At 41.9% G+C, this 144,179-nt stretch overlaps 5 protein-coding genes across 14 annotated transcripts; 3 read left to right on the top strand and 2 right to left on the bottom strand.

Annotated features, from left to right (window-relative positions):
* The first annotated feature begins 25,117 nt into the window (after nt 1-25,117).
* adrb2a (adrenoceptor beta 2, surface a) lies at nt 25,118-30,669 on the top strand. The gene is made up of 2 exons (XM_041048425.1): nt 25,118-25,272; nt 25,635-30,669. Exon 2 carries the CDS (start codon nt 25,635-25,637, stop codon nt 26,889-26,891), a length of 1,257 nt encoding a protein of 418 aa, XP_040904359.1. The 5' UTR covers nt 25,118-25,272; the 3' UTR covers nt 26,892-30,669.
* A 12,001-nt stretch (nt 30,670-42,670) lies between these two features.
* Nucleotides 42,671-59,999, bottom strand: sh3tc2 (SH3 domain and tetratricopeptide repeats 2). Of its 3 annotated transcripts, none has more exons than XM_041048463.1 (23): nt 59,732-59,999; nt 55,767-55,883; nt 54,410-54,508; nt 53,325-53,456; nt 52,262-52,389; nt 51,972-52,077; nt 51,382-51,525; nt 50,116-50,320; nt 49,866-49,939; nt 49,329-49,524; nt 48,927-49,063; nt 48,643-48,693; nt 48,218-48,522; nt 47,194-47,388; nt 46,243-47,103; nt 45,920-46,140; nt 45,649-45,815; nt 45,206-45,383; nt 44,941-45,091; nt 44,620-44,742; nt 44,370-44,520; nt 44,052-44,248; nt 42,671-43,896 (listed from the first exon to the last, which is right to left on the bottom strand). In XM_041048463.1, exons 2-23 carry the CDS (start codon nt 55,789-55,791, stop codon nt 42,943-42,945), a joined length of 4,800 nt encoding a protein of 1,599 aa, XP_040904397.1. In that variant the 5' UTR covers nt 55,792-55,883; nt 59,732-59,999; the 3' UTR covers nt 42,671-42,942. The 3 variants fall into 3 exon arrangements, with proteins under 3 accessions (XP_040904397.1, XP_040904399.1, XP_040904400.1); XM_041048465.1 differs by lacking the exon at nt 59,732-59,999 and adding an exon at nt 58,866-58,885; XM_041048466.1 differs by lacking the exon at nt 55,767-55,883.
* Nucleotides 60,000-63,823: 3,824 nt separating this feature from the next.
* Nucleotides 63,824-107,203, top strand: ablim3 (actin binding LIM protein family, member 3). 5 transcript variants are annotated; one of them, XM_041048237.1, is made up of 23 exons: nt 63,824-64,256; nt 72,762-72,884; nt 84,449-84,632; nt 87,962-88,077; nt 90,603-90,729; nt 90,942-91,035; nt 94,405-94,492; nt 94,650-94,708; nt 94,809-94,880; nt 96,728-96,889; nt 97,845-97,874; nt 98,031-98,157; nt 98,750-98,845; nt 99,235-99,285; nt 102,301-102,417; nt 102,603-102,673; nt 102,903-103,071; nt 104,306-104,335; nt 104,602-104,657; nt 104,864-104,930; nt 105,037-105,047; nt 105,182-105,262; nt 105,873-107,203. In XM_041048237.1, the coding sequence occupies exons 1-23, from the start codon at nt 64,244-64,246 to the stop codon at nt 105,984-105,986; spliced, it is 2,058 nt and encodes a 685-aa protein (XP_040904171.1). In that variant the 5' UTR covers nt 63,824-64,243; the 3' UTR covers nt 105,987-107,203. The 5 variants fall into 5 exon arrangements, with proteins under 5 accessions (XP_040904171.1, XP_040904170.1, XP_040904174.1 ...); XM_041048236.1 differs by having other exon boundaries at nt 102,283-102,417; nt 105,040-105,047; XM_041048240.1 differs by lacking the exon at nt 96,728-96,889 and having other exon boundaries at nt 105,040-105,047.
* Nucleotides 107,204-107,976: 773 nt separating this feature from the next.
* Nucleotides 107,977-132,493, top strand: afap1l1a (actin filament associated protein 1-like 1a). 4 transcript variants are annotated; one of them, XM_041048635.1, is made up of 19 exons: nt 107,977-108,098; nt 121,949-122,074; nt 122,371-122,454; nt 122,557-122,636; nt 123,098-123,236; nt 123,377-123,472; nt 123,563-123,777; nt 123,870-124,049; nt 124,209-124,292; nt 124,943-125,018; nt 125,679-125,798; nt 125,891-126,102; nt 126,310-126,455; nt 126,601-126,673; nt 127,226-127,340; nt 129,224-129,391; nt 130,326-130,501; nt 130,605-130,730; nt 131,464-132,493. In XM_041048635.1, exons 1-19 carry the CDS (start codon nt 108,056-108,058, stop codon nt 131,488-131,490), a joined length of 2,286 nt encoding a protein of 761 aa, XP_040904569.1. In that variant the 5' UTR covers nt 107,977-108,055; the 3' UTR covers nt 131,491-132,493. The 4 variants fall into 4 exon arrangements, with proteins under 4 accessions (XP_040904569.1, XP_040904570.1, XP_040904572.1 ...); XM_041048636.1 differs by having other exon boundaries at nt 108,021-108,098; nt 123,101-123,236; XM_041048638.1 differs by lacking the exon at nt 107,977-108,098 and adding an exon at nt 118,095-118,259 and having other exon boundaries at nt 123,101-123,236.
* Nucleotides 132,494-132,664: 171 nt separating this feature from the next.
* LOC121188396 (gamma-aminobutyric acid type A receptor subunit pi) lies at nt 132,665-137,045 on the bottom strand. Its single transcript, XM_041048131.1, has 9 exons — nt 136,993-137,045; nt 136,703-136,815; nt 136,464-136,531; nt 136,143-136,360; nt 135,163-135,245; nt 134,787-134,924; nt 134,462-134,614; nt 133,486-133,679; nt 132,665-133,381 (listed from the first exon to the last, which is right to left on the bottom strand). Exons 1-9 carry the CDS (start codon nt 137,043-137,045, stop codon nt 133,049-133,051), a joined length of 1,353 nt encoding a protein of 450 aa, XP_040904065.1. The 3' UTR covers nt 132,665-133,048.
* Between the last annotated feature and the right edge of the window lie 7,134 nt (nt 137,046-144,179).

Raw genomic sequence — 144,179 nt, 5'->3', positions numbered from 1 at the left:
TGGTTTCCTAAAAAGTGGGCAATGCTCTGTGTCTTCTCCCAAAATAGGGGAATGTGTTAATTGTTACTATCCTGGGCTCTGATTTAAAAATGAAAATCATTGTTAGTCTTGATGATTTTTTTTTTTTTTTTTTTGTAGAAAAAAAGAAGAAAGACACCAAGTGGTTTTGCAGCTTTTGCACAGCAACCTGTTTCAAATACAATGCTACGCATTAAGACATTTTGATAAGGCACTTAAAGAGCAGAATGGTGAATCATGTTGCGGTGCTCATCCTGTGCTAATGGCAGCATTTAAAAGAATATTTCCATCAAATATAAGGAAAAGCCACACTTTTTCCAACCCTTGCACTGAGTGCATGCTCTGCCAAGAGAGTCTTTAATTGTTGCTCTTTTGTCACTGTGCTTTTTAGCCTCCCTCCCTAAATAAAGGATAACAAGGCCAGAGCTTGTCTTTTCCTAACCCCCTGCTCTCTGTGTGCATCTATGTGGGCATGGCAACCAGGCAAAGCTGCACTAAAAGGCAGCGAAAAAGAGAGGAGTGAGTCACCTTCATCCTCGACCAAATGTGCAAATCAATTTAAAAAAGAAAAAGCTTGTGTAAGATTGGACGAGTGGCTAGATCCCAACACCAGAGTGAATATACACATTTAGGACACGTTTCACATTTAACAATGTATGCTTATTTACAATATAATTGTACTGATGTGAGAGAACGCCAGTGTACTGTATTTAACTCCCACACATTCCCCCCCGTGTGAGTCAAAAAGAAATCTTTGTGTCTCACTCACTCACACTGTTTACTTAGATTATTTTATTAACCTGAAGTGGGTATACGTTTCCACTCCTTACTGTACTGTTTGTACTGTGTCAACAACAGTGTGTGCAGAAGCAAAGAATTGCCAGCAGCTGATTCCCATCATTAAACACCCATTAGAAGCACCAAAGAACACACTGGGGTGTTAAACTAACTTTCTTTTTCTGACTCACACATCTATTAGGGTAACTTTCTTGCACTAAGTTTTAAGGTTGACGCTGCTTTTTTTTATAGCTCTCATTTGGCAAACTCCTGGGCTCTGCTTGTTATTGAAAGAAATTTTTTGTCTAATAGAAATGTGAGCAATTTAAGGCTGCCTTGCCTTACACCTGCAGGAAGTAAGATAGCATGTGGTAAAAGAGCATCCCTCTAACGCAATTACCAGAGCACTCTCCAATTTGAGAGCTTCACTCAGGCATACGTTTCAAAGCTGGCTTCATTAAATCATAAATTCTTTCCAATGCAGGCTTTCTTTAAACTCAGAGTTAGGAGCTGCGGCTGAATTTGAGAGAGTGTCGTGTTTTTCATAGTTAATATGTGCGTGCATGCAAATATATACAGTTTGCATACGCAGCCCCAGCAAATGCCCTACATAAACATGTCCCATGTGTACACAGTTGAATGTTTCAGAGGTGTAAGTTTCCTGAAAGTGTTGCTGTAGTGGCTCACAGTTTGGTTTCAGACAGCGGGAACTCAGCAGACCAGCCAGACCTGTTCGCAACTTTCTATTCCTGCCTGCTGGCTACTCACATAGTGTTCTAAGTCATAAATACTGGAGTGGAGCCTTCAGACAGAGGAGGTGACTGACAAATACATTTTTACCAATAATACGCTGTAAGGCTGCTGAAGTCAGGCCAATTCTGTTGAAAAGCATAATAAGGGAAATCACACTCTAGACTGACATGTAAACAGCAAAAGGTTGTGCCTTTATTTCGAGTTACTTTTAGATGACAGGGAAAATGTGTTGCTAGCATTCAGTCATGAAAACTGTACCAAAGACCATGAGCCAACCTTTTTTTTTTCTTTTGTCTTTTTTAGACATTTCTATTTACATTTCTTGGCCTTTCTATTCTTGTTTCTGTTGTCAGTGGATGAATAAGGATTCTCAACTGGGGAATTGGTTTTGGAAATGTATTCAGAAAGGACAAAACACTTTTCCGTCACTGAGGGTTTAGCTCTATTTTTTCACCATTTTTACAAATGTAAGCCTTGTAACCTGAATCTAAAAACCTGGGACTAATTCTCTCTTATTATATATCTCTTATGGTTATTTTTATTTTAACTGTTTAGGTTTCAGGAAAAGTTCAAAATAGTTAAAAATAATTCTACTGTATGACCGGTGCATTTGCAAAACAATGTAAAATAGGATACATGCATACCCAAGTACTGTAAACTCAGTGATTGTAGTTTCTCAAGTACTGTCATGTGATGAGGAGAAAGTAGCCTACAGTATAAATAGTCTGTCTGTCTGGGAGTAATTTTGGACCCATGCTGTCCTAGTCTGAACTGCCAGCTATCAGAAACACTCCAGGGTACAAGGTATCATTTCATCGAAATGCATATGGTGTCTGCTAGTGACGAACTGGTATCATGTGCCCAGGAACAGGGAGATAAGGTGCTATACACCACTCAAATGCAGGCATGCAGAGACACAGACATACCAACACTCAACCAATAGCCAAGCATGTGTGCAGAATTGCATTAGCTGGCAGACACACACACACACACACACACACACACACACACACACACACACACACACACACACACACACACACACACACAAAGCTCTCAGCCAGAGCTTCACATGCAGTGTTTGTCTTCAACCTTGCCTCAGATTTCAAACCCTCTCCACAGCAGCACCATGTGACTACAAAAATTGAATGCCCACTTTGTCCTTTGATGCAGCAACTGAAACCATCCACAAAAAATGTGAGTGTGCAGGTTTAAGTCATATGGCATCAGCCAGGGTTACATAAAAGCTTGCATTGAATGTACACAAACAGAAAGCTGACAGACTTTCTACAACGTTTTTTTTTCATGAGATAAAAGTTCCTTTATGTTGATTTCACACAGTGTTCTTTTTCTGCATGTTCTAAACTCATCAGTGCAAATTTGCTGCTCCAGAAGCGCCATCCAACAGTAAATATGAAACAGTGCCAGTGTTGTATCATGTTTGTCATGTGGGTTTTTTAAGAAGAAGAAAAACACCTTTTCTGTGGCTACATGCTTAGCACAAATGAAATGGGTCTTATTCCTATTTCTCACAAACTGCGATCTGCCAAAGCAAAAAGTTGTCCTCATAAATTCCCCCACAAAAGAATTTTCCCTTCCTTAAAACCACTCAGTTGGGACATCCAATTCACTCTACATCCAGGAAATGAATACGCAGCATTTGCCCCCTGCATCTCTCTCCCTCTCCAATTGTTTCAGTGCTTTCTCCCTTGACAGCCCTTCTTTCTCTCCATCGTTAAAGAACCTCCTTCACACTGAAACAGAACCCTTCATCTCTCACTCAAACTCACAATCCATGAATTCCCTGCACAAAGCTCTTTTAGGACCCCCGTGACTGGAGAGATCATTAAAAAGCTGCCCGTCCATCTGCCTGTGTCCTTGTGTATGCTTGTCATGCTTCAAACCAGTGCAATGGCAGAATACAGGATCTCTTGTATTTTGCTATAGACTTTCTTATTTGGTCTTCCAATCTATCATTCTCCCTGTGGAAAGTAGAAGACCGGTGTGATTAAGGGTCATAGGGGTGAATCAGCATTACCAAACAAAACAAGTGGAGCGGAGTGACTAACTACTGTAACCAGGCCCTCATCAGAGGCAGACCTTGTGCTTTTGCCAATGTCTAGGCTGACCGTTATGACCCCCACTCACCTCATGAATGCGTGCGAGCGGGAAATGTATTTCTTTTCTTTCCTGTTCAATGTTTGCATGTTGCTGTAATGATGGGCGGCCATGGGAAACCAGCGTCATAGAGGGACCTGGCAAGGTATTCAGGGGCCAGTTGAGCGCTTCCACTAACAGCCAGGGCTGCTGTGATAATTATATCTCTAGCAGGGACAATCTGGAAAGGTTATTTCCATCTGGCGAAAGGCTTGTGGGTGGACTTCCTCTTGGCCCTCTGTGGTGAAGTGAGTAAGAGTGAGAGAGACCTGGCTTAAAGGAAGATTTATGAAGCCGTATTAACTGTGTAAAATTAAAATGCTTTTTATAGAATAAAATAACTTACATTCTTACAATTCATAGTCTGCTAAACCCCTTGGCATAGCAACTGTCCAGTCATAGCTTAGCAACTGCAGCCAGGCACAGTCTGTAAAAATCTGAAATTTTCTAAATGTCAAAGCAGTGTGGATGGGGCTCTAACAACTCCAAATACTTCCAATAGTTTGGAGTTCTGTGATATTTTTCCATGTTTCCAAGACTAAAAACCTGAAAATGAAACTGTAAGGAACGAGACAGACAGTGCGTTTGAATATGAGTCACTGATGTTACCATGCCTGGCTAACAAGCTTGTTAACTTTACCCACAGCAGTAAACTCATGTTATGTCAAAGGCCAAGGGGAAGCATATAGTCAGTGTAAGCTGTGTGATATCATGAATGCAGACTTCACAGGTGTAGGAACACATTCTGAGGGGAGTTGCGATTTGTGAATGGTTAGTTACATTTGATAAGCCCCACCGCAAAAGTGTGAATGAGCTGTGCACAGAGCTGTGTATATAACCATCTATCTCAGTGAATGCTTGGGCATGTCTCCAATAGGAGCCATTTCCCATTCTTAAACCACCATTAAATAGAATCTGCCAGTGGATACATTTTTATCACTGCCTCTTCAGCGATGAAAATGTTGAACGTAAGTGGAACATTACAGGCACAGGAAACTGCTGATGCTCTTTTTTTTTCGGACTCTAAAACCTGATGTTAAAACCAGTGTTTAGTGGTTGAAATTGTTTTGTTAACACGTACTTGGGGAAATGTCTTGACATCATATCATGTCATTTAACCATTATGAAAAATGGACGACCACTCTATTTGTCCTCAGTGGGATATTATTTATCCCCTTGAATGACAATATTATCACAATTAAAGAATTAAGCTGTGTGTATGACCAGCTTGAAATGCTAAATGCTATTTTAATTGTCATTTTAACTACTTTTACAAGGCAGGAACATGAATGTTATTTTGGTGTAAAATGTAAAAAGACAACAGTAGATTCAAAATCATGCAGCTTAGATTTCCAATTCTAATTTCCAAAGGCAATAATAAACCTCCGGTTCATCTAATAATAATTATAACAATAATAATTGTGCATTTTATTTATACAGCCCTTTTAAAGGCACTCAAAGATACTTTGACTTGTAATAACTGTTGCTTATGGATGTTCAGATGTTATTAATCTTCTCACGTATTGATCAAGTGTTTCCTGCATCGTTGCGAATTGCCACACTGACATTTGCTGTGAAAAGGTTAACGATATAAGAAACAAACTGTAGAGTACTTGAGGAGGCAAGGTCATCGGTTCTGCTGTTTCTCTACACCCCCAATGAAATTATTCTTTCTGATTCATAAAGTAGAGTTGAGGATAGCAAGAATGATTTATATGGGCACAAGAAGATAATGAAATGTAATTTTTAGTTACAGTCAGGAAACGACTTAAAGCTGTAACTTTAACAGAAGAAGAGACACATAGTCCCTGAATCACTATAACAATACATAAGGGAGATTCTTTGTCTTAACATCAGAGGACATGTGGTCTGTTCTCTTCCATTTTAGAAAAAAGATACTATCACAGGCTTAAATCAATAACGTGGCTTGTTATAACAATAATGATAGTTTAATTTTCCTAGCTTCTTTCTGCAGGGTCTTCTGTGCGTGTTTCTTCTCAACAGGAAATTGTCTGTACAGTAACTGCACTTGTAATTAAATATGTCTGATCCATGGACAATGGGCCCCCGGCCACAGACGAGGAAAGCAGCCCCCCTCATACATTGGAGCAAGACTGCTAGACTGAAAGAGATGTAATTTGTGGTGATTTTGCAACTCTTTTTGGTATTTTTTCATTTCTTTGTGGTCATTTTCTCATCTCTTTGTGGTTGTTATGAGTCTCTTTGTAGTCTTTTTGTGTATTTGTTGTTGTTGTCTTGTTACTCTTTTTGGTAGTTTTGGGTTGCTTTGTTGTAGTTTTGTGTTTCTTTCACAGACATTTTCTAGTTGAAGTCAAGGGACCCCTGACCCCTTGGACCCTTTGAACCCCTGGGTGTGTGCCGGGTAGGACCATTCAGTAATCCATCCATGATCTGATGCAAAGTTACAGCAAGTGGATAATTAAATATCATCAGCTAAGTTTGAGTGTACAGATCCTCATGTTGGATGTGTGGGACACGGCATGTAACTGTGACAAATTGATCACATGCACAACCCTCATTTTACATGAGTGTGATGTGATCAAGCCTGGAGAAATATACGGTTTGCAACAGAATAGTAGCTCCTAAGTCTCAGGTTTCCAAGCACCCAAGAACCCTATCTGCATCAGTACACCATGTTCACACATACTGAATTGCTAATTAGTGGGCTGAGTGCAAACACACATTCAAATCAGGCATAGTTCAATGCAGCAGTGACAGAGAATGTTAGAGTTAAATTGTTATTTGAAGGTTTATAAGCCAAAAGGAAGCGATTAAAGTGTCGAAGCCACCTGTACAGATCATTTTAGAAATAACATAATGTCTCATGATTTCCATCATTATCTATGTTGTTCATCTTGTGCAGTTACTGTTTGACCCACGGATGTGGACTGTGGAGTCAGTAGAGGCTAGAGTTGTATTTTCCCATTCACAAGGTCTGACCGGACAGGAACTGTGACCTGGTTGGGGGGTGTGAATGATGAAGGACAGAAAACAAGAGAAGAGGGTGGGTCGAGGAACTGACTGTGGCCTAAAGGAAATAAGGTTATGGAAAAATTGATGAGAAAATGATGGGGTGAACAAAAGGGTGAAAACCACTCTCACAGTCTGTAATAGTACATGCTACATACAGTGCTGACCTGTTTGTGTCTGACCTTGGGAAATTAATGCTTTGAAAGGGTTCATCACTAATACCTGACTCCCCAGTTTATACCTGCCCAATGTGATAAATTGCCTAACTTGAAGCATTCCCAAATGGGCTGACTTCTCCATGCTTGAATAAAACTCCTGTGCATTGTTTAAAATATACATTATAACCAACTGTAAAGGAAAAACAAATTAAAATGACAAAATACAAAATCCATATCTACTGGTTATTAAATACTAAGCTGGATTTGAAAAAATATGAAGTCAAAATTACACATTTATTTTATGATCTTTTGTTGTTGTTTCGGTTCATGCAATGCAAATCTTTGTATCTGAAAGTCAAATTCATTTCCAAGTTTCAGTATATGAGACATTCTGTTTAACACTAACCTGTGAAGATATTGGTAACCATGAAATGTATTCACTGCCGACAGATGGGTATGTAGGCAACTATTCCAAGTGTTGGCATGTACCTGCTTTTGCAGGTACATGTGGAACGTGTGGGAAACAATGCATGTCAAAGTTCAGCAGCAACGGTAGCTACAGGTTTTCATTCTGCCTCACAAACTAGACCTGAACAAATTAGCTGCAAAATCATTATGGTCTTTGACAAGGACATCTCACTCTGCACAATGTAACGTAAAAAAAAAAAAAAATAGTACTTACCATGCTCACAGACAAACAAATATCATTAACAACTTTAATATTATATGATTGTATGAAACTATACAGCATTGTAAACATGTGAGCATCCAGACACACACCCATCACACATAACTTGTACATCATGGAAGTAAATGTGCAAACCTTCAAAAAAGGAGCTAACAGACAGAAAGTTGAATGTTCAGTATTTATTTAATAAAGCCTGCAGGCTCATTCCTCAATATACAAACTTAAACCAACAAACTTAAATAATTAAGCTTAACCAGTGCATCTTTTCACATTTTTAACATGCCATAGATTGGTGGCTGCTGCTGTCATCGCATCGCCCACGGTCTGAGCGACAAATATGTGTACGATGGTACGTTTGCATAGTGTGTTCTCATGTGAGAAACATGCACTTGAAGCATTTGAAGAACGTACTTCGATGAACCAATGATCTAAGTTGTGTAAGTGTCCTACTACACAGCCGTCACGTTACCTTTGGTGACATCTATATTATAGCTATTCAAATTGGGGAAAAATAAAATAATAACACTAATCATTTGTTTTATTTTCAGTATAAATAAACAACTACAATTAAAATATTAAAATAATGTTGCATACTATATACTGTATACTACTTTACTGTAGGTGTGTTTGAACCAGGCTCTGTCCAGTTAAATAAAGACTGATATCCATTAGTGTTTTGATTAAATTCTCATGAAAACGTATTTTTTCGACTACCATTCATTCACATAAAGTTCCTATAACTTCCTAAAACTGATGCTGGCAATCTTCATTTCTCACATATTTCCACTAAGCTCTAAAGTAAATAATATCTGTGAATATAACAGAGAACCCATTTGACCTCTAATGCTCATAAATCTTAAAGAATAATAGCTGTTCCTTTGTAAAACAGCTCTTGGTTTCACTGATGATTAAGAACAAAGCTCTGACCAAAAGTCCAAACTCACACAGGCAGCGTTTGTAATGAGGAGAGATGAGTTTCTTAATATGAGAGTGGAGGATGAAAGGCCACAGTATCTGATGCACGGTTTGGATTTGTATTAAAGAGCTGTCTCACAGAGCAGTATTGATCGTGTCAGCATGGTGTAAAGGATGGTGGTCTCTCGCAGTGGCTAAAACCATAGGACTGTTGTTCCTTGTAAGACCAGGCTGGAGCAACTGCCAATCTTTTCCAGTTGCAACCAGTGTGAGGTGAGGTCAAAGGGACCAAACACAACGCAGAGAAGATCACTGCAGGGTTGTTTGTAATTAGCTGAAGCTCAGTTTGCTCGCCCTTGTCCCCAAAGACTGCAGAGGGATTGTCACACATTACACATAGTACTGAATCTCTAAGTGTATTTTTTATGCTGAATGTTATATCTTGTAGGAAGAAGTGCATCTGATTTCTTCTATGTGGTATACCTGTAATTTTTTTCAAAGTAGAGAATTTGTGTTTCACCATGCATCATTTACCAGTCTTACCAATACATTATTTAAAGCAAAGACTGAGAAAAAAAGCATCATAGACCCTAACAGATCACACAAGAGATCATCATGCACCCTAGATTTCAGAAAATCTCTTTAACATGTTAATAACATGTCAACGTTTCAGTGAAGTTTGATGTAAAGCTGGCCCATCGCTGCCAGAGAAATACTATACGTGAATCTTAATTTCAAACCAAAACCTTTTTAAAAGAATTTTTATATTTTATGAAATTTTAAATATTATGAGTTGTGGCATTTTTCAGTACTTACCCGTACTACTTTATGTAACACATCAAAATACTTGTCAGATACACTGTTGTTATTTTCTTGTTATTACATTTCTCTGGGTTACCTCTCTCATGTGTATTGTCACTTATATTTAGTCTGTAGAAATGTGTTGTATAACAAAAGCTGTGTCCCAGCTAGAGTAAATGACCCCTCTTCCAAAGGATGTAGCCCACAGAGATGTAGCCTTTGTGGGGACTGAGCGTTGGTTGGCTAAACCTGTGCCTGCTTAGCTTCACAAAAAATAAAACAAATGTTATGTTGGTTTGAAGGACCAACAAACTGGCAAATACCAGTGGCAACCTTCATGATACCTCACATAACAGTAAGAATTATAATGTTCCCCTTCAACATGTCATGGACAATTGGCAAATAGTATACCCAGTAAATGGTAAAATGACCCAAAACTTCAGCATATACACACGTCTAACAACTACACACAGTGGAGTTTATGTCTGGATTTCATTATTTAGACACTGTTAGTCCTGTTCATGTCATATTTACTACTGTGTATCTACCACCTGACTACAAATAACTTGAACACTGTGTGTTATAAGTGTGTTGTAAGTATTTGGAGTGAGATTGAGTGGAAATTAGATTGGTCTGGATATTGATATTGTGACATGTGATATAATTTCAAATGTGCAGTAAGTATGCTGCTGTAAACAACCATTGTCAAAAATGAAAAGGTTGAGTGTTTAGAGCCACTTCCGCTTCAGACTTGGCTGTAAATGCTCAATCCAAAATGAGGAAGAGTGACATATATGTATGTGTGTTAACACGAGGCAGTGTTAACAGACCGTAAATAGTGGTTTAAGCTACGTAAATGCTAGCTGTGTGATGCACAACATAACTTTTCTTTTCAGGTTTTCTTTTCAGGCAACTTTGCTCTTTTCTAAGTAAAACACTGTATATGTCCTCAGGTTATTGATCCTATGACAGGAGCACAGTGGTTTTCATAGTATGCTCCTGTATCATGTGCCCTTTTGGGACTTGCCTTTGCTCATATATATATATATATATTATATATATTTTTTTATTTTTATTTTTATTTATTTTTTACCTTGTATTCACCTTGACCTTGTATTTCCCGAAATGTGCTACATAAATTATTGAGCTTACTGACAGGGAAGCTTGCATTATCATAACTATAATCACTTGTTACATGTGAATGGAACAGATTGACTGAGGGGGTAAGTGACCAATTTAAAACCTTGTCTAAAGTCCTGGTTAATGCACTGCTCCACTGCCATTCTCCTCGCCAGAGCTAACATTAGCGCCTAACTGTGATCCTTGGGGGAGGATTTACAACTGTGTGTGTGTCTTGGCATATGCTTGCCCATGTGTGAATATTTCCTACTCCTAAGCACGTCAGCGTTTGTACTAACTGTTGTACGTCACCACTTTACCAAATGAGGTTTCCAATTACCCAGGCTGTTGGCTACAGTCAGGGTCTCCCACTGTACCCTATCTCTCTCCAAACAAGGACAATAATCAATGCTGGGGTCAGTGTGCAAACCAGATGGGACTGTACAACAGAGAAATACAGGCTGAAGTGGTACAACTGTAAGGAAGACCATCTGCAAATTCACCCACTTCCCCAAATACTGTCACATGTTGGTGTCCCTGAGAAGTGAAACCTGACATGAGTTATAAGACCCCTTCAATCTCTTCTTTTGTGTCTTGTTCTTCCACCAACTGTATTTGTGTTTCTTACACACACACACACACACACACACACACACACATTTCCAGGGTTCTCAGTTCTGTTTTCTAATGCCAGGGAACAATCCTCTGGCTGGCTAGCTGACCAGAGAGTACACTGTCATGCAAGGTTGTAAAAGTAATGGTACAAGAGACAAGGAAATGAGACGTTGACAAACAGGAATCAAGTGAAACACGGTGTGTGTCAATGCATAGACTAATGTGGGGATATTCAGGATACATGCTGCCTGCAGAAAAGTAACTGAAAAATCATGTGAGACTGAAGAAACTTGTCAGGGAGGGAGCTCAGAAAAGAACTCAAATGCACGACTCCAGAACACAGGGGTAAAAGGCAAAGGCTAGTCTTTAATACAAACAAAGTCGGTACACGGGAAGGCAGTCCAAAAATCAGGCAGAGTATCCGAATCGAGAGACAAGAGGCAAAACCGTAAAAGAACAAACTGGGTCAAAAACACAAGGAGTAACACAAGGAAACAAATGCTGGAACGCTTGACACTATGGACTAAGACGATCTGGCACAGACAAAGGGGCAGGCAAGACTTAAATACACTAGGGGGCGGGAAGAACAATTAAACACAGGTGAAAACCATAAAGGCGGGGCATGTAATCAGAATTGGAGGGAAAACACCAGAAAGGTAACACAAGGAAAATAGTCATCAGACCAGGCTTAGGGACTAGACATGACAAAACTAACTAAAAATGTATGATGTACACTTAAAAATACATTTTCCAAACTTTTCCCAGTTGGCCCCAAACATTACAGCTCAGTTCAGATGAAGTGTGATTCATTGCTCTCTTGGAAATTCAAATAGTTACCCAGTGATTCTCACCTGTCATAATCTGATGCTTCCTTCCTATATTTGTCTTTTCCTTCTTCATACTGGTGTGGTTAGTTTGGTTAGAAGATGCATCATGGGGGACAAAAAAACAATCAAAACCATGTGCTAATTATATGTCACTATTTGTTATTTTTATATAGGCTCTCAGCATGGCTCTACAGAGGGCAATGTCAGTCTGTCATCTGTCTGTCGGTTGATTCATCCATGTCTTTGGTCCGGAATGAAATATCTCAAGAAGGAGAGATTGACATGAAAATTTGTACAGACAGATTCCCTGATGAAAAGATTCTACAGACTTTTGATCGTCATCCTCTGGCTTTTTCTCTAGTGTCACCATGTGACTCTGGTTTTCTCAGAAACTATTGGATGGATTGCCATGAAATTTGGCACAAACATTCATGTTCCCTTCAGAGTGAATTGTTAGAACTTTTCATCTGGTGCCATCATCGGATCCAATTTTCCTCTTTTTTTTTCCCCAGTACTTTGGTGTATGACTGCTGTACATTTACTTCTTTATATGGTCATTTGGTCAATGAAATGTGAAAGGAATTTAAAAAAAAAAAGAAGACATGAGTCGGGAGAGGGCCTATCTGCCCTTGTGACCGCTTGCATAGATTTCATTCTGCTTAAGTGTCCTTGAGCAATGCATTAAATCTCCATCGGCTATGCAGACGTGGTTCTCTCTCTGACCCCGGGCTCTGACCGTGGATGTGATGAGAGAGGATGTCTTTGTGTGATCAACAGAGTGTAACAAAATGATGAAATGTTTGGGAGGGGTGATATAGGGAGCTGGTGGCGTTACTGCAATTTACAGCAGGTTCAATAAGATTACTGGTGAGGAACGTTGTGTAGGAAGGGAACCAGCTTGACCAACCCCATTGATTAAGTGAGCAGAATTCATGGATGTTGGGATCCGTGATGTGGTGCAGATCTGAAAAATTCCATAATATTGGATTTTGCTGCAGAACAGAAAGTTAAAGGTCATTTCAACACAGTATAATAGAGAAACAGTGAGCAAATACCCAGACAAGAAGACAATTCCATGTCGTAAATACCACAAATGTTACAAATCTTTGATCTTCCATGAGTAAGAGAATTGAGATCACTGGACATCAATACAATCGCAGCTTTTATGGGGTTGTGTTGCGCAGTAAAGTGTGAGTACTATTGAAGTTACAAGAAAATTTGAGACGGTTCTGGTTTTGCAAGTGAGGTCAGCGTGTTGCTGTGGTTTTGTTCTCCACCAAGCAGCAACCTGCCAGTGGACTGACATGTTTATTTTGGGTGAGGAGTACATAGTCCAGGGGTTGTGCAGGACGGACTTCAAACACTCAAAATTACCTCAGTATACCTCTGCTCTGGTGTTGATGGCAAATGCTCAGTATTCTCAGCAAAAACACAAAACGCTAGATATCATACACTCTGTGCTTACAGTTTCCAGCATAATAATGATACAGTGACCACCCTGTTGAATGAAAGGCTTATAAAACAAGGGTGATTGACACTGGCCAAGCTATAGCAGCAAGTCACTGACCTCATTTGTGGCTGCTTAGTGGTTATGCAACCTCAATTTGCTTCTTCCTCCGGGTGGTATCTGATAAGTGCTGAACAGTGTGTCTCCTGGCAGCAGAAAAGAGGAACTAGAAGTGAAGGCGAAGCAGAAAAAATAAAGAACACCTCCCAATGGCATGGTCTAGCAGCCTAAGATTAGCAATCAACTCTTCCTGTGTGCTTTTTTTTCTCACTCGTTTTTGTTTTTTTTTTTTTCAGTCAAATGACATTTGTCAGAGAAGGTCGGTATTGAAGTCTGCGTTTCCAGATACACCAAGAAAGGGAGTATAAAATTGTATGTTTTAAGATCAGACTGTACATTGAAGCATGAACCAAGGCATGGGAGAAGTCTCAAATGCAGCCTTAAAAATACAGGACATCAAAGTTACAATGGCCTGTATCAAAAATACAATAAACACACAGTGTTATGTTGTGCACAGAGATCTTGCACACAGTGTACCCCACTGTCTGTTTTTGTTTTGTTTTTGTTTTTTTACAGCTGTCTGTTGTGTTTGGCATATTTACATTTTTCACAAGCCAGGCTCTGGATGGTAGAGCTGGTCTGATGGTTTTGAGACTAACCCTTCTTTTGTGTTGTGTGTTCTTTTGCTGCCTACACTGTAAAAGTAAGTATGTTGACCATGCATTAAATGAAATTTTCTGAGTTTGTCACAGAATTTTGAAGACAACAAAACAAGCAATTTACATCAACGATCTATCACAAAACACCAGTGCATCATGCTGTTGATGAATAAAAGGAAAACAGGTGTTCAGTCTCAGTTATACAATGGTCTTTTGTCATTTTTTCCTGACTAAAATTCAGACTCATACAAGACAGACAGATCACACAGGAAATGTTGAATACAGAAGTGACGATGGCTCGTTAGCTGATGACTATATGGCTAACTGAGCTCTAGTGCTCGTTCTCATTGAATGTGCCAGAGGAAGTGGCAACTTGCTGGGCCAAATTTGTGGATGATTACAGCGCTGTTTTGCTAAAATGAGATAGTGACATGTTAGCTGCACAGCCTGTTCTCTGACTTTAGTTTACACAAATTAAACAGGATGCTCATCCGTTCTGTCTCCTGCTTCTCTGGAGACAGAACTGGTGGTGGTGAGTTAAGTCGCAGGTGGCTTACAAGCTTTACCCTCTTTGACATCTTTAAAGAAAAGTCAAAAGTTCATAATTTCCACCTTAAACCTGGGTGCTCATCAGCTACACTCACAGTAAATAAAACTATTAAAATCTGTCCAAGGACTTGCAGAGCTGTTGCCTGGCTGTGAGGCCTCACTTCACTTTTAAGCCCTGTTCATATATTTTACTATTTTACTTTCATCATTGCCCAGAAAGCCTTTTTGTCCCAAATATGACAAAATAAAAGCAGTGGCTTTCTCTTCACCGCTGCGTGTTTGCATGTGTTTGAGTCTTTGTGTCTGCTGTCAGATGAATCAAAAATTAATTGATAACATCTATGATGAGGAAGACAACATGTTGTTATCTTGTTTTGCACAGAGGCATAATCTGACAAGGAAATGAAAAAAAAGCTGTGTTTCTTTTTTTCAACGGGAAATATTAACATAAATTTACCAGAATGCCAGGCTTCACTTGGCTATTTGAACAGAGCGATGGACACAGGCCCTGTGTAGTTTAACCTGTTATTTTGTCAATTGCAAGGCTGTGTTATTGTACCGTATAAAGTCATTACTGTGATAATGACCTCTAATTAGCCTCCTCCTGCAGGCTTGTCCCATCCTTCTCAGGCTAAGATTACAGATGTTCATCTCTGTGAGAGAACAGCTACATTACATTTATCTCTGTTCTCAGAAAGGATCAGCGAAGTGAGGTGGCTTTTATCGGCTGCTCAACAGCATCCTCAGAGGAAGAATGAGGTCGCTGACCCCCAAAGATGGGGTCAGGCCATGCGCTCATGTGTGCTGGCTGCTCTGTTGATTTTGACCCTCTCTCTCATGGCTGCTTTGAGCATGAAGGTGCACAGTTGCTGCTGACCCTGTGCAGACGAGCATCTAATTGGTAGTCGGCAGAGCACGAACAATCAACACTGCAGAAGCAATACGGAGATGTAAATTCATCCTCACTCACATCTGCAGTATAAACACAGCAAGATGCACAAACACAGACGGCAGATGGTTTGTGACGTCAGCACTTTTGTCTTGCATCCCAACACTAGAATGCAGGTTTGAAAATCTAATATTCTGGTTACTCAGTTACTGGTTACTCAGTGAGTTTTACAATCTCTATCAGAGATATCATCTCTCCTGAAAGATGTCTTAGGATGATTATTCAGGCCTCCGTCCGAGAGCAGAGGCTGGATTTGGTGCAGTTGACCAGTCAGCAGATTGAGTGACAATAACTGTGCATGGAAAAACCCAGTGGCAAAGTGACAGTAGTGTTAATTTAGCACTTTGTTGCTAATGTTAACCCCTGCTTGCCCCACCACACAGCAAAGAGGACCTTCTGGCCCTGTGACGATGTCCAGTCCCTAACCTGAACCTGAACACGGATATTTGATGTAAGTATAAGTTCCTTTACTCTTCATACATCCTCTCTTTCACTCATCACAACTTTTTTGCCTGTTAGTGAAGTTTTCTCACACTGATAGATACAATCAGCCTTGGGAAATCCCTTCAAAGGCAAACTGGAAACTGTTGGTGTGATTCTAATCTGCACCGATGCATTATAGCCTCGGGTTTTGAATGACCTCAGGCTTTATAGCACATAACCTGCAGGAAAGCAACAACAGTTTTCAGTTTCAGCAGCAGCTATTGAGCAACATATCTGTTTTGGGTGGAAGTACCTGGTCATCCATTTTGATCTAAATGCCAGGAGTGAGACTCACAGGCAGCAGCTATTCTTTGTGAAAAGAGAGAATGCAGGTTCTCTGCTGGAAAAATTGTCAGTACTGACAGCTGGTCAGACTGGGCTACCTCTGAGGACACTGTGGAAATATTCCTCTGGGTATAGACTGAGTTTTTCTATTAACTTTGAGATGAAAGTTCAGACTTGTTCCTCCATAGAGAAAGAAGATGTTGATGTTGATGTTGAACTGCAAAAATTGGCAACTTTTAAATTATCAAAGTTTGGAGAAAAGAGTTGCACAGGAAGACACATGAGAGTGTGTGAACATTTGTGTGTAGGTCCTGTGTGTTCTTCACCAGTTTGTGTGTATCTGTGTTAATGTGTCAAGTTTCAGCTGTCCTCACAGCAGCTAGCACCAGCTTTTACATCTCCATCAGAAAGTGTGTGAAAGGGAGTAAACAGCTCTTGTCATGTGACTAATCTCTCTCCTTGAGTTGTTAAAGCAGCTGTTTGAGAAGTTTGAATGAACCATAATATGTCCACTAAAAGATTTACAAAGGTTTAACTGAGAACACACATCGCCATAGAACCATAAATCTAAGATGAAAGCAAAATAAAAGCAGAGAAGGGACAATAACACTTCAGAGATGAATACCATTATATATTTGTTCTCTCCTCCTTACTAAGAGTTTGTGTTATTTTGATTTCCATGCTCATTTTCACGGAGTGCTCTTGACATGTCATTGTTTATTATATCTGAGTGCCTCAGATAAAGAAATATTTTAAGCCTTTAGGAGCCTCAAATGAAAAGAAGTTATCCACATAAAAACACAAGTTAACTCTTCTTTAGTTTAACTGTTCAAATCTGATTAGCAAATCACATTTAGGGTTTTATGGATCTTCTTGAATGTGAAGTGCACAAAGCACAATGGCTGATCTGAGACAGCTGTGTTAACGTGTCAAAAGCTGTCACTACAGCTGCTGAAATCAATTGGCCAGATGCTTTACAGTATGTAACGCATGAGCTATAAGCGTCACAGACCCAAGATGTTTAAACCAACGTAAAATATTTAGCTAATGAGCTAATGATTATGGCTCTTTGAAATGAGTCACAACCTTTTACTTTCATCATATAATTTCACATTTCATACTGTTAATCTTACACTGGTCATGAATTCCTTGCTTCTTTTGGCACATTACTCTTCATTTGAATGAATTGAGTGGATCGCCCACAGTGTGTGGGCGATCACCTACCTGGCAAAAAAAACATTGAAAGGCTTCTGAAAAGTGTAATTAAGGTGCACATAATGTGTGCGATATCTTTTTCCTCTTTACATTCTTTTTTCATTACCATTTAGTCAAAATTCCTTGGAAGCCTACAAATCTTAAACAGCCAAAACTAGATCCAGAGTCTATTTTCTTTTTGTATCAGAGCAAATACAATATGTGCCTCTACTGGACAAGTTTCTCCAGAATAGTAGAACAGTGTAATAAAATGCAGCTTACTGTAGATCACGTAAAAATAGAAAACATGACAGAGTAAAGATAAATCTTTTTTGGATTAGATATCTGGCTGTGGTCTGTAGGGACAGACTGTCTCAAACTGTCTGGATTTTGGGGGAAGCTTCCAAATGTTTTGAATCCAGCCCTCAGAGTTTAGCCTGTTCATGTCATTATCACACATGTGGCTGCAAGATGAACTCTGGCTGATTCTGGAAATGGTTGAGCAGCAGAAAATATAAGGGTCTGCTGAGAGAAGATGGTCTACTTTTACCTAATGTGTTAGAGTTGATGGGAATGATTGAAACTGCGATACAGTGATCCACAACTGCAGCTGTTCTCTCACAGAGATGAATGTAGGCCAGGGACATAAAGTGGGGGTGGGGTGGGGGGGTCGGGGGCCATGGTCCCGTCCCTATTACCTCCCTACTTGCAGCACCATTGCTTGAAACACACCCATCTTCGAACATGACCTTCATTTGGATCTCCAGTCACGAAACTTTACAGTTTCGTGACTGCATCCTGCACGCTATCGTGGCAAGAAAAACTGTCCACAAACAGAGATATAGCTGATATATTATTCAAAACCAAAATTGTGGTTTCTGTGTACAAACACACACACACACGCACACAATACCACACTGCCGTGACTGGGAATGACCTCTGTTAAACTCCAAATACGTCTGTAGATTTGCATAAGTTAACAGAGGTGTTTACATTGCCAGTAGATGTGTAACTTGTAATGTTAATATTAGATTTCCAAAAACTATAAAAATTCTAATGCAGTTTAATGATTAAAACTGCAGGGGTACACATGTAGCTGCAATGCAGATATGCAGCGCATGCACACACACTGACTGAAAGCAGCATCAGAAGATAATGCTGGGTCTTGTGGAGAGGTGATGTGAAATGTTTCAAAGTTAATTTAAATGTGGCTTCTTTTTTTCATTTGTCACTTTTTCTGGGCGTGTTGTGCTTTGTCAGTGCAATCCATTTTTAATAATCTGAGGCTGTAAACAAAAGACTGGCAGGGACGGGGTGGCTGACACTGGCATCTTAGCTTATTTGCCACAGATATTGACGCAGTCCTTTGCATGTGTGTGTGTTTGCTAGAGTCCGACATAAGGGTGGTACATTCTAACAGAGTGATAAATGAGTGATAAACAAGTGTTAAATGACTGCGCTTGAGTTGGGTGATTCCATTCATCTGCTTTCCGTTTACACACTGCCAAAGGAATTCTAATTGCTCCTCTTAAGAACTGTCATTGAAATATAAAGATCCTATCACAGCTAGTATGCTCTGTCCCCCTTCTCCCTTTCAAAGCAAATGCTCCCCGTGAATATGTCACATTCCCATCTTGCGGCTTCAGCGGACAGAAACCATTCAGGATGGCAGCTATTTATACAAGTTGGACATTTGCCAAGGTTACAGCAGGAAACAAAACCAGAGACTTTGTAGTTAGTTTCACATCTCTTTCTCTTTTGGCGTAGAAAAGGTCAAAAGTTGGCTTTTTCTGCGATTAATCACTGTAGCAAAAGTTTGAAGGTGGCAGAGAATAGACTGGAAGATGTTAAAGGATGGAGTCTATTTTCTTAAGGCTCAAAGAGGGAAAAAAAAATCAGTCCATGTTCTGTATATTCTCACATAAATCACTGTAGAGGTGGGAAGAACAAAGGCCTGTAATTCCATGGGTGAACCCTTATTCCCAGTTGTCTCAGTTATGCAGATATGCAGATAAACTTCTTAACTGAGCAGAGCAAATTAGCACAAATGTTGGGCCAGAAATTATAAATCCATTTTCTGTTGGATCAGGGATAAAGCATACAGTATGTGAAAGGAGTTGTGTGGTCTGAGGACTAAAAACCAAAAGGTATGAAGAAAAAATGCCTTGGCATTCTTATTTCCATTCCATGAATACTAACTGGTTTCCAAAAATCGATATAGGCGGTTAATGTCTTTGCCAATCCTGGGATTGGTCCTCAGATGCCTACAGTCCACCACCTTCATTCAGGGAGACAAAATAGCAGCTGTTTATTTATTTATATCTCTATTTACTGTACCACCATCCTCTGACATTCACTGCTGCCTACCATTAACAGTAAAGGAGACAGCACAATAATCAGAATTGAAATGGCTCCAAGACCTAGGAGTACAAACCCTGCAGGATGCTATAGAAATTTCTTGAACTATTAGAGAAGGGAGGATTGCTTTCTATTTATTCATATTAAAGTAGTTAAAGGTGGAATCACTGGTGTTTTTTAAGCAAAGATGGATTACAAATCCCCTAAGTGCTGACCAGAGTTCTACAGGGACTTTTTTTTTGCTGAATGGTACAGATTCATACCCTATCCTCACAAGGACAGTAAAACAATCATTTTCTTCCCGTAAGGGTTAAACAAAGGTGATAATTCAGTTCAGGCCTTGACTATGTAATTCTCACTATTAATCTTACAAGTTAATGCAGAATACCTGTTTTCCAACAGGAAATTGTACTAAACAGAATCAGTCATTGGGTCAGTCGCATTCAACCATTAATCTTTTCAAACGTGTCTAATAATAACTCTTATGGTATCTCTGAGTGTTTCCCTTTGTCACAATCAATAACACAGACAAATAAAGTGATTCCCATGAGTCCAGTCATTTTTCTGCCAAGTGAAGACAGACTTTGCTACTTTGCCCTATTTCACTGACTACTGTAGGGTTTACTCTGTCTTGGCAGAGAGATTATTTCCATCACATGCAGTGAAATGTTTATTGATTTGTGATGGTAAAACATAGTGGCTTTCCTACTAGAAGAGAGCAGAAGAGGATATGACTGAAACAAATTCAACCCTAACACATATGTGTGTCCTGGGTAACATATGTGTATTTGTTACATTAGTCAGACCCCTGTAACGACATTTTTTATTTATCTTCTGTATATGTTGAGCTCTTTGTGGAAGCCACAGCCCAAAGGTTGTTGAATATACAATAAAATGTTTTTACAACGTTTTCCTCTGCCTGAACTTTATCAGGGGCAGACTGAGTGAACAATGACTCATCCAGCCATTCCTTTACTGCTCAGTCTATATATTGTCTCATTTAATTGAAATATACAAAATAGATTGTAATATTTCTGTTGGAAACCACACGTATTCCCAGCTTGGATCTTTTCCACTTGGTACAAGTTGGAACAACACTATAGTTGTGTGGCTATGCAAACAGTGTTTGATTTTTGGTCTTTAATGGTCATATACCCATTTGTTTTTGGGTGGACCTCACCCACAGTCCCACAGGGGCCTTTACCACCGAACCAATTAGTGGTCTTTTCTCGGGATTAATCCCATGGGGGAATGTCTTTGTCCCAGTGAATTGAATACAGGCATGATTTGGACAATAATTCCTTGAACTGGACACTGGAGATTGAAAGGATTGGACATGGCGGTCCAGTGAGCAGCAAGTATTTACCACAAACCATTTCCTGATGTTCATTTTGTTTAAATCATTTTTATGTCACCTGTAGAAGGAGTTTGAAGATACCAGACGCTCCATCGTTAATAAGTACTGATTTTCAACATTAACGCATGTTTGTTCATGTAAGTGATATTAACTGATACAACTCTGGGGCGAGTGTTTAGCACAATGTAAATGCATTAACTAAACTCTCCAGGCATGGAATAAGAAAGTTTTATATTTTACAGTGTAAGAATGTGTTAATTGATAATTAATGGAATAGTTTAATAGTTTAAAACTATTCTTAAATACTCTTATTCTGTTTCTTGTTGAGAGTTAGACCAAAAAACAAAAAACAAAACTGATAGGTAGTCAGATTTTTTTTAACTGCAAACGAAGCTAGCTAGCTGTTTAACCCTGCTTCCATTCTTTATGCTGATTTAGGCTGATTACACACTGGCTTCATAGTTAGCGTACCTACTTTAGACATCAGTCTTCACATTTAACCCTCAGCACAAATCTGAAAAAGCATTTCTTTGGTTGTGTTCTTTTTTACACATCTTGCAGTGTAGTACCAGAGACTCTCATTTCCTCTCAAGCCCCTGAAACCTTTCACTGGACAAACAATGCCTCCAAGTTTTGCACCTTACAGATTACAGGAAAAATATAGAGGGGGGAGGTGGGGGGAGCAGGTTAGGTCCACAGGTCAAGATCACAGCTTTCTATGAATATGAAAATTAGGCCTCCAAGAGGAGCTGGTGTGGAGAGGAGATAGATTTATTGTAACAGTGTTTGACTAAACAGAGCAATGTAAAATATCTAAGAGCAGACAGGATCCAAGACAGTGAGAGGGTTATCCAAAAGTGAACTGGCTCTGCCTGGGAGTGACAGGATACAGGAAGACAGATGTCACAGACTGAGGAAACCAGTCATGATTAATCGAACATGCAGACTCCCACTTTCCAAAACAGGACACTGAACAGAAATTGCATTTACATGACATTGAAGGTATATACATTGCTCTTAGGCTTTACAAGAGGGATTTTTGTCTGTGGTTGGCTAAGGTGCAGTATATTCCAAGTACAAGTAGTATAAAGGACTTCTTATGATTCTGTTGCTAAAGACAAGAAAGAAAAAAAAAAAGATTTTGCAATCAGAAAGATTAGGTAAGACATAACAGCTTTTTCATTGTTTGGAAAATCTATTTTTAAGTGTAAGTAGAGAAATGTACAACTAGTTTCCCAAAGGCTGCAATGTTCACAATCCATACAATAAGTTTTGGAGGGTGCGGACAACATGCTGACCGTTTTTCTATTCTTAGAGCCATATCAGGAGTGAGGCTAATAAACATGTTGAGTGTGTCCTGTAGGTTGTGCAGGAGATAAGGCCATCGGGGTCACCAAAATCACATGAGTTCAACTGGGAGCTTTTATGTGCTCAGCAAATTGTGTATTAATCTTAGTTGCAGTGCTGCTTGAGGAAAGCTCAAAGAACATTCAAAAAGGTAAGGGTTCATTCTTCAGGGAGAGGAGATGTGTTCTGCCGGTTTCAGGGCAACATAAGAGCGCAAGAGTTTGATATTTCTTGGGCACAAGTGGAGATTTCAGCCCAATACAGGAAGAGTCAGAAGGTCCTCAAAATATTTGAATTCATTCTGGGATCATGAATATCCATGTTCATGGAAACCTGCCAAGATAATCTGACATGGAACAAAGTGTGTCAGTAAACAGACAAGGCCAGGCGGTCACCAAAATCAGTAGAAATCCATGACACGAATTGTGTATTTTATGGCAATCTGCCCTGTGAGATTTTGACTAAAGAGTAAGAGGGTTAGAGGGGCAACATAAGCTAAAATTCTTTCGGTCCCAAAAGCTGTGTAAGAAATAAAAGCAGGGTGTGCGAGGCACGCTTTTTGTGCTGTCTTGCTTTATGTTACAAAGCTGGTCATAGAAAATTATTTTTAACATCTGTTTTTTTCAATGTAGGTATACTAAGTTTAAGACTGTTAATTCTGTACCCAAAACCATCCTTTGTACAAATCTTCCCACACACTTTCAGGTTGTTAAATTCTACCCAGAGGTGTTTTAAGAAAATAAGGATTATACCTTGTGGTCATTTAGAACAGATGTGAACTGACATCTGTAACTTCTAATCTGGAAATACCTTAGATGTCCTGGGAGTGATTGATTGTCCTGAGTGTGATCAGAGACATCCTTTATTGTCCCTCCCGCTGGGAAAGGTGTTTATGGCATACTGGTTACAGGTAGAAAGAGAGGCACAGTTCAGAACACTCATCAGACAACACTACAGAACACACTGTGAGCTGTATGTCTTTTCTCCACGCTGCATGAAATTAAAGACTTGATTCACAACACTTGGTCTGATGTTTCCCTTTGCAGGATTAGACCCTCACGTAGTTTTCACAAGATCTGAACATATAGATTTACTGTTTGGATTTATTTTTGCGTCATCAGTCATATGGACTGTGTGAGAGCCCATTGTGAAGTACATGGATGAAGCACAGTGCCTGTGGCGTTTGCATTCATTGAAGGTCAGAGCTCTGGAAACTATCATCACTTCCCCCTGTGAGGTTAGCACAGACCTACACACACACACACACACACACACACTTCTTGCAAGCACCAACAGAGAACTAACAACACCTATTTATCTCAAAGCTCTGTTTATGATCCATGCTCTATTATAATGGCTATATTATTCAAAAACGTAGCTTGGCTTCCCACAAACTGTATTTCAACTAAATTGCCTCAACTCGTGATTATTATCGGGGAAATCTCCACCAAAATATTTACACAACAAGAAATGCTGGAAGAACATGAGTTTATCTATTGATCATAAAGAGTATTGATCATTTTACTGCAGTAATCTAGGGTTAACGTGACAAGGACTAAATTCTTAATGGAGCAAGCCAAAGGCAAAGATATCTAAGGCCATGACAAGGACTGAAATGCAGTAAATATTGAATGAAAAATTCTTCAGCTACAGCACTGTTAGATTTTGCAGGGCTGCATGGTTGTTTAGTTAGCTCTCCAGTGATTCCCCGGTCCAAATGGTCTGGAAGTTATCTCACTTTAAATAGGATGATATGGTTCTTAACCTGCTAATTCTTTTAAAAAAATACACATTCAGCTTATGCTTACATAGAGAAACCTATGACCAGACATGCTCATAGTGATAGTTATTTAGGGGGGTGTTCTGTGGTTTAATCTTTAGATACTTATCCTTGTAGTATTATATAAACACAAAAGTTTTTGTTTTGTTTTTGCAGATTTCATGTTGAACATCGGCAAAGACTCAGCCGCTCTCAATTTTTATGTATGCTAGAGAACACATTTTTACATTAAACAAGCAAAACATCATGACACACACACAAACAAAAAAACAGCATACCACACCAACACCACACAGGTTTTGTCAGGACAAGGAGAATGGTAATAGTTAAACTTCCAAATAAATCATAGATTATAGACTGAAAGTTGCTTTAACTTGCCAGTTGGACAGCTTGTGTGTCCAACTTTTACCTCACTTTAGTCAGAAAAAGTTTCACCTGCTTTTAATATGATCCAGACTAATAGGCTAGAGTGGTAAAAACCCCCTCAGTGCTTGGACTGAACTAAATGTTTTATCTGAACATCGAACATAATACATTCATTCAAAAATTTGCATGCAAATGCAGGGCATTTTAAGCAAATTTTGGTAGATTTTTAAAAGATGTGAAGAATCACAAATCAGAAAAAGCCTCGTCCTTGTGTTTGCAGCTTTTGTCTCATGCAGCCATGCAGCTGCGGTTGCAGGGGACAAAGTGTTCAAACTCTCGGGAGCTCTCAGCACCCTCCGCAGGCTGGCTGTGTGATTGGCTAAGCACTGACCATGATGTCATCACTGCACGTTATAAGGGCTCTGACAAATAGCCTGGGAGACACATTAGAAGAAACACTGCTCAGCCGAGGCACTGAGTGAGTGAGTGAGGCGCACGGAGATTAAGAAAAACATAAAGTAGACAGAAGGACATGTGACACTGAACACTTTACAGGAACCTGCACAGTCACATTTCTACTTTATATGGGAGGCAGGAAACAAGACAACTACCTGTGGAGGTTTGTGCTTTTATTTTTGGTTGGCTTGTTATTTGACGTGTTTTTTTTTAAAGCTGTGGTTGCTGAAGCCTAACAGGATGTAATGGTTTTTCTTTTTTTTTTTTTAACAGTGCTGGTGCTGTAATTTTTGTTCTCCTTTTTCTGAAAGTAAAATCAGCAACATACAGTTCAGTGCAGATTTGTTTTGCTAGTTTTATATGCACAGTTGAGTTATATGAACAGTGTTAGTTTTCTTTCTTTCTTTGGTTTTTATCAGTCCTTTTCTTTTTTTTACATTCACCGTAAATCACCTTAAATCTTCACCGTGTGTATGTGTGTGTGTATGTGTTTGTGTGTGTGTTGTCCACATATGGTCTCTTCAGATGGGAAGCACAACCCCCCCAGTGTACCTCAACGGGAGTGTCGAGATGATCAACTCGTCTTCAGACCCTGCTAAGCATGAGGAGGGTTTCAGTGAGGCAATAATGATCCTGCTGGGCATGATCATGTCCTTACTAGTCCTGTGCATTGTCTTTGGCAACATCCTGGTCATTACTGCAATTGCCCGTTTCCAGCGTCTCCAAAATGTCACCAACTGTTTCATCATATCCCTGGCCTGCGCCGACTTGGTCATGGGTCTCATTGTGGTTCCTTTTGGTGCCTGTTACATCATATTTAAGACCTGGCATTTTGGTAGCTTCTGGTGTGAGTTCTGGACCGCGACAGATGTGCTCTGTGTGACCGCAAGCATCGAGACTTTGTGTGTCATAGCCATAGACCGTTATTTGGCCATCACCTCTCCTTTCCGCTACCAGTCGATGCTGACCAAGTGCAAGGCTCGCATTGTGGTTGTGCTGGTGTGGGTGATTGCCGCTTTAATCTCTTTCCTGCCCATCCACATGGAGTGGTGGATATCAAATGATGTGGAAGCTGAGAACTGCACTAAGAACGTTTACTGCTGTGAGTTCTACACCAACATGGCTTATGCCATCACCTCCTCTATCATCTCTTTCTACATCCCTTTGGTCATCATGGTTTTTGTCTACAGCCGTGTTTTCCAGGAGGCCAGGCGCCAGCTAAAGAAGATTGACCAAAGTGTTGGACGTTTTCACAACAGCGACAACAGCGCCCTCAAATCTCTTGAGGCCAATAATGGGCGTGCCCACAAGAAGGCTAAGTTTTGCCTGCGGGAACACAAGGCCCTAAAGACACTGGGCATCATCATGGGGATCTTCACTCTGTGCTGGCTGCCCTTCTTTCTGCTCAATGTGGTGGTGGCCATATGGAAGGTGGAGGGCATTGACCTCACCTTCAGGATACTCAACTGGATAGGTTACGCAAACTCTGCCTTCAATCCGCTCATTTACTGCCGGAGTCCTGAGTTCAGGTATGCTTTCAAGGAAATCCTCTGCATGAAAAGGAACCGGCTCAGCAACCCGGCGCCCGTGAATGGATACATCTACAGCAGGCACAGCTGGCACAGCGAGCAACAAGGAAGGAGTAAGGGCAGCTCAGAAGACAGTGAAGCCAATGAGGGGTGTGTGGGGAAAGTAGCGGGGGTCTGCCATGTTATGGACAGAGCAGTGGACCCTAACGGGAATTGCAACAAAGGCCTAACGACTGTTACAACTGCCCTTTAAACCTGGATCCCTGAGACTTCTGTCAACAGGGCAATCCAGACATGTTTACACTTTCATAAACTTTTTTCCAATTGACTAATGAAGGTAAGGCCAGGCGAACTGACTGGCAGAGTGTCTGGAGACTGCTTAAAAGAAACTGTCATGATCATGTTCGGCTGTGTTTACACTTCAAACACAGTGAATAGATACTGTAGGTAGATCACTTTTCCTTTTGTGGTATCGTATTGATTTTACGTCTACCTCATCACATCACATCATTTTAATTTCTTTCTTAACTGACTAAACTATTTCCCACAACTCACTGTCCACAGGACTTACACTAGGGCAGTATCTCAGCTGTTTATTTACTCGGCTAAATGGTCTGCGGATTATATAATTGCTAATTATCTGGCTCCAATTTAATGTCTGGGCATGGTTTTTTTTTTAATCTGAGATTTCTTGGCAAAAGATCCCACAATTAACTAGCATAAAAATGTTTTTGAAATTCAAAGTAGATGTTCTTTTGAGGCTGTAAATTCCATTTGAGCATGCCAATTCGGCAGGGATCGTGAGTAACTTATTTCCGTCAGAAAATGGACGAGGAGTGTTGAAGGATCAAATGTAATGTGTCTTTGGTGCTTTTTTTTTCATTCTTTTTGAGGATATACATTCCTGTTCAACCAAAATTATATTTTGGCTTCATTTAGTTTGGTAAGTTAGTTTTTTTTTTTTTTTTTTTATGGATTGTCTGAGTCTGAAAGATGATCAACAACAGGTGTGGCAGAACCTGTCTCTCTCTCTCTCTCTCTCTCTCTCTCTCTCCCCTAACTGCTCAGCAATGTTGTGAGGCCCTGCTCCCCGGTTCTAGTGTTTTACAGCCTGTTGCATGATGGTTTCTGTTGCCAGCAGATAGCACCAGAGATATGAATGTTCACAGTTATCTACATCTCACTGGTGCAAGCTGAGAAACTGCTGGGGCCATCCTGTGTGAATTGCATGATAAAACTTGCAAGTCTAAATAAGGTCTACCCCCCCCCCCCCCCAGATATTTAATATCTTTTAGTGTTTAATGAGGTTAATACTCAGTAAACTATGTACTATAACTATATACTGTAAATTCATATTCCAATGCACTTGTTCTTGTTCTTTTTGAACATTTGCTACTGCACACCATGTAAACCACTATTTGGTACATAATATAGCCATCACACAAGTGTAAGGTAAACTGTTAATCTTTCCTGTTCCCTCGTCATGCCAGTAGCAGCAACAGTTGTTCCTATTGTTGCACAAACCTTGTTTGTTTATTAAATTTTGTGGTTGCTGTGTTTCAGCATGTAGTGTTTACTGAAATCAGAGAAGCAGTTTCCTTAGCCATGGCACCAGGGTACAAACCACACACAATAATAAACAGTGCGTCGAAATAGCCGAGTGATAACAAAGTTCCAGGCCCGAGACATGGTGGTGGTGACAACTCGGGCCAACAAACAGAGGTGAGAAAAACAGAAAAACAGTGCACCTATGTCGTTGCTCCCAGACGTTTCCCAGAGTCCCCTTGATTTAAATGGATGTCTGGATCTTTACCAAATCAGTCTAACATTTGAATAAGACACTCGGGAGTCTGCTGAACGGTGTCTCAGCTGTTCCAGTTGTTTCAGTCAGTTTCAGTCAGTCTCCTTTAGACACTTCTTGGTGTGCAGTCTCCAGGAAATGCCCCTCAATCTAGCTGAGTCCCGCCCAATAAACACGGATAAATCCATTATCTCTGCTGTTTAGCTGTGGGAGTCAGAAAAGTCCCAACTAAAACAACACTAAAATAGATTAGTAGATTATGAAGTATACAGTTCCCAATTTGCAGGTTGCGATGAGACGTTCCTTCTTATCACCTGTCTTAAGATAACAGACTCCAGGGAAGGTCACTTTTTGACAAGCATTAATGGAGAATGAGCACTTAGCATGTAGGACCTTCTCTGGAGAACTTCTCCCACTTGTCCCGCACTAACTGGCTTGCAACATCATTACTTTAAAGAGGAGTAATGAAGGTGTTGCATGGACGTAACCCCCTTTGCCCAGTCAGTTCGACGATGTCTAGTATGTTCTGATCAAAGTGACAGCTTGCTAAATGTGGCTACTGAAGGAGGAGGAGGGGGAGCAGGGATTCTCTGCCAGTCTAAATCGGTGTCAGTGACCTGTGTTTTAGTGCACGTGGCGTTGCCTCTGCAGAGAGGTCGGCTGACATCGTCAAAACTGTGAACTTTGTACCCTCAGAGGAATCTCTATGTACTGTATCGCTAGGTTTAGTCAGTGCTGTTGTCACAGACCTTAGGGATAGACGTAAATATGGTGTCATCATACGTCAGTATTTGCCATGTGAAAAACAAGCTTTCCACTATGTTGATCTTTTTTTCTGTTTTTCTTTTTCATGGATTTACAGCAAAGTAAATGCAGGGGTTGAATGTCATAACAAATGTTCTCCAGGGCTGTTTTTTTTTTTTTTTTTTTAACCAGCATTTCACTGTACAGCATGCACAAAGCACAAACATAAATTTTGATTCATCGCATGTACTCAGAAGTAACTGAAGCATTGACAATATGTTAATAAGTCACTGCTGGGTTAAAAAAAAAAAAAGGTCTGTATTTAAGCCATGTGTCATTTTTAGAGGCGCCTTGCAAGTGATGGTTTGCGTGTCCGCTATGTATTTGTATTGATGTGTTTGTGGATTTTGGTGACATTTCCTTTCAAAGTGATCTGCTCTAGTACAAGTGGAATAGTTTGTGAACTATATATCCACAGTGCTCTCTCCTGGCAGTGGCCTCTCCTTGCACCTCAGCCGTCTCAGAGTAATTAATGGTTACTGTTTCATCAATACGCCTATTTAATAAGGAATATAATTCATGTCTTCACCTCCTCTTGCTGGAGGACACAACACAGTTATGTGCAATGAGTCTTGAATGATTAGCTGACACTACAACATTCCAAGCACAGCTAATGGTTGGGAACCATATACAATGCCCAACGATACACACAATGTTCTCCCGACAAAGTCTGGCCTCAGACAACTGATTTTAACCACTGGTCTGCTGAAATTAAATGTTTTGTTTTTTTTGTTTTTTGTTTTTTAAGAGTGGATTCTGGGTTACAGACAAGTCTTACAGGGTGTATTAAAATGTGGCACAATATTTTCTGTGTAAAAGAACATGATCCGTGTCATGGATTGACGCATTTTGATATGATCAAGCTCATATAATTACAGCAGCACTGTATAGCACTTTCATGAGACATTTGCAGAACTTTTTAACAACCGAATCTACGTCTGAGTTCATGAACTATAAATAAACAATGGCTGAAGAGTTATGCCCATTTAACTTGTACCATAATATTTTTGTGGAAGTTCCTTTTCCTGTTTGTGACTCAAACTGAAGATTCATGAGAAATGGTTGCTGTGGAATCTCAGCACAGATGTAATCGCTGAAGGTGGACTATTCTGATGAAATGACGTGTGTAAATGTGAATTTTCTATAAAATTTAAATATTGCTTCAGCTGTCATAAGACAAATAGACCTATCATATGTGAACTTCTTTTCGTGGCCAGAGTGAAAAACGTTGTCACTCAGCTGAATGTTTACTAAATGTTTGCAAGCTATTTTTCGCACGTTTTTTTTTTTTTTTTTTTTTTGTCACTGTTAAGGTAATGAAGCCTGTTAGAACATGTGGTGTCCTGTGGTATTTATGAAGAAGCAAAAGTGTCTGTGGCGTAACATTTGTATTGAAATAAATTATGTACATGTTGCATGAAACGTCCTCATTCGTGTGTCCTCCATGATCATTCGTGACTGGAATATAAAAATAACCTGATGAATAGGGTATAATCCATATGGATGCATCACAACAGTAACAATCTTAAACCCAGTAACTGACTCAAATGCAGATATCACACAGGAAATCAGGTAAGAGTTCAAAATTAAAATCTTTGCTTGGGGGCTAGAGGTCATAAGCAGGATGATACACAAGGAATACACACCTAGGAACTGGGACAGCTGAAAAGCTTGACTGACTGGTAGTGCAAAGGGGAGGGGGGGGGGGGGGGGGGGTGGGGGGGTGGCTACACACGCAGAGAAATAACTGGCTGATGAGGTACAGATGACACAGAAAACTGGTGAAGAAAACAAAACAAAACACAAAGGTAGGAAGCAAAATCACCATGAACATAAAGCGTAAGTGATTTCAAAATAAAACAGGAAATGACTACTAAGAGTCCAAGTGGGACATCACAAGGTTTGTACAATGGCAGTTGTTGTTTATAAAACCTGTCATCAGCATGTGATCCAGATGTAATGATAGACAGAAAACATTTAAAGATATTCTGAAAATGTTTCCATTCTCCTTTTGAAACTACATGTCTGCCCAGTGCTCCAGCTAATCATAGATTGTACAGAGCACCTAATTCTATCCCAGAAATCCAAGGGAGGAGGACAGTAGAGATATATAGAGCCATAAAAATGTCTTTATATTTGGCAGGAGTGAAAAGCATTTTTCATGTTTCTTTCAAGCATAAAATACGTTCAGCTAGTTTTAAGATAAAGATTTAAAAGGTAGTTATCATGGTTTGGAATGCAGTTTGATAGAAACCATGAACAGAACAACATACTGAAGCTGATGAGTTTTGTAAATGAGTTCATCGATTTCATTGGGAACGGATAAGAACCAGCATTTTGAAATGGGATAAGCCTTATGCGCTTTTTATCAACCTCACTGTTCTTTTCTCTTCCGTCACATGTCAGAGCAGAGTTCAAATTAGGTCATTAATCAACATATTCTCCATATGACAAGTCATGCTTTGAATGAGAACATACAGTCCCCTCTGTGGTATCTCCCCATCTTTTTTTATCTTATTCTCTCTCACACTCTTCTTACAGTTTCTACACATGCACATTTGCAAGACTGAAAAGACTGTAAATTTAAATCACCAAGACTTGCAACCAGCTGTGAGGACTAATGAGACTGTTGCAAATATTAAACTAGCTCAAAGCTCACTGCAGTAGCTAAGAGTTACTTCCAAACCCACGGAAAGCTTCATACTAAATTAATTTGTGAAATTACAAGTTACACAAACCACTGTGCAGTATTTCCCCACTGTGTCAGCTAACCTGCAGCAGCTCTGCTTTTAAATGGATATGGCCAATTAACACTCCAGCGACCCCAGCCAAACTTGTTAGCTCATCCCTTATATTTGCCAAACAAACTGGTACAATGAGTTCTCATCCTAAAGGCCTCTTCTCCTGTGAAGTGAAAACTAAAGCATACTGTTCTAAAACATAAACAATAAAGCATAAATCTGAGCTCATTGTTGTATGTATGCTATGTAGCCAAACAGGGTCTGAGAGTCTGACCTTAAAATAAACTCTGATCTTATCATTTCATCTTATCAACTAGCTCTTTGTTGCAAACCAAGATGCAAACCAAGTTTTTTTTTTTTTTTTTTCCTTCGACATGGCTCATCAACTACTGAGAGAGGTGACTCCGTGTTTAACACTGATATCATGTATGCAGCCATCAAATGCATTAAAGAGTCTTTTACAGGGTTTTTGTTTCAAAAATAATTCAGCTGGAAACACTAAAAAGCCGTCCAGCAAAATGGCATTTTCTAACAACTCATGGAGCAAATATTAGCTTAAGTAGCTAGCTAGCTCCACTGATAAAATCTAACAACAGTTGTAATTTCAGTTGGCAAAACTGGCAGCTGCATGCCTGAAAGGTGACCTGCTTTTTTCTGCCTCTGTCTGAAAGGACCCATTATTTCAACTATTACTACCAATTGTGATTTATTTTGACAGCTTGACAGGCATAGCAACAGTATCTAAGGGGGGCGGGGCTTAGCAAACTGTCAGTTATAGAGAGTTGTGCTGTGGCCAGTGACTATAGTAAATTCTGAAGATTCAGCTGTAGATCTACTTTTGATTATGTAAACAGAATAAGAGCAGCTCATTGTTCATATCTCCCTCCTGAAGTTGAATGTCACGGTTGAACATCAGCGCTGTTGCAGAGGTATCAGTGAACAAGAACCCTTTGTCGCCCCTTACTCTTTAAGGCTCAGGTTTTCCCCTGCAGCATTAGATTGCAATTTCAGTTTAAGCCGTGTCAAATACTCCATGTCTTTCAGGGGTTTAGACCGATCCACAGGGACGTGTGCAGACATAAGTCTGTGAGATCTGCTCTCTGGAGCATGATGGCCAACTTTCTATGCTGACAGAAAAACTTCAAGAAATCATACTCAACTTACTTTGCTGAGGCCTTCAAATAAGCCCAAGCATGGTAATATGTATCGTTAGGCTTCAGGGACTAAAGTCTTTCAGAGCAAGATAAAAAGGCAATGTTCCCATATCTAGACAAACCATGTTGTCATAGCTGAAATTTAAAAAAGCACCACAAAGGGAAAACTCTCTGGAAAAGGGCTGTGTTTTGGTATGGGATGGCTATTTTCTCAGATATGTTAAACATGACAGAGACATACTGCATACAGGGTGTGAGCATGTGAAAATGTTGTCTCTGATAGATCGATAATTCCCCTGGCACTTTGGTGACTACAGTGACCAAGGCACCATGATGTCTGCAGTCCCCACGCTCCCAAGGGCCTTAATAGTGTGTGTGTGTGTGTGTGTGTGTGTGTGTGTGTGTGTATGTGTGTGTGGATGTATGTGCACGGATAGGAGCATCTCAAATCGTAGCTTGTCCCACTCTGAAAAACTAGCTCCACCCGACCTAAGGTTATGTAAGCAACATGAACTCCAAAGATGTGCTTCACTCGGTTTTCAAGGCCAAAGAAAATGCAATAAAACACGTCTTCAAAAACATTTTATTTCTCAAACAGGCCGTGATGATGCTATTTGTCGTCGCCACAAACTGAGTGCGATTATCCTATTGATCTCATTCGTCACTGTGTCAAACAAATTTTTGTTTCCTGTCTTCAGTCAGCCATATGTTAGCACAGAATATAGCAGTACATTACCTCTGACAGTTGATTTATGCTGCATTCTGTAAGACTCAAACCTTGAAGATGGAGACTGGATTGTGCAGCATCAGCTCTTTTCCCAGAGTCCTCTTCGTGAAAAAAAACCATGGAGCCTTTGGCAACGAAATACGTGATAGTTAAAGAAACAAATCCATGTTCATGTGACTTGCAGTTGAAATCGATTGGCAAAATGCCAATACATCAGTGAGATAGATGTGACATTAGTGATGTGAACCCAGTATGGGATATAGGGGTCAAGGGGTAATTACATGATGAATGATGCCACAAAAGCTCTTTGGAACACATGAACATGAACGCAGTCCACATAGGTTCCTTAGCTTTCCCTCTTCTCCTACTACCTCCTTAGACCCCGTCACATCAGCGAGCGGCACAGCAAAATTCATCCAAGTCTTCATGACACAGGCAGCAGCTGCCCCGTTGATGATATATTGACTGCTCACTGGACTAACTGGTGAACTCTTGCTTCCAAGCAAACATTTCACATGCCAGGACCAGTCCGTCAGTCAGTCACAATAACCCTCTGAACTTCTCTCTCTTTTCTCAGCACCGTGCCTTTTATTGGCCGCTGGAATTGTGTTCTCAGTATTATACATCACTGAATAAAATTACTTTTGTTGTCATGGTTACAATGAGTAACGCTGACTGTTGGTTGGAAACGGGAAAGGAGCGGCAGTCTCCCTTGTTAAAACCCAGTGATTTGTCGAAACAGCCGTTCACCCTGGCCTGTTACCTATGCGGACTCTTTTGATGCATAACAATGTCACCTGACTTCCTCGTTTGCTCCTGTTATAGTTACTATAGTCACTAGAGGGCTTTGTTTTTATATGTAAACATGTTGTTTTGGGGTATTTGCTGAAAAGACTGTCTCAAATGACTGCCAGATTTCGCTCACCAGTATAATGCAACTACATGTCTCAATAAACTGTTTGCACGAAGAACCTGCACAGGGCAGCTACTCTGAGCAGACTCACACTGATAACTGCTTACATCTGCTTGTGGTTTTCTAGAATGAAAAATGCATTGTGTTTTTGTAACAGAGTGTGCGGGTGGTCACATAATAAGTTAACTGCTTATAACATTTGTAGGTTACTAGTGTCAGCTTCATATTTCAAGTTGTATGAATCTTTTTCTTCATGTTGCTGCTGTCAGTGGATGACTTTTGGTTTAAACTGGAATAAAATGGCACATTCACACAGGCCAAAGAGGATCCAGTGTAATAATAGAGTTTAAAATGTACCTTAGCCCTGTCTTTTTCTTTCTCTCTTAATGGCTCAATTATCTGACAAAATAAGTGTCATAATTTGCTTCCAAGTAATCAATGTGATGGTGAGCCAGCTCCAGTGTATTGTATCCTTAATGGCAAGCAATTTTCTTCATTGATGACTTTGTCAAGTGTCACTTTCGCCACCTTTTTAAAGCCTACCAAGTGCCTTTTGTAATTCTGCAGTATGGGTCTGTTTGGCTTGAAAACAACGCTCGGTAAGAGGGAGGGTGAAATTACTGAATGATGCATATTGTGAGGAAAGCTGCAGGAATTGACTTTTGAAGAATGAATTTATCAACCAGCGCCACCATAGTTGTATTGTGCAGGCATCAACAAGACTGTTAAAATGGAAAGCTTGCATTAACCATGCCCTTCACTGTTATCACAGCTCAAAAGACCGCCAGACTACTACGGGAACAGTCTGACGAAAACCTGGGCTGTCACTTACTGTTAAATATACAAAAATGTTCTCATTTTTTTTAGGTAAGGAAATCTTGGAGGTTTCAAGTCATTCAAAAGAAACACAAATGCAGGGGAGGAATGATTGTCACATTTTTGTTGCATCTTAACAAGAGTGGAAATTCCTCGTTCTGACCCGTCACTGCCAGACTTGTCAGACCTCGTCCCTGCTGGTCCCCATGGAAATGCTCTTTATCTCTTTAACTCCACAGTGATCTGCCCCAGCATTCCCTGACATGCTCCCAGTGTTTACTAAATACAAGACAAAGATGCTTGTCAGAGGAGTAAACAGAAGCCTAATATGGTGCTACAGATATGGATATAGTGTGAGGCTGGAAAGCAGAGGAAACTAACAAGCTTATCCAAGTGTGTGTGTGTGTGTGTGGCCTTATGGGCTCATGGTTAATGTCCGGTACGGAAAGAAGTATCCGACAGTAAGTCCTGACTCAACAGAGAGAGTACAGCATGTGAAAGATATGAATTGTATTTAAAACACATCTTGGGCCAATAGTAAAGACTTACTGTAGCATGGGCAGTACATTCCATTAGACTCATGTCAGCAGCTGCCACGTTATCGGGGAACTGGATGCACATGTCTTCATTTACTATCAGGTGTGTCCTAATGCTTGTAACATGCATTAACAACCACATTGAAGATGAAAGAAAAAGCTCTTAAAATCTGAAGATGACAAAATGCATGCTGTTTTCAGAAAACATTTACAACTTCATATTTAGGTCAAGGCCGGTGAGTAGAGACAGATACGGTCAATTTGAACCTCCTCTAATGAAAATCTGCAAAGACAGAGAATGAAACCTGAGTTAATCCTGCAAACTTTCATCACAAGCTGCTGCACTTATTTACTTTGACCTCGTAGAGGTTGTGAGAGGACTTTAACAGCGTAGATAATGTTTCAGTTTGCTGTGGGATCGCTGGAGCAGTCAACCTTAGACAGCAACTTTTCCTCTCTATCACAGTGAGCACACACACTCCAATTACCTATGATAAAACAAACTGAAAAATGATGCAGTGAGTGTGTGTGTGTGTGTGAGTTGGTTGTGGTGAATGTGATAAATCGCTCATGTATTAACAGAGTGAAGGATAATGTAGCCAGAAGAAGAGAGTTATTATCCTCAGGCAATGAGAGGAGTGATGGAGAAGGACGGGACACGGTAGAAAAGTGTGTTTGTGTGTGTCCTCAACCTGTGCAACAAAGCATTCATGTTCCTCAATCTCTGCAGCTCAAATTGAATTTTGATAAATCAGCTACAGTCTGTTCCCAAAGAGTTTGAACACTCAGTGATTTTATTTTATTTTTTTCTGGTCAAGCTTATTCAGTGAGCACTCAGCACTGGCAAGTAAGTGAACAACTCTGCTTAGATTGCCTTTAACAACACCAGTGTGTTGCCATGAGACTCTATACTGCGATTAAGGGCCTGCAGAGATGCTGGGGGAAAGTTTGAACCTCCTTTTTGGAGTCTGACCAGAGGATTGAAAGTCGTCTCTGCATCTTTGGAAGATGCTTCGCATACAGTGATTGAGTAATTGCAGGAAAAGGATGACAGAAAACCAAAAAAGTTTCTTCTTCATCTTGCATTTAATGATCATTTCTTTATACAAATCAGTGAGTAGGTACCAACCAGTTAGGCTGACTGCTCAGTTCTATTCATTCCCTGTATCCTCATTTGTTTCGGGTCCGTGAGTCCCTGAGATTTACAGGTGAAAGCACAAAAACAGGACACAGATATATACAGTTCAGCTTTAGTAGCTATTTTTCAATGCACTTGCTTACTAATGTTAACTGAACAGCAGAGGTAAGCCTTGTCACAGCTGAGTGTATTTATAACTCCTTTGGTTTCCAAGTAGTTCTGTTTTTTGTTTTTTTTTTAACCCTCGAGCTGAGAGTGTCATCTGGGACAAAGGGGCACTGACAATCCCTTTGTTTTAAGAGGAAGTCATAAGATAAGGTTTTTAGTGAAGGAGACTATTCATGAAGTCACCTGCTCTTATGAGCTGGAATATATTAATCATCCGTTGTTTAACCTACCAGCTACTACTTTGTTCTCTTCCCTTTTTTTTTTCTCCAATCTTTACTCTCTCCTAGAAATTAGGAAATAACAACTACATTTTATGCACTTACAGTTTCACATATTGTTTACTGATACTGAGAATTTAAACATGTGTTTTTCTGCTGTTGATATTAACAGGTTTCTGTAGTTCCACGTAAGTACTCTGGAGTGGAGAGCATAAATTTATTAAGCAAAAGTCTCTAAAGATCATTTGAATGTAACCCTGGGAATACTTTAAAAGGAAGAACAATTCAGTGCTTGTTTTGGCACAATTGGACTTGTTTTCAGCTTGTGCTAAACTCATGCCTGTGGGGGTAAAGAAGAGGCCCTGCGACACTGTTCAACATGCAGATCATGTATGCAAACATTCCTTCCTTTGGCTTGTTGCTTTACAACGATCTAATCCTCAGCAGTTTCCCGTTGTTTGCTCTTGCCTGAACTCTCACTCTTTACTTGCTTGCTTTTCTCTGCCATTTTCTATTGTGCCAGTACCATAACATGTAGTGCCAGTTAATCTCTTATTACTGTAATTCAAGCAGCTCCATATGTACTGACCAAATCCCTGGATATCAATGTCAGCTCATCCTTACTTTAGTATTTTAATAAAAACCCACACCTGCTTCTTACTCACAGCGTCATACCAGGAGCTTCCTGCACAAATTGACGTCGTTATTGGACTTGACATGAACCCAAGCCCAAAGTGTGACAGTCGACTTTCCATTATGCTCAGCCTGGATTCCTGCCATTGCCAGGCAGATGATGGAAATCTTTTCTCTTTCCTCTTCTCTCTCTCACCTGTTGTGAGAAGCTGCCGCAGCTTGTGCAACACATGCTGCTATAAGGCATTGTCTTCTACTGCCCCCCTGTGGCTCACATGAGGAACAACACCATCACGAAGGTGTTGACAGCAAATCACAAAATCTATGTGATGGCTCTCTCTTGTGGTGATTTGAAGACATGGCCAGATTAACAACACTTCGCCTTGCAGCTCATGGCAGACTGATCTAAACCCAAGACTGCTGTATCTATAAACTGCAAGATTAAAAAGTGAAATTTTCCTATAAGGAAGCACAACTCAACAGAAAGGCTGACTTAAATTTAAAGTGACAAGCGACAAGTAAACAATGAACAAACATCTATTTTGATTTAAAAGCAGCTTTTCTTTCAGTAACATTTATATCTGCACTGTAATTAGAACCAAATTGTCTGCATATTTCCTGGAAAACAGGACATTGTTTGTAATGTAACAATGTCTCACACATTTTTCTGACAACACTGATTTTTGAATGTAGCACTTTCACTTGTGATCGGATATTTTTGAGTTGTTCTCATTTCTGTTGTAATGGCTATAGCCAAAAACATGAGGAAAGGACCCAAATGCAGACACACCAGTCAGATGGATAATGATGATGTACCCTTATTTAACTCAAGATCACTGGTATAGAGTCGGTGGCCAGGAAACCAAAAACAACCAGGCACAGAGGTAAGTCCAAAGAAGGAACACAAGGCTCAACACAGGAGACAAAACCAGGAGGAAAAGAAAGACAGGATCAAAGGTGCAGACAGAAGCTCAGGGACAAGCACAGGGATGGTGCCTGCAGATACAAACACAGTAAGGATAAAGCAGAGAAAGACTTGGACAAGCACCTAAACTCAGGCTTAACATTAAGGCGAGTGACTCTGACAGCGAGACAGGGGATCAATGAGACTTATATACACAGAGGTTAATTGACCACAGGAGATCTACATTAGGGCGGGGCAGACAATCAACAAAGGTGGGAAAACCGACAAAGACAAGAAGTACACAAGGAATGGGGCATCAAATTAAAATAGGAAATATTAACAAAACCTGGAATCAACATTTCAAACTCAAACAAGAAATACTTTATTTCCTGGACGTTGAGTATTGAGTTCTGCATTCCATTGCTCTTTGCTGCTGTAACAGTGTAATTTCCCCATTGTGGGACTATTAAAGGTTTATCTTATCTTAATCTTATTCCAGGTCCTCCTGAAACTGACTAAGCATATAACATTTTCAGGTTACTTATCCAAAAAAAAACCCAGAAACCCCACACAATACACTTTATATAATCTCAAATTAACAGAAGAATATTATGTCATTCAGGCAAGTCACACAGTAACCATGGCTTCTTTGAAACCTCTTTGTGTAGACAGGTAAAAACTGCCTGTGTATAATCCTGACAGATGTTGCTGAATGACTCACAGTACAGGAGCATGACAGTATATGACAGTTCCTCCTGTGGCGAGGGACACCGGAGGGAGGATTTAAATTACAGACAATGTTTTTTGTGTAGTTTTAAATAAGTGACACTTTCAAATGGTTCAAAGTGATGCTTTTCAAGGTAGATGCCAGTGTAAATTATATTTTACAGTTACATTTAATTTTTGAATTTATACTTGAAGTGGTACATTAAAAGTTAATTTCAGTATGTTAGTTTCAGGTCAGTATATCCTTTTCTGCTCAGATTAGACAGGCTCTCTCCCTCATCCATTGTGTCCCCATTTTGTGCTCTCCACCAGTTTGTGTGTGTGTGTGTATGTGTGCTCAGACCTGAGTGTGGTGACCTGGATTCTCTTCCCGCCAACTCACCTACACACCTGACTGTCATTACATCATCAACCCACCTCCACACTGTGATCATCCCCTTGGTGGCTCTTTTGAACTCTTTTTGAACTGCTTTGGACTTTGGTTCGAACATTTCATGGACTGTGTTTGGACTCTTTGTCATGATCAGCCTGTCTGTTCCCAGATACACAAATTTTAAGTTTAAGTTTATTCCTTTATTATCCCTCAAACAGGGAAATTAATCTCTGCATTTTACACACACCAAGTAAATGAAACACACAAACACATAAAGCATGCATATGCACTAGAGATGCTGGGGCAGAGGGCAGCTTACTAGGGCTGGGGCTGGGGTGGGTGCCTTGATCAGGGGTTCCACAGTTGTCGCAGAGGAAGAGGGGGCATGTCTCCTTCACCACCATCGGCGACCGTCCGAATATATCAATTACATCTGTGAGATTTTATGTAAAAATCGTAGAAAAACACAGATTATACTAAACATAATCTCAAATTAACAGTAGAATATTACTGTATAAATGTTATGTTATTACTGTTATGATCAGCCCCTTGGTGGCTGTTTTGAAATCTTTTTGGATTGTTTGAACTCCATTTTGGACTTTGTTGGATTTATATTGGACTCTTTTGGACTATCCCGAGCTTTTGTTAAAAGCAGTTTTGGACAGTTGTTGGTCATTTGGACTCTTTGGCATGATCGGCCCCTGGATGAGTTTTTGAGTGCTTTGTTGTATTTTGTTAAACCTCCTCGTGGCCTCTTTGTGTGTATTTGACTCTTGTTTGGTTCTGTATTTTCTGTTTTATTTTGCAGTCCTGCTACTGGTTTAGTTTTGGTTTAGTTTGGCATTTCTTGTTTTATGTTGAAGTCATAACACTATTTCACTATTTCCTGTTTTATTTTGAAGTTCCATTCCTTGTGTATCTGTTTCTAGACTACTTCCTCTCTCTGTCTGGTTTCCCACCTGTGTTGATTGTCTTCCCCACCCTAATGTGAATCACCTGTGGCCTATTACCCTCTGTTTATTTAAATCTTGTTGCTGTTTTATCTCTTGGTCAGTTTGTCTGTTATTGTCCTGGATTCTCTGTTTGTCCATTGTTGTTCCCAGATCTTTTTCAGCTCGTCAAACATTAAAAAACCAAACACAAACAGAAGATCTCATGTAAACTTACAGCAACAATACTGTACAATGTTATTCAGTAGTTTCAGTTAGTTTTTTCTTAACTACTCAAGTCTAACTCCAGTAAAATCAAAAAACTCTCTGACATACCCTGATGGGTCTGTAGATTCCTCTGCTGCCTTCAAGAAACTCCATCGATATTTAGTTAGTGTAAATCACGATACAGCACAAACCAAACTGTCAAAGCGACAACCAAAAGTTCACAAGCGTGAGTTCGACGACAGACCTGAGCGTGCTGACACACGGGTAGTTCTCCCTGCACAGCTGAACACACTGAGTTCAAGGTGAAGAGTGAGAGAGGTCTGAAGAAGAGTTCAGAGTGTTGAGTCACAGGCTGAACATTCTAGAACAGAACTCATGTCACACATTCCAGAAGGTCACCAAGGAAACGCTTTAATCAAATATCCTGTCATTCAGTAAAGCGTCAAACCAGCCTTACAACACCACTGTGAAATCATGCATGCACAATATATGAAACAATTTGGTCATCACAACCCGGCTGATCATTACATAGCAACATTTTGTTACGCAGCAAAATCCATTGCTGTGCTTTGCTGTAAAGAATAAGGCTGAAGATGTTGTGCATTTTTCTAACTGCCATCAAATCCCATGAAAAAACCAAAACCAACAATGAACTGATCTCACTAACACATTTCCTCTGAAGCCAAAGCCTGATATGACTTATTCCTCTGTGTCATTGAGCTCATGTGTTGTCCAAGGACTATTAAAACACATCAGTGAGCCTCACTGTTGCAATGGGTGACATGTTCCTTTATTACTTTGAATGTGGGGAGTCTAGTTAATTTTGTGTCAAATCCACATACATAGTCCTGCTGCCATAAACACTGGCTCACTAACCAAATGTGTAGAAATCTGCTCAAGAATATATTTTCCAGCAAATTTACCACCTTCTCCTATTTGAGTTTGTAGAAAACTACAATTCCCAGCTATTTTAGTACATTACTGAGCCTTTTTTCTAATGCTGAAACTATTTTTGCGTGACCTGTTTTCAAAGATTTAAAAAGCTGAGAGCCACAGACAGGGTGAGGAAGCAAAAGTGTATGTTTCCTGAAATCCCACAGTGTTTTTTTCCTACTTTGCTCTTTGTGATTTACTTTGTGGTCTCATTTGTTTGTGTGTTTTCTTGAGGCCACCCTGTTTCTCTCACATCTGAATGGACAAAAGCACAAAATAAACACTCAGCAAACAAAATAACATTCTTTATGTTTGAGTCACATCTTCTAGTGATACAAAACTTTAGAAATCATATATTACAAGCACAATAACCAGTAATAATCACAGTACATCTCATACAAAAGGCACATGCTTTGAATTTACTAAATTTCTAGCAATTTTACAGTATTGACATTATCTTTTCTACAATAAGTGCCATGTGGCTGGAACGTTGCAGTCAGTTTGCCGATCACAAGACACATGATCGGACAAGAGAAATGTCAGTGAAGACCATAAAGTGCCACTATATGTAGACATCATCCAAGGTCATGTGTTCATGCTGTGAGGCACTGGGGTCAGATTTATCTTTCCCTGTGTGGTCAACAGACCTGCCCACACTTACAGCCTCATCTGGACTTATGCTAACAGTCTCTGTGTGATCAGTATCAGGCTGACTGCTCTCCAGACTGACATCTTTTTCAACCGAATGTGCCTGAGCCTCTGTTTCTTTTATCGGGGTGTTTGGTTCATCCTGAATATCAGAATCAGTGTCTCCAGCGTCTTTGTGTCTTGTGACGTCAGTTGTGAGATTGATGAGTATTTGACTGGGGATGCTGTGGTCAGTGTCAAAGTCTGGGTCTTTCCCACCTGTTGGATTCTGGTAAGTTTGTAAAGTGTCAGTGGAGCTACTGGAGTCCGAGATCTGCTCCTTAGCTGTATCAAAGGACTCTGTGAAAATACTGTCACTGTATGAGTGACTGGCGATAGTGTCTGTCTCAGACCCATCCACGTAAGGGCCATCTCTGTCCGGAAGATGGTGATTGTGATCTTCTTTCCCATTAGCATCTCCAAGACTACTGTCTATACATCTGCTTTCTGTGTCTGCATGGATCATACAAGTTCTTAGAGCTAAGTCATCTTCATATTTTTCATCTTTGGGTATAGAATCCAAGATCCTGTTTCTCTGAGACAGATTTTCTGCATGTCCCATACCAGCAACCGAGTCCTTTTCCTTCTTTTGGCCATGCTCAGTGTCCACACTGTCCTCTCCAACAGCAGTGTTTTCCTCTCCAGCTAGAACTCTCTTCAGACCATGGGCTCTGTCTCTGTAAACTTGGCACAGCTGAGCGTCAGGCATGTGGTTGCCGTGGATCTCTGCCAGCTTCATGTACACCACATACAGAGCTTCAGGGTTAGCTTGGTCCTCCAGGGCTGCTGCCAGAGCCAACTGGAAGTAGCCCACTGCATCAAAAGCATCCTGGACAGAGTGCACAGTGCAGAGGTCAGAATAGGTCTCACTGAAGTGACTGACTGAAATGAGATTGTGTCTGAGAATGTTAATATGAAGAATGTAGTGCATATATTCTGTTTGCTCAAGCAACACTGTGACAGAAATATATTTGTCTCGTGTACCTTCAGTTTGTGTAGGGTGAGATTTCCCAGTCTGCAGTAGACCTTAGTGTAGTAGCGAGCTTCCATGGGGTGCTGCAGGACTGGGGGGCAGAGGGACAGGGACTTGAGGTAGTAGTTTTCTGCCATCTCATACTGCTGCAGGCTGTGGTAAACTGTAGCCAGGCGGTGGTAGGCTGTCCTCTCGTTCACACGCACGCCTGAGGAAAAACAACAACGGTCTAAGTCAGCTACACGGCAGTTAATGCAGGTGCCTTCACATCTTCATTGACAGTTAACTAAGTTAGTGATTCCACATCAGCCCATGCTTCTGCTCTGTACCTGTTTTGCTGGCGATCTGAACAGCCAGTGTAGCGTACTGCAGAGCCTCCTCCTGCTCTCCGTGGTTCATGAGCAGCTCTGTCAGTTTACTCAAAAAACGAAACTCTGAATGGATGTCATTGATGCTGCGCGCAAATGGCAGACTGCCGTCCTGAATAACATTCAAGGTATTTACAATTAAAAGTGAAACTTACGCAGGACATTGTGGCTTTCAGGTACATCAAATGTTTTTCATGTTGCATCCTCTTACCCTGAAGAAAGGCAGTGAAGCCATCTGGTTCCTGTGGCCTTTAAAGTAGACGTCTCCTGCCTCCTCATAGATGCTCATGGCAAAGTGAGGGTCATTCATCCTCAGGGCTGTCTTCACTGCTGCCTGTGAATCAAATTAAACTGTCAATCAAAACTGGTTGTATATCTAACAAGCTAAGTTATTTATAGCGTTTGACATTGCTGCTCAGGAATGAGGATCGCCAAAATACAATGTGTGGCAGTTGAAAAATGTTCCCATCCCTCACGTTAACCACTCCACCCATCACACTGTCATATATTCCCTCCTCCTCCTCCTCCTCACCTGCAGGTACATGTCAGCCAGCTCATCCTCCTGGATGAGGTAATATATGCGTCCCACCTGCAGCCAGGTCTCTGACTCTTCCTCTCTCTTGCCCAAATCGATGGAAATCCTCAGGCTCTGCTTGGTGTAGTCCAGAGACTTACGAGACGATCTGCACCACAAAATACAAAATTAAAAAACAACAAAAAACAAAAAAAAACTGATGTATGAATGAATGAAAGTGATGATGAATGAAAGTGAGTGAGAAGGAGAGGCAAAAACTCACTTCTCAGTGTTGAGTGAGAGGTAGAGGCTGCTGAGGATTTCCAGGTACTCTCCCTCCAGTCTCTTGTCCTTAAGCTCTCTGGATACTGACACACAGTGCTCATAGTAGACGATACTCTGACCGTACAGCAGCATCTCGGCATACAGCCGACTCAGCACCTTGGCCACCACCATCTGACCTATGAGAAATCCAGTAAAAAAAAATGTCACTAATTGCTCCAGAGATACAACACACTGTGTTAAGTTTCAGTTGTTGAGTAAGAAGTACTGTGTATGAAGTTTATACAAATATAGACATGGTTATTATGGCAGTATCAGCATATACAGCTTGTCAACTGATAATTCACAAGTAGGAGGAGTGTGTTGTTGCTACTTCACCAGACAACTATGTACTTTATTTTGCCTGTCTCATTACAAATTTTATCTTGCTTGTGCAGTACTTACTGTGCAAGTTTCTGGCATGTAGTGCAATTAGCAGCCCCATTTCATAACACGCCCTGATGTCCTGACTCCTCCCCCTGTCTTTGTAGCTCCGCCCCAGCCAGAGGTAGGTCTGAACATGCTCCTCGTCCGTGGGGCTTTCCCAGAGCTCCAGAAAAAGGTGCAGCGATCTGGTAATTCATTTACCATCATAAAAAATAAGTATTTGCAATCTCTTTCTACATTTTTTTTGAGCTTCTCTGTTGGATATTATACAGTGAGGCAGATATCTGACCTGACTAGGAAGCGTTCTGCTATCAGAGATGCCCCCACATCCAGTGCCAGGCAGCCCAGGTTGGCCAGTGCCAGGGCCTGATTCCTCTGATTGCCACTCTCCCTGGAGATTACCAAAGCTGAGTGGAGGTGCCAGCCTGCCTCTGGGACGCGACCCTTTCGCCTCAGACACAAAGCCAAGAGGTTGTGGATCACTCCTCGCTGCGTGGGACTGTCGGTACTCTGGAGACAGATGTACACACACACAGATCACACATGATATTCATATAATGGAACAGGTGGAACTTACATGTAAACCCAGGTGAATAACATCAGTTGCTGAACCTGAAGTGATGTGAGCAGAGGCTGTAGGACGCTCTGGGCCCTCTCAGCCTGTCCTGTCAACACCAGCAGCCAACCCAGCAGCACAGAAGCCTCAAAGCCCTCTTCCTCATTGATGTGGCCGCCCGTCTCCACAGCTTGTTGAGCACAACGCACTGCTTTGTCTAGAGCATCATACTGCTGATAGACTGAGGCCAAGCCCAAACACAGGTCCCTTTGGGTCTTCATGTCCTCCCCCTGCTCAGCTACAGCCAGGGCTTGCTGGAGGTAAACCACAATCTGAGCAGGGAGCAGGGAGGTTCCTTCCTTCCAGCACGGGTTCAGGCGAACAGAGTTCCTGATAAACAACTCAATCCTCTGGAAGGCGTCGTGGAGGGAGTGGTCTTGTCTTGAGTCCAGGCTTAGAGAGGCCAGTGCTAAGTAAGGCATGTATTTACGATGATAGAGCCAGCTCAAGAGCCAGTTGAGGTCCAAAGGAACTATGGGCCGCCCCTCGGCAGCAGAGAGAGTCACTGAGAGAAACTGGAGTCGCTCGACAAAGGGAAGAGCGTCATCGGTCTTCTTGAGAAGCAGGAAGAGGCTGAGGATGAGGTAGCAGACGCGAGCCTCCAGGCTTTTGTCCCCCATCACCACTGATCTCCTCAGGAGCAGCTTCAGCAGTTCCACCTCGTCCGTAGAGGTGAAGGTGTGGCTCGGGAGACAGAGGAGCAGAGCACTGGCCTTCTCCAGAGTCTGGGGCAGTTTGTCTGTCATACGCTGCTTCAGGTAGACGGCGGTGAGATTTGTGAAGAGAGCGACGAGGAGTGGCGTGTCACAGAAACTGTCCACACAGACGCTCAGAGCCTCCTCATAGTACACCCGTGCCTGAGGAAAAAGGACACATATTTGTTGGATAAACTAGGAAAAAAGCATGTAAATACATACACAACACACATATAAATCCTAGAAATGAACCTGGGAGAGTTTGAGCTTCCTGGCACAGAGTCTTCCCAGGAGAAAGCACGCCCGTCGATGTGCCCAGTGCATGCCCATTCTCTTGGCGCACTCCCTGACACTCTCGAGGTGCCCTGAGAGCTCGTCCTCAGTCTTACCACTGAAGGTCACCCACAGGAAGGAATACTGCAGGTCGTACAGGGGCAGGAAGTCCTCCTGGATCGAGATAACAAACAAAATATTGCAGAGTTAGGTAAAAACGGAGTTACTGGGACTGACAAAAGTTATGAAAATATGTTTTCTAACACACAGTAAAGACTGGATTAACTAGAAATGTGTGTTTTTTTTTAAACAAAAGTGGAAAAGGTGGAATTCATCTATTAAACTGATGTAGATCTTTTTATATATATTTTGAAAATGTTATCTGTTAACAGATAACACGCAACAGGAAATAACACCTAAATAACTGTTTGTTGATGTTGCCAGAGAGATAAAAAGAAGTGTGAGAAAAGGTGAGAAGACAATACAGACATGTGATTTAAATTAGTCCTTTTTGAACAGCTTTGTAAAAACAAAATGTAAAGAATGTGGGGTTTTTTTAAACAGAAGCTAAATTAATTACCTTAAATTGATCATGTCATATTTTTATAACCCTTTATGACTCAAAGAGCTACGAGAAAAAAGTGTTTTTTGATAAATGAAAGGCTTCATGGGCTACATCCTGAAAATAAGACTGAAGGTGGTGCTGGACCGACTGTTGCAAATGTACACACAGGTTTATTTACTCCAAACTAATTTTGATCATGCAGTCATAATAAAGCAGTACAGAGAAGCTGTTCACTTCCTGATTTTCATTATCTTTATCTGCCATCAAATCTAGACTGCATTTCTCAGTGTTGTATGTTTCCATTGACAATTAACAAATAGTTCTCCTAATGTACCAGAGATATAGAAAAAGAAAGAATGAAAGAAATCTATACACTCTGCTGATTTAGCTTCAGGGACTTGGCCCCATGAGTAAATGAACTGTTGAACTGAGATTGACCTGGAAGCGTCCGTGGTTGAGCAGGGTGAGTGTGGGGTCACTGAGCTCGGACTCTTCCCCCTCCCAGCTGTTCTCCTCCAAGTAAAGAGGTGGATCTTCCTGGAACTCGTCCAGTTCTCTGAATGTGTCATCCAGAGTGAAGGACAGGCGCTCTCCCTCGTGTGGCAGAGGATTGTGGGAGCGATAGAGCGACTGACGGGGAGACGAGTGAGAGAGAGAGGCCCGTGGGGAGGAGTGGTACGGGGGTGTCCCCCCACTTCTCTCCGACATGACACTCTGACGTGTGCTTGTAGAAACCTTATGATCTGTGGGAAGAAGTAAAGTGTATCAGCGCAGAAAAAAGAAGTCGATTAAAGCTTAATTTTTCAAACTGTTAGAATTCATTAAACTCATAAACATTTCCTTGGAAAACTGTAAAGTACTACCATGTTTTGGCCGATTCCTGATGTACATGAAGTCAGTCTCATCCAGTCTGTCTGGAAGCACACAAGGTAAATCAATTTAAGCATCAGATTTCCAGATGGGAAAGAGTGATGGAAACACTTTTTCCCAGAATGAATGAAGAAGTGCCTCTATTTAGGAAACAAACATGAGCTGCACATCAAGTCAGACATGACCTATATTTCAGCCATGGCTCTGGCACAAGTTCTTCTTTTTCCTGCCCGACGTAAAATATAATATCTATTGATCAGGCCAGTCATTTGTTTACCTAGCCTGTACACAGAGCTGATGTCAGATGAGAAGAGTCTTCCCAGGAGGCCGCTGTCACTTGGCTCAGAGCTACACGGATTAACCTGAGCCAGGCTGGCCCTCTCTTCCTCAGTCAGAAAGACCAATTGTCCGTCTCTGTGCGGGACAAACAAAGGCAGCATTATCATCTCAGCCATCTCCCCAGCCTCCACACCCGATCCACCATGTCCAGACTGCTGATACACTAAATAGGATTTCATTAAAAATTAGTGGAGGACCATAAACAAGAGGAAAAGTAATGTAGCTTTGATAAAGATAAAGCTCTTTAAAGTTGAAATGACGCACAACATCATCAGACCACCAAGTTCAAGTTTTGGCATGTCCTATATATAACAAAAAAAAAAACTGTGGAACTTCTTACAGCGGCATGGTGTCCAGAGGTTTGACATGAGCCTTGTGTACAAAACCAGTGTGTCCCGTGGATGTGTGTCTTCCTATGAACACGCCCAAGCCTCGGACTAGCAAACCCTGGACCTCCACAATGTCACCTTGGCTCAGCTGGAGCTCATCCGGCCCCACTGGACTGTAGTCAACCACTGCCACACAGGAACCTGTGACTAAGATATTTGATGAAGAGAACAGGGTTAGGACAAAACAAAGATAACATTGCCTGATCATGAGCATAATGATATAGTATGATGTGTCTATACAGTGTTTCTATATGTATTCTGTAGATCCAGGCATTGGCTTAACAGGATGTTAAAAATATAAAATTAGGGCTTATTAGTTGAAAACAGCTTCCTGTTGTGACAGGAAACAACTCTGATAAGTAAAAATGACACAGGAGCTTTAAAATATCAGTGTCTGAGTTCAGCATACTGTATATGAGAATACTGTGCAGTACAGTGAGCCTCGTTTGTGAACACATGGTACTGTATATATGTGGATATGGCGTTACCGATTGGATGTTCAAACGGTTCCTTTTCTGTTGGTGAGCATCCAGCATGGCCTGGATACTTCCTCAGGAACCACCTGATCAAACAGGAAGTAGAGTTTAACATCATTACGCCTATTAATGTGTGCCACCTGTAGTACTTCTCTATTCCTTCAGCCAAAAGTTTTGACAAGACAACATGTGAATCTTAATGTTTCTAAATCAAGGAATTTCTAACTGAAGTGGCTCATTTGAGGAACGCCGAGTGACTCACTGATAGAAGGGGTAGGGCAGAGGCTGCATGGCGTTCACTGGCACCAGGCCGTGGTTTCCTGTGGAGAGCATGGTGCCCTCCCACATGTTGTCCTGCCCTGTGTCCCTCACCATCAGCAGGTCATTCTTTTTGAATGACAGCTGCTCTTCGTTGTCGTCCTCGTCCTGATCGCTTCTCGTGTAAAGCGCCTTCGCGAAGAAGGATCCTGGAAAGAGATTCACGTGAACATGCATTAGTAAAGCGATACAGCCACTTCCACCACACATGCACATACACATGCAAACACGTGTGCATAAAACCACACACCTAAAGTGTTTTCTGCAAATGGCTTTGTGTTGATAAAAGTCACACTTAAGTTAAAGATCAGCAAAACTGCCACAGCTACTGCGCCCTCATTCAGTCATTTGTAAATGATGGATGTTTTATAATCCCCCCCCCCCCCCCCCCCCCTCCCACCCCACCGCCCTTAATGTAATTCTCATCAGTATTTGCCAGCACTGCAGTCCTGTTATACGTTTCCGTGAAGCTTTTCGCCTAGGGGAAATGCTCAGGAGAAGTAAGTGATGTCTATGTAGACCAGGCAGGGGGAAATCAATATACATTTCTGGAGGCAAGTAGTATAATAGTTTTGCTTTAGCAGAACTCTGACTAATTTCGTAGTACAAAAAAAGAGCAAGTTGCTAAAGTTTAGTGATATCAAGCTAAATTAACTAATTTATACAATTCACAGAACAAGTCATAAGAATGGTCATAAGAATAAAAGTGGGATTACAGGCGTCTATTGCTACAATATGTTAATTCAAGTCATGTGTACCAGTCTCTCCAGTGGATCTTTCTTAGTGTTAATTGGGGTGAAAAAGGGATTAAAAATAATGGGATCAAATGTCAGCAGCAGCCAGTTGCTCTTTAATTAAAGCGGCCAGATTTAAAATGTGTTCCACTATAACTACTCAGAGAAGAAGAACGCACATTTTAATTCTAACAGTATTGAAGTACATGCTGCATTGTCACTGACGTCAATAGCTGTACGCTTTTTTTAAAACAAAAGCAGAAGATAAGAGATAAGGGAGAGCTAAATGTTTAACTCTCCAAGATAAAAAAAACTTTAGCCACAGATTCAATGCCTGAATTTCATTCCTGAAGAGGTTCAGTCATATTAGAGGTTACCCTTTTCACTCTCTCAACCTCTGTTGAGAGAGAGAGAGCAATCATAGAAAGCTCTCCAAGTTTCCATTTACCTGCCTTTCACAACACAACATTACTGACCTTCCTGGAGTAAAAGTCCCAGGTAGAGAGTGGCCAGATGTTCCTCGTCCACACTAACATTGATCTCCAAGTCGCTGAGCAGCTCTGGGTCCAGCCAGAAGGACTGATCACACAAGAAGTTCTCCAAGCAGCGAGCCACATAGCCTGAGACAGAACACACAAATTCAGTTTAAATACCACAATGCCACATCTTATATTTGTAATTTTTTGTTAAAGACTAAATAAGCAACAATCAAAATTTTAGTTTAAAGTTTTGAAAAATAAAAATCATCAATAGGTAGGTTTTCTTAGAGTTTAACACTCAAAAACGCACTGCTTCTTTAGTTCTGTGTTAGTGATAGTGGCTGGAAAAGTAATCAAACAATCCCACGACTGTCATCAGATTCTGATTTAAATGTTTCTGCATCCTATTTTTCTCCAACCTATTTGAGAAGAGCACAGACAAATCACAAATAGAAAAAAAAAAAAAAAACCTCTTTCCAAAACTGGAAGAGAATTACGTGTTCCTGCAGGACCCCACTGCTCGAGGCTGATTGATGAAACATGTTTTCAAGGCCTTTAAGAAAATTAAAATGGTCATGATTTCTTACCCAGTGCTAGATAGGTTGAAAACTTCCAGATTTCCTCCACAGTCTTGAATGTGAGTACAAAGCTATCCTTCTCAGCATGGACAGATACCAGACGTGCAGACAAGTCCTGCAGAAACAAAGTCTTGAGTTTCATTTACAGAACAGCCATCCATCTCCATAAAGTGCACAATATATATATAGTATAATATATCACATTGTATTATATATACTCTTTTCATATCATAGTGCACTTTTTTCTTGTGTATTACAGTAATACAACGCCTGCACTGTCAGGTCTGACTCCAACTCACTTTAAAGAGCTGGATAACATCCTGACTGTTGCTCTCCACCACTCGTAGTCGGGTTCGCAGCGCCTCCTGTAGGGTTCGGTCAGGATGTGCACTGGAGCGTCTCCTCCCAGTGAACAGCAGCACAATTTCTAAGGGAAAAATGAGAGGAATTCTGTGGTTAATCACACTAGAATGACATTTTTTCTCAGTGTGGATTAATATGATAAACCAATGCGAATAAGCTTAGAGGAGAAATTAGAGAGAGAGGGCCTGTCATCCATTCTGTAACCAGTGAGAGAACAAACGACGATTTGTAATCCTCATAATCTTTTTCGTAGTTCAGTTAATTCATCACACTTTTATAAATAGGGTTTTGTATTTTTTGACTGTAATCAATGAGTATATGGGAAAAACTAGAATTATCGCCTCAGGGTTGTATGATTCTTGGTCAAGTTGCAGTTCACATCCATGTCTGTCCAGGCTCATGTAACTTTGAGGGAATTCAATAAAAAGGTATTTAGTTTGTTCTGTCATAATAACCATATGCAATCTTCTTTATGTTTTGTGAGGTCGCAGTGACCTTGACCTACTTTTGATGAGATCCCCTAAAGACGTTTGTCAGGTTGTGTTTAGGAATGGGACAGACAGACAGACTACCCAAAAACATTATTATATAAAAATAAAACAGAGACTAAAATGACGACTGTTCTATACAAACAGGAGAGACAAAACTTTCAAGACTTCATTAAAGATTTTTCTACGAGAGCTCATATTTCCATGAGATGCTTTGTGAGCACAATGTTAGTCCCTGGAGGAATAACATAGCTATTAGGCTTCTTATTTGGACTCTTAGTGTGGCCATTTAAATCCATTTGAGAGGAAGAACCTGGGGGAACGTGATGGATGGAGCTAAACTGCTGAGTGAGAAAAACATTAGTAGACAGGGAAATGTGCTTCATCATTATGCACGGATGTAATATGCATGGGGAATACCTCTGTGTATAAAATATAACTAATTTATACTGGCTGATGTAAAAGCTGTAAGTCACGCAATGGATTATGGCAAAAGCAGCACTAAATGTACCTGAGGAGAATTTCTCTCCCAGTGACACAGTACTTCCTCTAAGGAAGGCTTCTTTCTTCTTCCAGTAGCTGTCAGGCTCCACCCCTCCTTCTCCTGACTCTGCCACTGGACCGTCCTCCTCCTCACCTGCACCTGAAAGAGGAAACACAATCAGGAACAAAAGCTGCTGGATCAAGTTCAGATTATCATCTTATCTGATTCAAGGCCACAACTTTTCTTTTTTCCTTTAGTTAAGCCAGTGTTTCCTAAACAGCAAACTGTATTTAGGGTTTTTTTTTTTTTTTTAAATAAGACAGGTGTGTAGTGTGTGGAAACAATTTTATCAAAATGGTCATCACAAGGACTGTTTAAAGTAGACTGCAATCACAATATGAGTCCCAGACTGGCTGGGAGATTTATCTGGAAATGTTACCAGATGACACAAGATGGCAATCGCTGTTTTGACATTTAAGAAAACATACGTGTCTGTGGTCAGTATTTAGTCACAATGGTACAGGCTGAACATATGAATTAGAGCAGTGGTTCTTAATCTTTTCTCTCTGATGTACCACCACATCCCTGGAAGAAAAACTACAATATTCTTTCACTGTCACATACTCCAAATATTCTCATTTCATTTCATTTTAAACCAATTGGTTTTTTTAACACAATTGTATAAAGGGGAAATTGTTACACTATTTATTTTATGGACCCAAACTGTCACTTGGGTTGGTTTGGTCGAGTTTGTATCAGTGCTATCTCTTGGAGCAGCAGAATCTTGACTATTCAGCCAAGTATCCATCCATTAATGTTAAGCTTTACCTCAGCACATAAACAGGACCATAACAGTTTTGAAACCTATAAATATCAGCCAGATGGATGCATGTAATAGCCGTAAAGTGGCGACGGGCTTCCCCTGATTTGTTCCATTGTGCAGGGAGGATGTCCCAAACACTTCCTCAGTTTGTGACCACAGCACAGCTCCTTCCCAAATGAGTCTCACAAAATTGTTTATGCACCAAAACCAATAGAGGAGAAGTCTAACAGGATTTCTAACTGATAGAGAGGTTCTAAATCAAGCGGTCTTCCTGTGCAGTGTTCTCTACCTTGAGTCATGATGTCATTTCCTGAGAAGTGTTCATTTGTTCCCCCAAGAGTGTATGGTGGCTCCCTCCAAAGAGCATCCAGCTCAGCAGGAGAGATGTCTGTAAAAAGGAAGGCAAATCAGAGTTGGACATTTATGCTCCCTCTTAATCAATTAATCATCAAATATTTTAAGAGTTTTTATGCAGTCCAAATATCAAATCGACGTATCATCTTAAAGGAATAGTTCAATATTTTGGGAGGCATGCATGTCTGCTTTCTTACCGAGAGTCAGATTGAGGAGATTGATACCACTGCAATGTTTGCATGGCAAATATGAAACTACAGCTACAGTAAGACAACCGGTTGACTTAGCAAAGACTCATGAGGAACTTAGCTAGATAACAGCACCCCCAAATCTCACTAACACAATTAACATTATAGTGCAAAAACCGCAGGGTAAAAATCGAATTGTCCTTTCCATGAGGGTTAGCCTATATGCCGGACTATTTCTTGACTGGGCGTAATTTCACAGCTAAAATGGCAAACTGTTGTATTTACACTTAGGTCTTTGTAAAGATTAAACACAGGTGGTATAACTTGTAAATTAGTGAGATGTATAGGTGCTTGTTGTGGTTGTAGCTAGGCTAGCAGTCTCCGGTCGTTAGCTAAACTGTGCTAACTCATCCGAGGTAAGAGTGGTATTGATCTCCTCGGCTCGGAAAGAAAGTGAATATTTCTCAAAATGTCAAACTATTCTTTTAAAGAAAACAGGCTTCTAAGTGGGGGAGAGAGTTATTGTCATTGGGGGAGATGGGTGTAGCAGTTTATATTGGCAAGTCTGAACCACTGGTTAGTGTGCAGAGTTATTGGGGTGTGGAGGGGGGGGCAACAATGACGTTGAGCACACACAGGCCCAGCACAGACACACACAGCTGCACTGACATCAGAAAAACCTCCAGGCTCAAACAGCTGCCCTGCCCCTGACTCCTGAGAGCACTCTTTTATGTCAGCACAGTCACATGTTTTCAGACATACAGTCAGACTCCATTAAAAATGAAAAGAGAAGATACATGTCAACGCACTGTAACAAAAATAGGAATAATTTTGATTTAAAAACCACTTTTTCTTCAGTTTCAACATGCTTTGACACAGCAAAAACAACAGAACAGGATTATCTTGATGCAAAGCGTTCACAACAAGACAATGGGGTGCACAACTTAGCAACACAATGCAACATGACATTAGGCTGAAGAGGACAACAGCCTATTCTTTTCCATCCTACTACACAGAGCACAGTAAGCACCAATGGGACTGCTTGAGTCAACACAAGCACAGTCATGCTGCTACACTATAGAAACACATCATGCCCTCTTTTACCTTCTTGGCTAAATGTGTTACCCATGTTGTATATAGACCTATGCTCCTGTCTGTCTGAACGCAGCAGTCCGTCTCATGACGGTACAGTAGCAGCACAGAGAGTAGGCTGAGACCGACCTGTGAAGGAGGAGAGGCAGACTTTGATGAGCGGTCCACAACAGGAGGAGTTGAGCAGCGGTCTGCAGCAACAAGACGCCATCTGGCCCAAGAGCCGGCAGCTCCCAGAGATCAATGCCATCCCATCACTCCCCCCCAGCCTCTTTAACAACAATTCACTCTCTTCCTCTCTGTTGGACAAGCCCCGTTTCCCTTCCTATTTCTGTATTCCTGTTTCCTGCCCTGCTCACTCTGTCTTTCCACTAGTTAGTGTTCACTGCATGTGTCTCTTCTGTCCCTCTGCAATCCTTGTCTCCTCTTCTTCTCTATCTGCCTGGGTCTGCTTCTCTTTGTAATCCTTCTGTCTCTTGCTGTCTGCATCTCCCTCCTCCCACCGGCATCTCTCTCTGTTCGGTGGCTGCCCAGTTAGTCAGTGAATGCACAAAGCACTCTCTGCGACTGGTATGAGTGTGTGGGGGGGCAGGCCTCACTGAGAGAGTTTCCCTATGTGTTGTGTATGCGTGCGGGTCAGTGAAAATATGCACAGAATGTGTGTCACAAAGACAATGTGAGTCTTTTGCGGGGAGAATGTACTGCTGACCCACTGTAAGGCAATGCCACACAGGGACAGGCTGCAAGGTCACAGCGAGGGGGGGTGAGAGTCGCCTGGTGGCATAGACCGAGGATCAGTTTATCCACATCACACAGTTCAACACAACTCTGCTCTCTGCCATCAGCTGGGTAAAAGACAGACAGATGTCAGGACATTGGAACGCCACCATCCTACACTGTGAGTTCACCACGAATGAAAGGATGAAGGTTCAAATGGACTCTTCAGATCACATGGGATGGAGTTTAAAGAGGATTGTGAATACTATAAAAAAGTGCTGTCATGATAAGGCCAGAATCACTGCCCTCATGTGACCTTAGCTATCTAAGAAGGAAATAAATAAAACAGAGTGAATTTCTTTGTATTGTTCAAAAGAGAAGTAAAACAAGCTGATATTATGATGTTCTCCTTGGTACACAGAGCGTAAACAGAGGCCTGTAGTTTGACGGCAGTAAACTAGTGTAATTGGCCTGTAATGCTCCAGCACAATGCGTTCACTCAGGCAGTAACAAATCATCCGGTTACTGCCAGAATTTAACGCCACATTGGGAGTGGTGTGTCATGATCTGGGGGTGTCATAATAAAATATCGCTGACCCTGTTCATGTTTAACTAATTTATTACAACCCACAGCAGCCAACTTTTTTTTTGAACTTGTAATAACTGATTTTAGTGAACAGAACTTTGACACATCAATATATTAAATGGTGAACTTATGAGTAAACAGTTGCTTATGTGCGCATCAAGCAGACACAGAGCAACACTGTCGTTAATTTTAAGTCTTGTTTCTGGCCACTTGACAAATGTCCAATGTCCAAAAAAGTCCAATATTCACCTTCTTTTAGCACTGTTTTTAGTCTCTACCAAGTCCAGAAGGAGATACATGGCTCTTTAGCCACCCAGTGCATCACTATGTTCACCAGCTAGTTGCTAAACTTGTCAGTCTGTTGTTCGATGCTGAACTAGTTCTTTACAGATGATTTTGAAAGCTTTTCCACTGAAAACAGCTGCCTGCTGCAGCTGAAAATAAACCCTATGAGAGCAATGAGTGACTCCCAAAACAGAAGAGTTGGCTGTCAGTCAGCCAAATGATGAGCCTAAATTTTCTACAGCTTCGTAAACCTGAGGGGAGCTGCCGATTCAGGTGGTAATCCTTCGTAGGTTTATCACCATGATGTGACCCCTTTCATTTTTCAAAAATGAAGTGAAGGTTAGTGTTTCTCAGTGGTGAACTGACATGTTAATGATCTGTAAAAGGGGGGTGGGGATTGAAAAGTATATTTAAAAAGAAAATATAATAGCAGAGGTGGAGATACTTTATATTTCAACCCTTAGAATCAGTCAAGCTCCAAAAACACTGGATTCCTATAACGCATCTTTATAGCATCTTTAATGAGACCCTGTCTGCCTAATGAGTGGTCTCATCTTTCGAACCTCGCACCCCAAGTTTGCATCACTATGCCTACAACGGCTAAGGCTACCATTTCTCAACACTAGAGGCCAGAACATTTTAGAGGGATTGATCCATTTTAAGAACATTTTACATTATTTATGCTCATCCAAAATAGGTCAAACCCAGGAATGCATACTTTCTCTGCATGTCGAAACTATTAAGGACTGGTGGCTGGTGCACAGCAACACAGTGCTCATAATACTGTAAATAAACAGGGGCAAATCCACTGATTTGATGTGGTGATAGAAAAAATCTTGTTTAACACAGAGACAGAGAGGCTCTATGCATGATGCATTATGTGACTTCTGTTAACTGCCACTGCATGTAATCACTGATAATGGAAAACAAATGCATAAAAGTTTCTTCCTCCTTTGCGCCTGGTCGTTCTGTTGCTTTAACACGCTCAAGACAAATTGGCTGATATCCTTGTCTGAGACTAGGCTCTTCATTTTGTTTATGTGGCGGCGGAATTGGTCGTGTGCATCTGTATTTTGTGTGGCAGAAAGCTGAAGGCGTGTCAGGGCATATCCTGACACTCTTCTAGACTCCCCTGCTTGTTTCTCATGGTGCAACAGATTCTGTCTAATCTAATAAACACAGACTGCTCAAGGCCGATATGTGCGGTCACATGCTAGGCCTTTGTTAGCACCAAAAGCCTCACAAGTGCCAGCGGTCGTCTCCAGTGACAACCACTTTTAAACATACGGAGACTGTCGAGAAAACAGTGCAGTCGGATTTGTGGTGATGCTGTATGTCTCAATGTCCTCTTTAATGAACACCTGTGGGTCTAGCACTTGATTCCTTACAGCTGGAGTGTAGAACCCTTCCTCTCCAGAACTACTGCTTTACTAAAGTTTCATATAAGCAATACATTTGATTGCAGACATGGTAAGCCACAAGCACAGCACAACAGGGGTTGATGAGTTTGAATGACCACATACCATAAATGACCTTGTAGTCTCCACACAGTCTGAGACCACAGCAAAAGCCTGCGCTGGAATTGTGACACTTAGCACTCCATGACAATAACATTCAACCCTAATAAGAAACATATGGTGTCGGCAGTGTCTGGCTGTGTTCAAATACATGCCAAGCGGGGGTTGTTTGAGGTGTTTTGTGACTGTGTGTTTGTGTGTGTGTGTGTGTGTGTGTGTGTGTGTATGTTTGTGTGTGTGTGTGTGTGTGTGTGTAGGTGTAGGTGTGTGTGTGTGTGTGTGCGTTTACAATCTGGGTTTGTAGATTTGGAATATGTGGTACAGGAGTTAGTGGAGAGTAATATGAGACAGGGGTTTGGGGCTCTAAGTTTAGACTAACCCCCTGTTAGCTCACTCAGATGCCTGTGTGTCTAGGGCAGAGCTCCCTGCAGGGAGATTCCCACACTGTTGCACAGCGGCATTTGCACTACACTGAAACAAACATCGTGGAACCATAATTGCAAATTCATCTGGCTTTGTGGATGGATCAGTTTTTATTTCCACAGTCTAGCATTCTTTCATTCATTAGAACTAGAGCAGAAATGTGAAAAGACTTTAGATTGTTGTGAATAAGTCTATGTTTCTGCTCCTCAGGAGACTTTGGAAGCATTTACACAATTTATCAAGCCACAAGTGAAGCAACTGCAATGACTACATGACAGTCACTGCCCATTTAAAGCTTTACTTTCCATCCTATAACCTGCTGACTGACAACAACTTTATGGTTAAGTGACTAAGTACAAAGTACAGCAGTGTTAAACCTGCTAAACAGAAGAAAGTTCATGGGACACTAAGAAATACGTATTAAAAGCAGGAAAAAAAGCAACTCTTACCTCTGTGTTGCTGCCAGCTCTCCCTTTTCAATTCATTCCTCAACTGCGTGGCAAAATGTGCGTTATCTCTGTATCTCTGTGTATGTGTGCATATGTGTGTGTGGTTTCAGCCCTTAACTGGTGAATTTTGTCGAATGACAGCTGCTGAAACTGCCCCCATTCTCCACTGTCAGCCCGTAAAGCACAGGAAAGGAAAAGTAGAAAAAGAAAATATGAGCGTTTTAAGTCAGTGAGAATGAGCGAGAGTGTGTGTGTGTGTGTGAGTGCCTCTGAGAGCTACAGAGGCTATCCCAGACGGCATGTCACTGACTGAGGAAGTTTTTTTTTTGTTAACTCCTCCCATCATTTCTGTGGGACAAGGGTACAGCCTACCCCTTCTCTCACTCTCTCTCTTTTTCTCACTCACCCCTGTCTCCAAACACACACACACACACACACACACACATTTCCTCTCTTTGGCAAAATTTGGAACTGTAAGTGCCTACAAAAGGACTGAAGCAGTGAAAAGAGGTCAGGTTATAATTACATTTTAACCTATCTTTAAAGAGCCATTAAACCCAGGCAATTTATGTGACACCCCTTCCCATTTGGAGTTGCACAAGCACAGTATAAACAGTCTATTTCCTCATTCTACTAACACCAGTCACACCAGTTTGGTTTGACGCACCCGCACTCAGAAGATGACAGCAGATCAAAGACAGAAACCATCAGCTGGTTTATACAATTGTCCATACCTGAGACATCACCCGCCTTCATTCCAAAGGTGCAGAGCCTGTCCACAGTCCTGCCCATCGAGTTACACACGCAGTACCAGCATTCTACTAAATGTACTGTGATGCCTGGAAATGTGAAGTATTTACATATCTAATGTGCTATACATGACAGCACGAAACGAAAGGATATGGCAGTGACCTCCTTTCATCTTTGACACTCTTTCACTTTCTGGGTCATGTCCATCCCAATCTGTGTGAGGGGAGATAATAATCCCCAGGCCAGCGGTGCTTTGGTTTCTCATGTTTTTTTTGTTTTTTTTGCCTGCTTAGTTAAATATAAACTCTGGAACTGATTGTGTATCCCCAGCCCCAGTGCACCATGACAAAGTCACCCTGAACACAGAATATCAGCCCTGCACTGCACATGTGATCACACAATTGGCTATACAAGGCTGCAGGACACAGACCATTTATTCTGCTGTGTGTGTGTGTCTGTGTGCTTGTGTGTGTGTGCATGCTTGTGTGAGGCACAGAAAGCAAGGGAATGTGGGTGTATTGAATTGCAACAAATTACAGATAGACAGGAATGGGTGGAGATATCAGCGTAGCATTACAGGGTGGATGGTAGATTGTGTGTGTGTGTGTGTGTGTGTGTGTAATTTCCCCAGACCATGTGGTTGGACAAAGGGCAAGGATTGAGAGGGTTAGTGAAGAATGCAGCATATTGCTGATCAGTGCTACTGATAGTGGATACATGGCCTGAGTGTGATTGACAAACAAAAGACACATAACCTCCAATAGAAAAACATTGAGTGGCTGATTAGGCCACACAGTGGGGCAATACATCAGGGCTGGAACAAAACATGATCGTGTCATGTGCTCAGCAGTTTGAAAAAGGCATAATGAATGCTCAGTGCTGCTGTTTCATACTGGTTGGTTTGCTTTATATAACAGTTTCCATTAGAATGAGAAGAGTAATATCAACAATGTGCAGGTTGGCTCCAGTAATAACACACATCAGGGGATGTTTGCCGTTATTCTCGATTAGAGGGCACTGGCGCCTTTATACACAGTGACAACACTGTGTTGACCTGACGGCCTCCTGCCCCACTGCCTTCAGTGCACAGGAAGGACAGCTTCCTGTTTTTCTGCCCCATCAGTTTGGAGGACAAAAGCACAACACAGGATTGACACAGGAGCACAATCAGCACCCGGCACACGTCAGGCCCACAGGGCAGCCACCGACACACACCCACACACACACACACACACACGCACGCACATAAGCACACCCTGACAAAGATAGTTTTTTCAGTCAATCATTATCCATACTGATCATTATCGGCTTTGACCAGGGCACGGCCAGTAAACACCCTGCAGAAAACATTCAGGACACTCATGCATGCTGAAGTTTTCATTGAAGTGACTTTATCAATTGTTTCTAGAAAAAAAAAATCCATTTCTCTTTCAATGTAAAATCCACACCATTGTTTCACAAATCTCTCTGCTGAAACTGAGTGCAAAACTGTGTAAGGGAGTAAAGCAGATTAAGGAACAAAGAGAGGACATCTTGTACAACCACTGAGCTCCAGAACCAAGGAGGTAAAACTGCATGGCAGGAGAGAGAGAGAGAGAGAGAGAGAGAGAGAGAGAGAGAGAGGCGCCTTTCATATCCCGCCATTGTCCAGCTTCCTCCAAGATTCAGAACCAGGGCTTCCTCAGGACACGGGGCAAGGCATTTGGTTGGTTTAATAAAAACAGCACGCACGCGCACACACGCACAGAGTTTAATGAAACAGCACACTCATACACATAAAAGGCACATGCTCAAGTTTCTGGGATTTGATGACTGTATGTAGCTTATAGTCATCTTATAGGAAACAGTGATGGCAGGCTTTGGATAAAGCTACTAAACTGCATGTCATTATCTTTATGATAACATACATAATAAATTAATGTTACATAACATATAACATATACAGCAAAAAAAAAAAACACAATATTTTCTTTGTTTAGAATCTCAAATAATTTTCCATCTGCTTATTTTTGCCCATTTTCTTTAGTCAAAGTTCTTCTGTGCACTGGAACGTGTCCGTCTGACGGTGTCACAATTAACCTGGCCTCCTTACTGCAGCTCCACTGTAAACAATCCAATTAACTAATTTGCTTACGCCGATTTTCCAGGAGAGGGCGGTGTCATAACAGTTTTAGCAACAAGCCCAACCCAGCACTGCAAAAAAAAGAAAAAAAAAAAAACCAACAAGTCGCCTTAGAAAGACTCCCCACACTCTTTCAATCAATTTGTTTTAAGTGCACTTTGTCTTCTTTTTTTTTTTTTTTTTTTTTGAAAGGTTACTAATGTGATCCGCACTCTTCTGCCCAGTATCAAATGATGATCAAATGACTAATACTTAAATTAACTGAAAATGCCTCAGACATTGTGAGTCTCTATCTCAGCCTTCGGCTTGTGTGGGAAAAAAATGAATTAGTGCTGAGACTAATGACTTTTGAACACTTTTTTTTTTTTGCAGTGAGATGTAGGCCACAGCGTCCCCAAAGCTTTCACAGCACCCCAGAATGACGTCGCTTACCCAGGATAAAACAAGAGAGAGCAGTCAAGTTACCCCTAGAGAGCCACAGCAACACCGGAAACAAGGAAACTTTTCTTTCACAATAAAATGGTTACTTTTTATAGTAGTTACTTGGCTTTCAGATTCAGTTGACATCAAGGAAGCTGCCTGATGTCACTTTAATGCAAATACATATTTCATGACAAGTACATTGTGCTGTGAAAAAATGTTGTATAGCATTCAGTGAGTGCTTGAGTTGTCTGCTGTCCAATGGATTATCCTGGTTGAACTGCAGTTTAGATTTGTAGGAGACAGAAATAAGACAATAAAAGTGTTCACATAATTTTTCAAATCATGACATTTCAAATTCGTTAACAAGACAAATGTCATGCAATTCTTAAAATCTATTTTTTTTTTTTTGAGCGGGGTGTTTTATGATGTTTATTTTTGGCTTTAACTACTTATATACCTCAATAAATGTAAAATTAATGGATGGCCAAATATTTCTAATTAATGTGTAAAGTACAAAAGGTGTACCCCTTGAAATCTACTTAATGGCACATTTAAGATATTTATGAAAATCCTTAAATTTGATTTAACTATTTATCTATTAAATAGTGGTCTATTAAAATTAATGTCAAGAACATTTTCAGGGCCAAGTCGGTGATTTGAACGCTTAGAGAGCGAGTTTGCTGATTTTATTTTGAAAGCGGAGGCAGGAAGGTGTTGTCCTGTGAGGGTATTGACAGCGTGAGTGAGAGGGGCGCACGGTGACAGCAGGAGCAGCACACCGCCAGGGAGAGCGCGGCGGAGCTGGACTCAACCGGGAGCGAAAATGTGAAGGTGGAATCCGACTGAGCAGCATCGTGTTGTAACTGGCGTCTGTTTCCTTCAACAAAACACAGCCGACGTTCCCACACAACAGCAACAACACCAGGAGCTTTTATTTGGATTTTTTTTTTTTAATAATCACTGGAAATACTCTCGCTTTGTTTTTCTCTTCTTATAGATTTTTATCCTCTGTTTCTGACTGTGTGCACCTTTCCCACAAATTGACTGGGAGCAGTGTTGGCGGAGAGTGAGGAGCATCATTTACGTTTACAGGGATATTTATTTTACAATTGCACAATTTTGCAAGGGGCAAAGTGCTCCGCGAAGATTTCCTCTTGCTTTATGGGATTATTTTCAACGAAGCCGCTTTGTCTGAGATAAGAACACATTGGGACATCATGAGTTCCAGTGGTAAGTCTATTCTTGCGCGCTTTATCTCTGCTTGAAGCGCAAGGACAATACCTATAGGTGAGAGCAGAGAGGAGAACTACTATAGAACAATAGAAGCCTATGTCCTATCTGTTGGAAGAGATTACAGGTAACACACATGATAAAACAAAGCTGAAATCAAGGTTTAACTCAACAATGTCCCTTCATCTCTGCAGGAATATTACATTTCATGCTCGTGTAAAATTTACATTTTACTGTTTATCTAAAAACAAATATATGCGGGGCTGATGTGAGAACTGCCTCTGCAAATAGTGTGTGTCAAACCCTTATAATAGACTTGGAGCAGGTTTAGAGAGGATAGGAGAGCTAAGTATATCTGGAGGTCAAAGTAGCATTTGCCCAGAGTTCAGATAAGAGAAGCATTTTTGGGATTCTTCCTCCAAATAACAGCTGTTGCTTGGACCCTCCCAGTGTCTGCTTCTCTCTCCCATCACTTTCTCTCTCATCTTCTTCTCCTCTCCTTCCTCTTCTTCTTCCACATCAGTGGTCATGCGTTTGACCTCTCTTGGGAGACCACCCAGGCTTACAGCTGTTGTCTCTTCATAAAAGTCCACCTGTCTTCTAGTAACACATTTGCTGCAGGAAACCCTCGAGCTGGAGGTGTCTGACCTGACCGCCATTGGTCTCATGGAGTTAAGTTATGTGTGATGCAGCACATGACAAATAAATCTGACAGCCTGAGGGCTCCTGTCAGACTTATCCTAGACCGGCCCTCAGGGGGTGGGCTGCAGTGATGCTAAGCTGACCTTGTATCAGCTGACTGTGACCCTGATCCTCTGTCAGCTGAATCAGGGCTTTCCCTGTAGGGCTGGCTGGGTCAGCTGTGTGTGCGCTCACATGCATGCCTCCACTTTACAAGTTTTCGCAAGTTGATTCGGGGCAGACTGCTTAGCTCTTGCAAGGCTGAGTTTTTAAGAAACCCTCCCTCTCTCCCCCTGTCCACTTAGTTGTCAGTAAGGCCAGTTGGAGTTGATGTGCGGCAGGTGCTCCGCGAGTTGATGGTGTCAGGCGCTTCCTATCCTCCCTCCCCTGTCCTCCGTGTCTACAGGAGTGAACCGGATATTACTGCATCATTCATAATCTAACCTGTCATTGTGTGGCACTACATTATTCATCCAGTGCTCTTAAAACCTCTGGTACCGAGCCTTGCCTGACTGCCAGTTTCCGTGCCGTGCGTGCCGGGAGTGGTGTTGCAGCTCATGAACTGCTGAGAAAATGTGTAGAATTCTTTTGTTAAGCTTCAAAATGCTTTTCTCAGCTGACACACAGAGAGGGTGGGGGTGGGGGGGTGGGAGGAGCACATGCCGCCGGCATGTGGAGAGCTGTCACAAGCTCTTGTGATTTAAAAGCATGTGCTCAAACAGGAATCCACACAAACACACAACAACAACAACGCGTCAACCTGTGGTTCAGTGTTTGCATGTGAACCTGTGTGTGCCTTCATTTAACCCTGTGTGTGTGTGTGTGTGTGTGTGTGTGTGTCACAGCAGGCAGATGGTGGTGTGGCATGTGTCTGTACTCTGGCTTTAGGCATAAAAACACAGCTGAGCTCCTCTCCTCTCCTCTCCTCTCCTCTCCTCTCCTCTCCTCTCCTCTCCTCTCCTCTCCCCTCCCTCCAGTCAGTCAAACATATGTTCCCCTCCACTCGCAACACTCTCAAGGTTTGGACATGAATGGGCCTGTTAGGCTGTAGTGTGTTCAGTGTTTTCTGCTGCATTGGGTGTGATAGCCCAGAGGCCATCGACACACACAGAGTAATTACACACAGCTCTGACTGTCTGTCTTCATCTTCTGGGCCCTCTATCTCTCATGGTCACTGGGCTTTCTGTGTGTGCATGTGTGTCTGGTCAGACTCTTATTTTCTGCCCGGCTGGTAGACAAGACAGGACTGTGTTGAAGGTTAGTTTCTGGTGGAAAGGACCTTGGTTTAACATACTCACATATTCACACGCTAAGAAATAGTCATATATATGATAATCGCCTCAGAGTAAAGATACCGATTTTGCAAAATCTGGCCCACAGTTGAGACAGTACAGTACGTGTGTTTCAGGGGAGTGATGAAACACGTGTTGATCAATAGACTGATCATTGAGCTCAGGGACCTGAGGGGAACTGCAGAGCCATACATCACAGGCAGCACTGACACCCCTCTCCTTCTCTCTCCTTCTCTCTGTACAGCACTGAGTTCTCAAGTGAAATGTAGTGCATGAAGTTGGGATTGTAAATGCTCTTTCTCTATATTCCCATGTGGCTGTCTCAACTTTAAAAAGACTCGGTACATCTCATGCAATCTAATGATGAAGATGTACGGTTTGAATGCATAAGAAGTATGGAAACCAACAGCAGGTAGAGTTGTCATCTCTGTTGAAGCATTGTCCATTTTTCTTAGTGATTTAGTTTCATATATAGTCGCATTAACAGTGTGTCTCGATAGATAGCAGCGTTGGTTTGTTGGTCAGTCGGTCCACCACTTTAGTCCTCACTGAAATATCTCAACAACGGGTGGGTGGATTGCCATGAAATTTGGCACAGATATTCATTGTCATCAGAGGATGAGTACAGTGTACAGCGACTGTAGTGGTCCCCTGTCTTTTCATCTAGTGCCACCAGCTGGTCAGAATTTTTATTATTTCAGTAAAATAACTCATCATCTACCAGATGGATTAGCACGTCTTTTTGTTTTGTTTTTTTACAGACATTAGTAGATAATGACCACATACCTGGAAAACTAATCCCATCAGCCTAAGCTGTACTTTGTATTTAAAGCTAATTAGCAAATGTTAGCACACTAAGCTAAGATTGTAAACATTATCTGCAAAACATCAGCATGTTAACATTGTAAGAATATTATGCTGAAACTGTAATTTAACTCAAAACACCACTGTGCCTGTGAAAGATGGTAAATGAAGTAAAAAGGAATTTAAGAAGAATTTTCTAGAGATGTGTCCACAGCTTGAGACACAGTAGAATCAATTCAATTGTGCCAAGAACTGGCAGTTAGGTCAAGAAAGGTTTTGAAACAATCTTAATTAGCTTTAAACTTGATTTAATCTGCATCAGTGTGAGCTTTGGCATGAGTGACCGACTCAAAGTGATTTGATTATTCTTTAAAAGATGACCTGTTGGTGGCAATAGAAAAAAAAAAACAAGAGCGGGCTGTCAAAAGTACAAGTATTCTCGGTTGACTATAGATTAATAAAAAGTTTGTGGAAATATGTCCTTTAGTTCTCCTGATTCCTTGTCATGGATCAAAGTGTTCATCAAGGGGAAATTGTAATTTTATGATGGTGCTTTATAAAATGTCAGTTAGTCCATAAAAATCACAAGAAATGGTCCTCTGGGAACCATGAATATTCTTTCCAAATCTTTCAAATCAAGTTATCAAAATATAACATCTTGGTCTGGGCCAAGGTGTATGAACAGATAGAATGATCCAGTGACAGACATCCCCTAGAAGGGAAAAAAATAATGTTAATAGTACTAGATTAAATGATGGATATTTGCTGCACTGATTCCATGTCAGTTGTTTTGCTGTTTTATGGGAAGAATCAGCAGCAGTGTTGGTAGACAGGGAGGGGAGCTGTATCATACATGATTCCTGCTCTTCTGCCTCATCTGGTGAGCAGTCCAAACCAGAGCCAAACACCATTTATCACTCCTCCTGCCAGAAGCCTTAGTTCAATAATGCAGAGAACAAAGGTAGGAGACAAAGATGCACAGATGCAAACACAGATGCTGGGATGCACAGATGAATATTCATGCACAGTCATGTACAACTGGTATGTATTTACAGGCCAGCATAAAATCAGGCACATGTTTTTGTTGTTCATTTGCAGCTGCAGTTATTGTGGTTACTAAACTGGTGTTCAGTTTGTTTTTTGTGCAGCCTTATGGAAAGGGAATCTTGGAGACTGCATGGAAGTAGCATTATATGTAATTTTGAATGAAGAGAATAAACAGTAGACTCATTCGTCAAACCATTGTGGTTATATTGTATGGTGTATCCTCAAGGTTGCTGTCTCCATGACCTTGGCTTCTGGTAGGATTGAGTGATCATTCAGACTGTCAGGAGCAGTCTGACCCTTCTCTCTCTCCGTAGAGTGACGGTATGTTTGTGATACCACTGGACAGTACCATCTCTCTGATGAATGCTCCTGCCCAAGGTCCTGATGGAGACGGAGAGAGATAAAAAGACGGGATGGGGGAAGGCCGGGAGAGACTTGATCTTTGCCTGCGTTGTTGTGAAAATACACAGTATAGTACTCCTTTGCTGTTATATGCTGCTAGCTAGTGTTTACTAGTTTTTAATGAGCTAATATTAAAGTGTAACCTTTGACAATGGGGTGGACTCTGGGTGGATCAGGTAGTAATGCAATGCTTAATGAAACAATACATTTTAAACTTGCCACCAAGACACACGAAAAGATATAACCACTGAACCCAGTGGAAAAATCAAATGTACTTCATAGAGAAAGTGGGGATTTTCCATTTCACTTTAACACAGATTTTTTTTGCAGGCATCATCTTGTTGTCATTAGCAGAACTGCATACTGAGGCATTTCTGCAGTGTCTTCAGCTTGTAGTGTTGTTGTTTGCTGCTTGTATTTGATAACAGTAGAAAATGTTTGGTAGAACAACACTGTCTCCTAAACGTTATGTTTATATAATGCTAATTTGCAAACGCAAATGCTTTTTGAAGGAAATGTAATTGCACCAGATTTCATTCAGTGCTCAATTCAGCATTCAGATGTGCTCTTTGTTCAAACAGTATATGGGGTTGAGTAGAAATATCTGTCATTAATCGAAAAACTTATGTTTTTTTTTTGTTTGTTTTTTTAATTGGATTAAACTTGAATTTGATAAATATAGCAGCAGTGTCTCGGAACAGTTTTCTACTGAGGTATGGCTACCAACTCTTTTTGCACAGAATAATATCGTGAATGAGATGTGTACAGCTTGTGACAGTTTGTACATTAAACCACAGTTCACAGAATTTGCTAAACAGAGTGGAACACAGTGTTTTTACATCCACTTCTATGTTTGTCAAAAACTATCTTTCACATGAGTCACATCTTTCTAAACGTTCCTTTTAAAAACAGCCTTTTCAGGCAGAATCACTTTGTTTTGGATTATTGACTTTAGCAAATGAAAATTTTAGTTACTTATTCTTACCAAAGAAGGCCTGCGGTCTGTTCACACCAGATGCTGATGTAAAGTTATTCCTGTGTCCAAAATGCATACAATAACATAATATAATTCATGATGAGGTGTAGGCATATGAGAAAAAAAACTACACCACACTTTGGAAAGAAAACTTGAATTGCAAACCATCACATTTTCCCTTAAATAATTCATCAACATGATCTTTGTATTGCTTCTGTTTGATTCTTTGCCCCGCTCTTCTCCTCTCACTCGTCACCACCGATCTCCCAGCATCCCTTGTGACTGAGCTCCCAGCATGTTCTATGCTGGGGCTGTCAGGTCAGGGGCAGAAATAGCAGCAGGCTCTCAGTCCCCGGGAATGCTTTCGGCCTCTCTGACCCTGGCCCTGTTCTTATCACCTGTCTCCTGGAGGCTGTATTCTCCTGAGGCACTTGCCACTGACTTGGAGTCAGTGGATTACACTCTTAGTCTGGTGGCTATCATTAGAAGAATGACTCAACACCTGAGCATAGAGGTTGGAGGGTTGTTCGAGAGCTCTATAATGGGTTTAGATGGGGAGAGCTTGGCTGTGTTCAATGAGAATGGACGCACTGACACAATTAGATAGAGTTACGTAATACCTCAGTTCCTGAGCTGATTGTGTATCTGGATTCTCTGCTTAGGTGTGACTTTTTGTCACCTACATTCAACAAGTAAAATAAGCATCTCATTCATTAATACATACTTGTTTAAATACAGCATGAATATTTGCTCTTTACCCCACCTCTGCCATGAACACTGCACTTCTGCAAACTTTAAAGTATGTACTGATGATTTTCATTCAGCACCGAGCTCAGTTTTGCTGCATGTTATTCCCTTTCTAAAACTTTGCCTGGCTGGGCTGTGAAAGCAGAGGATGTTGTACTTTGCCAGAGGTTTGTTTTGGCCCACTTTCAGAAGGTCAGCATTGTAAATAAATGTCCTCTGTGTTTCCAGTTGGTGTTGGCACAGGCTTGCATGTTCTGCCATTAGTTCCCATTATCTCTCATTCACACCTGATGGGATCAGTGTTGCTCATTTGGTTTTACGGCACACACATACAAACACACACTTTCAAGGGAGTGCCATTATTTCAACCAGTGGCTGGACCACTTATCAGACAGGGTAGTGGGTCCCAGTGGTCCTGCCAGCATTGTGGGGGAAACAATGAACTAACAGAGACTTGAGTGTGGGAGATTGGGAGTGGGAATTAATCATGCTTGCATATTTCCATTGCCCACAGTCATGTCTTGTACAGGAAAGTAAACAGATGCACTCATGCATACATTTTCTATTGCACCCATGGATGTATGCCCTCTCACTCAGCCTACACCAAGCATATGCTGTTGTCAAGTTCGGAGCATGCAAAGGGTGCTCAGGCTGTGAGGCGTTTTTAAGTGCTGATATTCCTTTGAGATTCATCCAGTGAAATGGAATCAGTAGCTGGATGGAGTTGGTTACCCTGCCATTATGCCCCTTCCACCGAGTGTAGGACCACTCAGATGCTCCTTAAAGAAGATGGAGCAAAATGAGAGACAGTGAACCCAGCTGCTCTGGCACAGACTCAGTATTGGGAGGCTGGTTGTCTATGCTTGTCTATGCAAGAGAAACTGTTTATTGCCTTGAGGAGAAGACGGACCTTTAAAGAGTCTGTGATAACCTAAGAGGTCTTAATATAAATTAATTTTCCTCACTCATTTAAGATCAAATTAATCTATCATTTGACCTTTTTTGCTTGTGATAGCATTTATTCCATTAAGACTGTTAAGACTGCATGTGAAAACTTGCCTTCCTGACAATGTGAAGTAGCTATTGGGCTTGCTTGGAGTCTGGCATGTAGGCTAATGCATAATGAGGTAAGAGGATCCATCCACTTTCTAACCTGATGCAGCTGTGTGCTTGCTTGTATGTGTGTGTGTGTGTATTTGTGTCAGCCCATATGAGTGTGTGAAAAATGGAGATAGTGGGAGAGAAAGCCTGGAGCTTACCCAGCTTACATAGGTGTCAGACCTCACAGCTTCAGAACAAGTGTTGACAGAGCTACACACTGATCTCGTGTGAACTGCTCATAGTCTATAGTGTGCTCAGGGCCCAGTTTGGGTGATGGATTGCTGCATGTAGCAGAGAAACGTTGGTATATGAAAAGCAGTTTTGTTGAGTTTAATCTATACAATGTTATTAGGTCCATTATGTGGATGGCGTGTTTGCTGTGATTGGAGACATTTTCCACTGAAAAACACTGATGATGGTTTGTTAGGGTCACATCTATGTGATTGACAATGCCAATGTAACTTCATTACTAGGCAATACATTGTATTTGTTTCAATCTACATGATTGGACAATTATATTTTTATTGTGTACCACCAACTGGGGCATAAAACTGTTTTATGTTTGTGTTTGAGAAGGTTGCATAATTGACTGTTTGCTAAACTCCTTTAGCTCACCCAGTCATAGCTTGCAACTGTGACTAGGCCTTTGCTTTTTTCTGAGTTGTTCTCTTTTTGTTAAAAAAAAATCTTTCCAAAACCAAAAAAAATACAAGATCAAAAATGCAAGGATTAGCTAATTATCTCACTACCTACAGTTCTAACCCACATTACTTCCGAGGCCAGGGGTATTTCAGACCACAATATTTTGTGGGGTTACAGGTTGTGTTAAAAGTGTCACCACTCTGTGGGAGCTGGTCCTGAACGCCATTTCAGAGAGCAGGCTAACGTTAGCAGCTGTCCTTTGAATTCGGAGTTTACACGTCAGCAACCCTAGCAAAACTCATTATCCAAGTTTGCCATACACACTGATTAGTCCACATCCTAAAAGCTGTTTTTCATTTAACAAGTGAAACACTGTTTGAAAATATGAGCAATGAAGCATAAATCTAACGTCTGCCTTGCTGTCTAAGTACGTAACAGTCATATTCCTTATCGTACTTTACACCGCTACGTGGAAAATTAGCTAGTGAGGAGGGTAACTTTTTTGCCTGTGACATGCAGCTTTAGCCTCGGACATTTAGCATGATATGATGTACTGTATGTGGCCATTAAGTGCATATTTAAGACCCCTCTACAGAGTTCTTGTATTAAGACAGGTCAAGTTGAAGCTTTAAAGAGTCAGCTAGAGAGAGCATTTTCATTTTCAGCAGTTTATAGCAAGAAATGAGAAAGAACAGTAACTAAGAGCAGACTTAGCAAATATTCAGTTCAGCTTACAAAGTAGTGTTTTCAATGTGTACTTTTGTTGAACACTGAATTAAAATATTAAAAATGTCTTTTTGTCTTATCACCAAGGCTCGACAGGCGGTGACCGGAGCACTGGACTGATCCGGTGCCAGCGGTGTCGGGAAGTCTGCAAAGGAGAGGTGGTACGAGTACAAGATACCCACTTTCACGTCAAGTGTTTCACCTGCACCGGTAAGAAATGGGAATTTGATCCATAACAACACAACACAGCAAGTGTTAGAGCAGACAAACAGTTGTAGTGATCTGACCAACAGGTGTGGTCTTGCAAAGCCCTGCAGCGTGGGTGGCCCTGGTCATAAATGCAGTAGAGGAGAAACTAGACATCTGTCTTGGTCATATGATTACCCTTCCTACACACACACCTGTAGCCAGATATATGTACTCTCATTCATCCATCTCCTAGTGTACATGCTGAGTGCTACTGTTAGGCCACAGTGAGGATTGGATTGGATCAGAGGTGCCTTGCAGGGGACTTAGGCTCCTGCTAAGGTAGCTTGTTATTGTGCTGCCAACTTGGGGATTTGCGCTCAGTGGTATGTTGTGGTCTAATGAGACTCTCTTAACTAGCTTTGCAGTGCTACAGGTGAGCACTGGTGACCCACAATAGATACAGTGGTCACATAATCACAAATTCCCTTATGGCAGGAATAGTGTGGGATGTATTTTTAATATTGCAGGGTTTACAGGGTTTATCTGTTTAAATAGTTTGACAGTCTAATTCTTGTTTTAAGAATATAGAGCTAATCTGGCTAATTTATTAGAAATGACTATGGAATTCTGCAGCTAAGATGCTACAGGTAAAAATAAAGAATACATTTAAATTAATTTTTTTTTTCTGTCCTTAAACTCCTGTTTTCCTCACATTTGTGGAAGGGAAAATGTTTTGCTGAAGTTTCATGCTGAAAGCAGTTGGTATGAATGAAAGAGTAAAATTTAGGAAGCTGATGATCTGGATGCTCTTTTTTTCTTTGGCTCAGCAAGATTGCAGCAAAAACTTCTCCGGAAAAATGAGTCAGGGTCCTTTTCAGGCAAGGAGCTGACATGTAAAATTGCCGACATTTGCAGAGTTAAGTGCGGGTCTGAATGGGGCTTATGACAGTTACGTATCTGCACATATGCAAATTAGAAATCAAAGAACCGAGAAATGTTATTTGTCATGCTGCTGTACGGCCTGGAGCAAGTGTTCTCAGTATTATGTTAATAGTGCTGTTTCTAAAGCAAAGACAGGCAGTCATGGGTTACTTTTCAGTCATTTGCAGATGAGTCTGAAAAAACCAACATTAAGCAAGATTAAAAAGAAATGAGTACTCAACAGTCATCTAATCACACTCATTTTTTGCATAATTAGGAACTTATCTGACATCATTTCAGATAAATCTTTCCTCCACTTTGTTCATGAGCCATCTTGATCTTTTCTCACGGGGCTCCGATGAATTATGTTGACATTATGTCACACTGGCAGAGTTGTATAATTGAAGGCCAAATCATTATGTTTCTCTGATTTAAGTACACTATATGCACTTTTATGCACAAGTTAAATAGAGAGGTAGTGAGAAATGCACCAGTCCATGACTGGACCTCTTACATTAGTGAAAATAGGCTGAAAATAAATAGCAACATAAATAGTACCAGAAAGCTAGAAATTTTCATTTTGCATCAGATTATTTCAAAATAATTGTAATAATTTAAATATTTATTTAAATACTTTCAGTTCAATACAAACGAGGCAAAAATAGGAACAATATGTTTTTTGATTTATTTCTTTGAACAAACCTGTTTGATTTTTCTTTATATTTACAGATTTATTCATTTTAAGGGTCTCTCAATTTGTTTTTAATTAAACTATAACCATACTGTTACTTACATGTTTTTACATGCTGCATTTCATTTATCTTCATAAATAATTCTGTTCCATATACATAAAATCCCTGGCAGTTTTTTTTTTCACTTGTTCTAAGAGAAACTTTTTGTAGTTAGTACTTCAAATGACTCAGTCGTCATCATCTTTCAAAGCTGTTTTTTTTTTTTATATATGTCATGTCTTTTGCAGCTGTTGTTGGAGGAGAAGAAGCTGAGTGAGTTGTGTTTGTGACTGTACGAGCTGCACTACACTGTTCGAACAACTGTACAGCACAAAGCTGTTCTACAGTAGATAAACTCACTGAAGGCTATTCATTGGAGAGCTGTTGTTACATGTTCCCTCCGTGTAGCCGTCATGCACATGGAAACACAAGCTTATAGTGCACGCTTACACACATGCATTCATGCATATGTGCGTGCGCATCCATACATGCATGCACCCTCACTGTGTGAGTTGTGAGGGGTTGCTGTGGTAACGGTGTGAAGGGGCACCCAGGCCCTGGTTGGTGGATATTCTCAGCATCTCTATGGTGCCATTAACCAATCGGAAGCCTCTATTCTGTGCCCCGGAGAAAACGGGGGGTGAACACAGGAAGCGAGCAGACAAGAGAAGAAGAAGGGGGATGGGGGTGCTGTTTGTCGCCTAATCATTACATCATCACATGAGTGTAACACCAGTCTGATTCTCTTCTTCCTTTCCCTCTGAGGCACTTCACTCACAGCAGCGTTAAAGTAATGGAAAACTGTCATCGACAAGCATCATGTTAAATACACATATCAGACAACCCTCCCCTCTCATCTTCCAGAGAGCTCTCCTCATCCCATGAGGCAATGGGGCACTATTGTGCGGCCAGGCTCTGCCACATCCCTGCCCATAATATGCTCTCCTGTATGGGCCTCTGCACAGACAGCAGTTTTCTAAAGCTTTTATTGTTCTGTGTGTAAACCCCCCACCCCATCCCTCACGCACAAACATGTTGCATGTTCTTTTGAACTTCATAAACTCCATCTCCTCTTTATTGTCTGTGTTTCTATTGTCTGCTTTTCATCAGCTCCCCTGTATATTATCTGAGGCTGACTAGCTTTGAATGAAATAGCAGGATTTAAGATTCTGTGTTTTCTTTCCATCTCTCTATTGCCTTTTCTTTTCAGTTTTTCTCCCTCTGTTTCCTTCTCTTGTGCCCCCCCCCCCCCATCTTTTTTTCCTGATGACAGTCACCCAAGCATGAAATCAATTTCTCATCTTGGCACAGGATGACATTGGCATGCAGGGCTTGCGATTTAGAGGCTAATGGCTAAACTGTATTATACCATTGCACCAGAGTGACAGTCCACTGTCAGCAGCCAATTGCCTTATCTGTCAGATGTGTTGTGATGAACTCTGGGATTGGGGTGTGTTTCAACATTTGATTTCGCTCTTTGCTGGCCAGTGTTTTTCAGAGGATCAGCGTGTCTACCCAGGTTATTGACCTTGACCAATGATATTGTGTGCTCCACAGTTCATCCATTTCCACTGAGAAACCATGACATAAAATCTTAGTTATTTCCCCCTATTTTTCCTCCCGCTCCTCTTTTTTTCTTCATTTCTGTCTCATTTTTCTCAAAAGGGCTGACTGTGCCCCACTGACTAGATTGTGATCGCTCAGCCTTAAACAGAGACACACTCAGAGATACTTTGTGAGCACACACATTCCCTCAGCATGTAGAAATACATGCATCTCATCCTGTCCACACTTTCTCAAGCCACATTATCTTCCGGATGCCCCATTATAATAACTCCTCTCTCATGCATTAGTCAGAAGAAGAACAGATCGCTAATCACGTGCATTTAACCTAACATTCGTACCCATTATACAGCAGCTGATTATAGCATGAAAAAGCAGCCACGCAATCAACTCAAGAAAGAAATCTGTGGAAAATGCTGAAGACAGAAGCCAGCTCACAGCTTGATGCATCAACTCCAGACACAGAGAAGGCAGTGGGGGTGTATTTGTGGATTATGTAGATCCCGTAGCACTTCTCAGTGAAGCAGCGGGCTGTAGTGTATGGATGATGTGGTGTTGTATTACCAGCAGACGGACAGGCTCGTGCATACTGGCCTAATGACATAGTGACCACATTTACCCTGCCTCTGGAGCATAATTGGCACCCTTAGATTCCAACAGAAACGGCGAGGCCTGTCAGTGGCACGAGCGCAGAGCTAATACACACATAGATCAAACTCAGAATGGGCATGTGTTTCCTGTGCTAGTCAGCTCACATTCCAACCAAAAAAAAAAAAAATTAATAATAACACAGAAGCTGAGAAACAAATATACAAGCAGAGACAGACTCAAACAAAGACACGTTCACACATAAACTGCCAAGCTGCTCCCAGTAGTTATTTATTTTCAGAGACAAAACAGATTTCTCTCATAAAACAGTGCTAAAGGGAATAACAGATTTACACAGACAGGACACATAAATACTTGACTGCTCTGCTAATGCTCCATTTTTAGCTGGTATTCTCACCAGGGCTCTAGTAGAATTGCAGCATCTTTGTCTCTTTCTCTGCAGACCTGTTTCAGTCAGTCCAGCTCCCCTTTGGATACCATTAGCCCCCATCACTCAACCTCGGTGTTAATAACATCAACCTACTGTACTGTACCACTGTTCTGTTCTCTGAAGTCTAGGGAGAGACTAAGACAGAGAGAAAGCTAGTGGGAGGAAGGCAGGGAAAAGACAAATAGTGCAAGGAATAAAGAGAGAAAGGAAGAAAGAGAGGTTATGAGGAGAAACAGAAAGAAAGACACAGCACAGGAAAAAAAAAGTGGGGGGTTACAGGGAAGGGGAGCTTCCTGTAGCTATAGCAACCGCTGGTACGCTGGTCCAATCACCACACCAGTGCCTGGTTGCTAGGGAGAGATTCCGGCGGAGAGAGAAGGGAGCGTGGCAGGCAGCGGCAGCGCTTTCCCCCCGACAACTCTCCAGGATCCAGGATAGATGACAGGGATTATTCCTCCGCTTTTCTCTCTGAAGCGTCACCGTCCTGAGGGATTTTCACTTACTGACGGCCTGCCTATTGTCTTTAAGTGTGTTTGTGTGTGTGTGTGTGTGTGTGTGTATGTGTGCATGTCATGGCGAGTTGGAGCCGCTTAGTGCCTGGCTCAATGAAGGAGTGATTTCTGAATGATAAAGAGGATCATTAAGCGACAAACCCTACTGTGTTGAACACACACATGCACATACTAAACCAGTACATCTTTACACAGAGCTAGAGCTGTAGAGCGTTTTTTATTGCTTATTACAAGGCCTCATCTCTTGCAGTCTGGTTGTCTCTGTGTGTCTGTGATCTCATTCACGCCTATTTTCCCCTCGGCTGAGTCTCTTATCAGCCCTCAGAGGGTTAAAAGCTGAAGGTCTCAGCAGCAGGGCTGGTCTGCTGGTATGTAGGGACTCCACTGGGCAACCATCTGTCTCCATCAGCTACTGCAGCCAAATGCTGGGGGAACCCTGTCACTCATGCACTATTTCTCTCTGCCTTAGCCGTTAGCTGCCTCTCTCTCTCTCTCTCTCTCTCTCTCTCTCTCTCTCTCTCTCCTCTTGCCCTTTTCTACAGCCACATCTCCTTCTGTTTTCTGTTGCTGTTAATCTTGCTAGTGGCAGGGCTCTAGGGATGGTAGTGTCACTCAGTGAGCTCACCACTTTGGTCCACTCTGTAATATCTGAACAATTATTAAATGGATTTCCATGAATTTTTGCACAGACATTTATGGGCCTCAGGGGATGAATTCCACTGATTTTGGTGATCCACACCATCTAGTGCATGATTTTTGGTTTTGAGTGAAATATCCTGACAGCTATGTGATGAGTTGCCATGAAATGTAGTACATGCATTCATGTTCCCCAGATGATGAATTCTGATGTCTCTGTTGCACCGCTGAGTTTTACTGTAGTGCCACTACCAGGTCTTAAGTTTTGAATTATTAAGTAAAATAGTTTGACATCTACTGGATGGATTGACACAAAATTTTGCACAGACATTCATGGTCTCCAGATTATGTATCTCCCCCTGGCACCACCAGCACGTTGACGTTTTGGTTCAAAGTGTCTTCACAACTACTGGGTGGATTGCCATGAATTTGCCGTGAAGTTTGATAACTAACACATTCATGTTCGCCAGAGGATGAATTGTAACAACCCTGATGATCCCTTACCTTTTCATCTGGTCCCATCCTCAGGTCAAAGATTGTCAGTACATTGTTTTTTTTCACCTCATACCTGCAAAACTAATGACATTTACAGTTATACTTTGTGTTTAGTGCGCATTAGCAAATGTTAGCATGTTAATACTCGAAATTAAAATGGTGACATGATAAAAATCAACATGTTACATTGTCATTGTGAGCGTGTTAGCATGCTGTCATGGGCATTTAGTTCAAAGCACTGTGCCTAGGTACAGCTTCACAGAGCTGCTAGTGTGGACTGTAGACTTTTGTTTCTGTCCTCTTCCTGTCTGTCTGAACACTTCTTCTCCCACCCTGTGGCTTGGCACAACTTGAGAAAACACATTATTTACTCTTGAAGTGTTTCCTCCTGTCAGAGGGACTCAGATCCGGGGGACAAGGGGGAGGGCAGAGGAGCCCTGGCCCCACGTTGGTAGCGCAGATGTGGGGGTCAATAGGTGAGTACCTCCCCTGCTGCAACTTGTCACTGCCCTGCTACATACATGCCCCTCTGCTAGAATATCTGTTGCTGCCTCTTATTATCTTGAAAATTTGCATAGTGTTGACAGCAGCACTAAAACAATTAGAATATGCAGCAGGGATACTTTAATGTACTGTACAAAGCATGTCCCTTTACTTAATAGCACATTATGAAGACCTAACAGTAGGATAATTAGCCGGGGGAAGGAGGGGAGGCTGTAAAAGAAAGGGAAGGTTACATGGAGGTGCGGTCTGTAGTAGTGCGAAAAGAAGGCGCAAATTGAGATAAAGTGGAGACCTTGTGCTCAGAGCCACAAAGATTTGGAAGTAGTCTTGAAACGGAAAGACAGAGAAAGAGAAGGGGAGGAGGGGGCGGGGGTGTCAGGACTATTTTGGGGTTCCGGCCTGGGCCGACTTTGAGAAGGGAATTTTAATTGCGTCTGTTGGCTGGAGATAAATACCCAATCATGCGGACCCCCTGTGGGTGTCTAATCAGTGCAGTTCTAATGACCACAGCTGCAGACACCAGCCTACATGCTAACCTCTAATCACTAGACTTATAATCTCTAGATGTTAACATCCTGCGTTGCCAAAAAAGAGCAATATGAAGGAGTGAAGCAGCATCTTTTAGTTTCTCTCATTAGAGTGTTGTTCAGGGAAAGATCCTAAAATGAGCAAATAGATGAAATGAAGTCTTTTAATGTAGTTAAGTCTTGCAAAGCTGATTATGTTTCGTTTAGAAAGACAATTGATATGTATGCATAAATTAATACATATTTCTCATACAAAAAGAACTTTCCATTAATGGAGGACATACATAAATATCTACAGAAATATGATTTGTGTGCACTTTCCCACGAGTGTCTACAGTATAAATCCCTGAAGGCCATTCATCAGATAGTGAAACAGACCACTCTGGTTCTATGTTGGTTGCACTGGGCTGTTGTTTTTATGGGTGGGTGTCCGCATCATGTGGCTCTGGTTGTGCGGCTGTAACCAAAACCTTTCTTCTCGGAGCCAAGCTAAGCCACGTCTCTGCGGCAGCAGAGACACCAAGCTCCAACCCAACTCCACCCACTGTGCTGGCAACTACAACATGTGGAGGGATACGTTTAAAGCTTCTGCTTGATGGTTAGGGCTGAAATGAGAGAACTAGAGGGCATGGCTGCAAGCAGGTTGAAAAAAAAGTGGAGGCTCCTTTAGGGAGGTTTGAAAAATCTAATCTAAAAGTTGCTATAACTAATTTACCTCACATATTCATATTACACACATTCACATATTACACATATTCAGCAAATATGAATACACTTTATTGTGTCTTACTATTTACTTATGGTGCCTTTAATCAGATTTGAGAATTGTTTTCCAGGGTTTCAGCCACATTGTTTCTACGTTTCATTTAAGTGAAAACTTGACTGTAGCATTTCAGACTTTGCCATCACTTGGTATTTACAACCAACAATTCAATCACAACACCACCACATGTGCTACCACCACCACATCATTCATACTGGGACCTGCCTGTCTCTAGGGCAACTGTGGAAGGTTTACGTCTCCTATGGCAACTGAGGAAGGGGGATGTCCTTTGCAATGCATCCAGCCAATCGTCCAGTCAGAAGAAAACAAAGTGATTAGCCAGAACAGGTGTACCATCCAGCCGGCCCGTCCAATCCAGCCTGAGCAGGTCCAGTTGGCCGGCTGTGATGTGGTCAGGCGTCCATGAGGTGCATTAGGCTAATTGCGCGGATTCTAGTCATTTGAAAATCAATCTGGGCGCAGACTGAAAAGCATGTCATTTTGAGAGAGAGAGAGAGAGAGAGAGAAGAGGAAGAGAAAAAAATAAAACCAGAGAGAATTGTATCTGTGAATTTTACTACAATTTAGTTTTCAAAGATTAAAAACATTGTTTTCATTAAATGAGTGCTATGGACCATTTCAAGACACAATGATTTTTTTTCCGTGGCAAGGAGTTTTGTAGATGTGGAAATATTTACTCCCCCATTCCCATTTTCCATGAAGGCATCAGATAGCCTGTGATTTTGGTTTTTGGTAAGAGCCTTAGTTAGTCTGGTTCAAACTGCAGCAGGGACACTTTTTGAAGCTGTGTGCCATTGTTCAGCAGCTCTGGAAATGTGGTTGGCACATGCACAACCACACACACACACACGCACGCATACACACACACTCATTTTTACAAACAGGGTATTTTGATCCATCCCCTCCTCCTCCTTCTTCACATTTTTCCCTACTTCTGCACTTCTGCAGCTGCCTCGCCTTGATGCCAATGACCTGTCGCATTGATAAAGATCCATCATCATATCTCACCATACACTGTCCCATTTCATCATCCTATTTCTGCATACGCACGGTGCCATCTCATCGGGGATGGATTTATGTGTTTCCATCCTCCTGTGGGAGCTGAGATTGTTTTGTTTTTAAGTGAGGGCCCATTGATCTTTTATTACACCATTAAGTCAATATGCTCCACTCATAAACAGCTTGAGATTAAATGAGCTCCTTTGAAGGGTTTATGTGTGTGTGTGTGGGTGTCTGTCTGTCTGTGTCTGTGTGTCTTTGAACTCTCCAGCCTGCCAGTGAACACTGAAATCTGGTGGCTATAGGAAGCCAAGTGTGGCCTGTAGCAGTGGCTCCAGTCTGTATAACATGACCAGTATGACGGCATTTATTACCAGTATGTCGTTAGTATTCGAGGCGCTCCATTCCACCACAGGCAGAATAATGATTTGTTATGTTTACTGCTTTATTTACACACTCTCAGTTACTGGCAGTGTGTTGTAAGCCCTATTCAGTATCACCAGTTGGACCTGATGTTGTTTTGTGCTGATGGTCAGTGTTTTGAATTTGGTGTGGAAACAGTATGTGCTTTCAGGAGTAAATGTTGCTGTGTGTCATATTTTTTCATTAGAGTCCAATTTTAGGACAAAAATATATTGAATCAGTTGAGAAAATTTATAGAGATTCAGCTTTGGATCAATTTGTACAAATGCTTCCTTCAAATTGTCTGTATTTTTAGTGTTACAGTAAACATATTATTTTTTGTTCCCAGGTTTCAAAATTGTGCACAATATTGAGTTGTAATCCAAACCGTGCTGTGGTCATTTGGTTCTGCCTGGTTCTAACACCTTGGGCGCCTGCTCTGTATACCAGGAGCTGGTGTTTAAAGCCTCTGATCTTTTATCTTATCTCTGACTTCCTGTTTCACCTGAACTGCAGGCTTATCAGGAGGATCTGATGGTTTCTGCCGTCAGAATCTGCTCTTCACGCCTAAAGAAAACCACAAGTCGGTTAATCTATTAGGAATTATTAAGGCACGAGTCTCTTTGCTCAGTGCATATTGTTGTGTTGGACCACCTTCTGGTGGGCAGAAAGTACAGCTGAACATCCTCATTTTTCTTTCATTGCTCTGTAGTAGCATTAAATCTTGATAAAGGAAGTGGCATTAAGGGAATCGTTTGAGATTTTCAGACACGTTTAGTTAGATGAAAATATTGATACCACTCTCATCCCTGCACAGTAAATATATAGATGGAGCTATCAGATAGGTAGCTCAGCTTATAAAGACTTAAGTCGCTACTGGTTTCCCTTTAACTGGACCTTGCCAAGAAAAAGTCCAGCACATAACCCAACACAAAATAGTTATATCAAAAGATATCATGTTTATTAGTGAGCTTTAGAGATAGTAAAGAGATAGCACAATATACTTAATATCTAATTTGTTTAAATTCTAATGTGCCTGTGCAATGGCTGTGTCCCCTTGTTTCCACTCTTTATGCTAAGCTAAGCTAACCAGCTGCTGGATCAAACGAAGACGCATATTACCCCAAAATGTCCACCCCCGCTCCCTTATTCTACTGGGCAGACGTGGTCGGATTGTGCATGTGTCATTACCAGCTGAGCTGTTGGAGTACGTGATGGTTGTAGTTGTGTTACATGATAATTGCAGTTGTATAATTACAGTGCCAGTGTCACTGCGGGGGTGTAATCATTAGGTCAAGACTATAATGCCTCTATATAGAGCGCCAAGTTCAGCTGTGGTGAAGGTTTCACGCTCTGGTGATGCTGGTTTCAAGATACAGTCGGTTGTTTTAAATGCTTTACAAAAAAAAAAAAGAAAAAGTGACTGTTCATGCATGTACACGTGGAAATCTGGATTTGTTCTACACAGCATGTGACCTTCATCAGAGTCATGTGTGTCAGGTCACAGCTTTTTTTTTTTTTTTTCCAGCCGGAGGTTACAATAACTGTCAACTCTTCCTGTTGGTAAACCACAGAGACTGGGTAGAAACCAGAGACCAGGAACTACACTGGTCACTGAAACGTGAAAACGCCTCTTAGCTATACTGTTACACTCACTAGAATTCACTCTCAGTTACACAGCAAAGCGCTGTAGCACACATTGTCTGCTTAGGATATATAATATAGAGACACACAAGCGCACAAACTGCACACTCACCTTGCGCGTACACCGTAAATGATTTCACTTTCTCCCCCATAGGTATGTAATGAGGCTGTAGTCGATGTTCTGATGATGCCGGGAACTTGTGGTTTGTTGTTTTGTCTCCTTCTTCACATTGTTTAGCACAAAATGACTTTTCCACTGATTATATCATTATATTCCCATCAGAGCAAATTGGCTCACCACTGTCTGGAGCTGAATAACTTCCCCAGCAGCCATGTGTGAAGACAAACACACACACAGCACAAACAAGCACCAGTGCACACACCAACAGGTAAAATGAGGCTGCTCAGACTGAAAAAAAAAAAACAACATACAAGTGGTGGGGGCAGCTGTGGCCCAGAGGTTAGAGAAGCGGGAAGGTCGCCCATTTGAATCCCGGGACCTGCAGGGAGAAAGATGGGTGAATGAACAGCTCTTCCCCCCTCAGCATCCATAGCTAAAGTGCCCTTGAGCAAGGCACCTAACCCCCTAACTGTTCCTCAGGCTCTGCTCACTGCTCCTAGTGTGTGTGTGTGTTCACTTCTTCTTCTGAGTGTTATTGAATTTGATTTTCTGAGCACATGACAGAAAATGGAAACCTCAGTTTGTGTTTTTTTTTTAGAATAGAAAGCCAAAAATAGCTTTTTTGATGTCTACTGGTTATTTCGTATACTTTACTGTTTGAAGTATCCTGCTCTCTAACTTTCTTTCCCCTCTTGTTCTCTCCACAGTGTGTAACTGTGATCTTGCACGATCTGGCTTCTTCCAGAAGAAGGGCGAGTACATCTGCACAGCAGACTATCAGCGTCTTTATGGTACACGCTGCGACCGCTGTGACACCTTCATCACAGGAGAGGTGGTCTCCGCTCTGGGACGCACTTACCACCCCAAGTGCTTTGTCTGCAGTGTTTGCAGGTATACATCCACACATGCACAAACACACACACAACCTCCCATGTGCAAGGTTACAATAGTACATATGGTTGGGCAACATGAGGGCATTAGCTTGGAGTTGTGTTTTGCAAACCTAGCAAATGTGAGTCCAATATTCTCTTTAGCTGCTAAATTATCCACCATGTTTACCAGCTAGTCGCTAACTTTGTCTGCCATTTGGCATATAATACACAATTTATCAATTTGCCACAACCTTTTTTATTCTGTGGTACATCCTCCCTGTATCTCTGGCAGATTTGTTGCCACAAATCAATTAGTAGGACTGCTTCATGGTAATAATAGATTTTTGTGTTATTTTTGTGTCTGCATCATTGTGTATGGTATCTTTGTTTAACAGTTATTTAAACATGCTCTGATTGCTTTTTGGCAACTTGGACACAGCACAGAAAGCAGTAAACACAACATTGATTAGCGGATGTTCTAGCAGACAGTTGCCTATTTACACGTTCAGCAAACACAGGGCAGATTTAGCATTTATTTGGGGCTGTGTTTCTGGTCAGAAAGTGAATTTAAGGGTTTCCCTTCCTTTTAGCTCTGCTTTTGGTCTGTGCTCTATGTATAGAACTATGTATGTACTGTACACAATACTTTGTCACTTCTTCATCTGTACTGCTCTGTATCAGCTCTGTGCTGTGAGGAAGCACAGACGTGATGATTCATTAGTGGAAGAGGCCTGTTGGAGAACAGTTGGAGACACATGTCTGACTGGAAAGCTCAAGCAGTCTGACGTTTTGCTTAGTCGAGACACGATTCCAAAAAGAGAGCTGACCTGGTGTTTCACACTGTTAGATTCAGTGGAAGTAGGCCATCTCTCCTCTGACCTCCATCAGCGAAATAAGAGTCATCATTTCACCGTCCGTGTTGCTATCTTTCTCTTTCACGTTTCATTCTTTTAAAAAAAAGTCCCTTCTCTTTGTTTATTTTGCATGCGCATGAATGGCATGTGGGAACGCCGGTCATTCTTGTGCTCTCCATCCCTCCCTGTCTGTTTAGTTGTGTTGTAAGGTTTACATAAGAGCGATCTTTCCCTCCCTCCAGGAGAGTTGTGTTTGTCTGTTGTTGTGTGTCTGCGTGACATTGGCTGATAAACACGTGGTCATCCCAGCAGCCGTGGGCAAAAACCGAACTGACACCAACTGGCCGGAGACAGTCAGTGGAGCAGTCCTGGCACTGTCAAGGGTGTGTGTGTGTGGGTGTGTGTGTGTGTGTGTGTGGGTGTGTGTGTGTGTATTGTCAGCTTATGTGGAGTCAGCTGGAAGAGACAGCAAGAAGCCGAAGGGTGAATCTCTTCTTTCCTGCTCCTTCTGCCCTCTGTCTCATTGCTCGCAGTCCTTTCTTGTGCCTCCTCCATTTTTCTCCCCCCTCCCCCCGCCCGTCTTTCTTCTCCTCACACCCCTTCCGCCCCTTCATCATCCTCATTACTCCCACCATCATCTTCCTGCTCTTAATCATCATTCGTGTCCCATCGTCTTCCTTTATGTCTCCATCATCGTCCCTCTTTCTTTTTGTCATCACGGCCTCTGCCCTGATGAAGGCAGACTGCAAGTCTCACTTTTCTTTTCTCTTTTTGAAAAAGCAGCAGTGATCAAAGCCAGAGGGCGTATCACTAAAGCCAGAAATAGCTTTGCTTCTGTGGCCAGTTTAAAGAAAAAAAAAAAGAAAAAAAAACATGAATTAAATATGTAAACAGAGTAAATTTTTAAAGCGCTGAGAAAGGCTGACAAGGCAAGAGTGTCTTGAGGGAGTGAGAGCAACACACAGGTAAAGATGAGGTCAAAACAGACTATCACACTTTTCTGCACCATCACAGCATTTTGTGCACTTACATTAAACTATGGACTGCGATAGCTATGATCAGGAACATGGAAAAGATGTAGCCTGTCACGGATGTCTTGGAAGTGGACACCGAGACAAACCTCAAAAACAAGCGTCATATATCAGAATCGGACTGCTCCAGCTTTTTTATTTTTAGCTTCTCAGTGCAGCTCGTCAGTTAAATTAAAAAACAAAACAACCGTCTGAGTTTACAGACAGATGGTTAACCTTGGGACCCACTGAAGGATGAATTTAAAATTAAGCCTAAATGAATAATACGCTTTATCAGTTTTCATTGACTTGTGTCCCTTTCAGGGCTTTTGTTGAATAATTTGTGTGCTGAAATGTCTTGGTTGACTCATCTGTTCTGCTCACTTGTTTGGCCTTTCTGTTTTATGTATGGATGTTGTCCTTCTTTGAATAATATAAAAGCACAAAGGAGCAAACCTAGAACACTATAAGTGCCTGTTCGCTCCACTCACACACATATTTGGACAGAAACAGTTGTAAAATATTCTTAGCTCCCTAGAAACACACTTTCTAGGGACAGCTGCATGTACTGTGTATATATATTGCACAAGCCTTGATCCATGCTTGCCTCAGTGCATCGCTAAGTGTGTACATGGATGTACTGCACTCATGTGTGCTCACTGTGAGCCCTACTGGAGACTCTAGCCTCCCTCTGGGTCCTGGCTCCGGCTACAAGCCCTCAGCGGGGGAGTAAAAGGATTACTGCCGTCTATGTCTTTTAAACAGCCTTCTCTAAGCCTTTTAGCTCCCCATTCATTCTCACATCCTCCTCAGTCATAAAGAAATCAATCTGTCTCCCGTCGAAAAAGCAGAGGGAAGAAAGAAAAAACAGTGTACCGTGATATGGTAAATTTAATTTTGTTTTGCTGTGATGTTGTTGCCCTGTCTGCGTGTGTGTGTGTGTGTGTGTATTTACCCCTCTTTACTATAGCGTGGTTTTAAAGCGATGAGAGAAACAGTGACCTGGTGGCACCAGCTGTGTAAGGAGCGAGCTAGGCAAGGGAGCAAACTGAGAGAGAAAGAGGCAGCTAAGATCAGCATGCACTCCACGCAGTCTCCCTAATAAGTTTTCATTTTCACTGAGAGAGCCAGTTTTCCTTTTAGAAGCCCGTGGCAGCGTCACATTATCGGCTCTTTAATCACAGAGCAGCCAGGTGCTCCTGCAACAATCAACGTCTTATTAACCCTTCGGCTCAACTGTTTGCAAATGTATTTTCAGGTTCACAGAGGACGTCAGACTGAATTCAGCTTGTGTCAGCAGGATTATGGCCTGTCTGTCACCCAATCATGTTCCTGCCAGCGCCCATTTGTTATTTCCATGTGTTCACTTGGATGTAATGTAAACACACAGAATCACTGCAGGCATTTTGTCTCCTATTGTGCGCTGGTTTTCTAATTCTCTCTCTCTCTCTCTCTGTCTCTGTTTTTTTTTCTTTCTTTTTCAGTAAACCCTTCCCCATCGGAGACAGAGTGACGTTCAGTGGAAAGGACTGCGTGTGCCAGCAGTGCTCGCACACACTCGTCAAGTCAAATGAACCGATCAAGATCCACGGGCCCAGCCGTAAGTCCAGCATCCGCCTCGCTCTGTCCGTTCCGTTTAGGGCCACCAGGCGCTACAGTGCACTGAGTCTAATGTGATGTGTCCATGAGGCCCATTTAGCTCATTTAGCTAATCAAGCGTCTGTCAAATCAGTGGTCTGACCTGTCGAGCTGATCTGCCAGCCGAGGATTATGCAACACAAACAGACACATCATTCATTTACTACTGTCAACATTAAACATGCAGAGAACAGTGGACTGGATGCATTCACTGCACATCTGGTCACATATTCCTTTAAGTGAATATTCTTTGTGTTATTACGCAGGCATGCCCATCATAGCCCTCTCTGTTTCAGTTTACAGCAGGAAATTGACAAATGATTATCCTGCAACAGAGCTTTAGTGATTGATAGTGAATCATTTGTTAAGTGTGGCGTACAGACAGCAGGTTGCTGCTCACTGGCTGTGAAGCAATAACAGAGGGTAGAGAGGCAGTGAATAACTGTCCTCTCCAGATCGCTCCATTCAGGAGAATAAAATCCAAAGGGCTCCCCAGGTACATGTTCATTACTCCGTCTTATGAGGAGACAGTCGATGAGACGGGACACAGAGTGCCGGCACTAAATGTAACGCACTGGCTGTTGCAGCCTGTTCCTGTGTAATTTTGTGAAACAAATTTTTAAGAAAAGCAAAAATATGCTCGGTGTGGAAAAGTGGTAGAAATGTATTTACCAGGTACAAAATTATTATTTGAGGGGTTTTTGAAGGCAACCGGCATTGAAATAACCTGGTAGAAAATATTAACTGAAGTTAACTTATTTATGCACCAGTGAACTTGAGAAATTTAATGTTCTTTCATCGAGTATAGGTTTCATGTCCTAATCCTTGATTGTCTGTTTCTTAATAATAATTATCCTCATCACAATCAGAAATTAATGCAAAAATAAAATATATAAGGAATCTTTTAATATGGAAAGATAATTTGCTGAATGTAGTAAATCTGCAGCCTACGATGCCTGACAGTGTGCAGTTGTGTGTGGTTGAGACATGAAATACTTCTCATTCCATGTCATAAATTTAACATTGAGACGTTGCAGTGGCCCAAGGGCGAAGTGTGTACCACGTAAAGCGCAACATGTTTTGTCCAAAGCTAACAGAATCTGCCTACCAGCATCTCTAAAGCTCAATAATTAACGTGCTATATCCCTAGTCTCTTTCAAGAGGCTGATTTTTTTATTACCTTAGAAAGGAGGTAGGCAGGATGTTTCACCTTGTTTCCAGTCTTTATGCTAAGCTAATCTAACCAGCTGCTGGCTGTAGCTTCATATTTAATGGAAAGATGTAATACCTTCCCATCTAACTCTCATCAAGACAGCATATAAGCATCTTTAAACGATAAGTTAACTCAAAATCACAAAGAACTTCACTGACGTCTGCAGGTTAAAACTTGCTCCACATCTGGCCCCGCCCTCCTTTAGTGATACTTTGCTTTTGACAAATCAAAACACCTGCTGTGTTATCACAGATTAAGGTGTGACCAGAAATGCAGTGCAGAAGCAAGTTTCTGTCCTCCAGTGTGAATGGACCATACCTAATAATTCATTGTCACGTGCTCTCTTACATAATTGTAGATGATCTAATACCGATTTCATTCTGTGGCTAAAATGGGAGCTGTATCATGACTCAGTAGAAAATCAGCTGTGCACAGTAGAGCTGAAATCCTGGCCACAAAGACTCAGCACTATCACCACCTAATGACAGTTAAGATTTATTTGGACTGCAGAAACCGGACTCAATACCGTGCAGGCTTTTTTTTTCTTACTGCAAAACACAGTTTATCTTGGCTGACAGGACAGAGTGGAGTGCTCCCTTGTGCCTCCAGGCTTCTCTCAGGGGCAGCAGACCAGATCAGAAAAGGTTAAGCTGAGCCAAACATCTTCCAAATGGAAACAAATGGAGCAGTGACCTTTTTTCAGCATTTTGACACGTTGCAGCCATGCATCATTTGCAGCCTCTGAGCTGTCCTGCTTCTTTTTGGTCAATAACGTCTACTCGGGCAACTTTCTGAAGGAAATGGAATGTACAGTGTGGTTGTATGCAGTGTGTGTGTGTGAGAGAGAGAGAGAGGACAGAGACAGAAAGAGACAGAGAGAGATTCATACATGTCCCACATGAGGGGGATTTTATGCAACTGTTTTAGCCCCGGGGCTGTTACAGTGATGTTTGCTTCCTGCCTGCATTCAATCATGTTTAACAGTGCTTACATTTGAGAGGACTCACGGCTCTGCAATATCCTGAATTAGACCGGCTATTGATTAAGGAGGTGGTTATGCCAAAGGGGGAGAAAACCACACTTAGGAGCACAGTAGGTGTTTCAGGATGCACAATTACACCTTGGCTCACTCCATTTGTCTTTGTCTGTGGTGCTAACTCTCCTATATTTCCTCTGTTCTCTCTTTCTCTCTGCATCATTCCCATCTCCCTCTCTGTACCCATTCATCTTTTGGTCTTGCTCACAAACTCTTTTTTTTTTTTTTTTTCCTCCAGACTGCGCTGGATGCGGAGCCGAGATCAAGCAGGGCCAGTCTTTGCTGGCGTTGGAGAAACAGTGGCACGTCAGCTGCTTCAGATGTCGGACCTGCAACATGGTCCTCACTGGAGAATACATCAGCAAGTGAGTGTGTAAAGGGGAATAAAATACGATGAAGAGAAACACATTTCAAAGCGTGTCTCACTCAGAAAAGACATACAAATTGAAAGAAATTCCTGTAGTGTTTGCCTTTGATGAAAGAAACTGCATTTTTTTCATATCCGTTCTTTTCTTGAAAGGGTAAACTGTGCCTTCGACACACAACGGCAGCTTCATTTATATTTCCTATGTTACAGGGATGGAGTGCCATACTGTGAGGCAGATTACCACGCCCAGTACGGGGTGAAATGTGAGACCTGCAGCAGATACATCAGTGGAAGGGTTCTGGAGGTGAGAACGGGACCAGATTTCAGCATGAGATGATGCTCACAGAGATTTAGCTGAACAGAAATCTGCAGCAAGACAGAAATCCAAATTGTGAGTTGACTCTGGTAACTGAGCGTAATCTGCGTTATCAGAAATGAGCAGTTGCATTTTATCCTCGGCTCCGTTTAAGCCCCACTGTGCTTTAGGGAGTGAGCGACTTAAGATTGGGGGGTGATAGGAATTTTGTCCCACTCTACGAACCCGAAACAAATTCAGCTTCAGTGCGCTGGCATGGTCAAACAGAGGTCCATAGTTAACCATTTTACCCCTTCTTCTAACACCACAGCTGATCCGAACACAGGCCTACCTGCAGTAACAGGAGGCAAAGAGATAGACTGAACCATAACAGCACGTAAGGAGTTGAGAGGAAAGGGGAGTTATAAAAAGATCAGAGAGTGAAGAGTGAGCGGAAAAGATGGAAGGAGGGGAGACACAGAAAACAAATTTTGCTGTGATAAAAATGCACATTTGTGCTTTCCGTGCTCTCACGCTGAAGTGATTTTAAAAAAAGACGGAAGGAGGAGTCAGCGGTAGAGAGAGGAGAGCAGAGGAGACAAAGAAGCAGAGATGGACACAGAAAGAAATGAAGGGAAAATAATGAGCAGAGTGATAAAGTGCAGATGCTAATTAAATGTTTTGGAAGAGTCTCTAGAGGGTGTCTCATGTCATCTGGGATTTGGGGAAAGGGAGCAAACATAGTAAAACTTTGCCAGACACACACACGCACACACACACACACACACACACACACACACACACACACACACACACACACACACACACACACACACACACACACACACACACACACACACACACTCAGGGCCTTGTTGTCCCTGTGCTCCTTTGCTTGTCAGAATGGCTGGTGTAAAGTGCTTTGTTCCTGACTGTCAGTCTCTCTGGGCTATTTATAGACATGGGGACATATCCTTTATCTGCGAGTCTCCCTCTCCCTCTCTCTCCCTCTCTCTCTCTCTCTCCCTCTCTCTTCTCTCGGTGTCTCTCTCTCGCTCTCTGATCGTGCGTGTGCTTGCATGCATGGCAATCTTTTTTTTTTCCCCTTGTCAAATTTTGATATCATAATAATGCACTTCTTTAAGATGCAGCACTCAAGTGTTATAACACTCAGGAAATCTGATCCAGAGGACATACTCCCCAGACATAGAATATACATTTAAGATAAGAATAATATTTTAAGTCTATCTGGGCACTGTCACAGATGCAGTCATAATTTTGTTACCTGATTTCAATTTAGCTTTTTTGTCTTTTTAACTTTTTTTGTTTTAGTCTCAGTCCCGTCAGTGAAATCTTTCTTGTCTTTCTGTGTAAACTCACCCAGTGTTGTTCTTGTTACATCCATCATTACACCCTTGTCGTGCTGCCTGTATATTTTCATAGTTTGTCCCAGGTTTTTTTCTTTGCTGCCTCTTGCTCGTTTTCAGTTTTCATCCTAAGACTCGATAACGTTCACTAACATGAATGCGAGACTTTGCTTATTAGCTCACCAGGTTAACAAACTACATCAGAAAGGAAGAAAAATATATTTGATCGACCGACAATCATTTTTTATTGATCAGGAGCATATGGAGTTTGTTTCCACGGACACATGAAGATTATAAGAAGACTTTACATTATAAGAATTATTTGTCCATTCGTCTGTCTTTCACATTATTTTTTTTTTGATGAAGAAAAATTGAATATATTTCCTAACGGGTCTTTTTTATGGCTACTATTTATTTATAGTTTTGTTTTCATTGTAAAAAAAAATCAACAAATATTTTTTGTAAAGTAAAATTTCTGCTGTGAAAATTTTACAAAAGCAAAAGTATGTATAATCTGTCAAATGAACTTAAATTAGTATTCAATGCAGAAAAATGTCCTTCATGACTGATATATATTGTTATATATTGTTATATTGTAGTAACAGTAGTTTAATTCAGAACATAGCATCATATTTACTAAGCTTTCACAGGTTTTGTGCAGAAATCTTAGTTACCCTAGTTCAGTGGTGGTACATTCCACCACTGAATTTCTAAAACTCATCTGTCTGTGTCTGCGACTGTGCTCATCATTAGTCCTGTTCCACAGATTCCCTCTACAGTCCAGCTTTCTAGAGCCAAAGGTTGTTAGTTTAATGAGTAGTGTTAGAGAAGATGGAGACAGGGAGACATAAAGAGAGGAAGAGAGAGGAGCATAACACCTTCCTTTCTTTCCTATCACTTCTTTTTTTCTCCTGACTTCCTCTGTGTCTTAGTTTGCCATTAAATACAGCAGCCTATTAATGCCACCGGAGAGAGTGGGGGCCTCATTAGAAATGGTAACAGCAGTTGCTGAGCTGATACCTTACGATCACGGCCGGTAAACGCGCTGCTGCTCGGAAAGCCGGAGACGGAAGTGCTGCATCCTCTCTTGGCTTTTCTTTCAGAGTAACCTGAGACAGGCAGACAGAGCAGGGACTGGTTAAAATGCAGCTCGGATACGACTGAGAGCCACACGGTGGTAGTTCTTGGAGAGAGTATATGCGTCACAGAGGCCTGATTTCCTGCAGATCACACGAAGGTATCAGATTTATGAAAAGCAGGAGAAGTCAGAGCAGTGTAAAGTGACATAATACCACCACACACACTCAAACACACTCTCTGGGTGTGTTCAGATGAAACCGTTCAGGTCTCCTCGACACGGGCCACATGTCAGCAGTGTTTCTATAAATAGAAATTCTCTAATGGCTTGTCATAGAAGGCAGAGGTGATGGGACGTGGCCACGCCTCGGTCGTCGGCCCCCGTGGAGACACATATGTGAAACACCACAACCGTGAACCGAACCGGATGTTCAGTGACATCACACTGCATCACGTGTCCATTTCACCTGCACCATGTGTGTTTGGTTGTGCTCCCTCAGGTGCTCCGAATATCCAAGGACATGTATCACACTCTTGTGTCCTCCACTCACATGGCCACCTACTTCCCTTTTTCTCTCCTTAGCGAACACCCATGCACGCACACACTCCAGCACTTTTCTTCATCTGACTGACCTACAGGGATCTTTGCTCTAATTATGGCCTCAGGGAGAATGGGTGGTGGCTGCTATCATGTGATCGCTGCATGCTGATGAAACAGCTACAGGCTATGCAATGATGTCTCAATACATTATGAGGCCAATGGTGGTCAGATGACAAACAGTAGAGAACATATGGAGACAATGACCTGCTCAGGATGGCGGTGCAATTTGCAGATTAACATTTCACTCTATGAAACTGTTTATAATGATAATTTATGTTCAGTCACACCTCTTCTTCTCTTTTCTTCTCTTCTTCTCTTTTCTTCTTTTCACAGGCGGGAGGGAAACACTACCATCCGACCTGCGCACGCTGTGCCCGCTGTAACATGATGTTCAAAGAGGGAGAGGAGATGTACCTGACAGGTGAAACTTGATGCCAATACATCCACACATTGACATACACACACACACACACACACACGCACACACATACACTGTAGAGTACACTTGCCAGTGTAGATGAATGTGAGGCATGTGGGAACACCCAACACCAATCTGTCTTTCTGTCGCTCTTCTACAGGATGCGAGGTGTGGCACCCATTATGCAAGCAGGCAGCGAGGGCAGAGAGGAGGCTCAGGGTGAGACAGAGTTTGAAATGAAAATGTTCAAATGTAATGAAAACTGTTATTTCCTCACTGTGCGTCCGTCTGCTTTCCTTTGTCTGCTTGTACCTCACAGCACAGACGCCTGTCAGAGGCCTCCATCTCTCCACCAGGCTCCTCGATAGGCTCCCCCAGCAGGGTTATATGTGTAAGTAACCAATGAGTCTGCAGCTTTTAGTCACTTTTAGCTGCCACTGCCACCAAGCTTCCCCTAAAAGCACAATTTCTACACCAGAAACATGAGCACTACCCATAGGCTTGAATGGATAAGCACCAGCCCGAGAGGCTGCTCACTCCCTTGGCCTGTTCACTTGTCTGTGTCCTACCTACTTTGTTGTCATTGGTCATGTGGCAGGACTTAAAAATGTGTGAGAAAACATAAAGTGTCTTGTTGTCACAATGTGAACAACTGTTTCAACAAGAAATTACACCAACGCACACATTGGTCTTCTTCCTTTTTTTCCCCATTTTTTTCACCACGAAACCAAGATTAACACAACATTTGTTGATGACATCTTCTGTCATCAGAGCCCAGAAAGCACTGATATGGTGATTTGCAAGTCAGAAAACATCTCCATGTATAGATGAAAGCTAGGCTAAATTGTGATGAAAACCAAAATTTCTTAGCAATTCTAGAAGTGTGGCTCAAGGGATGACAATGCCAGACTCTCAGCCGATCCACTACCAGACTGAAAATTCAGAAAACAACTACTGGATGGATTGCCATGAAATGTTGTACAGACATTCATAGTCTGCAGAGGACGACCCCTAACGTTTTGCTGATCCCCTTAGTTTGCAGTTAGTGCCACCAGCAAGTGACGAGTTGGTAAAGTAGGTTCTCCTAATGCACTAGTACGCTAAATACTGTTCCTAAGAAACGTTATGAAATTACAAAACGTCACTGTATATTAAGGTGTTTCATTAAAGTGCAGAAAAAAAAAAAAAAGGCCTTATTCTACACATTGTCTGCAGGATGATCCTCCTCAGGGTTTTGGCCCTGGGCTGTTTAACTGGTTTTCCCGAGGATTGAAATTCTGAGGAAACAGCTATGTGGTGGATACACACTGGTATTGTTTTTTTGTGTTTTATTTTTAAATATGAAGCCACAATATGAAAGGCCTTTCATTTTCAGTACTTTAATAAGGAGCCTTGAATTTCAAAATATTAAAAAAAGGTTACATGTAACCTGAACATTCAAAACTTCCATATTCCAACAAAATTTATGCCAGTTTTAATCCACTCACTCAGACATGTTTTGATGTGCAAATCAACAAATTAGTGCTATATTTGGGTGTGTGTGTTTGTGTGGGTGGGTGAAAAAGATGGAAGCTAGTTGAGGAACATGCCAGGTTTGTGTGAAGGTTATGCGAATGCTTACGTGAACTCTGTGCCCTCCAGAGTTGGACCGGTTCCATGTCAACGCAAAGCTTCAGCCAGATGTGGAACAGGGTCCAGCTGTGCTGCTTGGCTCAGTGTTGCTGCATGTCGGCAGTATTAGCATGTCAAGGGTTGTCTGCGTGCAAGCAGGAGTCACCGCTCTCTGCTCAGCCCTGCCCTGCTCTCCTCTCATAATCAATGACCTTTCTGTTTAAGGTGATGGATGAGGGAGAAATGCAGCGTCAGCACGCTTGTTGTCCATACTGTCTCCTCTCCCTCTCTCTCTCTCTCTCTCTCTCTTTAGCTGTCTTTGCTTCCTCTGCTCTCTTACTCACACATGCTGAGCTCCTGAAGGTCAACAACTTACACTGCTGTCAGGTTCTGCAGCGTACATGTGTACTTTTGATGAGCGCACACGCACGTGTTGTGTGTGCATGTGCAGACGTGTATGTGCTTCATCAGCTCTTTCTCACACCGCTGCATGATCTGCTCCCGGTCACTGGTGAAGTTTCCATTCTGTGGTTTGTTACGGTGCATCATCCATGGGGTTGATGTTGGGCCTTGTTGCTGTTGTCTTTGTCTTTGGTGGGTGTGTGTGTGTGTGTGTCCTCTCTCCAGGCCAGAGTGGAGAATGAGATCCTAGATTATAAGGACCTAGCTGCCCTGCCAAAGGTCAAGGCCATATATGAGGTCCAACAGCCAGACCTCATATCCTCCTCATACCAGCCCTACCACAGATACACCTCTGATGACAGGCTAGACACTTACAGCTATGGGGAGGTACTACTGCCACACACTCCAGGCCAAACGTAACACTGGTCTCAGCATTGGTCTGTTTTCAGAAGAAGTACTTTGTTTTTTTTAGAGCTGTGCTGATAAAGTGTGTGTCTTCATAACTCCTCAGCCGTGCAGTATTTGTTGGGCTCATTATTTTCATTTTTATTTGACAAAAAGAAAATGATCCAGTAATTTATTCATATTAGTTTGAATTATTATTATTATTAGTTTGTGATTGAGACAAATTGGAAATTTGGATGGGAAATCGTAGTTTCACTGTTATAACAAGAGACTCTGGTGCATGATAAGGAGCATTTCTCCTTTTTCTCTTCACAGTCTGGTACTGGAAGCATCATTTATAACCAAGCTTCTTTTAAAATCATGGGTATTTTTAAGCGATATCTGGTAAAAACTGAAAATAATGAGCATAAAGTTTTTGTGAGTATTTTGTAGCATTTGTTTGAAGTTACAGATTTGAGGATTTTGTGGCCCATGTACAGAAGATTCTGTTTAGTTTCTCGCAAATGGCTCATCACAAACTTTGACATTTTGGGAAATACACTTCTGCTTATGCGAAGATCGATACCACTCTGTCCGACAGGAAACAGGGGGGAAACAGCTTTTTAGGTGGAAACAACACTTTAACAGTTAATTTGTGAGCTTTAGACAGACCTGAGAGTGGGAGGCATCTCCTCATCCAGTTCTTGGCAGGAAAGCAAATAAGCTTATTTCCCAAAATGTCAAACTATTCGTTCAACTGACCTGAAAATAATTATGTGGGTGCTAGCCGTCACTTTGTCCCATGCAGCAAACCCCACCAAATATCGTAGACTGAATTTATAAAGACTGTTTTTTTCTTGTGGGCCTGTTAATAAAGATGATATATGATATTTAAATTTTCCTCCCCTCCTGTGCTACAGTACAAATAATAACTCTTTTCTCTTGACTGATTCTCCAGTCACTTGGGACGCTCTCTCCCTATTCTCAGGTAAGCATTCTTCCTCCCAGTGTAAGTAGCAGATAATTTGGGACGAGTTTAAACAAGTGAACTGTTGTCATTTTGGCCTGTCACTAAGCTATTTGTCTTCCTGTTTTCCCCCTGCTCTTCTTTCACTTGTCTCACATGTCTCCTTTGTCTTTCTAGGACTATGACAGCCTGGACATGAAGCAGAGGCGGTGCTCCAGTCCTGGTTATATAGACTCGCCGACATATAGTCGTCAAGGCATGTCACCAATCATGCCCCGCTCTCCGCAGCACTATGGATACCCTGGTGAGTCATATAGCACCCACTTGCTTATAACCTCTGAGCTTAGTATCAGTCTGTTGAAAATACTAAATCAAGTCAATCATGTTGTACTTGATGTTAAGTAAAAAGTCTTTATGCTAAGCTAAGCTAACTATCTGCAGCCACATGAACATCATCTCATCTAATTCTCAGCAAGGAAGCAAATATTTCCCAAAATATCGAACTGTTCCTTTAATGGAGCCCAGATTGCTTGTCATTTCCATCTGTTTGTCATCAACACTATTTTATATACGACAAATATGCCCTCATATAATATCAGTGTTGACAAATGATTCACCATATGACAGCAGAATGTCTTTCACTTCACTGTTTGGCTATCTCATATGCTGCCGTTGCTCCTTGGCTGTCATTTCATTTAACTCTTACACATGTGCATTGACACCGTAAAAGCAACAGGCAAGTCAACAACCTTTGTCATTACACAAGTGGAAAAGTTATCCAGTGTCACTGGGTAATCTGGATGAATGTTTAGGCTGTTTAGTTTTCATCTGCATGTGTTGAGGCCTTCTTTCATGCTCATGTTTCCTTTGCTGTGATTGGCTGTGGCTGGCTGCAGGCTCTGAGAGTGGCAGGAGTTCCCCTTATTACGGCCAAGAGGGGCGGTCAAGCACACCCACCACAAACCAGCCCCCTAAACATTTTCATGTACCAGGTAGGACTCCTCATCTCCTCATCGCCCTACTGACAATTTCATAGATTTTCTTTCTTTTTCTTTCTTTTTTTTTCTAACTGCGTGGGGAAGATTTCATCAGCCATTATTCACTAATGCAAATCATTCAGAAAGGTCACTTTAAATTCCGTGGGAATGAGGGGGTGTGCAAATGTGACTAAGTCGTATTTTTACACCGCACATAACTGTTCTGGCATATTCTTCCCTTCATGCGGCATCTTTACGTCCTTTAACCTTCCTTTACAACCACCCCACCTAACTCCACCTCCTCCCTCCTCCGTCCCATCACCCCCAACAGAAACTTGCATCTGTCGCTCTCCCCCTTTCACTCCTCCACGTTTCACCTCACCATCTCCTCTTTCTCTCCTCAGCCACAGGGGACCCCAACATCTACAGGAAGCCTCCCATCTATAAGAGAACTGGTACAGTGCAGTTAGCCCCGCCTTAGCCTGCCTGTCCTCCTGTCAGTTTAGTCATGCTGTGTTTGAGTACTCGATGTAGATGTTTTTACTGACCTATCGATGTTCTTCAGCGGCCCCCTGTGATTTAGCATTGATTACTATTGATTTCCCCGTTATCACGGAAATTGATGCCAACACAAACAAAACAAGATGAATGGAAAGGACTGATGCTGTGCTGGAAAATGCACAAAGGAAACAGAGTTCCACTTGCGCAACTTGTTTCAGAGCTGAGCATAGGGATCAATCGGACGTCATGCACTAGTAATGTAAAAGAGCAGTGCTTGGTGTGCATGCCACGAGCACACGCGCATGCCTGCTTCTGCCTGCAGTCCCCACGGCGCGACAGGTTCTTGTCAGCAAATAGGGCTGGAACAGGCCATGAATGAAGGGAAGGTTGCTCAGGCGTGACAAGTGTTGAGTACATGGGACTCTGAGGACACACAATTCAGCAGAATAGAACAGAACAATGGTGAAAAGCACAGTGGAAAACTGCATTATAACTGGAAATTATATTCGCTGTGGAGACTTATTTTATTTTCTCATCAGTGTGTGGTTAAACAGATACTGTGAGTGTGTTTTTTTAAAGGAATGTGGTAGAATCTTGAGACAGCTGTTGTGTTCACTTCTGTAGAAAACAGGCAGAGGGGAAGTCTGATTTCTTAATTGTGTGGATTTATGTTGTCGTTCAGTCAAATAGCAAGGCAGTGCAGTTAACACAACAGGCTATTTTTGCCTTTTTTTTTTTAAACAAGTGATTAAACTTAAATGCTGGGTAGCATGCTTGAGTATAAACATTCACAGGGAAAAGATTCACTATCCCCTCGGCACATTACAGTTGAAAAGGCTTTTCAGCTGAGAGTCACAAGACTTCACATCTCTTGATGGAGAATAGTTTATCTTTGTTGTCGTCCTGCATGTACCTCTGTATGTGTTGGTATTTGTGGGTTAGTTAGTGACCTGTGCATAGACTCTCTCACCCTTCTGTGTTACTGGGCTATAATTAGTACATCACTGGCCATAATGTTTCACAGTTTTTTCATGGGACAAAGAAAGTAATCAACATTTCAGCATCTGCTGTGAGTAGCAAGTTCCAAAACCTTTCAGCTTGCCTTGTTAGAAGACTGACATTCACGTCTTCCTGAACATGCTTGATTATTATTTCTTCCCTAAACAGGATTGATGTAAATTGATGTAAGCTGCAACAAACTTGTGGAGTTGCTGTGTGCATCAAAGGCCCGTTATGTACTAATCGGTTGACAAGTTTGCTACCTGTATAGAAAAGAGGCTGCATCAAACTGTGTTTTTTTTTTTTTTCCAGAGTTTGTCCTTGTACTCTGTACGGGTAGCAAAGCTCTCACACTGTCACATCTCCCTCTGAGACGCTCCAATAATGTTTCCCTTTTCTTTTCACCTCTTTTTTATTGCATCCAATCACTTTTATTCACTTCCCTCCACCTTCTGCTCCACTTTACCCGGTGACCTTGCCACTGTAAGTATCTCCCTCCTCACGCTGTTTCACTCACTGTGAGTAGATAGATATTTCATATGTCTGTCTGGGTGTGTGTACGTTTCGTCTCTGTCTTCCTGTGTTTGTGATCCTCTGTCAATATTGTGCAACCATACTTCCAGTGACAGAAGTTTCAGTCCGCTGAATGGGAATTTTTCTGAATGTGTGTGTGTGTGTGTGTGTGTGTGTGTGTGTGTGTGTGTGTGTGTGTGTGTGTGTGTGTGTGTGTGTGTGTGTGTGCGTGTGTGTGTGTGGCTCGCCCTGCTGCCGGGGCTGACAGTGTGCGTACCAAAGATGAGAATGTCTGCCATTGGTGTCGTGCATCATGTATATAGAAATTCAATGGATCATGGATTGGGGCTGGCATGGCTAATGGCTAACAACGTGAAGAGCAATCTATCTGACATTACACTGCATGTCACCCCCATTGACTTCCATTGACTGTGCTTTAGTGCAGAGTGGCATCAATATCATCGCCTCACACCACTCATGAAATGACTGTGTGCCTCGGGCTGAGCAGTAACTGAACTCACTTTAATGCCGGCTATTTTCATTCTCTTGGCTGAAATATTGATCTTCTCTGACAGGAATGGTGGAATGATGACTGTGGATTTGTAGAGTAAATGTACTCTCTTGGTGTAGATCTTTGTGATGTTCATTAACACATTTCCCTCCTTAGCACACTGCGGTGCACTGTCTTAAAGCAGTAGTTTGGTATTTTGGGAAATATGCTGATTCACTTTCTTGCTGTGAGCCACATGAGAAGATCGATACCACTCTCATGTCTTAATATAAAATCTGGCCCTGTAAAAAAAATCTGTGCACCAACACCTGTACTCCTTGCCAAGAAATAGTCTGGCAGATAACCACCAGTAAAACCGTATCTTTTATTGTTTTTACACACTTGTTTTTTCTCTTTTTTGTATGGATTAAACAAATAGAGTATAATGTTCTTTTCTGAGAGCTGGATGAGAAGATCGATGCCAGTCTCATAAAATGTCCACTCAATATGAAGCTGGAGACACAAGACAATTAACTTAGTTCTTGAGGAAGACTGAGAGCGTGGGAAAACAGCTAATGTGCCTTTGTCCAAAATTATAAAATCAGCCCACTATCACCTCTTAAAGTTCACTGATTAACACATTACATCTTGTTAGTTTCATCCGTGCAAACACTGAGCACAGTGACCACACAAGCAGTCTTGTCACCGTTTTTTTTTTACCTTCATAGCAACAGGCTCGATGTTTCCCTGTTTCCAGTATTTACGCTAAGCTATGGCAACCATCTCCCTCCTCCAGCTTCATATTGAACCCACAGATGGGAACTCCTGGCAAAAGAAATCGAATAAGCCCTTTTCCCAAAATGCCAAACTATTCTTCAGACAGAATTACAAGTTACTTTGGTTCTGTGTCTTTTTCCTCTCTTTCCTAACTCCATCCATTTCTTCACAGACAATCACGTGGATGCAGCCACCAAAAGCAGGACCAGTGAGGACATCCTCAGATCCTCAAGACTGTCCACCTACTCCCCTGAGCCATACACCCAGTCAGAGTCTGACTACTACCCATACACCAGCTCCCCCAAAGGTAAGGAAAGTGTGATCTTACTGGGTTTCGATAGGCAAGCTGCACAGTAAACTCACAGACCCAGCTGTACAGTTCATTTTGTAAGTTTGTGTTGTGGTGTTTATTCATTCACCCTCTCTGTTACTGCTTCGCACTCTGAGCTCCATATTCGTATGAGGGAACCTCTTTTATCTCTTCTCTCTCAGCCTATCGGGCACCGAGAAGACGCTTCTCGACAGGAGGAGATGAAGAGACTTGGAGTCACAGTCTTCAAAGAGTAAGGGCTTCATTATTTTCTGTCTCACTTTCTTCAGCATCGGGTTGAAGAAAGACAGTCCCCTCCTCAGAAACACCCATAAATAATGCACTTTTTATGGTATGGTGCTCAAAGTGTCTTCCTTCTCTTTATTTGCATCTCTCACCATCTTTGCAATCACTGTACATTAAATTAGCAGTTAGCGCCCCCCCCATCATCTGCCTCTTTCCTTGCTCTCTTTCCTCCCCAGATTGGGAGTGGCATCGGGAGGATGATCCTAAAGGAGGAGATGAAAGCTAGATCTGGTTCCTATGACAACGACCCCTGGGGCAGTGCGAGGAATTCTCGTAGTGGGAGCAAGGAAACACTCAACACTACAGGCTATGGCACCACGGCGTACAACAACACCATCAACGGCTGTAAGGACCCACCCTGCTCCCTATGCATCTCCCTCTTTTGTCTCTTGCCCCGTCTGTTTCTGCAAGTTCATGAACACCACCGGTGTATTCCTGTGCAGCCTCTGCGCGTCCCTCCCACTGCGATCGCATATGATGCCACAGGGGCTTTTTATGAGCCTCAATATAAACTGTCATTGGGGTTTGGGGCGAGGGCAGAGAGGTTGTGGATATGCAGGTCAGAGAGGGTCATGGCTGCTGCGGGCTGGGTGGTTTATTGAGGTGGAAAGATGGTGAGAGGGGAGAACAGCTGCTGCCGAACCTGCAGTAGGCCAGCAGCAGCAGCAGCAGCACCAGATGTGGCTTGTCATTGTTGTGGGGATATCTGATCACGCTGATTCAGAACATTTCAAATTACAGAAAACAGAGTGTTCAACCAGGTGTGCAGTTCACGCCAGATGTGATAAGCCGGATCTGAAGCCACCAGAGTTGTTTGTGCTTGTAAGGCCCAAGCTTCGCTGGTCGTGCAGAGTACTGGGAGAGTTATTTTAGCCCCCGACATTCAGACACCAGCCTTCTTTTCACTTCCTTGCTCCATCTCTTTCTCCAACTCGCACGCTCATTCCAGGTTTTTTTCTCCTCCTTCCTCTCCTGAAATCGCTCGCTATACTCTGTTAACTCTCTATCCACCCATCTTATCTGTGTATCTATCCCATTCTCTCACTCTCACAGCTGGTGTCCCATATCCTGTTTTATTTATGAGCAGTAAGATCTCTCATTAAAGCCATTTCTCAGATGGGAGGGGACACAACTGAACAGGACTCCGCTGGCTACGGTTGAAAGGCAACAAAGGCTTGTAACCATACAAGCTGTGTAGTGCGATTAGATGGTGGAGCGTGCTGGTGTGTTTTTGTGCTGGTGTGATTGTGTGTTTTTCTGTTTTTTTCTTCTCCCCTTCTTCCCTGAACCAGTCTTGCCTGGCCTCTTTCTGCCTTACTGCCCCTTTGATGTTTTGTATTCCTCCCAGGGCTTGACGGGTACCCAACTTGCTCCTTTTCTGTTTCTTTGTTAAGCCTCTAACTAGACAGATGGCTGTCAAATCTCTTCAGCAATTTCCTGACTGGAATGTAATCAAAATATAGAGCAGGGCAGATTAAAAATGCTGCAGCATTTGTGTTTTTTTTTTTTTGGTTTGTTTGTTTTGTTTTTTTGCAGAAAAGAAGATGCCATGTAACTCTATGATTTCTTTATCTCACAGCTTCTCGATCTCAGTACAGCACTGATAGTGGTGAGTTTCTCATATTTACTTCATGAGTATTCTACAGCTGTTGGTAAATATATTTTTTGAATGGAGGCTGGCTTTAGTTCATAAGTGATGGGTTTGCACTTGCGTTTGTAACTTTGGGAATTTTTTTGGTTAGTCATGAGCGCCATCTTCTGGCATTGACCTGCCAGTGTTATCAGACTTCATTGTGCCAAACTGCCTAAAAACATTTATTACTATATACTAATTTATCTGGCTTGACTTAGGTAATATTTTTTTCCATATTTTAGATTTCGTTTGTAAGTCCGCCTCACTACCAGGATATGGACGCAACGGCATCCAGAGGGTAAGAACACAGTGAACAGCACATAACATGACATGATTAGCGGCTTATTTCTAATACATGCCTGGGATTCATTTCTGATTTGATCTTTAACCCTTAAAACTGAGGCAGCTGAAGGGCAGCTCACATATTTAAACAAAGTATATTAGTCTAAAAAATAGACATCTGGTTTGTCTGGTTTACCTCATTGTCAGTTTTGGCACCTGCAGCCTCAGAGTGCAGACTGCTACCAGTACCAATACGACAGTGGCAGCGAGGTGAACTGGGGAAGCAGAGGTAATTTAAAATGAATTTAAAACACCTACCCTTTATTAGATTGAGCCAATTAATTCAGTGTTTTTTTTTTCTATTGTACTGACTCGACTCTTTCTCTTTCTCCCAGCAGAGTACAAGGTAAGGTTTTAATCTAATTACTTATCCAATTAATTCCATGTGAGCATGTTAGCCTGTATGTTGAATAATCCAAATGTTATTGGAACCATGTCTCTGAAGTGTGATAAAGCATGGCTGCCTCTCCCTCCCTGCAGATTTACCCTTACGAAGCACTCATTGTCACCACCAGAGGGCGCAACAGGCTGCCCAAAGATGTAGACAGAGCCAGACTGGAGGTAAGTAATGAAAGAGTTTTTAGGCTAACTATGCTGAGAGGACACTGGCCCTAGTCCAGCGTTTAGAGATAATAAGGTTATAAGTCCTCCAGCAGAACCACACCCACCTAAGAAAGTTCTGATAAGCCACCAATGAAATTCTCTGAGATTTAATGATAATAATAATAATTATTATAATTATAATAATTTAACTGTTTACATTTTCTGTAAGATTTATTTCCTTATATTATGGTCTGGTGTAATTCTGGTGGAAAATAAGTTTTATTTCAATTTAAAATGTATCTTCAGCATTAGAAAACTCAATATGTGTAATGCGCAGTGTTTGCCAAGTTATTTGAAAATTGTAATAAGTTAGTCACCACAGTTATTCCAGTTATTCATTGAAAAAGTAAGACATTACTTCAATAATTACTCGGGAGCAAAAGTAGTATGTTACATTACTCTTTACTTTTGTTACTCCACACCCACACATCTCATCTTTTGTGTTTACTACATGTAAAAATAGAAAACAAGGCACTACGGTTTAACAAGAGAAAAGAGACAAGAAGAGTGTTACAGATGAATATGAGACTTAATGTGGTAACTTTGTGTCGTCTGCCTGTGCTCTCAGCGTCACCTGTCCCCAGAGGAGTTTGTCCAAGTCTTTGGTATGACAGTGGAGGATTTTGACCGGCTGGCTCTGTGGAAGAGGAATGAGCTAAAGAAACAGGCCCGACTCTTTTAGTAATGAATGGATATCCTCCAAATACTGCCATAAGCAGAGCCGGAGACTTGACTGTAGGAAGGAAGGAGAGAGGTAGGAAGACTTCTACTCAGTTTCACTGCCATGGCTGAGAACCTGTTCTAGATCTCCTCATACAGCGAACCAAATTCTGGTCACACCAGCGTGGACTTCTGGGATGCTGAGGGACACGCCGCAGAGACATTATGCACAGATGGACTGACAAACTGTTACGTGGTTGCCAGTGCAACTGTGGCTGTGTGCTGGAGTGGAGTGTATGCAATAGAGACTGTAGTAGAGTAAGTGTTGTGCTTTTCTTAAGCCTGAAGGATGGAGGAGGACATGACTGTGCCCCTATAAGGCCACACGAGGGGATGTCTGTGACCAGAGCCGCAGTACTAAAACATATTGAGGAGAATTTTGGCTTTGCCTTATTTGTTATGCTCTCTTAGTTATGAGTGTGCAGCACCAGCAATCTGAATGAGTAGAATGTAGATACAGTATATCATTTATGACACTTTATCAGTGCGAATGATTAGATGAGAAGAATGAGTGTGTGAGCATACAGCATCACTTTGCTTTGGTTTATAAGGATGCATTCTGTTTACCTACTCCCCCCCCCCCCCCCCCCCTTTTTTTTTTTTGCCCTTTCACATGAAATACTGTGTCCCTCTGGTTTACACTAATTGATACAGAAACAAACACGAAGCAATCTGAGGTGAACACAGCTTTGTTTTTGTTTTTTTCTTTTTTTTTTTTTTACAAATGTATGTGCGACCTGCATCGATTTGTGTGAAAATGAAAACCAAAGTGAGAATGCAAATTTACAGATTAGCAGATCACTTCCATGTAAAGTTCTGGTTAAATAGTTAAGGGTCATCAATAGATGCAGTTCACTGTGCAGCTGTATGGTAACCTAAAAGAATGTGCAATCCAGTAGATTTAATAGATAAAGGAAACACCAATTCTGTCCTCCTGCTCCACATTTTCCAGCTCATTGCAATACAGCGATGACTACATGTTTTAGGATGAGGACTAAAGTCATCCATACATATACATTCACTATTATTTCTATTCTTTTAGAATGATATTCCAATAATTTTGTAGCTACAGAGATTATATTCACTCACAATGAAACACTCTGCAAGGTATTTAACACACTGACAAAGATCCAGGGTTGTTGAAGACTTTACTTCCTTTGAATACTGTTATTTTTGATTTTGTCACTAAAAATTAAACTTTAAAATCTAAGTCTGTCTCCTCTCTTTTGTTTGTATTTGTGAACTATCAAGATGTAATGTATTTTCCTAAAGGAGGAGGATCAGAGGATCCAGACCTCTCTCAGGAAAGGTCTGGGGCAAACAAAGAACAAATTGTTTTTTGTTTGTTTCGGAAATTTTTATGTACTTTTAAATGTATTTATGTTTCAGTTTGTTTGTTTTGTTAGTGAGTTTTTCAGGAGGTGGATTTTGTTTTTGTTTTTTGTTTTTTAACCTTTAGACCAGAGGTCTCAATCCTGTTCCACAAAGGGCCGTGTGGCTGCAGGTTTTTGTTCCAACCAATCAAGAGCTCACAGTTTGACCAATTCACTGTCTGAAGACTGAGATCAGTTGATTAAATGGGTTAAGTCTGGTGTGCTGCTGCTTGGTTGGAATAAAAACCTGCAGTCACTGCGGCCCTTTGTGGAACAGGTCTGAGACCTCTGCTTTAGACAGAGCCAGGCTAGCTGTTTCCCCCTGTTTCCAGTCTTTATGCAAAGCTAAGCTAAACCAGCTGCTGCTTCTGAAGAGCTAAGTTTTACATTCACTCCAACTATCCAAACTCTTCATGTAGCATAAGGGATCACTGGACATTAGCATTACCAAGCTCCACCTGTAGACATGAGACATGTCACAGACATGAAGGTAGCTGTGTGTGGAGACAGGCAGACTTTAGGACCCAGCAGAGAAGCGGCCTGCCTCCAGTTCCCGACCTGCAGATCTGTGGTGTCTCCACTGGATCTGTCAGCAGTAGCTCGTCCACACGCCTCCTCTCACTCACTCATAGGCCTGCACTAAATCTCAGCAGCTCCCATGGACACCATCACCGGAGGAATGGACTCCAACGGCAACAAATGTAAGTCTGCTTCTCTAAAACCGGAAACATTGCTGCAGAAGTGATTTAAGTGGTAAGCGAGTGCTGATTGTTTTGCGTCTGTGTGTGCAGTTTATTAAGGTGGATTCAGATGTTCATGTTTGCTTCATGTGTTAATTGGTCACTTCAAACCGGTGGAACCCACTCACACGCCCACCGTGTGTGCTTCCTGCCTCCCACACCTCTGACTGTAGCACCCTCAGTGGCTTCCTACACCTCAACTGGTTTAAGTGGAAACCAGTGGGATATTGCTGGGAATATGTAAACGTTTGATATTTCTAACGATCTGCCCTAACTTGCACAATTTGCGTCAGTGTCATTCTCAAAATGTCCTTTTTCACTTACCCTTGAGAGTATGTGAGTGACACTTCCTATCCCCCTGTTATTCTCCCTCCTTTTTAATACATGTAAAGAAAACAGTGGTAGTGCACTTGTAAAAATATAAATAATGTTGTTCACTCTCCCCCGCAGCTGCTTGCAGAGGCAGAAAACCAAATCCTGATCCGCAGTTTTGATTGTTGTTCTAGAAAGTGAATCCCACTCATCCTGAGTCCAGTCAAATATGTGGATGTGGAGATGAGATATTCAGAGATTAGGTGGTCACAGTAATCAGTGTTTGATATTGGACACCACCTGCAGAGGATTCCTCATACAGACCCCCGGAGGTCTGCTGTACTTTTTTGTGTTGAAATAGCTGCAAACACAAAATGTGTTTTCACCCCATGTGTTTTTTTTTCTGGGAGGGGTTCAGCTGCCCCCCCCCCACCCACACACACACACACACACACACACCCCTCCACCCACCCTGCACAGTACAACATTTTTCCACATTGTAAAAAAAACAAAAACAAAATACACTTGCCCCCCCCTCAGCTTTAATAGGGAAATAAGATGTGACTCAACGCAGCATTTTAAATATAAAGTTTGGATTTTGGTTTATAGTTGATTTGAGTTGTTTGATCTGTTTTTACACTTCAGCTGATGTTTCTGTATCATGTTACTGCTCATAGAGCTGGAAAGACTTTAGTGCTTTCCACAGGCTTGCTGCGAGCCGCCCGGCAGGTAAACATGTGATAGTGATTATAAAGACCAGCTTTATGGACATTTTAACTCTGCTCACTAGAGGTGAAAGGAAATGGGACAAACCACATATGGTCCTTTATCTTCTCTCGTCTCTTTTTTTCCTGCTCCTTTAAACAGTCTCATTGCCTCCAAGAAATAAAGACTTTTTTTCAGTCATTTCTGCCTTTGCTGTTCAAGATTTACCTCTTTTCCATCCGTCCTCAGCTTTTCAGTCTATGTGGATTATGTGCATGTAGCCTCTGTGTTTGGTGTGTACACAAGGTGTCTGAAGGAGGAAGTGTCTTTAGGTGTTGTCCAGGTTGGGAGAAACTTTCATCAGTCACTCCCATCTCCCTCAACACACACAAAGAAACACACAGGAATTCAGCTTGACTGACTTTCTATCTGAGCTTTGTGTTTTTTCGTAAACACCGCAGGAGAAAACACACGGTGACGGCTGGTGATCCCCAGGGAGCACCCTGCTGTTTATATGGTCTTTAAATGACCTGAATGGCTAAATTGCTTTGCCTTGTTTTGTATTAAATAAAGCAGCAACTAATCATTATTTCAGTTCTCAATGAGTACATGAATTAATTGTAAATAAGAACAAATTCTCATGACAAGCTCAGAATGGTGCTCTCCACTTGCTTCATTTGTCTGAACAACAATGGTTATTAGAGCACCACTGATTGACTTCACCACAAAAGCTAAGATGGTTATATTGGTCATATTGGTTATTTCAGCTTTAAAATAGTTTGCTGATTGTCGTCCTTTTAACTGACTAATCAGCTCATTGTTTCGGACCTTTCCTCAAAGGTGACTTTAATGACACGCTTGCTGCGTGAGTTCAGATATTAAGCTTGGTAAAGCTGATGAGAGGCAGGTATGAGCTTGAATGGTGGGAGCTTCTTAATATGCGCTCTCCAAGCCAGCTGGAGCAGCAGTGTTAAAAAAAAAAAAAAAAAGATTCTGTTTCCACAGTCACCTCCATGAGAAGCAGAGCATCAGGTGGGTGTGAGAGGGGAGAGGCTGTCCCCGCTGAGATGCATTGCTGTGGTGGGATTGTCTGTGATTTAACCCCGTGGATATGATGAATTGTGGCTATTGTCAGGATGTTTTGGAGCATATGGAAGAACTTGAGGACAGAACAGGGACTTTGCTGTGGACGCCACAGTGCTGCACAAACGAAACGTACGTTCTGCATGCTCATGAAATCCCTCGTCCATCCATGCCTTTCCTCTAATGAGATGGAGTGCTCTACATATCGACATTCCTCTGAGAGGTCTGTGAAAAGAGTACCTCTGTGTATGTGTGTGCAATTTAAAATAAACTATTCATTTTTATTTGGCTCAAAGCTGAGTCTGAAGGCCTGCTGAGAGCTTCTTTGAGAATACAAAAAGGATTTGAACTGGTGGAATTTGAATTAAACCCTGTTTTAAGCGGGTCTAGGTTAGCAGGGCTAATGAGCGCGATTGAAATGCAGCCTGCTGTCGTCATGTAGCTGGTGGTCAGTGACCTCGCTGTGTGTGCATTTGTGTCATATTTCCCATTATGCACGCAGTAATCTGCATATTCACGTGAGAGAAGGTTTTATCCTACCTCTGGTCTTTTCTCATTCCAAATTCATGAGATTTATGATAGCGTTTTCTCAGTTCCTGTTTTTATTGAGTCCTTGAGTATTTTTCTTTTACACTGTGATTATTGATGGATTTTGGGTGTTTGTGTGTGTGTGTACACGTGGGTGGGGGTGGGGTGGTTGGATGATTGAGGGGAGGATTTGTGAAAAGCACTTTGTTATGATGCGTCTGTATGAAAAGTGCTATACAAAGAAAGTTTGATTGATTAAAGAAAAAGCAGTGTTCGTGGAAATGGCTTCACTCTGATGTTTATATCATCTTTAAAAGTGCCAGCATGTTACAGCCTGGGTCTTCCTGTCACAGCTTCAGCTCTAATGTAATGGTGTCATTGTCCAGAGTGTCATTTGGTTTGACCTCTCTGTTTCTCTTGTTTCTCTCTGTTGCTGCCCGCTCTCTGTTGTGAAGCTGTTTCCAGTGGGTCACTCCTGTCCACTGTCCCTACAGTGATGGGGTTTATACAGTGTTATTGTAACCAACTGGAACACCAGCTACAATAATAAGACCCTGGATGATTTTATTTATATGTGTAAGGTTTATAAGTTCCATAGTCTCTATCAGATTTAATCAGAAGTTTACAGGCATAAAATAAGTGTGCAGACTCGCTGACGCTCATACAATTCTGTACCCTATATTACATGCAGTATGATATATTTATATATGCCCCATCATGCATGAGCTATAAATCATGCATGACTGTGGGCCAGCCCTATAAGAAGTGGAATTCCCCCTCTTTAACCCCAGTGAAATGAGGAGATCACTATGATTCATATGGCTGAGATGTGAGCAGGGTGTTTGTGTCTTTGTGTGAGTGTGTGCATGCGTGTGTGGTCGTGCACATGTGCATTGTGTGTAGGCAATGGTCATTCTCTGCACCGCTGTTTATATAGGGTTTCCATGGAGATGGGCTGCACAACATTACAGCAGGGGACTACAGAGTGTGTATGACACTCGGAAACGTGGTGTTTTCTTCTGTTGCAGAGGGTGAAAAAAAAAAAAGGGTGACTCTGCCCGGGGTTTATATGCACACAGGTACGTACAGGCAGTATTTTCAGAGGGAACGTTCTGATTTACTGGAGAGTCTTGGCAGAATATAAAGGAGGCTTAGGTAGAGTAAGAGCTGTCTAACCTGTTATCAGTTAGGTTTACTCGATGTTTCTTGACAACAACCATAATTTAGCACTGATATGTGTGATTTATGATAGAATATGGAAATTGTCTTTTTTTTTTGCCTGAGGATAGATCCAGGTTAGCAGTTCAAACAGTACAGAGTGCAGATGGTAGTGACAGATGTGGTCCTGGTATGTGCTCAGAGGAGTTTAGACACACTTCCTGGTAAACTATCTAAGGTACACAATCGCTTTATCCCAAAGACTCATCGGTATGCACCAACAAGAAGTTAAAGTTTGTACTTGTAATAAACTGCAGACACGTGAGAGGCCGTGGGCCCTAGACCTAACATCGTCTACACTCACTCTTTTTATTGGACTGTTTCTCAGCAGGAGACCCTCTTCATCTTGCCACCTCATTGGTCCAACAAAAATGTATGCATTTAGTGTTGATAGCTGATGATTTATAGATTTGCTTTAGATAGAGACGTTCTGCAGCTCATAGTGTTAATTTCTTATCGAAACAGTGTTGTGCATGTTGGTGCATGAAACATAATGAAAATATTCAGACAACAGGAATAAGAGACTGAGAGAATATCCCAGTTTTCTTGTGAGAAGCTGAAGACTGCGCCCTGGTCAAAATCCCATTAACACAAAAAAAATCCCACATGGAGACAAAGCTGCCCCTTTTCCCCTTTATGCTTGTGTGACTGTGTGTGAGTGTGTGTGTTTGCAGACATGCATGTGTGTTCTGTGTATGTTACCCTCGATCTGTGCAACATCAGTAAAGCAGTGCCTCCACTTGCAGAATAGCATCTTTCTCCGTGCGTGAATACTTTTCTGTGAGGGAGACATAGCATTGTGGTGATCTCATAGGACTCAGGGCAGATACGGGATCTGAATGATACTGTAGGGCCTTTGTCTGGCAGCAGGCTGAGTCAAGCCCTCTGTGCCATCCTGGACTCGAATAAATGAGAGAGCAAAAGATGAAAAATGAGAAAGAGGGAAAAAGAAGTTTAGCAGACAGACATCGCCTACAATCATGGTCAGTTTTGTGACCTTTGACCTTTGACCGGAGGCCATATTGAGAAATTCTCCACATGCAGCTGTTGCCACCTGGCCAGTGCTACTATTTGATGATCACACCACGACAACCTACCATTTTAACTTTATCTTTAGCTTCTTTAAGGTCTCTGGAGAAGGAGAAGGGAGCACTGTCAGGCATGAACACACACACACAATGGAAAACTCATTCTGACATAAAAGTCTTTGTTTCAGGGCATTAGGAGGTATAAAAGACTCCTTGCTGTCTGTTTTCTACCACGTCCCACTATACAAAATGAACTCATTTCCATGGCACGCATCTTTGTTCGTGGTGCCGCACATCTGTCAGATCTGGGAATTATTGGGCTGATAACATGTCGTCTAATTACAGGTTTAAACTCACTACAACAACGCAAAAGCACAATGACAAAACATGGTGGCATTAGGAAAGAAAATGAGCAGCCCTGCTTTACTAACCTGAGCTGTAACTGCAGCCAGTGACTCTCCCTCACTGCTGAGATAGCAGCTCCCTCCTGCTATTAACACAGCTTCCCAGATTACTCAACTGCAGTGAAGCCATGGGGAACTGTGCTCTCTGTATTCTCTGTGTGTGTGTGTGTGTGTGTGTGTGTGTGTGTGCGTGCGTGCGTGCGTGCGTGCATGCGTGCGTGCGTGCGTGCGTGTGTGTGTCTGAACACCAAACGGTTCTATGCTCCATTGCTGGCCTTCAAAAGCCAGTTAATGCTTAAACAGGTGAGCGGGGGTGCTCAAACCCATAATTCTCCCACTCCGTCACCATGGAAACATCCCAGCTGCTTAAGAGGCCTAATGACTTTGAGTAGATTTCTCTCTGTGTGACAGGCTCGTTAGAGTGGCCTAATTAGAGGGAGTTAGGGTGCACGTCCAAGCTAGAAATTTGTTGTAGACGTTGACTGCCGGATACAGTAACCCATTTAAATGGTGTCCACACAGCAACTCAAAGCATCTATATCCCTTGACGGTTCCCATCTCTAATGTAATACTGTACCATTGCATACACTCTCTACACTCAGTATCATGGAGTGTGGAATCCCTGTTGTTTTTTACGATAACCTGAAGCATCTTCCCGTGTACAATAAAAACAGTGGGCAGAACATGTTTTTTCCCTTCTCTCCTTAATTTGTGTACCTTTACGACTCCTCCAAACCAAATAAGTTTTTCCACATGTGCCCCTCACCTGCTGCTCAACTCCAGCGTGTTTTGCAGTGTGCGTTTGCCGTGTACGTTGATTATTGTATGTTTGTCAAAAATGTCCACCCACATGATAAATGTCCATGTTAAAGCCATGAGAAAGGAATTCTCACTCTCGGGGGGGGGGCACCACCTGCAGTGGCTAAATAAAGGTTTGTAATAATGGTGTATTTCAGGAGCTCCATTATATTGTCACACATTTGAAATACAGTTGTAGAAGTAGGCACGCTCAATTGTATCTATCTTTGGATCTAGACAGTGCGTTGAGAATGGGGTCACCAGAGACAGTACTGTAAAAGAGGGAGTGGGTCAGCTGACAGGAAGAGGAAACAGAAGGCTGGAGTTGATAGGTGATGTCATCAGCAGAGGGAGGAAGCCATCTCTATAGGGGGCATATGGGGCATCGTAATACAGTTGCTCAGCCCATTAACTAATGTAAGACAGGAAAAGTGTTTTGTTGGCAGCGTGCAGAATGAGATGGAAATCAGTCTCTGAGGGGTCTTCAGTAGTTAGCTTATCAGAGCTAGCACGACCTTTGAATGTCCACTATGATGAGTTTCAGCCTTATCGCAGTATATTTGACATAGTGTGTCAAGACTTTACACTACGTGCCATAAGGGTTTCTACAGCATTTGTTGGCCATTTTCCAATGTGATTCCATTTTTTCCTTTTCCTGGGAATCTGCTGTAATTTCCTGGACCCTCAAATGAATAAAGAAAATTAAATAGACAGGCAAAGTGCCAGCAATAATAAGGAATGATAAGTAGCACTTAAACCAGCATTAACTGATTTTTTTAGGTCAATAGAGACAAGCTGCAAACACAGTCCTGGCATACTGTCAACTTTAAAGCTGATGTAGCAAACTTGTTGGTTATCTCTGTCCATCTAAAGTAATTTAAATCCAATATTCACTCCTTCACTCAAATTCCTTTAAAATCTGTTTGTTGTTGACCAGTTTTTGGGGGAAATATCTAAATGCAAAAAAAACGATGCTGCCACGACAGTGAGCGTGAACCAAAACATGAAATTTGCAGGCCTGAAATTCAAAACGATGAGCTGAAAGACAGTAAAATGTTCAATGGAGCATAGATATTTCTCTGTGGGTTCATCACTGCAAGCAAGCCATTTAATACAGAGATCATGATTCCATCCATTGTTATAGTAAAAAGGCTTCGATAAATGCTCATCAGAACTGCATGTTTTAATTTGAACTCTTATCATCCACCTAAAATCAAGCCTAAAATGATGACTGCACTGACCAAACATCAGCAACACTGAATGTTATGTCACAGGCTGATTTTTATCATCTTAGCAATGAACTGGAACAGTCTCTGTTTACCTGTTGTGGGCTCTGGAGATATCAGTTTGCGAATGCCCCGACATGTTCTGTGCTGGGGAGAGGAGAACGGTCACACTTGGGAAATGCCTGGAATCTGAGGAGTAGAGTGGGAGGGGATTTCATCATTATAGGGCACAGGCTGGTGAGAGAAGACAGTGTTGGCACGACTCTTAATGTAATTAAAAACCTCTTGCCATCCGGTTTACCTCACCTGTGTTAGCGTGCAGGCTACACACAGTGATCTAAGTTGAGCCAGTGGGGTGTGATAAAGCCTGTGGTTTTTTGAACAGAGATATGGCATCTCTGTTCTCATCTGCGTATCTTAATGCTATGATTCAGCCTTTTTTTTTTTTTTTTTCAACGCGCCCATCCCAGCTGTGATGACTGGGTTGGATGACGGTATTTAGATAACCCTCACACGGTATGAAGATAACATTCAAACCTCTCCTGTGACTCGCTTAACATTATGAGAAAGCTGCTGGGTCGTAATGTTCAGCTGGCCTCGATGATGAGACAAAGAAAGACTCCCACAATGTGTTTCTGGGACACCTCAGAGTCTTCAAGCAGCAGAGCTCTTTCATGTCAGATCAGGTTGGGAAATGGCTCTATATCCCACATGTCCAAAGACAATAAGGAAGGGGAGACTTCCAAGAAAAACTCAGCAGTTTTCATTAGATACTGATCTCTCGTGGAGTCACAGATGGTACAGTCCTTTGAGGTTCTCACAGCAGCTTTGTAGAACAGTATTTACCTCTGTATGGTTATACCTGTGTTTTTTGTTTAGTTTTATTGTGAACTTGATTAATGGACCCATTTTCTAGATTAACTGTCAACTTTAAATGTCTGTGTTTTAGCAATCACCTGAATGCTGTTACTCAAACACATGAGAGCGGTGTACCCAGTTGTGATGAGAGGTCCAATGCTGTGTGTTTTACAGCTTAGTGTAGTGTTTTCCCATCCCTCCTCTGGCATCCACGGTCCTGTGTGAGTTCACAGCTTCACTGGGAAGGTCAGAGGTGGCATTTAGTCACAGTGAGGAGAGGTTTGTCAGGCCATAACCAAGGCTAGCAGGGCGTGTCTGTGGCATCACAGCTAGAGAGGATTTTGTAAAATTTGGGAAACACCGTGTATGCCTCAGGGAAGGTCTGGCCTGTGTGTGAAACTAGACAGAGGACTTCCTGTCTGCATAATTAGGACATTCATTTTCCATCTTCTTCACTGACATCCCCTAGTGTATATTTCTTAATCTGTGTGATTCATTGTGTGTCATTCAGAGTCTAGTGGTAATGTTCTTCACAAAGATCAACTTAAGTTCAATATTATCGATTTAAGTATCTTACTGTTGTTACTGTATCTCACTGTTGTCTCTTTTCCTCTAGTGTGGCTACAGGTGATGTTATTACTGGTGTATGTGCTGGTGCTAGTAACCCAGCATTACATTAAACATTAATTTGATATCCTGTCCCTTACTTTCTTTGTTGCCTATAGTTACACTAGATGAGATTACATTTTTCAGTACTATCATAGTAGCCCAGGACAGGTGAATGCAGTGTAGAGAGTGGTGGTGTGAAACACTGATCTTCCTATCTTTTGTACAGACAACAGAGTGGTATCAACCTCCTTATCTAACTCTTGGCAAGAAGGGGGACAAACATATTTCCTGAAACTGATTATGTTAACAAAATAATAGATCAAAAAGAGTCATACTGGGATCAAAGCCAGCAGGTGATCCTTTTATTTTGCATGCTTATATCTGGTTGACAGTGTTTTCATTCTGCAACTGATATGTGGTCAAAGCCTTCACTTAGGAGAAGGAGTGTGTTTTGTCTGCGTGTGTGTTTCTGCGTTGTTGTGCATGTGGTCATGAATTTGTCTGTGTGCGCTCGGGGCTTTGTTTGTGCAACGTTAGTGCCAGTGTGATTGAAGGCAGCATGTCGCATCGTGTCAGGACACAGGAGTCTGCCTCTGGGCAACAAGTCATCCACGTGTAACTCTGAAAAGTCTCAACTTGCCTCAACCTACACTGCACAGGCTTTACTCACCGTCTCCTGGATCTTTCACTTTGAATTGTCAGTGCACTCAAAAGCATTTATACTTGTACACTTATTGGTAAATTATAGTGGTAAAGATCTAACAGTTCCTTACTATATCTAGCACATCAGTGGGTTCACTGGCATCTTCTGAATGGCAGACTATGTGTGGAGCTAGTTAAATGTTAATAATGTACACTGAGGGAAAGAATGTGAGAGAATAAAGAATGTGGGTTAGCTATTAGTCGACATGTGTGTGTTTACACAGCAAGCCTTTCCCAGGTGCTATACGATCCCTGGGATTACAGCAGAGGGGGATCCAATAGGTCTACAGACACACACACACACTCACACTCACACACACACAACCACAAACACACACACATACACATACAGAGCACCACCATCATCTCCCTGCCCCCCCCAAAAGAAAAGAGAGGAGGGGAGACAGAGTATGGGAGGGGGATTGGAGGGAGATAACAGATCAGAGGGAGGAAGGGAGAGGTAAAGAGAGTGTGTTTGCAGCAGTAGGCAGACTATAGCTCACCTCCAATACAAAGACTTTAAAGGACACACACACACAAGGAGGTTGACTCTGGAGTATCTCCTACAGTATCTGCTCATGTATGAAGGAACCGGTTTTTCTCCTCTGTAACTTTGGAAAATGGTGGGACTCTCATCCACTGCTGTTGAGGGTAAGTGCTGAAGAAAGTCTTTATAACCTGCCAGAATATTGGAGCTGTATGTAGCTTAAGTCCAAGAAGCAGCCAGGACTTGTAAAGATACGCAAACGTCCCAGTCGATGTAAAGACAAACAAGCTGTTGAGATGTGAAGGTGTTGTAAACACGAGGCTGACACATCAGGTGATGTTTACTTCATGCCTCAAGCATCATGCCAGATGGATGGAATACCAATAAAGGCAATAATCCTGAATTGTTGAGAAAGCAACTGTTTGCCACCCAGACTCAGTAGTGCAGCATTGTAATTCTTCTAAGCCATAAAGACTCTCTTTGGGTTGCACATTCTTGTGTGGTTAGCTGGAATGTCTGCCTGCAACAATATTGTGAAACGGAGTTGCTGCAGAATGTCGGGATTTTGTCACTTTCGACACACTGAGAAGTTATTGTGTGTGTGTGTGTGTGTGTGTGTGTGTGTGTGTGTGTGTGTGTGTGTGTGTGTGTGTGTGTGTGTGTGTGTGTGTGTGTGTGTGTGTGTGGTTTTGTTTGGGGTCCAGTAGCTTCTTGGGGACCAACATGCTGGACCCCACAAGTTTAAATGGCTCAGGTTAGAATTAGGTTTTAGTTGGAGTTAGGGTAAGAGTCAGTGTTAGGCATTCAGTGGTGATGGTTAAGGATAGGGTAAGGGGCCCAGTGACAGTAAAACAAGGATGTGTGTTTGTGTGTGTCGTGTCATGGCAAGATTAGTCAGCTCAGCATGAAAAAGCCTTTAGCATGAAGAGAAGAGAGTTTAAAAAAAAGTCTGCACACCCGATTGAGGTCACATTATTCTTCATATCAGGGTTTGTTGGACATGTTAGCACAGGTGCTCAACTCCCTGACATTACCCCCCCCCCCCCACCCCCCACCCTCTCTTTCAGTCCCTCAGAAAGTCTGCTAATGTAAGCCTCTTTTAAATGTCTGAGTCTGCACTGTTAAACAAACTACTCTCTCTGCTTCACAAAAGTGTACACACACACACACACACACACACACACACACACAAATGCACTTTACAGAGTCTTGCACTGTTAACAAGGTGAGGAATGTGTCTAGTGTTTAACAGCTATTGTCAGGCATGTGTGAGGAGGTAAATGTGTGTGTCCAAAGCTTTGAATAGCTTTACACATTCCTGTACCCATCTTTTTCACAGTGTGAGATTTTATTTATTTTGTTTTTCAGTGGAATATCCCGTCGTAATGCTCATAAAGTAATCAAAGCTCAGATTAAAGTCATGGTTTATCCCTTTTGTAGCGGGAAATATTCTAATTTCACCTTGGCATGGCTTTGATTAAACCTTATCCAGCCTGTTTTTGTGTAGAGTTATCATCATACGTGAGCTTGTGTGTAGTTTCCCTCAGGTGCTGGGCTCAAAATCTGTTTTATCTGGCTTTTTGAAGACATCTCACACACACACACACACACGCACACACACACACACAGTACCTTTGAACAGTTGCAGCAGAGATTTAAAGGATCATGTGCCGTTTTAGATGTGTGGGAACCCGTGTGAGTCGTGTAGTGTTGTTTATAAAGGCATGACTGGTGACTTAAGGGTGGTCTTGTGCGCCTCACATGCCAAATACTACGAAGTGATTCCTCTTTGCTCAAATTAGGTCAAACTAGATAATCAGCTTTTTGGAATCCAAGTGGAGTAGTTTTATGATGTGTCTTACTTTACGCCAACTCCTTGAAAGCACTGCTTTGATTTCTGTGTCACATTTGATTTAGTGCTGAGTGGTGTAAATTTCATTTTCTCTCTGCACTAAATGAGTCATGCTGTGGATTAAGCATGTCTTCCACTGGGTTAGGGGAAGCCCAGTGGTACGCTAGAGCCAGGATCTAAACAGCTGAAACCTCTGGCAGAGAGACAGGCCATTCAACGAGCCAAGACATCGCGCTCTCACGAGCTTCCTCTCCTTCCCCGAACTCCGCTTCCTTATTTCCGCTGGGTGAATCGGATCTTAATGAGGAGACATTCCTGGCTTCTGCGTGAATTAACTCCTCATGCCCACTTCTCGCAGTGCGAGCATGTTTTTATTACAATGGACGGAAACTGCACCAGTAAAGAAGACAAAAGTGGTTAAACAGGCACAGGCGAACACATACCTACTGTATCTCTTGTTGCTCTTGACTGTAGCCTTAGCAGGGCATTGTTAAGCCCATAGGAAGACCCACCTCAGGAAAGTATGTCTGTCTTCAAGGAGTGGGAGCAGTCTGAAATGTGGAACACACACCACTGACAAACACCAGATACATCTTCCAGCACCACTTGTCAGTGGTGTTTACATGCAAGATCACTGTGTCAGAGTCATTCATCAAACAGTCCAACACTCTGCCTGAACTTATGAGTCTGCTCCATAAACCTGCACACACACACACACACACACTCACTTTTGACACACCTCGCTAAATACACAACATGTAAGTCTTTCTGCATGTGTGCGTGTCTGTGTCTGAATGTATTGGTGTTTGTTTAATGCAACAGGTCTTGTTGCCATATGATCGCCCACCAAACAAAGAGGTTTCCGGCTCAGCGGCTGTCCCGTGGCTGACTCCAGCAAGATGCACGGTTCAGCAGGTCTACTGTGACTCAATTGTGAAAATGGGCGGGGGGCCAGACACACTCAGACTCAGAGCCAGTTGTCGGGTTTCTTTGAGGATTTGAGGTTTACAGAGGTAGAAAGACACGTATTAGAACGCAGCAGTAGAGAGGAAAAAGGGAAGAAGGGAAAGACATAGGGACTGACTGGTGGCACTTGTGTCTGGTATGAAATCAGATAAAAGAGGAATTCAAACACACACACATCAGCAGCAGCAGGTTGCGGACCTGTTCTCAGGGTGTCCACCAGCTGTTGGAGGGAGACGGTTTATTTAAGTTCTGTTCTGAAAACAGGGAGTGGACCAGTCCCACCTCTCAGATCAACACATGATGTGAATCATATATTCCTTTAAGCTGAGTCCTCAAAGTGTTACAGAACCTGGAGAACCCTGAGAAGAGGGGTGGGGGGGAGGGGGGGGGGGGTCTGAGCCAGCTCTTGCTTTTGTAAGTCCATGATTTTAAGTCTCCAACTGTTCGATAAAGATCAGGTCCCTGTGAATTAAACTCAGCTTGCTGGCCCACTCCGGGCTCTGTAAAGTGGCCCTTCAGTTATTCTTGTCAGAATCTCAAGTTTCTGCCAACATCCTTACAATCTTTGCGGTGCTTTTAATTTTCCTTCTCAGCACTGAGCGTGACAGTTGACTGAACTTTGGGTTTATGCCCGTGTGTCTTTGAGCCAGCAGATTTTTATTTATTTTTTTATGCAGGATGTTCTGTTCATATGCTGTGTAAGAGTTCTTGTTTTTGGTAGCTTCAGTTCCACTGGGTCCATGATCAATTAGCAAACATGTTTCCTGTCACTCTGCTCTTCTGTCGTTGTTTATTCTGGCTAGTTACAGACGGAGGAGGTGAGGAGGGGAACCCTGTGATAAGGTTGCAGATTGATATTGACAAACTGTGAGGCAAAGTGACAGAAAATGAAAGAGGGACACAGGGAAAGCAAAGCAGAAATATCCTCTCTGACATACTCCCGGGGTTTGTTTAGACTTGTCAGCCTGACCTTTGCCCTCTCTGCTGATGCACTGAACTCGTGCCCTCCCTGACCTTTGCCCTCACCCTGTGCAGCAATAGAGGTGTTGGTGAGTGAGCTAGGAGTACTGCTGAAGATGCTGGACCAGGAGAACCTCAGCTCCTCCACCCAGGAGAAGAAGACCTCAGTGTGGAACCTCCTGCAGCAGATAGAGCCGTCAGGTCAGAGACAGAGGAGGAAAGACACATGAAATGACCTATTAAATCTGTATCGTGGGGAATGTTTGTGCATTTCATTTTCATTTTTTCATTTTTAATCATGTTTATTTACTCAATTTTACTTTTGTTTTACTTAATTTTATTTATTTTTTAATGATAGCTGCATGTGCATAATTTACTATTACTGCCTTTGTCAGATTAATCAGCATCCATCACCTAGAAGATATGAGCGTTTGGAATCTGTCCCCACGTTCTCAGCACACAGAAAGGTTTTATGTTTTCCTCTTCCTCTCTTTCAGTGACAGGAACAGACTACATCTACATGAACTCAGCAGTTTACAGAAATGGCACCAGCTTTGTTGAGTCCCTCTTTGAGAAATTTGGTGAGTTTGAGTTCCAACATGGCTCTGTAAAATATACATGTGTGTCAACATATATATGTGGTGAAAAGCATGAGTGCAATTGTATGTTTTTGTCATTTACAGACTGCGAACTTGGAGACCTAAAGGATGTTACAGACGATTTGAAAGAAGACAAGAACACCCAAACCGACACTTTAAAACAGGCAAGTTGCCAACACACACTGAGTTCCTAACGTATCCTCTTCCATAAATATCAATTACATGTGAAATATTGGCCTTAAATCCTGGGAGTAGGACGACACACTACGTGTGGGATGTGTGTTGTTGTATGTCCATCTTTTCAGCACTCAAATCCAAATTCACCTTTGCAAGGAACTATTGCACCTCTAAATGACTCGTGGAGAAAAAGCAAAGAAAAACAGATTATATTCCTTGTTGTGGGGGTTTCCCATGTATGCACGCTCATCACTCTGCGAGCTGTTGGAAGAGTTAAGATGCTGGGATCCGCCCAGAGCCCCTGTGTCTAATTTATGGATATCATTTTGAGGTTTATACTCTGTGACTCTTTGATGATGCAGTTCTCTGGGTGTGAAAAAAAAAGAAATCTTTCATGGTTACAGAGGAAATTTGAGAGTTATGTTTGTGTTTTGTGTGTCTTCTTTAGCAGAGCTGTGCCGACTCTGCAGCCCTGCACTCAACTGACTCTCCTCCCCCTCTGCCCACAACGCCGCCCCCTGAGGAGTATTACGAGGAGGCAGTACCACTCAGTCCTGGCAAGATGCCTGAGTACATCATCACCCGAGGTCAGCATCTTCCCGCCTCTGCTGAACTCAGTGCCCTTGGAGTCATTTGCTGGTCATAGTCATATATCAAGAGTACAAGTTATATTAAAGTGCATGATAAAACATTAATTAGTGTGTTGTTGTTTTTTTTTTTATTCCAGTCAGGCCCAGCCCTCCCAACTCTATAGAAGATGGGTATGAAGATGCTGAAAACAACTACCCCACCACCTGCATAAATTCACAACGTAAAAACTCCTGTGAGTTAAAGAACAATGTTACCTCGAACATTACCAGATTACAGGATTTCCAAGAAAACATTTTTACCTTCTCTGTCTCTGCTCGCCCAGACAATGATTCTGACGCTCTGAGCAGTTCCTACGAGTCGTATGAGGAGGAGGAGGAAGAGAGGAGCCCCGGCGTGCGACTCACTCATCAGTGGCCCTCGGACGAGAGCTCCATGCCTCCTGCCAGAGACTGTCGCATCTGTGCCTTCCTGCTGCGCAAGAAACGCTTTGGCCAGTGGGCCAAACAGCTCACAGTCATACGGGAGAACAGACTTCAGGTGAGACATGTTCATATTCGGTAAAGGATGCTCTTGACTTCTACGTATTTCTCCTGTAACCTACAGTGTCCTGTGTGTCCTCCTTTCCGCAGTGCTATAAGAGTTCTAAGGACACATGCCCCTATGTGGACTGGCTGCTGCCCCTGTGCACTGTGGTCTATGCACCCAAAGACAGCAAGAGAAAGCACCATGAGCTCCGGTTCACTTTACCCAATGGAGATTCACTGGTGCTGGCTGTACAAAGCAAGGAGCAGGCCCACAGATGGCTGAGGGTAAGCTGCACTCTGCACTTATGTACTTCAAGAATGCAGGAATACAAACTGGTAACACTGCCAGCAGTTATGCTGACAATCACTGGAAGTCGGTTTGACAGACCTGAAAAGGAATTTTACGGTAAAATCCAGATTGACACGTGTAAAATATCCCCACAGGTTGTTAGAGAAGTGAGCGGACAGAGCACAGGGCCTGAGGAATCTGCGTCTCCCGTCAGTCCAAGAAAAACGGAACTTGACAAGGTAAGCATAGAAGAGAGGATGTTTGTGTGAGCACGATCCCATCGTTTTTATCCGCGAGACAGTAATTCATCTTCACAGCTGAGGTGAGGGAAAGTCGGTAGCAGGCAGCAATTGTGTTGTCACCATCAATTTTCAGAAACAATGGCTTGGCTCGACACAGCGCGCAGTGATACCTGTATTTGGCTTGCAGAACAAAGACTAGATATGTCGTGTAACTGGGTGTTAAGACAGAAATGATAGGGGTGGGAGTGAGTCAGTGTTGGAACGGGCAGATCCTCTTTTAAGGTTACCTGCCTGACAGAACATAAACTGTGAAAAGGCTCTGACATAAAAGCAGAGACTGAAGACTGAAGAGAGAGGAGATACCATAAAATTTGTTGAGGAAAAGGCAGATGATAAATCTGTTTCTCTCTCTCTGTCATGTGTTCGTGATTATGAGACGGCGTCTTAGAGAATAAAAGAATCCAGAGGTGGATACACACAGTTTGTCAGCTTGTTAAAGAATTGTCTCAGGGATATTTATTAAGCTCCTCATTAGTCAAAGACAAGCGTGGAAGGCTTGGCTGTCTTCTGGCAAACAGACAGATCCTGTGACTGGGCCTCATTGGCTGTTGAAAGTCTAAACCTGTGTTTGTGTTCTTCCTCCTCAGAGGTTATCAGCAGAGAGGAACACATCAGATTCAGACAGCGTGGGTGTGTCAGCTGGAGATAACTGCAAAGAGAACGGTGAGACGGAGACACACGCAGCCTCAAATCAATACACCAGCTGTTTGATAACAACAAAAATGAACACAACTGTATCTCTATCGCGATCTTCATCAGCGGACGAAGTTTGCTTAGTTCTCGTCACATGACTTTGCTTCCTTACTGCTGCAGTCAAGTCATGTGGGATTTTTTTTTTTTTTTTTGTGAATATTCCCAGTATTTGACACCTCAAGAGAGTTGTATGACTGCAGAGTTGGACGTGGGAGTGCTGAAAATAATTGACAATATGTAACAAGCTGGGTTTAATTACCTTGAATGAAAAACTTTGGCTAACATGAGGCACCCATATGCATCTGGTTTTCAGGCACTTCTCTGTTATTAAGCGCCAAGTCGGATATACGAGAGCTTTCCGAAACATCTGACTTTCCCAGTCATAATTACAGCTTGGATGTTGATGTGAAGGCTGTTTACAAGTCAGAAACATAAATGCAGCATTAGGTCACACCAAAGTTCAATACTCATGATGACAACTGAGCTGTCTTCATGAAAACAGAGCAGCTGCTGATGAAGGTTATGAGATGCAGTCAGTGGCTGTGGGGAAAAAAAACAACAGTCCATAATCAGTCCATAGTGTAGTGAATTGACTGAAGAAACTGTGGAATCCTTTCATTTCTGATGTAGGGAAGGTGAAACGGGGGCCTTTCGCCGCAGGCCGTAAAATCACACGTATCATCAGCTTCTCCAAAAAGAAGCCCCCTCGGCCAGGTGACCCCCGGACGTCCTTCAGCGACCCTCGACAAGGTCAGACCCCTGCTTCACTGTCATTCTTCAAGTCTCTAAGTTTTCAGACGCATCATGTTTTTTTTTTTTCCCCTCCCCTCGTCACAACACAGGCTACCTGTCAGTGCTGGTGAACCAGGTGTGGCGGGAACAGTGGTGTTGTGTGTGCAGAGGCTCCCTGCACTTCTACCACGACAAAGGAGACCCTCGGACCTCCCTGCCATCTCTTCCTCTCCACAGCTGTGAGGTGGTGCCGGGGCTTGGACCCAAACACCCATTTGCATTCCGAATCCTACGCAACAGCACAGAGGTCGCTGCTCTGGAGGTATTTTGTTTGTTTCTTACTTTAAAGCTGCACTAGTCCATATTTTTATTTTAACAAAAGGTCAAAGGACTATGTGTAATGTGATAAAGGCAGCTGATAACAGAATTATCACTCAATTCTGCAGTTCCCCTCAGCTCCACACGGTATTTTAGCAGCTTTCAGGGATGTCCCATCCTAATCCCAAAAACTTGTCCGGTCTTCTTTTAGGCTAGCAGCTCTGAGGAACTTGGAAGGTGGCTTGGTGTCCTCTTGGCAGAAACGGGCTCTGCAACGGACCCAGAGTCACTGCATTACGACTATGTTGATGTGGAAACCATTGCTAATATCCGGGATGCTGCCCGGCATTCCTTCCTGTGAGTGAGACAGTGAGGGGAAAGGGGGGGCGGGGTTGGGGGTATTTGGACGAGGTCAGTGCAAGGCCACCGACCAGAGCAGTGATCTTTTGAACTCACCCAGGCTTCATCTCTCCTCTCTCTCTCCCTCTCTCTCTAATCCTAGGTGGGCCACCTCCTCCAGCAGTACCTCCACAGACTCCAGAACATATGATGAGGTCCCTAATGAGGACATGCAGGTGGGACGCATGTGCTTAGATGGACACACATTCCCGAAGTTCAGTTAAACCTCATGTGTAATGCTTTACTTTGATACGACGAGATTAGATGATGTGTGTCTGTGTGTGTGCAGCTGTTGGGGACTGTCGCTGTCTGAATATGACACCCCCATATCAGTCACCCAAACAGACAGACGGCGCTCTGTTGCACGCCTATCAATGACAGCTTTTTGCAGGCCAGAGGAAAAGTACTGTGTGGGCATGACAGAGGGAAAAAAAGACCAAAAAAAAAAAAAAAAGCGATCAAACTGGTGACAGCAAAGCAAGAGGTCATGGCAGTTTTACAGCCTGTAAACCTCTTTCTTAACCCTCACTGACATGCACTTAAACACACAGCTCTCACCACCTACATCCACAAACATACACACCTCAGCAGTCCCAAACCAATAAATCTGAAGAGTAGTTTATTGCTTTGCCTTCTTTTATTTTTTTTGTCTTCCCTCTGTCCTCATCCTTCTTTTTGCATCCTCCCACATCTGTCACGTCCCCACTCCCCCTCTGTGCTCCACCCAGTCAGGGGAGAACCGCAGGCAGCAGCCTGGGAATCAAGGGAAGCGGCGCTCAAGTTTCTCAAGCAGCGACTCTGACAGAACGAAACCATTAGTCTCCCTCAGGCGAACAGGCTCAAGTAAGTGTGTTCAGTTGGTTTTCCAAAGTAACATTCCTGTACCTCCAGTGGTCTGTCCTTAGCAAGGCCTCATGAACTATTTAGAGCCTTCATTTAAACAGTGGAAACTCACTGAAAGCAAACTCAACTGGTGCTAGTGTTTCAGTGATAGAGACTAATTGTGCACAAATATTAGTGTGCCAAGGAAAATTATTCTTAACTAAGCTGCACAGAAACAGCAAGAATTTACTTAGTGTGGTTTCAGCTCTAGGAATTGCTAAAAGCAGGTTGCAGTGTGCACATGTGGGATATAAAGAGCCTTGATACTTCAGAAGGTTGCTAAATTATGCAGGTAGCTTTTGATGCAGGCATGTTTTATGAATTAAAAGGAGGCAGTGTATCTCACACCTCTGGGATAAATAAGTCTAGTATACATTTTGTAAAGCATGCACTGATGGGTGGTATGGCTCTCACCAATGATGAAACAACTGGCACAGTGAAGTCTTCAGGCTTCCTGAATACATGTTGGGCTAATTGTTTGCTGCCATTTTTAAAGAAACTTTTAAAAAGCTTTGTAATAAATGGACCAAGTTTTAGTTAATTTCATCAATGTGAAACAAAGAGGGAGACCTTTTCAATTTTGAAACCACTTCATGGGCATTCTTATTAGAGCTGGAAGATTTAGAAGCACTTAAGCTGTTGAGGGGCAAAACTTTTTTTTTTTTTTTGATTTATACTTTCAGGCTCTATTGTGTCTGCATTTGTGTATAAAATGGTGTCATCTCCATACAGATGTTACACTCGGGTCAGGGTTTTTATTATAGTTATTGAAGATGAGAGGACCTAAAATTGATCCTTGTGGAACACCTTTTTTATGTTGAGGAGTTTTATTATATACGTAATTTCTGAACAAGCCAATGTCTATAAAACACCTCAGATGTCACCTGTACTGTGTCAGAAGGCATTGCAATAGATCAATAAACAGAACTGCGCAAGGTTAATTTTTATCTGATCTATTCACATTATTATTCACAGACTGCTCAGATGTACTGTATATGTACAGCTGGACCAAATCACTTTAGAAGCTTCTCTCCTGTGACTTTTCAGCTTTACGCCTCTCTCTGCTTTCCATCTGTCTCTCCCAAAAATAAATAAATAAAAAGGGAAGCAGCTTGTTGCCCTTTGAGGGAAACAACTCTTTCAGCAGATGGCACCTCTTAATGTAGTTATGTGTCACACAGAAGTTATAGATTCCAAAGCTCCAGTTTGGTTGTAGCTTATACTCTTCATACAGTCCTTTCAGTGGTGTATCAATTCACAGACAGTCATAAAATTTGAGCTTCATCTGGCTCAATATTCCCCCTTTTTCCTCTCTCCTCTCAATCATCTTCTCAGTTTCTATCTATAATCTTTTCCCTCGCCTCTCTCTCCTCTCCCATTTGCTCCATTGTGTCATTTGGCCACTGACATACAAATAGAGAAGATGAGCGTCCAGGGTGTAGGAAAGCGATATTGGTGTGGTCGGATAGCTAAGTGCTCTTCTCGGCGCTGTTTCACAGGCCTTCACAGTGACGTTCTGACACATCAAAGAGCCGGCGCTCTGCAGGGCTGAGAGCTTCAGGATGTAACCTGAGATTTATTGGACACTCACATTAGATCCGCTGTCTTGCCTCCTTACTCTTCAGGAGTGTTTATCTTTTATTCAGGGATCATATTGTTGTTCTCTCAAAAAAAAAAAAAAAATCTCTCTTTAAATTATGAAAAAAAAGTCAAATATAAAACAGTTTTGTATGACTTGTAGAGCATGACATTAAAAAAGGACAAGCCGACAGATCTCTATGAGACGTTTTGTCTTCTTCCCATAACCTCAACACATCTGACCTTTCCCCTTTGCTCCCAACCAGATGCCAACCAGTATGGAAGGTATGGGAAAACGCGAGCGGAGGAGGATGCCAAGCGTTACCTGAAAGAAAAAGAGGAGCTGGAGAAGGAGAGGGATGGGATACGAAATGCACTAGTGACCCTCCGACAGGAGAAGAGAGAGCTGAAGGAAGAACTAAAGACGGCCTCTGGTAAGAAGATATGAAGCAAAACAGAGAACAGATGCAGCACAAGTAGTTATTGGTACTTTCTGGGCTCCTTTCCAAGCTTTCAGTAAAAAGAACCTGGGTACTATAGTCTCTATACTGTACATTTATCTGAGCTTATACCTTTGGAAGGAGGGAACAGCTCGTGGGACCAAATCTTCCTTAGGAAAAGAACAGCTCTGAAATAGAGAGTCAGAACCAGTGTACTGTATGTATTGGCTGTTGTCATTTGTATAATAGTTAGGAAATTGTATTTTTACAGCTGGGTTGTCTGGTATTTAAGAAAGTCTGCACATTAACCAGAAGGCCTGTACATCAAGTGCACACATCCCTGCTCTGTATCTGACCCTGACCTCCATTATTATAGGGCCATGTGAGAGGAAAGCTTCCCCCACAGGGGCTAAAGAAAACATCTAATTGTTCTTATTGAAAATACATGGCAATGAAAATTCCTTCTAAATCTAATTAATCCCCCCCAGTTTCACATATTGTGCTGCCAGGTGATAGTGTGATAGTAAACTGAATATCACTGGGTTTGAGACAATTTTCAGTATTTTCTAGACCAAGCGATTAATCTATTAGTCACAATCAAAATCATCAGCAGATTTATCGACAAAGAAAATAATTGTTTCTTCCAACCCTAATTAACATGTAAGCATCATTTTAATGTTGTACAATCATTGTATCTGAATTGCAGTAAAGTACAGCAGCATCAAACGGAAACTATCAAGCCAATTACAAGTAGCCCAACATTTTATTTAGAGTCAGCACAGTACTTGAGTAAACATACTTTATTTTGAAAGCCATCCTGTATTTTGAGACTCTGTCACCATCTAAAGGAGGAAGTGAAAATACGAATTCTCCTGTCATAGTCTCATTGTGTTTGTCTAATACATGTCCCTGTGTTTCTGTGGAGCAGACAAGAGGAAGTCCTCCCTGAACAAGCGTGTGTCCAATCTGGAGGAAACCTGCCGAGCTAAGGAGGCAGAGAGGGTGGAACTGGAGCTCCGACTGACTCAGGTCAAAGAAAACCTCAAGAAGAGTCAGGCAGGCGGGGCGCTGGGTGCACCAGTCGAGGGCAAACCACCTGTTAAGGTTATATTTGTTGCTTTATGTGAAAAGGCTTGTTTACATTCACACGTGCCTGCATTTTGTATTTACCTCTTTACTGTTTTTTTTTGTTTTTTTTTGTAAGTAGGCCTCCAGCAAAAAGAGCCATAACATCTACAGTGAGTCTTTACCGGTGAACTGTGCCACAGAAATGCGTAGGAGACCTCCATCTGTTTATGCTTCTTCTACAGGAACTGTCATGCAGAAAGCAAAGGTAACAGTGATCTAACTCACACGCGCTTCCTGAACGGTTCCACAGTCATGACATGTCTATCAGAGTTAAGCACCTGTATGTGTGCGAGTGTATTTTGAGTGATTATGATCAAATGGGTTCCTGACACTACACATGATGTTTAATATCACTTCATTCGGCTGCTTCTTCTTTCACAGTACGATTCACAATATTTCTACCTCAAGAATACTTAAGTATTATTGCAGTATTTTTCTTTGGAGAGGCCAACTGCATAGACTGGAATTGTTGTCATTATCACAGTGATTGTACGGCTTTTTGGCCATTTATTTACTTTTATGCACAGATGGAAAGAAGCCAGTATGGTACACCTCTTAATTTTCTATTTTATTTTGTCCAAAAGAAAAACAACAATGAAATGTTTACAAAGCTGGTTGGTTTAAATTATTTCCCTAATTATTAAAATTACATTTCTGTGAAGTCATGTCTTTAAGGATTAGGAAAGTTGAGATATTTTGTTTCAAGCATTTGCAGTGGGCTTAGATTGATTGGTTTTTGTTCTGTGTTTTTCTATTTACTTATTTGTGTGCACTGAAAAATACCACAACTGAAATTGCTTAATATGGTGCCATTTATATTTATGAGCAGCTTGTAACTCTCTTGTATGTTTCATCTGCAGTTACTTGAAATTAATTTCTTGAAATAATGACCTTATTTTCACATTATCTGTAAGTCACCTGACTTTTTGTTTCTACAGGAATGGGAGTCAAAGAAAGGAACTTAAAAGTAGCATCATTGAAAGGACCGGAGAAAGAACGGATGGATATCAGGATGTGACTTTTGTGACCTTTAATCACCCTAAGGAAACATCCCAAAGCAAAGACTTGTTTCATTTTGGATTTCTGAAGAACTAAACTGTAATGAGAGAAATCAGCCACTAGGCAGAGGTACATCTCACTATCTACTCTTCTGTCTTCTTAAAAGGACTTTTTCAAATGTGAGGAACTTCATCTGTATCCGAGTATGTGGCATCTGAATCTGTCTGTGGTGACACAGATTGAGGGTGAATGAAAGAAAGAGACATGAAAGAGAAGTGTGTTGAAAAAGCACAGGGAGTGCACAGGATGCGGTGTTGTCATGGAAAAGCAACGTGAGATTGTGATGGCACCAGTGCTGCACCAGGTGAAACGTTAAATTGTGAATGAGCCATGTGGGAGAGGGTAACCTAAGAAATGTGATGTGTTTGAAAATAAGAGGTTGGAAGGCAGTTAAAGCCGTGATGTGCCTTTTATATGACCAAATGTTTTTTTTTGTTCTGCTTGTACATAGTGAGCCATGACTACTGTTGTATTCTTTATACTTTTATACTGTACAAGGTTCCATCTCTCCTCCTCATCGTCATCGTCATCGTAACACATACCTGGCATTGGTCTTCTGCTGAGTGCCATGGACTGATGGGGTGAGTGTATTATTATTCTGTGACTACACTCGCACTCACTTTGCTATTCAGTGATCACCAGCTGAATTAAACTGGGCTGGAACGAAGCCCTACATCTACTTGACACCCTTTGGCACAGTGTCGGAAACTCTTGCTATAGAAAACTGAGCGACTAACAAAGTGGTGCTATTAAGTGATACAAACCATGTTTTCTGAGTGAGATCTCCACTATATGTCGTTTTAATAACTCCTCTGTTGAACCTGTGGTTGGCTTTTGCACTTTACTGTTCTCCTACCTGGATAAGGGAAAAAATAAATTTATGTCTTGTTTCCCAGACATTTGTTCTTCAGTCGTTAGTTGAAGTTCTTCCTCATTAAACAAAAACACATTCTTAGTTACTGACTTTTAATTTCACATGATATGCTGTGAAGTAAATATGCAGTTTATGGTCTCATACAAACAACGTATGAAAACCAAAACAAGAAAAAAAAAAAACATCTACATCAGTCACTTAATCAAGGCAATTCAATCCAGCACAGTATAGTGTGGAGCAGTTCAGGCAGCCTATTTTTATAGCTAGTTACAGGCTCCCTGTCCTCACTTTTACATGTTAATGTCTTGGTAGCCGCCCATTCATACATTAATAATAATAGCCTTTAATACAGAATATGATACAGGGAAGATTTACTGGTTCCCAATCCTAACCAACTGCTTTTCATCAACTTGTAGCCCTATTTGTGGGACAAAAAGGTTTTATATGTGTTACATACAAAAAGGCTCTAGCCAAAAGGTTGCATGGTCACTTTCCATCCAGGCAGTGGCGACTGGTACTGGTTCTCAAATGAGGAGGTAGAGCAGCTTCAGGATGCTGAAATTAATTATGCAGCAGCTTGGAACCAGCTCTCAGAGAAAGAGATAGTAAAGCCAGTAGAGAATATTGACAAAGAGAAACGCTGTGGGGAAAACGGTGCGGGCGTGACGATCAATGTTGTGTGGATTTTCCACAACGAAGACAGATGCTGCCCTGCGCAATGCGTCCTTCACGGAAGACAGGCCACACCCTTGCCCTGTCACCTTCTCTTTTGACCCAGTGTGGTTCTTAGTGTCGCTGTTCACTGACTGCTCCGTGGTCTCCTCTGCACTGGAGCCGATATCCACAGATTGTTTTGGTTGGGTGGAGCTGACGATGGGGATGGAGCCATTTCCGTTGGATTCATTTAACTCCTTCAGGAGATCCTAATAGATTAAGAGACAGATGGATTAATGCTTACTGTGTCTTCAGCATATAATGTGAAAATTCTGCTTTTTATCTCATGTTCAAGTGCAAACATGTTGCTCACTCTGTGTAAATCCTCTAAGGTCTGGTGCTGCATGGTGTAGAAGTGGGCACAGGCGTACTCCAGCAGCGCACCAAAGATGAAGGTGAAGCAGATGCCCAGGTAAACATCTATGGCCTTAATGAAGCAGTTGGCATTGGGCAAAGAAGTGCGAGCGCCCATCATCAGCGTGGTCATGGTCAGGACTGTAGTCACTCCTGTAGAACACATTACGGTGTTGTCTTATTCTTTACACAATCCATCCATCAGACCAGCCCCTCATCATCTTCCTCATCCTTCACCAGTCAGATTTTCCTCCTTCCCTTATTTATTTTCCCAGCTGCTCTCTGATCTAATCCCCAGTTGGCCAGTGGTCCCAGTAAACAACCCAACCATCAAGATGTGTGTTTAACTAGTGATGCACTCATGAAGATGAACTGAGGTGTTTGTGAGTGCAGGGTGCAGAGCAGCAGAATATATCTCTGAATGTGATGCACTTAACAGCTGACTGCCTCAGTTGATGTAAGACTGCAAGAAGTATTAAGTCACTGAGAGTGGAAGAACTATGCAGATCCTTTAAAGAAAAGGAGAAAATACGCCATTAGAAGTAGAAGTGCACTGCATTCAGAATCCAACATAGGGGTCCCTCCCCCCTAAAGGGTCACAAGATTAATCTGGGGGTTGTGAGACGTGAGATTAATGTGGTGGTAAATAAAAAAAAAAAAAAGCTATAAATTTTAAATTTTACTCTTATACTTTGTGAGAAGTTTAGAGGGAAAATGTCTCTGTAGTGGAGCTGCTAACAATCAATTTGAAACTAAAAATGTTTCAGTGAAGGCAATAAGCTTTGTGCTGTATAACACAAGACTACATTTAAATGTTGGACACAACTATGAAAAAAATTAATTATTATTATACATTGGAAATTATTCCTCCGTATGTGCCAAATTCATATGATATACACAGCCAGTATGGCAAAAGTGCAAGAGATTGTACTAACCAATGCAGGTTCTAGCTGGCACAGAGGATTGGCTGATCCAGAAGGAGACCCAGGAGAGAACCACTAGGAGAATGGAAGGAACATAAGTCTCCAGGATAAAGAACAACACGTTTCTACGCAGTGCAAAATGCAGCACCAGCTTAGGGTATTGTCCTGTGAAGAGACAAAAAAATATAATCAGAAAGAGGAAGATTTTTTAAGACAGTGTATTACATTTGTGTTTTATATAGATATAGATATATATATGTATATATATACATATATATATATATATATATATATAACTGCACACATGAGGGGAATTCTGGGAGTTGAAGTACTGTACCTGTTTCATATACAGCCTCTGACACTGATGTATAGTAGCTCTCTATACTGTACTGAGCCAGCCGCAGTGTGTCAAGACCCCTCACTGAATCATTCCCTCTGGTCCAGTAGAAAACCACATCCTGCAGGTTGTAGCCCCCTGAACACACACACACACATATATATCCACATACAGGTACACTAATTAAGTTCTGATGAATGTGGCCTGATAACCATAACAGTAACCACTTCAGTTTAATACTCACTACATGGATGATGGTGAAAATGGCAATGGTGATGATGAGATGATGATGATGGTTTATGTCCATCTCCACACTTGATGGAGGGTTGATGTGGTGGGGGTGATGGCTGAGGCGGAGCTCACAGGTATTACTCACAGCTCTCCAGCTGCAGAGTGCACACCTGTCTGTCCATGGGGTACTTGGTCAGGTCCATGTTGCAGGCAATCGTAGCCGTGATGCTGTTGTGTGGTCATAGCGAGATCATTAGCAACCTTCAAAAACTCCCCCACAAAAAGACTTTCACTCTTTTGATGTCAGACAGGGCAATTAATAATTAGTGAGCACAAAGAACCCCCCCCCCCCCGAGTAACAATCTAGAGAACAAAGACCCATATCTGAAGTGTCAACGCTGGATATTTCTGCATATGATGCATTAGCTTTGTAACAGTCTCTGAGCATTTGAATTGAAACTCTAAAAATATTGCGACATAATGTATTGTTAATGAAAAAAAAAAAAAACTGGGGAATTTCATGAGGAACGGGGCAGAAAATCAGGCACCGCAAAGCCAGGAATCAAAATGCATGCCTGCACACTAGAAGAATGATAAATACACAAAGTACCCTGCACAAACTCCCTCTCTGTCCTCTATAGAGCTGTCCACGCATGATAAACTTCTCCATCAGTGTGACCTGACAGATGAGACGTTAGGACACATTTTTACTGTGGCCAAAGGGGGACTCTGCAAATCTTCACTAACACAATCTGAACTGTTTGAAGGGCACAAAACAGAGGAATTCAGTGGCATTCCCTTAAGTGATATGACTGAATGATGATACATAAGTGTTTTGTTTTTTTTGTTTTTTTTCTTTTTTTAGTAAAACCTAAGGCCAGTTCACGGTTGATTACCGTGACAATCACGAAAACAGCATGACACAGAGAAAAATTAGGAAAAAAATGTTTTTCTGATTTCATCTTCCGTCATTTTCATTCTGTGGCAAGCACCTTTTCATTTTCTGTTCAGTTTTCCTTCTACAAGCACAGCAGAGTCTGAAAAGCTTATTTTATGGCACATGCAAGAGTCATCAAATGTCAGTAAATGTCAAATCAATACATCTAAGGGAAAAAAAAAATGTACCGAAGGGCGTAGAGAACAGTTCCATTGCTGAAGATGCGAATGAGGCGGTTTTCCACGGTGACGTCATGCAGGAAGGAGCGCTTGGAGTCGGGGATGAAGGTGTCAGGGATCCAGAGCAGTGACACCAAGCGTCCGTCCAGGCTGACGCTCTCATTTCCCGGGAACACCAGCCTGGAATCCCGCCAGCGCTGACGGAGGAAAATAGTTGCAGTGTAGTCCTGAAAAGATGACGTGAACCATCATTCATTTATCCAGTCACACACTTATTCCCATGCTCCCTCACTCACCCACTGACACAAAACAGTAGGAAGAGCTCTGTACCATATTGATTTCAGAGATGGCATCAATGCTGGCGATGTCGAGGCTCATTCCAATTTCCACAGGGCCCTCTATCAAACACAGAGACTGGAAATAAGTCCATTTTCAATTAGGTAGCACACAAGCACAGAAATGATTGCTGCTTTGTACTTGCTTTTTTTTTTTTTTTTTTTTTGCTTTGACTCAAACTCCACTCATAAATATTGTCATTGAAACGACCACTTTTCAATCTCTTTCCCTACCATTGAAGTTAGGTCTGAGGTAGCGGTTGTATCCTTTCATCAGCTTCTGAATCGTTGGCTGAAGCTGAGAGTCGTTCCATTCACCCCAGTGATGGTTAGGAAACATACAAGTGCTGATACAGTAGAGAGAGAGAGGGGTGGGGGAAAAAAAGAAAAAGTCAGGAGGTCAAAAATAGACAATAAATGTTCTGAAACTAAGATGCTTTAATAACGCTTTCAGTCAATACAAATATCAGTATCAGCATGTGTTTTTCACCCTGTGAGTGTGTGTTCGACCTGAGGTCTCTCACCCCTGTGTGAAGGTCAGACACAGGATCAGTAGCATGTGCAGCTGGACACACATTGTGGATCAGCAGGCAGAGGTCAGCAGTTCTGCTCAGGGGGGAAATGAGACACAGGCCAAAACATGAACCACAACTCATTCTCCCGCACGTTTACAATTTCTGAGATACCACAGTTTCACCATAAGGTGGCAGCACCTCACTGAAGGTGATCACAACTCTCAGGGGAAATCTGCAGCACAGCAGCCATTCTCCCCCTTTGATGTTATAAAACTGTGGGCTGTTGCCTGTAAAATGCCTGAAACTTGTATTGATCTCCACCTGCCTGACTCCATGAATACATTAGTAGCTGCTCCATTTGGCTATCACGTGCACACAAGCACACACTTAATGATACAACAGTGATAAAGGCACTGATTAGATTAAGCTACATAAGTACACCCATATATTTCCATGTTTATTTTTTTCTGTGTTTGCTACATGCAAGTGTGTCGCATAGTGTGTCACCTGCTGATTTATGTGGCCACCGCCTTATGGTTTATTCACAAAGTCTCCCTGGTAACTAACCCTGTCTCTAACTCATCAAGGATTCCTCTTTGTCTAGTTGTTACTCACCACCTCTTCCCTCGCTTCTCCTCGTCCAGATAAATCTGTCAGCAATAGACTTGAGCCCTCCTTACCTCTTACTTCCATCCAGATAATCTGAACCTATCATGCATGTATTTGTGTTTCCAGCTATTCCCAAGGCAATCTGTGCAAACATTACACTGACTTGTCACCAGAACCTTAGCATTAAATATTCAATGTATTATTTATCCAGCATTGCTATTATAAATTATGATGCATGTGACGACTAATGATTTCCTTTCCTAATGGCCACAATGACAGTTAAAGAGAGACGCACAATGTTACTGTAATTCATTTCTCCACACATGCCAGTTATGATTATTTCATGCTGCCGTGTTTTTCTGTTTTCATTCAGATAAACCAGCAGCTTACTTCACTTTCATTCATTTTCTCGTTTACCGCTTTCTAGTGTGAACTAAAGTCTCGGGCAATTTTTTTTTTCTGTGCTAGTTGGTGCTTCGTTCCTTCATTTCCCTTCTTTTAGTCCAAACGTCGTCAATCATCTTTTTCCCTTAAGCCATATATTGGCAAACAACAGAATCTCATTCTGGTCTATAGTGTCTCTCTTCCTTTACCTTCGCTCAGAATTGTCTGTGCATTCCCATCCAAAGAAACATTTGTTTACATTTCATCTTTTCCTACTCTAAAAAAAACTCCTCTCTATCTTTACATTTTTTTTTTACATGCATTCAGTTTTTTTTTCATTCTCAGATTTCTCTCTCTCTCTCTCTGTCCTACCTGTTTCAATCTTCTGGTTTTTCTTTTCCCACCTCAGGTCACTCCTCTTCTGTCTCAGCTCCTTCCTTTGTTTCCTCGTCCGCTCTTCTGTTTTTTCTCTGTCCCAGATGTTGCCAGTGGCTGAGATTTGGTCCTTTACTTGTGATTAAATCCCGACGCTCCTTCCACCTACCAATATATCCCAGCTGCTTCTGTTATTTGGTCCTGGTGTGAGGGCTACTGTTTGTTGTTTTACTGTTTGTGCTTCTCCCTCTGACTCTCTGCACAGCTGTATTCTTCTCCCCATAGTGCCGCTGTGCAACCCCCCCATGCTCACCCACCCTCCTTCCCTCTCTCTCTCTCTCTTCCTCTCTGTTTGTGCCACTCAACCTCTCATTTGCGCTGCAACGTTCCCCTTTCTTTTTCACTTCCCCCAACCTCACACACACAACACACACACCCACGTACTGTGCACACACACACACACACATCCAGTTTTATCCCCTATATCACTTCTTTTTTTTTTTCTCATTCCCCTCCTCCACACCAGCTTACTCTTTTGGCCCTTAATCTCTATCTACGTTCTTCTCCTCCAATTTACACCGACACTGCCATTCCCTCATGCCCTCTCCCTCCTCACCTCCTGCTCCTTTGCCTTGCATCAGTGTCATCATCTGGATTAGTTTCCCCTCAGCTCTTTCTCCTGTCTCTATCTTCAGTTTCATAAAACACCCATGTGGCTCTCATATGAGATGAAAGGACCGTTTTCGACAGCTTATCTTTTCTTCCAGCTACAATCACTGCACATTTCTGTTACTGCTCTTAATGTTGCTGATGGTGACTATTGGAAATAACCAGGAGCAGAATTGATAATGGTGATGATGATGATGATGATGATGATGGTAGTGGTGGTGGTGGTGGTGGTGGTGACTTATCTGCACACAGCAGTCAACCACAGCCCAAAGACCAAAATGCTTTGTGTGCTAAATGGTCAATCATTAGGCTCCAGCAGCGTTGAAACTGTGTGATTAATCTCTATTACCTCTTCGTTCTCCTCCGGCTCAGTGGCTGAGCTTCAACTGCAATTATACAGCCTGACCTCCAACAGCCCACCGGTAGGACCTCCAGCATGTGTGAGAAAGCCTCGGGGGCATGCTGCATAATAACGCCTTATGAGATTTCGGTGTAGGCGCTCCACCTGCTGCAGTCTATTGTTTTCCCCGTGTGCATTCCCCCGCACTGACTAATGATGTTAACTGGTCGCTAACAAGCTGATATTTAGTGCATCAGCAACACACTGTGGTCATGAAGGTCTCTTATTCTTAAGCAGTAGTCTTTTAGTTTTGTGTTAATGTTGAAGAGCAGTTGGACGGAACCTAAGATTTGCATTTATCTCGAGAATCATATGAATAAGAGTACGCAGTGTGTACTCAGGGACAGAGGACACAGCCACTGACAGTGAAAGAGACAATTGGAGACGTTTGTGAGACACCTGAGGGGGAGGATGTAAATGTGTGATCTGTGAGTTAGGGAGCAAATGAATAATTAGAATCAGAGCAGCAGCAGCGTCAGAGTGGCAGACAACTCAGTGTTAGTCAGCATCCACCTGCCTGCCTCTGTCTACCTGCCTCAGCTGTCACATCTGCAACTATGAGCGAGTATGTTTTCCTTATTATTTCTCTTAACATTTAAACCTACATCTGTGCACCTGTCCATTTCTCTTACTCATTTATTAGCTGACCCACCTTTCATATTTACTCCTTAGTTGTTCTGTCTGCTGATCTCTCATCCACTGACCGTTTGTCTGCCACTCTCATGTTGTTTTATGGCTTCTTTCCTCTGTCAATTCATCTTTAACTTCGTGTCAAAACCACGGATGCCTCATCTGCTAGAAGTTCGATTGTGGCTGCAGTTAAATCCAAATGCCCGGGCTTTAGAAATGTGCCAAAAGCTGATGATGCCTGAGCCTGGCTGGGACACAACTGGCACCAGTTGTCTTCTCAAAGCCAAACAAATGGCCTTCTGGACCAGGAGAAGGCTGCACCAGCTGTGCATGAATTCACACCAAGTGTTTACTAAGTAGAGATTTATACATCACTAAATTAAAACATGTTGCTCTACAAAATTCCTACATAGAGATTATTTGTTAATAAACACTAGTAATTACCAGGTATAACTGTTTTAGTAGCTACCTGAACCAACTGACAAAGCTAACGTTAGCTACTAGTATCAAAATTTAGAGAAGGGGTAAAAGAGACAGTGGAATATGGTCAACACATCAGATTCAACATTTCAATACAATGCTGTTTTCAATGATTTAAACATATATGATGTAAACAAATTAGAACACAAATTACAAAATATTATGCCAATACTGTCTGACCAAACTAAACTCTTCCCAAGTTCTGTACAAATAGTACAAGTGGTAACACTGAGACACAAAGCAGCTGCCTGTGCTGCTGAGAACTACACTGTGAGAGCAGTGAGTGAACCAAAACACTAAATCTATGGATCAGACATCTAAACAATGAGCTGAAACAGACTGCAGAACTCCATAAAGCCGAGGATACAGATTCAGTAGACATTATTGTGTCTGTATTAGTAGGCATAGTAAACATTGGTGATAATAGGTTTTAATAGGAAACCTGATTTAGTGAATTGCTAATTTGAAACGAGCAGTTACTGTTAACTTAAATGGGACTTTAAACACAAACTTAATGGTTTTATGAATAACTGGTTCAGCCCTGTCCATATCATTAGAATCCTTATTCGTCTTGGATGCACATTTCTGCATCTGATGCTGGGATTGTTTTAGGTGTGTAACTGTACATAAGTACTTGTTTTGTGTTGCAAGCACCTTCCATCGTCAGCCTCGCTCATTACACTCCACGTCAGATCCCTATTGACGACTCCCTTAGTTCATTTTTTCTTGTTTTCCTTGCTAACAAGCGCACGGCAACTACGTACCTTCCAGTCGTCTGTCACTCATCGCCACTATTGCTCCGCCCATATCTCATCTCCTCACCTTTACAGCCCTCAGCTTTTTACTTCCTCTCCCATCCATCCATCATCCATCCATCCATCCATCATCCAAGAACTCCATAAAATATAAATGCAGACATCCTCCCTTCTCATCTTCTGTCTGGCCAAGAACACTTAATGCTGCACTTTGTTTTTTTTTCCCATCAGTCCCCTGTTGTATAACCACCTCTCACTGAATCTCTCCACTTTTCTCTGTCTTCACCTCCATTTATCTTCCTCTTCCTCTCTCTCTCTCTCTGTCTCTCTATTGATGTGAGTAAGCATTTTGATGACACTGTGTTTCAAGCAATGCTCATCTCCACAGCCGCACCAGAAAATGGAAGGAGCCAGTGACCACGCATTGGTCTGGTGATCCGCCGTCATGCAACAAATGGAAATGTCACAGGACTGCTCATGAGGGGGACGGAGATAAATCTCTCTTAAATGACAGTGACGGCTGCCATGTCCAGAAGGAACACGTATGAATTAATGTACCGGAGACTCTGCACCAGCCTCCGCTCTGAGCCGGCTGTCATATCTCTTGGTGACTTATGAAGTGGATAAAGTGTTTTCTGCTGTCTTTCGTCAGATGCAATGGACATGAAATTGTAATTTAACATTTCTCTCAACCCTTTGTTTCGCAGAGGATCTACTTACTGGCTTGTGTCCCCGGCTTTACCTGTGGCAAAGCTTAGAGCAGTTCTTTTTGTGTGTGTGTGTGTGTGTATGTGTGTGTGTGTATGTGTGTGTGTGTGACTCTCTTATCTTTGAGTCCTGGCAGCTTCTGAATAAAGCAAATTAAATCCCCCTTCTGTCACTGAACTTTTTGATCTCAAAGTAGTCAACTGTCTTATTATCCTCCCCTCTATTTACCCATGATTCCTCTTTGCTTTTAAAGTTTTGCTGAAGTTTTTCTTTTTTTTTTTAAAAAAAAAATCCCTTTTCTCCATATGATTACTTATGTGACATTAACTGCCTTGTCCCTCCAGAACAATATATCCACAAAAGTATAATTAAAATGCTTTGAAGACAGTGTTCAGAAAGCATGGCACAGCATTCTGTTAGGGACTGGGAGCAGAAACCAACCTTCAGGACTACTAAGCACAACTGCATGTGGCATATCAGTACAGTACCTTATTAAATGTACAGACTCTCAGAGGATTGGAAACAACATGACAAAATAATGGCCGGAGGAAACCTCTGGCTTAGGCAGTCCTGGGCTGTTTGCATTGATGAGTCTAACTCTAGAGATGAGCATTCAGATTATCTCTTATATCTTATATCTATAATACCTATATATCTCATACCATTAGTCTGCACACAAACCAACACAGGTAAGGATCTAATAATACTAACTACACTGATAATGACTCAGCATTGGATCACAATGACTCACCATCCCTCCTCTTCAACTAAATGACAACAACATATTTTCTGTCAGTGGTTTATTTTCTTTCTCTGGTGTTTTTTATTTGTTCCTCCTAACCACCCAGTTCATGTATCATGTGTTTTGGGATATGTCCTTACAAATCAATCTGAATTTGCTCGTCACCAGGAGTGATACACAAAATAGTTAAACCAAACAGTTAATTCTTCAAAAAAATCAGACTTTATCCACAGCACATGCAGTGTAATTAAAGACGAGGTTCAAACACCTGAGGATTATTTAACGGTTAAATTGGGATGATGAGTTAAAAAAAAAAAAAGTCGAGGCAACTCTTTTAGCGGTCAGAGCCACACCACAAACATTTTTGGATTTATTAGAAGAGCAGCTGCTTCACTGCTTTCCCATGAGGGATTTGGAGCTCAGCCCAGAGGGGGGGGTGAAGACAGAATAATCCAGTGTGAAATAATCTGCTTACTCCCTCGATGTTAACATCTTATTTTCTCTAGCCTGCTGCCGCTTGAAATGGCTGGGAGGTTATTTAAGCTTCAAACTTTTGTATATCCCCAAATCTGGAAAACATCATGTGCGGAAGTACTACAAAACAACAACAGCTCATTTTTCAGCTTTGTGGGCAATGATGTGAGATAATTCTTTTGAGCATACTGACACTAAATTGCTATAAAGTCGAGGCATCCACCTGAGTGAGTCAGTCACTGACTCTTTGATCTAAAATATAGCTGGCAGGGCAGAGAAAATTTGCATGACTTTAACAGACTGTTACTCTTAGTCTCCAGATAATAACCCCCAACTTACCTATCTGCCTCCAGTCCTGTCTTTATCAAACTAGCATCGATCTTTTAATCCTCAGGGATAAACTCATACTCTTTCTGTAATAGGCAAATTTTGTGTTGATACAATAATAATATGGATTTCACACCATAATCCACATTGCTTTTATTTTTGCGGTGTACACGCTCAGGAAAAAAACAAAACAAAACAGTATGAGACATTCACTTCTAACCATAGAGCTCCTACCTGCTCTGCCCACAGGTCCACTCAGGCTGTTATTAGAGCTGTCAGCTACAGAGAAGACTGAAAGCTCCTCTCTATGGGCACGGTGTATCCAGACCCACCAGGAAGGAAAGTCTTCCTATAAGAAATTCAATTTTTACCTTCCCCTGGCACAGCTGTGGGAATTCACTTTCCCCTCAGCTTCATACTAAACAATCACTTGGGAATGTGAGGCATTTTAGTGCCAACAGCTTGCACTCTTTCTTTGAAATCAGACAGTCTCATCTGTCATGGAATAATTCCACTATTTTGCCATAGTTTCGAATGTAATACTATTTTATTTTCATTACAAATGATAATATCCGCTTAACAGTTTGAGAGAAATGCTGAATCTTTGCAAGAAATACATGAATTTTGTTATATCTTAGTATTT

Source organism: Toxotes jaculatrix, chromosome 10 (assembly GCF_017976425.1).
Source record: "Toxotes jaculatrix isolate fToxJac2 chromosome 10, fToxJac2.pri, whole genome shotgun sequence".
In the NCBI taxonomy this organism is placed as follows: domain Eukaryota; kingdom Metazoa; phylum Chordata; class Actinopteri; family Toxotidae; genus Toxotes; species Toxotes jaculatrix.
The sequence above is the reverse complement of the archived record's forward strand: the minus strand, read 5'-3'. Positions and strand labels throughout refer to the sequence as shown.

Bases quoted from the DNA above. Each gene is read 5' to 3' on its own strand.
- adrb2a (XM_041048425.1), top strand. From the start codon at position 25,635: ATGGGAAGCACAACCCCCCCAGTGTACCTCAACGGGAGTGTCGAGATG.
- sh3tc2 (XM_041048463.1), bottom strand. From the start codon at position 55,791: ATGGGTAACACATTTAGCCAAGAAG. The intron at 51,526-51,971 runs GTAAGAAATCAT...GTTCTGTCTCAG, and splicing joins TTCAACCTATCTAGCACTGG to GCTATGTGGCTCGCTGCTTG. The intron at 45,816-45,919 runs GTCAGATATCTG...ATGAATTACCAG, and splicing joins GCAGAACGCTTCCTAGTCAG to ATCGCTGCACCTTTTTCTGG.
- ablim3 (XM_041048236.1), top strand. The intron at 102,674-102,902 runs GTAAGGGCTTCA...TTTCCTCCCCAG, and splicing joins GGAGTCACAGTCTTCAAAGA to ATTGGGAGTGGCATCGGGAG. The intron at 103,072-104,305 runs GTAAGGACCCAC...TTTATCTCACAG, and splicing joins CAACAACACCATCAACGGCT to CTTCTCGATCTCAGTACAGC.
- afap1l1a (XM_041048635.1), top strand. From the start codon at position 108,056: ATGGACACCATCACCGGAGGAATGGACTCCAACGGCAACAAAT. The intron at 129,392-130,325 runs GTAAGAAGATAT...TCTGTGGAGCAG, and splicing joins AGAACTAAAGACGGCCTCTG to ACAAGAGGAAGTCCTCCCTG. The intron at 130,502-130,604 runs GTTATATTTGTT...TTTTGTAAGTAG, and splicing joins AGGGCAAACCACCTGTTAAG to GCCTCCAGCAAAAAGAGCCA.
- LOC121188396 (XM_041048131.1), bottom strand. From the start codon at position 137,045: ATGTGTGTCCAGCTGCACATGCTACTGATCCTGTGTCTGACCTTCACA. The intron at 133,680-134,461 runs GTTAGTACAATC...TGTGTTCTACAG, and splicing joins GCCAGCTAGAACCTGCATTG to GAGTGACTACAGTCCTGACC. The intron at 133,382-133,485 runs GTGAGCAACATG...TTAATCTATTAG, and splicing joins CCTTAGAGGATTTACACAGA to GATCTCCTGAAGGAGTTAAA.